Below are 133937 nucleotides of genomic sequence, written 5' to 3'. Positions count from 1 at the left end.
TGTACACAGTCGTATCGCGATGGGCTGAACGGCACCAGACGGTGCCGGTCGGCCCTGTTCCTTGACATAGCCATGGTACAGCATCGGCAGACGAAATGTGGTTGTGTATGGGTCAAGTTGCTGACTAGTTCGTGGCAGAAGGGACACCTCGAAGAAAATACAAAAAAGGGTCTTTTTCTTCCTCCTTCGCTTCTTGATCTTTTTTTTCGTGTGATGTGGTGTAAGCTCATAGCCGACATGGGTACCCGTGTGTGTGTGTGTGTGTCTGTGTTTGTTTTGTTGTCCTCTCCCTGGTGTGCGTAATTCACGATTTCACGATAGCTTCATTACCGTCCACTCCCCTCTTTCTGTCACCTAAGTGTTCTGCTCTTCTTCCCTCGGGTAGCTTTCCGTGCGCGTGTGCTGTTGACTATAGGTGTTTGACTCTGCGTGTTTCTTTCCTCCTCCTTCTATTCCACTTTTATTTTCAAGTGTGTTAGGTGTGTTCGTGTGTGTGTGCTCGTGTGTGTGTGTGTGTGCGTGCGCTGTTTCTTCTCGAGCCTTCCTTTCTTTTTGTTTCCCTCGTCTCACTGGCTTTCTTTTTGTTGCTGTTGCTTGTGCTATGGTTGTCTTCTCTCCGCCATCCCCTCATCTCGCCCCCCCCCCTCCTCTTCCTCTTCCATGTGTCTGCGCTTGTGTTTTTATCCGCGCGCGCGTGTATATGCGTCTGTGTATGTGTGTGTGTGTCTCTCTCTCCCTGTGTGTGGCTTTTTTTTCGTTCTTCCTTATTCTTCTCTTTATAATTTACTTCATGGGCTCGTGTTCACGTTATCGACAATCTACACGTTTAAACGCACCTTCTCCTCCTCTCTAGAGTCTCACATTGTACGAGAGAATGGGGGAGGGCAGGAGGATGCTCACTCACTTCTAAAGTTTATCCCCCCCCCAGCACCACCCCATCCTCTCGACCTCTCTCTTTCCGCTGCGTCTCCGTCTCTCGCTGTCTTGTATATCGCCGTCCCTGTTGCATTCAGTGTCTCCTCCAAGTCTCCCCTCTCTTCCTAGCTTCACCTTCGTGTGACAGCTCGTTGCACATTCCTATTCGTTTTTCATTGCCCCTTCTTGTTTTCTCTTTGGTAGCGTTGCGAGGGAGAGGGAGAAGCGAGGTAGAGCTTTGTCTCTCTCTCTCTCTCTCTCCCTCCATGACGCAAACGACGGCAGACGCCCCTGAGTGTTGCTGGTGTGGGGTTGCGCTGTGCAGATGCATGAGGGGCAGAAGAGAAGGAGGTTGTTCACCTATATGAAGGAAGTGATCGGTCGCCTTCCCTTTTCGTTGCTGCGAGTGTGCATGGTTTCTTTCCTCCGTACTCTCACGTTGATGATGATCGTGTTTGTGGCGCTGCTCGACACTGTTGTGGAGAGTGGCGGTGTGCGACTGCTGGTGGCATGTGGGGAGGGAGGGAGGGAGGGAGGGAGGGGCAACAGAGAGGAAAGTCGATTTTGATGTGTTCGCGCTTTTTTTTCGGCTGGTGTCGTTTCTCTTCCGCTGTGCTGCCTCAGATCTGTCGTGTGCACTTTCTTCTCTTTCTTGGGGGAGGAGGGGAGGAGGGGAGGAGGGTTTGTGTGAATGCGTTACTGAGTAGATGTGTGCGCGCGTGTGTGTGTGTGGGGGGGGGGCTTGTGTGCCGTCCTTCCGTTGGTTTGTCTCCTTTTCCCTTTGTTGTTGTTGCAGCTTCTTCGTCCTTTTTCTTTTCTCCTTGCTCGTTTTTCGTTTTCGTTTATCGTTTTGTTTTTGCGCTTCTTCTGCCACTCTTGCCTCCTCCCCCCTCCCCTCCTCTTCTCCTCCCCTCTGTGTTTTTCCCTTCTTTTGGGTTTTCCTTTTTTGACCCTTTCTTTCGTCCTTTGTTTTCTTTTTTTTTTCGTTACTCCTCGCCAAACTGCATACGGCAACCTCTCAAGGATTTTGCTCTTCGCTGCCCTTTTTTCTTTTCGTTCCACACCTGTCTCTGTGTGCGTGTGTGGTAGGTTCCATCTCACTCCCTTGTGCCCCATATGCTTGTGTCCTTGATTTGGCTGCCTCTCATTCCCCTCTTCACCGCCGTCTTTTCGTTTTTTTTTGTTCTGTCTCGCCCTTTGCTTACTTCCACAATCTGTCGCCCCTCCCTCTACCCTTCCTTCCCTCCCTCTCTCTCTTCCTCTCCGTCCCTTGCCCTCTCGCCCCTCTTTCCCAGCCTCCCTTTTCCTCCACCTGTTTGTCCGCACGTCTTGTGTTTGCTATGTGTGTGTGTGTGTGTGTGTGTGTGTGTTTCTCTCTACGCGCTATTTGCCCCGTGCGCTGCATTGCTTCTGGATGCCGGTCGTCGTGTCTCCATCGTGCTGTGCCCATGAAGAGACGCCTTCTCTTTTCACCTCTGCGTGGTGGCGTGTTTGGCCTTTGCTTCTGCCAAAGTTCTCCATAGGCGGCAGAGGAGGGGATAGAGGAACGTCGGAGGGAAACGGTCACCAGTGCGCGTACACGTAGGCACCCTCATTTGCTTTTGTTGGTGTGCTCTCTCTCTCTCTCTGCCGCGGTCGATTTCACCTTAGTACTTTCCTTTTTCGTTCCTCTCCCTCTGCACGCGCCCTCTCTCGTCGTCTCGTCTGCCTCTTGTGTTGTTGCCGATGTTCTCATTCGCCTTCCCTCCCTTAACATCCGCTGTAGACGCAATGCTTCCCCAATTCTTTGTCTTGCTGAGTGCGCGCGTTTTTTTTCTGTATTTTATCATTATTATTATTATTATTATTTGGTGTGCGTGTGTGTGTGTGTATCACAAAGGTGTTTCTGTGGGCTTGCCGGTTTCAGACGAACAAGAAAGCCCGTCTTTCGCCACCCCTGTTCTTCTTTCGGCCCCCTCCCCCTCTCACCAAGCACGCCATCACCGCTTTTTTTTCATCTTTTTCGTTAGTTTCGAGCCATGACGCCCACACGGCTGAGGTATGGTGTAGATGAGAAACGGATACGCACAGCCAGCCTCCCACGACGCTCCACGTCTACCTTTGCTTTTTCTCTACGGTCAGCACGCTAGCCATGAACCTCTCTGTGGGCTTCACGTCCCAGATCACGAAGATGCTCACACAGATTGCTCTTTTTTTTGGTTTGTTTGTTTGTTTGCTTGTTACTCGCCTCCTGTTTGCGCTGGTATTGCTGTTCGGGATAGACATATCGTCTATCAACTTGCTTTGTTCATCTGGCGCCCTCACCGACTCGTTCTCCAGCCCTCCCTGCATTCCCTGCGATTTCGCCCCTACGACATCATTGGCCATGCTGCCCATTTTTCCTGCTCTTTCTCTCTCTCTCTCTCTCTCGCCTTATTGCGATCTGCTCCTACGCAGGTGGGCAGGGGTGATAGTGTTCACTGACGCTTGTGTGCGTGTGCCCGCGCTACGTAGCGCTAGCTCTCTTTTTTTGTTTTGCTGTGCTCATGTTACGTTCTTCTTGCCTGAACTTCCGTTTCTCACCGTCTTCTTCACCATCATCATCATGCGCGCGTGCCTGCCTGTGTTTGTGCGCACGCTCCTCTCTGTCTGTTTCTGTGCCCATGCCACGAGAGGTCGGCGCACACACACACACACACACGCACACGTCTTCACTCACTATGTTGTCCTTCCTTCGTTACCTTTTACTTCGATTTTCACATCATGCTACGTCTGTCTCTTCACTTCATGTGTTCCTCCCAAAGTTGCGTTGTTTCTCTCTTTCTCACACACACACTTTCCGTCTTCTCCGCCGGGTCTGCTTCGGTTGTACGAGTTGTGTGGCCTCTCGTGATGGTGCCTTCTCTCTCCTTGTCGGTAGCGCCTACGCGCTCCCACTTGCCCTCGCCGCTTGACTTCCTTCTTCGTTTCGTCTTCGACTGATATACCATCTTCCTTTTTGTGTGTGTTTGTGTGTGTGCGCGCGCGTGCCTCGAGCCCCGTTGATTGCTGTCCGCTTTCTCCATGTCTTCTCTTCTCCCTTTCCTCTTTTTCGAGTGCTCTTGTTTTTTGTTTTCGTGTGTGTATGTGTGTGTGTGTGTGCTCACTGGGGATAAAAAGTTTATTTTTGTGTGTTTCTGTCGTTTGTTCTTCTCATATACGTACGTGTCTGTGGATTTCCACGCATGTGCAGGAGCAGCGGGCGATGACCCAACGGTTCATCTTCAGTGCGGCGCATAGAGGCGGACAATACAAAGCAGTGGCTGCTGCGCGCCTATCCAGACTTTGTTTGCACATGGAAAAAAAAAGATTGCCTGTGAGCGTGTGCACCCAGCTTGGATAGCCCTCATCTCTGTTTGTTCCTCTTCCTTTTGTTTCCTGTGTGTGCGCGCTCACAGAGGTGGGCGTCTTTCCGCGCGTTGTGTTTGCGCGGGCGTGCGTGGGTGCCGTTTCTTGCGCATACCTGCACCAGTGGAGTGAACAGCTGTTTTCGTTTAATCATTTTTTTTTCGGTTTCCTTCCTCTTGCCTTGTCACCTCCGTTCTCTCTCGTATTCTCCGCCTCTCCTCTCTCTCCCCACCCCCTAAGCGGCTCCTTCCTTTCGTTTACTTTTCTCATTTTGGTGCCCTCATCACCGCTCGTGGAAGCCGCTCTTTTCTTTCTTTTCTTTTCACACATCTCTGCACCCCCACCCTCTCATGATGCGCGGGGGAGAAAGGGGGGCCACCTCAGCGTGGCATCTCAGGACACAAGGGAGGGAGGGGGCCACTCTCGCTCTCTCTCTCTCTCTCTCTGTGTGTGCACGGATAGCGAAGCAGCCCCCCCCCCCATTCCCCACCCCTCTTCGCTATCCCTCTGCCAATGCGAAGCCACTTCTGGTGGTGGCACGCTCAAACGCGCCCTCATGATGTGTTGGGGGGCGTCAGAGCGATGCATCGCTGCTGATGCCGGCGGCCAGGTCCTGGAGTGGGGGCGGTGCCGGTGCGACCTGCGGCCGGGATAATTGGGCGCCGCTGTGAGGCGGCCTGCTCAGCGGCGGTGGGGAGTGTGTAGAGTGCAGGCGGCGAGTGCCCGGTGGAGAGAAGCTTGGCTGATGTTGCACGGCAGAGAACAAAGACGTTGGAAAAGCAAAATGTTTCGTCTTTCCGGCCTCGACCCCCCTCCTCCTCTTCGGTTTTTTCTGTCTTTTAACGGGTGTTGTGAGGGTGCTCGACCGACAATCAGGATCCACCAGACCTGAGTGAATCGACCCCGCATGTTTCTGCTCGTCCCTACTGGACAGCGGGACTACCCCGCCCTCTCTCTCTGCGTTCATCTCTTCCCCTTTTACTAATTTACGAAAGGGTTGGGGAGAAGGCGAGGTGCGCTATCTCTCCCCCCCCCCTCCCTTCCCCACAACCAGCTTTCTGCATTCCCCCACCCCACCACCCACAGAGCTACTTACAGGCCGTTAAGCCGTCAAACAGAATGCGCCGTGCACGTGCATATCGCAGGTCCGTCGTCTGTCGATCGCGCCGGGTCTTTTTCTCTCTCCCTCTCTTCCTCGCTCTCTCTCTCTCTCTCTTCCCCTACACACACACAGGACTAGTGTTCTCTCGTGTTCTTCGTCATTCTCTGTTTGCCTTATTTCGGTGTTATTTTTCTTTTGCCTTTAACATCTGGACGGGACCGCTTCGCTTACTTCCTCTTCTCCCTCCCTCCCTCCCACCTCTCTCTCTATACTCTTGAACAACACCGCTTGGTTACCTCTCTTCCATCTCTTTCTGTGCGGTCGTGTTCCCTCGCCATGCTTCTCTTTATTTTCCCATCTTTCTCTTCTTGCAATACACCGGAGAGATGCAGAGCCGAAAAAAGACAATCAGCAGTGCGTACTCTCTTTCAGCTTTGTGCTGCGTGGTATTGCGCTCTCGCTCTATGTTTTATGTTTCCTTTCGAGCACTGAACTTCTCCACCCACGTCACCCACCCCTCCTTTCTTGGATGCATAGATACACACACACACACACACACACACACACACACACACGCACACACACACACACACACAGGCAGTCCCCATACATGCAAGAAAAAAAAAGAAATATGCAGGTCTTCACTAGACCGATGGCCAAGTACGGCTAGTCATTTCTTCTCTCTTTTTCGGCGTTTTTCGTTGCCTGCACTCACGTTCTTTCGCGTGTGCGCGTGCGCCAAAGAGGCGGTCGCACAAGACGGTGGGAGAGAGAGACGGCGGTAGCACTGCAGAGGACTCTGCACGTATTCTTGTCTGCGTACGTTTCCTGCGTGAGTGGCATCAGAGTGAACTTGGTGCTGAGCGCCGTGCGCACGCACTATCTGCCCCTCCCCCTTTCCCTTTCCCCGCACCCACCTACTGCTCGCCACTCTCCTCCCCCTCCTCCTCGTCGCAGTCATTTTCTTGAAGTACCTGTCGTTGGCTCTTGGGCCTTTTTGAGTCGCTCGCTCACGCCTCTCCTCTTCACATGCACACCCACAAACAATCTTTTTTTTGTTGTTGTTGTTTAGTCTTACTGTGCTTCGGCGTCTCTTATTTATTTTTGCTCTCCTTTTCCGTGCATGACGCATCTGCTGTTGTCTTTGGCCCGCTGCCTCCCTCCTCCCCCACCCCCCTCTTTCTCGCCTTCTTTTCTTTGGTGTCGTCGTTGCGGCGGCAGCGAAGGGGGGAGACGATGGGTTAAGCACCGTGCACAGGAACAGTTGTGTCGGCGTGTGTGCGTGTGTGTGTCTTAGCGTGCCTGACTTCATGTAGGTTTGGAGGGTGACCAAACGAAGCGAGGGCGACGCCTGGCAAGCCTAAGCTCATCCGTTTCCATCGTTGTACGACAGGCCCGCATACACACACATGTGTGAGCAGCATGAACAGAGAGACAAGAAAAAAGTTGCCCGGAGGAGCAGTACGACAGTAACACAACCAGAGCAGAAGTTTGCTTCTTTTTCTTATTTTCTCACATCACCCTCCTCAATTTGATCTCCTCATCGTTCATATTTTATGCTCAATGTGTTCACCCTCCCCCTTTTCCGCGTCCATCTTTCTATTCTGTTGGTGTTTTCTCTTTACGTTCTCTTGTGTCTCCGGTGTTATCTATAGTGCTCCTCCTCTTTTTCAATGTCTTGTACGCCGATCCTCCTCCTCCTCCTCCCCCTTTCTAGTACCACTAGCCCACTGTTTGCCTCTCTCGTACACCTCTTTCTACGAGTCTCTTCCTCTCTGCACTCTATGCTTGTTATTTCTGTTGCTTTTGTGTATGCATATGTGGATGTATGTATTGTGTTTATGCAAGACGGGCCTCCCTCCCCTCCCTCATCACCCCATCCCAAATATTTTGCATCTTTCTCCCTCTCCGACACTCACTCGCTCTCTTCGTTTCTCTTTTTTTTTGTATTTTCTTGTGTTCTGTGGTGATTGTGTTCGTGCTCTCATTTTCCCTCCTCTTTCCACCCTTCGTCCCTGTCTGCATGTGCCTGTGCCTGTGCGATTTCTCTTTTCCGCTCCGTTCCTCCTCTCTATTTCTGGGGCTGTTTATTCCCACCTCCCTCCTCTCTCTCTCTCTCTAACACCCCGGTGTCTCTCTCCCTCTCGTCTTCGTTGTTTTACACGTTTTTGCTATTTGCCTTTTCTCCTCCTTCATCCTTCCTCTACTCCCTCCCCTCCCCACTCCCTACTCTCCAAACCTCCCTGCCCCCTACTTTTTCCCTCGTTCTTGTTTTTATGTGTTTACCCCCACAAGCACTACATCTCTGCCGCTCTCCTCTCCCCTCTTCTCTCCGGTAAGGTTGTGTGTGCGTGCGTGTGCACTCCTGCGTTCTTTACCCCTCCTTCTCCTCCTCCTCCTCCCCCCTCCTCCCCTCACCCCCGGGTCATTTTCCACCGACTTTGGTCTTCCTCCTCGCATTTGTGTTGGCGTCTTGTACCTTCCGCTGAGTTGTTGCCCGTTGTCTCTTTCTCCTACGCTCTAACAGTCACTCATTGGGTTGTTTTCTTCGCTTCCTGTCTTTCTCTTCCCTTTTTTCATCTGCGTGTGTGTTAGGGTGCTTGTGTGCGTGTGCGTGTGTGTGTGTGTGTGTGTCCCTTCCGCGTGGGCGCGTGCGGATCGTTCGTGGCCATCTCGGATTTGGGTGAATGGCCCGTTCGACGTCCACGTGGGCACGGCGTGCGTACGTGCGTGCGTTTTTGTGTTTGTTCGTCTGCGTGTTTTCGTTGAAGTCGTAATTACTTCACAGGCGACGTATGCTTGGTAATGATGAGGCACGGTAAGAGCAGCAGTTAAAACCAAACAGAAAAACAGCAACAACAGCGACAAGGGAAAGCCGACCGAGTCAATGGCAAGATGGCTGTGCACGTCGAGCAGGTTCGGAGTCTGTGCTGCGCTATTCACTCGAGTCGTGGAGAGATCAGAAACTCTTCAGGAAGTACCTCAGCGCGGATGGGCATGGCGGGGAGCAGGTGCCCGAAGGCGGACGTCATGCTCTGCGCTAATGCGTAGGAACGGTATGCGTATCCCCTTCGATTCCCTCTTCTTCACTTGAGCGTACCGCGTGCACCTCTCTTTGACCCGTCGCACACATGTCTCCGTGTGCATGCTTCCGGCTGTCACTGCTTCGTTCCCTTGCTCCCTCCCTCTTTTCCCCTTCCCCACCTGAGACACAGACACGGCACCAAAAGAATTGCTCTTCATCCAACACCGGATCACATCCTTCCATCGTGCGCAATTTTTTTGTCGGTCGGTTTGGAGCCACCTGTTCTGTCCATCTCTCCTCGTTTCCGCGCCGCGTTGCGTGTGCACGGCACCATGCAAGCATCCGTCGCGAACGAGATCGTCAAGGCCGTCCACAAGGCCCGCAACTGCGCCCTCTACTGCGACTACAAAACCGCCCTTCAGTACTACAGCAGCATTCGAAATGAGATCAACTTGCACACCCGCAGCATCGACGACGTTCTCTGTAGCCAGTGGATGAGCCTGCTAAGGGAACTGGAGAGCGAGGCGCAGATCATCCGCGATACGCAGGCGGAGTTGCACTTGTTCATTGACCCTAACGCTGCCAAGCGGCGCGAGCCGCCTGACTGCGATGAGAATCGCAGCAGTAGCAGCGCCGAGAAAGCTGTCGTGCCGAGGACGGGGACCAAAAAGAAGCCGCGAATCGGGACCTCGCTCGCGAACAGCGGCGGGTCCAACATCAGCGTACAGAATGCGAAGCTCTACGGCGACAAGGACCGCTTCGGCCCGGCAGAGGGCCCGCAGATCCTACCAGCTACGCGTCAGCCAGCGCGCGGCGCGGCCTCCTCCTACGCAGCGGTGTCGCCACCCTTCTCGAGCGGCAGCTCTGCGTCAGCTGTGCCGCCTCGCGTGAGCCGCACCTCCTCGATTAGCGGGGTCGGCGTTGGTCGACCTGTGGCTGCGGCGGCCGGTGTTGGTTTCCGTCAAGGTGCTGGCGCGTCGAGTGGTACGGGGGCCGCTGCAAGGGGGAGAGTGAAGGGTAAGAGTGCAGCGACCCGCTTTGTCGGCCGGGCTGGAGAGGAGGAACTTGTTCAGCTCATCGAAGCCGACATGCACGTCGGCAAGCTGCCGGTCACGTGGGACGATATCGCGGGCCTCGAGGAGGCGAAGCGACTGCTGGAGGAAGCGGTGGTGTACCCGGTGCTCATGCCCGATTACTACCAAGGCATCCGCCGGCCCTGGAAAGGCGTGCTCATGTACGGTCCGCCGGGCACCGGCAAGACGATGCTTGCCAAGGCGGTCGCCTCAGAGTGCAACACCACATTCTTCAATATATCCCCCGCGACGCTGACAAGCAAGTGGCGCGGCGATAGCGAGAAGCTTATCCGGGTGCTTTTCGAGATGGCGCGCCACTACGCCCCGAGCACGATCTTCATCGACGAGATCGACTCCCTGTGCGGGCAGCGAGGTGGCGGCAACGAGCACGAGGCCTCGCGACGGGCGAAGGGCACGCTGCTAGCGCAGATGGACGGTGTCGGGGTGGACACCGACAAGATCGTCATGGTGCTCGGCGCGACGAATCACCCGTGGGATATCGATGAGGCTATGCGCCGCCGCCTTGAAAAACGCATCTACATACCCCTGCCGGACGCGGCAGACCGCGTGGAGTTGTTCAAGATCAACACAAAGTCTATCAAGCTGGGCAGCGATGTCGACTTTGTGAAGCTGTCCCAATTGCTAGAGGGCCGCCACTACAGCGGTGCCGACATCACGAACCTGGTGCGAGATGCGGCTATGATGACTATGCGGCGCTTCATGAAGGAGGCGGACAAGACAACGTTGAAAGAGAACGCGGCGGAGATTGGTCGGCAGGTGGCGGAGCAGCCCATCAACATGAGTGACTTTCTGGCTGCCATGACGAAGGTCCCGAGCAGTATCAACGCGGACAACATCAAGAAGTTCGAAGCGTGGAAGAAGGAATTTGAACTGAACATTTAGAAGCGAGGGCGGCAAACGTAGGTGCACCCCGTCTTCTACGGTCGTTTTGGTTGTGGCTCAGTGTCGCCTCACTCATCTGCCCATGCCCCCCCCTTCCCTCCCCTCCCCACGCAGATACCGATGAAAGACAAGGTCGAAGGTGTTGAAACGTGTCCTGCCGGGACTGGGGCGGAGGCGAAAGGGGCGAGGAGGGAGGGGGAGTGCTAACGGGGACCGCAGGTGTCGTAGCGGACTAGTAGAGGCGCAGATGAATGTGTGTGTCTGTGTGTTTGTGTGTGTGTGTGTGTGTATGTATGCCTTTGCTTGGCAGTTCTCCACCCTTCACTTGCTCCTCTCCTCCCTCTAGCCGTCTGCCACCTTGCGTGATTCCTTGTCCTATGTATGGTGCTTTTTACTTCTGTTTTTCTATGTTGGGTGCGCGTGTACCGGGCTAGAAGTTGAGTCTGTGTTTTCTACATGTGTGCGCTTGTGGGTTCGAGGCGCGCACAACGAGAGAGGCAAGGAGCGCGCACTGCGGCGAAGGGTGTGGCCGCAACGTGTGCTGTCTGGCGCTTCGACTTGCGCCCTCTCGCAACTACGGCGTGCGTGTGTGTGGTGCCTGCACCTCTTTCCGTCTCGCGCCGCACGAATCTGTCGTGGCATGCGTTCTGCGCACGTGCCGTGCACGAGCTTTATGAGGAAGGGGTCCTGCTGGCTCTGAGCCCGCCCCCCTCCCCTCTCCCCAGTGCCCACCCACTACACCACGGTATGTTCGATGACCTGAGATTATCCTTTGACGCCTCCCTCTCCCTCTCTTCCCATCGTACACTGATTGTCTTTGTGGTTGTGCTTCTTTCAATGCCGCTGCTGCAGTTGACCCCAAGTGTGTGGCGGTACGTGGAAGAGCCTATCTCTGCGTGTGTTCATGTGTGTCGGGCGCGTGTGTGCGAGTGCCTTGCTGAATCTACTGCGTCGCCATCTGCCACACTCACGCACCGAATCGCGCACAGCCACGAGCAGAAAGGGGGCTTGTGGGGCGTCTGCTGCGCACTTGCTCCTCCCTCCTATTCTTCGCGTTGTTGTTTCGTTCGTCCGCCCACAGATAGAGAGCGGGGAAGTCGCGCAGAGAGGCCCTGGCGGCCATGTCTCAAGTGCCTCCGCATGACAGCTGTCGCGTTCGGCGACGCCCCCGCCTCCCATCGACGGGGCCACAGAGCATCGGCGGCAGTACGAGACCGTCATCACGGCCGCGCACCGAGGCATCAGAAAATGCGCCGCCACTGGTGTCGCCAATCGTGTCGCCGCCTGTCACGCCGGTGGTAACCGCGGTGCGGGAGCGCTGCTCCAACACGCCGCCGCCGGTAGGGTGGCAGTACCCATCCTGCAGTCGCTGCCTCGTCTGCGGACAGCTCGGGTGTGAATTGTGCAGCGTCAAAGTCGACCCAGCCGCCACGAAGCAGAAGCTGGAAAGCCTGCGTCTCAACACGCCGTACGAGCGCGCAAAGCTTGCCCGCAGCACTGATGAGCTGCGCAGCGAAGAGAGCCGTCAGCGAGCGCGGCTGGCAGCGCGGTACGAGTCGTGGCTGGAGGACCTTCGTACAGTCGAGTTGATTCGACGGCACGCTGTGCGTGTTGTACTGCACGAGGCCGCGTACCGGCAGCAGCTTTGCATGGAGGAGCAGGCGCAGCGTGCGGCGTATGCGGCTGCCGCCGATCAACACGTACTCCTGCTTGCTCTGCAATCGAGCGAGGCGGCTGCTCGTCATGCAACGCTGGCGCGAGAGCGTGAGAGGTTTGCCAGCTTATGCCGTCACTATGCCTACGCCACACAGGTGGTGCGGTTGCACCAGCGCGAAGCCACGACACGTGAGGCGTTGCGGTACAACGAGTCCTCGCAGTGGCATCGACTTCAGGCGCAGGAGGTCGAGTGCTGCAACCTCATGGGTGAGCACGCAGCCGAGCAGCACCGGCTCTGCGAGAGCTGCTGGGAGAGCCGAGAGGAGCTCTGCCGCCAGCGCGTCGCTGGCCTGGAGAGCCTGACTGCGCTGGCCGGTGCCCACCGTGAGATGCTCTACCAACACGCTCAGCAGCGGTGCATGCTGCTCGCGTCAGCCGAGCAGGGCAAGCGTGATGTTCTAGCCGAGGAGGCCGCTACTCGCATGAGACTTCGTGAAGAGATGGTGGAAGAGGCGGACTACATTGAAGAGCGCCACCGCATCTTCGCGCGCCAACGAGCCACCCTCTGCAAGGCTGAAGCGTTGCAGCGGCAGGGTATCCGCGAAGCAGCGGAGAGCGGCTACCACACCCTGTTTCTTGACATGAGGGCGGACGAAGACGTCATCTACGCCGCCGAGGTGAAGCGGGCCGATCGTCGTTACTTTCACCTCCTCCTCGCGGTTGAGACTCTTTGCAACATCCAGCGCGACGAGGACGCTGCCTTCACTGCCCTGATGATCAGGGAGCGTGACGAGGCCGCCGGCCGCCGAGTGTGGATGGCGCAGAAGGCCGAGGCGAGGGCGGCACTATGGCACCGCTGTGTGCACGAGAAGGAGTCTGTTCTCGGCGCTGAGGAGTCTCTTGCCCGCGAGGCGCTGCGCAAGGCTGCAGTGAATGCGGAGGCTGCCGTGGCAGATGGGATTGTCGCGAAGGCGCGTGCGCGGGCCGAGTTGTGCGCCTGCGCCGAGAGCGTCGCTGAGACGCTCGCGAGGGAGGAGCGTTGTGCCCGCGTTGGCTTGCTGTCACAAATGGCGGCGCATGCAGAGCTAGTGGTGCGCTGGTGTGAAACGAAGCGTCTCGATAGACTGGCCTTTGCTGATAGCGAGGCACCTCTTCGCAGCGCCATCTGCCGGCAGGAGCAGGACGACTGGCAGCAGCTCTGCATCGCATTCGCTTGCACATGCAAGGCAGTTGAGGAGCGGGCTGCGCAGGAGCACCAGGCTCGCGCCAAGGCAACGCGCAGCGCTCTTGACGCCATCGAGCAGGTTGCCTGGGAGGAGGCGCAGGGGTGGAAATACTTGTGCATCGAGGAGGCGGAGCAGCGCTGCCGCGCAATCGACGCCTTCCACTACCGCTGCCAAGTGGAGCTCCTGTACGAGGAGACGCAGCGACGTGCGTTCCTCGCTCGCGATGAGCTCTCGGACAGGGCAGCGGCGCGCGCAAAGAAGGCACTGTTTGCGCGCTACGCAGCAGAGGCGGCCGTCACCGCCCTCCAAACGCAGCTGTGCGATGTGATGGCATCGGAGGATAGCGCGCGTGCCTGCCTCTACGAATACGTCGGTGAGTGGTACGACTGGGTAGCGCGCCAGCAGCGTGAAGAGGAGCTGCGTCTTATCGACGCACTGGAGCGGCGCATTCAGGAGGAGCTGCGGTCTCGTCAGGAGTACATCCAAGAGGACGAGCGCTTGTACGACCCCGCTGAATCTCTCGTGTTTGCGCGCGGCGGCGCCGAGGACGGCGGTCAGAGAACAGGTGGCGCGGCGGCGGCAAGCCCGAAGCCGGGCCACACTCACGACCTGCGCGGCGAGCTCGTGCTGCAGACCTTGGGCAACCCAGTCTGCGCTGCCCCACTCTCAGCCGCTGCCGTGGACTTCCTTGTCGCTGTCATCGACCGCGCCGGGCGTCGCCGCGACGCCGCTCAAGAGCGCTTTGCAGCGGCGGAGCGCAGCGCCAGGGAGGCCTCCAAGAAGGTGCTGCAGCATGAGCGCCTGTATGCGGCAGAGAAGGAGAAGGAGGAGATGTACCAGCTGTCCTCCCGCCGCGAGACAGAGGAGCGTGAGCGGCGCACGCATCAAGAGACACTGGACAAAAATCGCAGTCAACAGGCGATTGCCGCGGAGAAACGCCGTCTTGCGGAAGTACAGGCGGAGCTGCTGCAGGAGCAGAAGAAGCTGGATGCGCTCAAGGGGAGCATCAACAAGCAGTACAACCGATGACCGCGTGCCTCTCAGTTGTGCTTCTTCTCTCGTTACGTCGTGCCGCGTATATGCGTGCGCTTCATGTGGGTTTTCTCGGCCGCTTCTCCCGTTGTGTGTGCGGTGATGTTGCGGTAATATTGCTTAGAATAGCGTCGTCGCCATAGACGTTGTGCTTTTCGCTTGTTGTGGTTATGCCCTTCATGGCTGTCTCTCTTTTCAGATCGCGCACGCAAGCCCGTCTCTTCCCTCTTCTCCTTCTCCCCCCTCCCGGAGCTGCCTTTCTCGATGCCGCGGCTCTTCACGTCGTCGTCGTCTTGCTAACGCCGCCTTCACGATGAGTAGTACGGTGGCACCGCAGGGCGCGAGTGGATGTGCAAGAGGGGGTGTGGGGACGGAAGGGCTACAGAGCGCTGCACGAGGCCCGACACACACGGGCGAGCACGCTGCCTTTGTCAGCGCATTGTTTTTGTTGTTGTTCTAGATACCTTAGATGTCCTCTTCGTTCTACTCTTCCTCATCTAGTCGACTTCTCTACCCCAGCGCCTCCCCGCAAATTTGCACTCTGTTTCTCTGTCTCTCGCGCGCTGATTCAACACGATGCCCGCGGTTGCTCAAGGGTCCTGCCTGACTACTGTGCCGACTGCAACGGTCATCTATCGTTGCTTTGAAGCGTGTGCGTGGGTACTTCTCTGTTTCGTTCCCTCACCCCACCCCTCTCAAGCCACACGCACACGTGCATCACGTTGTGTTGTGCTCTCTCTTGTGTTTGCCCTTCATCCTCCAACAGCCATCATCGGAAGCGAGTAGTAGACACAGAAAAGAGGTAAGGTGCATCGACGCACACACTAGAGAGTGGGCGCACGGTTCCTCGTGGTCTTTGGCGCGCCCTCTCCCTCTGTGTCTAATGTAGCCTAGTGCAACCTCGTCTCTTTGGCGTCCGTGACGAGGGAATCCTTCTCTTCCTTCCGCTCAGCACTTGGGGACCAGAGGATGGTGGTAACCGCAGCGGCTCTTGTATTCACTTTGGTTCTTCCTCACCTCCGGACGTTCTCGCACCTGCTGCTACTTGCTCTCCTTCCCTCTCCCTAGCTCGCTCTCTGCTACCACAGTGTCCAGAACTCCGACAAACACATCACATCACCTCCCCTTGCGTTGCCCCCCTCCCCCCCCCTCACTCTCTCACACACACCTGCAGGCACACAACCGCAGCCGTGCGCACATCTGTCTGGGTGCTTTCGCCGTTCCCTGCCTGCTAATCTCTTCGTTTTCTTCTAACGACTTTACACAATCTTCACCACATCCCCTCTCTCATCCCCTCTTCCTTTCTGCGTCTATCGATGCGGGTTGTAGTGACGCATCGCTCGCCCCCGCACACAACCCCGCAAACACCGTAGCAGCGCTCATGGTTCCAAACTTCCCCTCCGTTGCATTTCCTTTCGTTTCTGCCGTCCTCGTGCTCTTCACGCCAGGTCACTCATCCTCTCCATAATAAAGGGCTCTGAGCGAAAGCATCGGGTCCTTTGCGGCCCTCCCTTTCACCCTTCGGGTCTCTCTCTTTCTCTTACTCCGCTCTTCTCCGGCCCCCATCGCCAACGCCGTCGCTCCTCGTCTGTGGCCTCCTGCTTTGCTCGTCTTGTTCTTCCCTATATACGTCTCGAGGCGCAGCAAGATGCGGGTCGGCAACGCTACCCCTGCCCCTCCCCCGCGCGCGAGCGACGACGGTGTGTGTGTGTGTCTGTGTCTGTGTCTTCCGCCCTCTCTTCCCTGTTAGTCTATTCTGCCTTTCCGTTTGGTAACCTCTCTCCCTCTTCGCTTCTCGCACGTCTCTGCACCCCCACCTCCTCATGATGCGCGGGGGAGAAAGGGGGGCCACCTCAGCGTGGCATCTCAGGACACAAGGGAGGGAGGGGGCCACTCTCGCTCTCTCTCTCTCTGTGCACGGATAGCGAAGCAGCCCCCCCCTCCCGTTCCCCACCCCTCTTCGCTATCCCTCTGCCAATGCGAAGCCACTTCTGGTGGTGGCACGCTCAAACGCGCCCTCATGATGTGTTGGGGGGCGTCAGAGCGATGCATCGCTGCTGATGCCGGCGGCCAGGTCCTGGAGTGGGGGCGGTGCCGGTGCGACCTGCGGCCGTGAACACGTCTGTGCCGCCCACATCGATGGGCAAAGCGCCAGCGGGAGTCGAGCGAGTCCCGCCCAGCCCGCGCACTGCCCACTGCTGGGGGGCCGGGGTGTTGCCCCGCGAGGGATGCACCAGGGGGTGGCGGCCGGCATAACTGGGCGCCGCTGTGAGGCGGCCTGCTCAGCGGCGGGGGGAGGGGAGTGTGTAGAGTGCAGGCGGCGGGTGCCGGGTGGAGTGAAGCTCGACTCACGCTGTATGCTATAATGGACACGTACAGGACGAAATCCGTTTGTGTGTTTACTGATCTCTCTGCGGCTTCTTCACCTGACTATTGTTTGTGGTCTGCGCTTCAGCACATGAACACAGGCGCGTAGCTGCCCATACGTAGTCTCTCTCTCTCTCCTTTGGTGCTCACAGTTGGTGCTTCCATTTTGCTGACACAGACACGCACACACGCACAAGTCCAGCGTCACCGTGCCTCCCTTCTCGTTTGCTTTGGTTTCTTCGGGCTTCTGGTTCGGGCAGCGCTCGTCGCTGCGCTTCTTATTTACTGGCGTCGTCGCTGCTTTCGGACCTGCGACGTGCCTCCGTCCTTTGTTTTTTTTTGCACTCTGAAGACGAACAGTGACGAAAAGTTGTGCAAGCGGGATGGCGTCGAAGCTGGACATTATCGTGTTGGGTGCCACAGGCTTTACTGGGCGGCTCACATGTCGCTACCTCGCGCGAACGGCGGAGCTAAAGGGGCGCTGGGGCATCGCTGGTCGCAGCCAAGCCAAGTTGGCGGCGCTCAAGGCAGAGCTGGATATCAATGTGCCCACGTTTGTGGTGGACGCCGACCAGGCAGCAACTGTGGATGCGACGTGCGCGCAGACGACGTGCGTGATCTCGTGCATGGGGCCCTTCACGCTGGTTGGCATGCCCGTGGTTGACGCGTGCGTGCGCAACGGCACCCATTACATCGATTGCACCGGCGAAACCCCGTTTGTGCGCCGCGCGATCGCCGCATACCACGAGACTGCGGCAAGAAAGGGCGTTGCGATCGTGCCATGCTGCGGCTTCGACTGCGTGCCGGCGGACCTGGGAAACTACGTTGTTCACCGCGAGGCTGGGGAGCCGGTGACAGTCGTGCGTGGTTACTTTGAAGGCAGTCCTGCTGGTGTATCGAACGGCACGATTAACTCGATAGGGTGCGTGCTAGATAGCATGACAGGGGAGGATATGAGCCCCTTAGCGTTGGTGTCGAAGTCAGACGTGCAGCCCGCATGCACGCCCACGCGCTACGGTGTGTGGTACGAAAACGGACGGTTCACCGGCCTATTCGTCACTGCCTCGTGTGATGAGAAACTGGTGCGCCGCACCAACAGCCTCATGGGCTCCTCGGCCGCGTACGTGGAGGCCATGCAGGGGTCCTTTGCTCGTGTGATGCGCCTCACGTTTTCGACCTACGTAGTGCTTATGGCGGGGATGATTGCGCCGCTGCGCCGCTGGATGCTCGGCAAGTACTTCACCGGCACCAGCATTGGCCCATCCGACGAGGCCATGGCCAAATCCAGCTTCCGCTGCGACTTTGTGGGGAAGACAGTGTCTGGCAAGCGTGTGGAAACGACGATGTCGGCCAAGGAAGACGCCTACACTGCCACGGCGCTGTTCCTTGGTGAGTGTGCCATGAGTGTGCTGAAGTTGGCGCGCAAGCAGTCGCTCAAGGGCGGTGTCCTGACGCCAGCCTACGCCTTTGGCGATGAGCTGGTGCATCGCTGCCGGGATGCAGGGATCAGCATCAACACGGTGATCATTGATTGCGCAGCAGAGCCGAAGAAAGCACGGTAGCTTCGTTCGCCACGGTCGACAGAAACCTTTGTTGCTTGATGATTGTGTGCGGTCATCCTATTCAGTACCTCTTCTCCCCTCCCCCAGCCCGAGCGCCGTCCTTTGTGCGAATGCTCGCGATGCGTCGAGTTCGTGGCGACCCGCTCCTCATTCACGATGCACTGCGCCCGTTCCCGCCCATGCCTCTTTTTTTTTCGTAATGGTACTTTTATCCGTAGTGTAGCCGTTCTCGCGTGTGCTATGGAAGTCTGTCCACATGAGGTGCCGTGGGAGGGGGGTGAGAGGGTTGCCAGCGAAGCTCGAAGGCAAAATGAGCAGCTCAACGGCAGCGGCGGATGTGTGCTCTTCGACGCGTGCAGGCAGTCCGCGCGCACCTTGCACGAATACCTGTCCTGTGACAGCAGCACGTCGAGTCTGAGCTACGGCCGCCTCCGCACGATCGGATGCCCGAACCTGCAATACGTACCAGCGAGGGGGGGGCAAGATGCAGCGGTGTGTGTTGACTGCCCCTCCACCCCACCCCGAATCTCGTTCTCTGCTCGCATTTTCGTGAAGTTTGCGCTCTCTCACTCTCTGTACTCTTGCCTGTCGTCTCTCTTCTGTATCACACGCGGCACGTTACTTCCTCTGGCGCTATCAAGGGAGGCGAAGAAGCACTTTTCATGGCCACCTGTCCTGGCGCCACGCTGCGCGCAGTGCTCTCCGCGCTGCTGCTCTGCAGCCTTGTAGCCGAGGCGACCTTCGCCGAGCCCGTCCGTAGCACCGAGTATTCTGGGCGCGTGGCGGCCGTCACCTGCTGTGAGCGCGTCGAAACTGCATGGCCCATCCTGCGGTCTTGGAGCCGCACCTGTGCCAATGAAAGGGCACGCGGTGACGCCACGGTGAAGCGGTTTGCCACAATGCTGGCCGCCCATTCGCGTTCCTCTGCGCCCGCGCTTACCTTATCGCAAGTTTGCCGCGGTAAGTACCTGAGCCCTGAGGCCATGCAGGCGTTCTTTAAGCATGCGTTCTGCGCGGCTCTGCCGGTAACACACACCGACCTCGTCTACAGCGCCTACAGCTCACTCTTGGAGGATGCCCCGCACGACGAGGATGCGCTGACGTCGGATGTTGCCGTGGCGTGTCAACGCTTGCAACAGAAGTGGACGATGCAAGCGGAGCAGTGGGAGGAACTGCTAGGCGGCAGACACGATCTCGCGGATGCCCAGTACGGCCTCTGTCCCCGTTCGTGCACGTGGGTGAACGACATGTTGGCAGGCGACGCTTACGACCTGTGAAGCAAAAGCGTCTTCGCAACGCACCTCCTTTTTTCTCGTTCATCGTCCCCACCCTCTCATGACGCGCGGGGGAGAAAGGGGGGCCACCTCAGCGTGGCATCTCAGGACACAAGGGAGGGAGGGGGCCACTCTCGCTCTCTCTCTCTCTCTGTGCACGGATAGCGAAGCAGCCCCCCCCCCCCTCCCGTTCCCCACCCCTCTTCGCTATCCCTCTGCCAATGCGAAGCCACTTCTGGTGGTGGCACGCTCAAACGCGCCCTCATGATGTGTTGGGGGGCGTCAGAGCGATGCATCGCTGCTGATGCCGGCGGCCAGGTCCTGGAGTGGGGCGGTGCCGGTGCGACCTGCGGCCGTGAACACGTCTGTGCCGCCCACATCGGCGGGCAAAGCGCCAGCGGGAGTCGAGCGAGTCCCGCCCAGCCCGCGCACTGCCCACTGCTGGGGGGCCGGGGTGTTGCCCCGCGAGGGATGCACCAGGGGGTGGCGGCCGGCATAATTGGGCGCGGCTGTGAGGTGGCCTGCTCAGCGGCGGGGGGGAGGGGAGTGTGTAGAGTGCAGGCGGCGGGTGCCGGGTGGAGTGAAGCTCGACTCACGCTGTATGCTATAATGGACACGTACAGGACGAAAAACTTCGTCGGCCGCTCATTAGCCCGAAGTGTGTGGACGTCAGGAGACGCAGCAACACGAATGGATCAATTTAGATAACAATTGTGTGCGGTGGTAGATAGACTGGTCTTTCCACGTCGCCTCACATTGTGCCACCCTTTCGGCACAGCGGCCGAGGCACTCGCGGAGCGAAGCGCGCATGCGCGCCGTGAGGTCCTCCATGTTTCTCGTCTCTTCGGACGCACGAATCCTTTCCCTCGCATCTCTCATGTTGTCCACCTCCGGCACATTCTCCCTTCTTTTGCTGCGCTTTCACGCTGGTCGACTGTCAAGCGTCACACATCGGACGCACAGCTGTTTTAGACGCTGCCCCTGTGCGGGCCTCCCTACCGTCCTTCTTCAGCCTCGGATCCTCCCCCTCCGCTGACCTTCGCTTTTGTCATGAGGGACGCAGAGGCGGTGCGGTACGACCGCCAAATTCGTCTATGGGGCAAATCGGCCCAGCAGCAGCTGATGCACACAAGCGTCGCGCTGCACGGTGTTGCCGGTGCCGCTGCGGAGGCAGCAAAGAATTTGGTCCTGGCAGGGGTGCGCGCGGTGGCCGTCGCGGATGACGGCCTTGTCACTGATGCCGACGCGTGCACCAACTACTTGATGCAGGGTGAGGCGGGAGGCACGCGCGGCGCTCGCGCACTTGGCGCACTGCAGCGACTGAACCCACACGTTTCGGTGTACGACGCGGTCACCAAACTCGATGGCTCTTCGGGAACACGGGTGACGATGGCTGCGGTGAGCACTGAGGAGGACGCCGTACCACATGTGCAAGCTGCTTTGCCGTGCGCTGACATCGTCGCACTGCATGTCACGTGCGGGCCCACTGTTCTGGCGCTCTTCCTCTATCGGCGACTGCCGGTGCACTCGTTGGCGGAGCAGTGGCGCTGCCTCGTGGCAGAACCGAGTCTTTTGGCAGAGAAGCCGCGCGGCTACCAGAGAGCCGTTTTGGCGCTGCACGTGCGGTCAAAAGCCGTGTCGCTTGGGTTCGCCGCTGCCGCCGCGAAGGCATACGAGGTGGTGAGCTGGTTGCAACTCCAGCAGCTGACGGCCGCCGATGTGCAGGAAGTACTGCAGACCTATGCGCACGGCGCCGGCTCGGCAGACTGCGTTAGCGACACGATTGCCGGCGCGTGCATCGCCCAGCACCTGATCCGCCAAATCGGCGCCCTTAACCAGCCGCCGGGCGCGCAGTCGTATCATTGGATGCTCTGCGAGTGCGGCGCGGAGGTGGAGTGCCTTGTCGGGTTGTAGCGAAGACGAAAATAACGGTGAACGGCGGCGGCCGTGTGAGAGGGAGTGAGTGTGAGTGTGGAGCGCGGCACTGATTCTGAAGGCGAAGGAACAACGCGGCAGAGCGGGAGACTTGCCGCCCCCCGTGGCAAAGCGCTCCGCGACCGCCCCACCCAGCGGGCCGACCATGTCCCCCCCCCCTCCCTCCCCGAACCCCTTTTGCGACCAAGCCCAAATATCCCCACGCCTTTCCCCCAAGCCCCAGCCCCAGCTAGGCCGCGGCGCAGCCTTACAAGTGACAGCCATCGGTGGCGCGAAGAGGAGGGCGGGGATTCGGGTTGGCGGGGCGAGGAGGGGACACCCCGGCCCGCCGTGTGCGCGGGGCTCTTAGGGGGCGCCGGCGCGCCTTTCACGCGCGTTGTTGAAGCGAGCGGCGGTTGCGCATCTCGCTTTATTTCGCAGTGTTCGGTGCTTTGTTAGTCGCGCGTTTGGAAGCGGGACGGTAAAGCCCGAAGGACACGCACACAGCCCGGTGTGTGCAGGGTGATTGTCAGACGGAGGGACACCAAACCAGAGCACCACACACCTGCCCTAGAACATAAAACGAGAGGAACACCGTGCGCGGGTTTGTCTTGCCGACCGCTAGCCAAATGGAGTGGGCGCGATGGCCTCATTAATCTCCGTCGGCGCCGCCGGCTTCCTCCCGTACATCACCAAGAGCACCACCTGCGCGCAACACGCAAGGAAGCACAGGAAGTTGGGGACGACGATGAACTTGTCGTTGGTCATGAGGCCCGCGACGAACCAGAAGAGCGTGTTGAAAAAGGCACAGCCGACCATGACCGGAGCGAGGACCTCGGCGTTCTTTGTGGCGACGATGTGCTTGAACGCCAGAAGCGGGGCGCTCAGCATCACGATGGACGCCACGCTGCCCTCGTAGCCCGTAATTGTCTTTGCCGTCTCCGGCCGACCAGACATTGTGAGGACGATGCTCAGCAGCAGGTGTGCCGCGCTGAGCACGAAAAAGAAGGCGTACGTCAGGACGCTTTTGGAGTAGGTTGTGGACTGCAGCGTGCGCCCCGACGTCTCCTCTCGCCGCGCTACTGTGAGGAATACGAGGCTACAGTAAGTCGAGACGGCGTTGCCGAGGATGTTCGCGATAAGCAGCGGGTAAGAGATGGAGAAGATTCCGTAGGAGGTCCACGTAACGGCGTTGTACAGCTGTGCGCCATAGAAAGTGACAGTGGAGGCCCCCACGGTGCCTGATTGCTCCAGCCGACGAATCGCGATCACTGGCGATGCGTTCATTATCACGGAGAACCCACCTGCCGTGTAGGTTAGGAGGTTGTAGACGACAGTGAAGGCGGTCATGGTTGGCCGAATGGAGATGTAGCGCTTTTTTTTTTGTTTCTGTGCACCACGTGCGCGACACCGGCAACCGCGAAGGGCGAGGAGGTGGTGATGGTGATAGATGCGGGTGGCCGTATCGGGTGGTAGGGACAACGAAAGCGGTAGGTACGGAGCGTGAGGTAGTAGGAGAGAGGCTGCACACACAAGCAAACGCAGAGCGGATGGGTTGAGTGGGGAGAGACAGAGAGAGACACACGCCGCGATTCACTCCGGGGAGCGCGACGAGGGAGGGTATAGGAAAGAACAAGCGCGAAGTTGTCGAGTAGAACACGCCGACAAGCGGTTCTCGTGCAGTCGGCCTCGTCCTGTACGCGCGCGTGTGAGGAGGGACCCTAAAAGACGAAAGAGTCTGAGCAACCTGTGTGACACCGACAGGGAAACAGCGGGTGCAGTTCAGGGAAGGGGAAGGGAGAAGCCAGAGGGGGGGGGACGGCACTCAGGAAGACTCACCGTGCACACACATACACACGAAGCACTTAGCCAACAGGCTCTTCTTCTACGTGTCCATTATAGCATACAGCGTGAGTCGAGCTTCACTCCACCCGGCACCCGCCGCCTGCACTCTACACACTCCCCTCCCCCCGCCGCTGAGCAGGCCGCCTCACAGCGGCGCCCAGTTATGCCGGCCGCCACCCCCTGGTGCATCCCTCGCGGGGCAACACCCCGGCCCCCCAGCAGTGGGCAGTGCGCGGGCTGGGCGGGACTCGCTCGACTCCCGCTGGCGCTTTGCCCATCGATGTGGGCGGCACAGACGTGTTCACGGCCGCAGGTCGCACCGGCACCGCCCCCACTCCAGGACCTGGCCGCCGGCATCAGCAGCGATGCATCGCTCTGACGCCCCCCAACACATCATGAGGGCGCGTTTGAGCGTGCCACCACCAGAAGTGGCTTCGCATTGGCAGAGGGATAGCGAAGAGGGGTGGGGAACGGGAGGGGGGGGGCTGCTTCGCTATCCGTGCACAGAGAGAGAGAGAGCGAGAGTGGCCCCCTCCCTCCCTTGTGTCCTGAGATGCCACGCTGAGGTGGCCCCCCTTTCTCCCCCGCGCATCATGAGGAGGTGGGGGTGCAGTCCACCTACACACGCAGGAAGCCAATAGCAACTTCGGGGAGAATGTGTCGAGTGCCCCGCCCCCCCCCCCTTCCCCCTCCCTCACCTTCCCACATCATGTGGTGTCTCTCCTTGGAGGGGAGGGGAAGCGTCGTGTCGTGCGGTAGGGCGCTGGGCCAACCCTCGACTGGGGATACAAAGGTGTGCAGGAAAGGCGAGCGGTAGGGAAAGGCGGGGAAAGTGTGGGGAGGTAGGAAGGACTGTTGGGAGCGCATGTGCATCGGGTCGGAGGCGCAGGGCGAGAAATCGGATAGAGAAGCGAAGGGTTCCCCTTCTTCAACGACACGGGGGGGGGAGAGAGAGAGAGGAGGGAGCAAGAAGAGTGGGTGCCACCGTACGATGACGGACACAGCACCCTGGACCCCTTGAGTGCTGGTTCAACGCGGTGTGATATTGTGTTGACAAGGTGAACAACGCAGACGTTCGTGACTCCGCTGACAAACTCTGCGTTCACTTCAGACCGAAAAAGAAGTAAAAACACCAAATGCGCTTACCCACGCACGCATGCCGGCGCGCGCCGTCATCTGGACATCCACACGCGCCCATGCTCTCACCGTGCCGCCGTCGCTTAGTGGCTTGTGATCAGGTTCAGCTGCTCCTGCTCCTCACCGGAAAGCAGCACCGTCTCCTTGCTCACGGTGCGAGCCAGCTGCGACAGGCGAACACGCGCCGCCTGGTGGAAAACAAGTTGCGAGCTCAGCGTGTCCAGCACTGCGCGTGCTGTGGTTGGCTCTAGCTGCTCTTTTTCCTGCAACTCGATGGCACGTGTTGCCATGCCACGCAGCAGCTGGGTCTGCTTCCAGTTTTGATTGAGTGTGATGGAGCAAAGTTTCATGATGTCCGGCCCAGTGAGCTCGCTCGCGTGCCGCACAACGTAGTCGACGATCGTTTCAACGCCCTCGTCCGTCGTCATGTCGGCGCCCATGAACCACAACGACGTCAGTACGTCCGTCGCGACGGAGACAGAGGGCAACGACTCTACCCCCGCGGCGATGCGCCGCGAGAGCGTCGCCGCCAGCTCAGGGTGAGCCTCCTCCACAGCGCCGTATGCGTGGAGGAGGTCGCACTGCGCCTGGAGCGGGAACTCGTCTATAAGCTCGACCGCCTTCGTTCCTACCTTGCGGTAGAAGGCGGCGTTGAGTAGACTCATGCGGCTGAGTCCACGAAGCGACATGAGCACGTCCGGGGCCGCAAGACTGTCGATGTGGGCGATGAAGGCGCGACAGAGAATGTCCATGAGGTCCTTGTTCACAAACCTCACGCTCCCGAACGCAAAGAAGAGAAGGCTTATCGAGCGGAACTCGAGAGTCGCGATGATGGGGCGGCGCAAGAGTTGCGTGGAGAAGACGCTGTAAAGGTTCCGCTTCGTGCACTGTAGCTTGGCAAAGCCGTGCAGAAGAGCGGCGATGTCGCGGGCGCTGGTGAACAGCTCAAGGTTATCAACAGCGTAGTCCGAGAGAGCCTCGGTCATGACTTGATGCGAGAGGCGCTGGCCCGCATCCGCCATCTCCCCCAACCCAAACACGCACTGACTCAGCTGGTGCGCCGAGAGAGCGTCGGCCATGAGCGGCAACATGTCAACGAGAAGATTGGCGAGCACTGTGTCGAACCCGGGGCGTGCGGCGACGAGGCACAGGGCGGTGAACGTGTCGGGAGGCAGGCCCAGCACGTGTCTGCTGACGGTGTTGTAGTGCTCTGCTGCAACCTCTGCCAAAGGCGTCGATGCTGCTGTGGCGCTGCGATGCCGTAAAGTCAGCAGGCGAGCTACCACTAGTGGGGACAGCGCCGAAGCAACCGGCAGCACGCATGTCACGAACGCCTGAACGTTATCTGCATCGACAGTGGGGATCAGCTCGAGTAGCTGGACGAGGGCCGTGGCCAAGTCAACGGTCATGATGCTCGACAGGCGCTGCGCCGCCACCAAGTATGCCACCACCGCGTGCGGCAGCTCCAGCGATGTCGCGGATGAAACAAGGGTGCTGCTGTCCAGAGCGAAGAGCGCGGCTGCCACCAGCATCTCCGGTGGCAGCGCGTCCCATCCTCCCTGACGCACTCTTTGCAGAAGGCCTGTGCCCACTGCCGCCATCTCTGGCGAGCCGTACTGCACCTGAATCGTTGCAAAGTGCAGCAGGGCGGCGAGGCACGACGCATCTGCGCTGACGGTGAGCTGAAGCAGGGGAGCAAAGTGTGCTGCAACGGCATCCGCGAGAGCGTCCAGCAGCCGCTCCGGCCGAGAGTTGCCCGAGTGTAACGCCGCCAGCACTTCTAGGCAGAGGGCGATGGATGGTGGGGTCGCTGCCGCCACCAAGTGGTCGGCGACGCGGCTGCACACGGCCTGCATCAGGTCATCTGCTCCAGCGAGGTGGCAGCCGCCGATAGTCATGACAGACAGGAGCGCAGGCAGCGGCATCTGCTCCACTTGGGGTAAGAGGTGTGCGACCACCATGTCCACGACCTGTTCTTCCAAGGCACGCGTCTGGTCGCTTGGCGCCGTCCACCGGGAAACTGGCCGGCCAAGGGCCTCAACTAGCTTCACCAGCACCGTTGTGGGGGCGGACAAGATGCACTCTTGAAGGTGTGCGGAATGGCGCAGACATTCCGGTAGCACTATGGACAGTGCGCCACGACGGTCGTGGCGGCCTGCGCGGACGAGTGCCACCACACCCTCCGCCGTCAGCGACACCGACTGCTTCGGCAGCATCGTCAGAAAGCTCGTCGGCACCTCCTTTACACGCGCAAACACATACGTGGCCATGGCGACCTCGTCCGCCGAGGACGTGTCGATGACGGTGGTTATCTGGAACAGGTCCTTCTCTGAAACGACAGCGCCGGCAACGGCATCCTTGTACACGCGATAGATCACTGACACACGCTGCAGCGCCTCGGCAGGCGGTCGAGAAGGGGAGGAAGATGTTCCTTCTCGTGCACCTGTCACCGCGGCTGAGGTGTCGGCATCCCTCTGCTTCAAGGCAGTGAGCGCCTGTGGGTAGTGCTGCGCCTCTGCGTACACGCAGTTTTCGTAGTTGGCGAGAACTACGCTCGGCAAAGCCGGCGACACCACCCGGAGCGCCACCGCTCTGTCGAGAGTCGAGAGCGTCACCGGATCTTGAATGTGAAACACCCTTACAGCCTCGAGCGTTCGCTGCAGACGATCGTCCGCGATCTCTTCCTCTTCCGTGAGGAGCGCAAGGGCAACTTGCCAGGCGTCGTAACGCGCCTTCAGGAGTTGGATCGGGGTGCGAGCGGCCCCGTCTGCAGCATGCGTTGGCGCTGCAGCGTCCCCCATGGCGCGGACAGTCTCGAGAAGGTTTCGACGCTGCTGCGCCCACCGCGCGTACGGCACCGCCCACCTGTCAGCGACTTTTAGTGGCCGGCCACGCACGCAAGCCTTCAGCACGGCGAGGCCAGGAGAGTGAGAGGCGGCAGCGGACGATGCCTCTAGACGCGCGGCCAACCGCTCCACCGCAGCCGCGCCGTCCACCTCCCCAGCGTACCCACATACAACGGCGACAAACTCTTCGGCGACCGCTGTCGACATGCTCATCGACTGAGCGCCGACTTCCACTGCATGTTGCGTGGCCAACAGAAAGATAGTGGTGTCGAAGTAGCGCTGCGCCTCTGCCGCCAGCTGGACAACGGCGAGTATGTCACTCAGTCGCACCTTGTGCGTGGCTGCGGTCTTCGCTTCTGTTGCCGACCGGTTCCACTTTACAGTGTGCGTGTAGAGCGTGCGCGCAAGCGCATCTGTCACGGGCAGCGACGGGGCCGAAAACCACTGTAAGGCACTGGCGCCATTGGCAATGATTCGCACTTCTTTCGGGGCGCAGCGAGGCAGCACTCGTAAGCTGCGACGCGCGAGGGTCTCGGTGGAGAGCGGTGAGGCGGTGGTTCCTTCATCCGTCGCGACAGAGAGGTTCGGCCGCAGTTGGGCGACGGCAGCAAGGGCCAAACACAGCTCCTCTTTCATGAGTGACGTAGCCACCGCCGGCACGGTAAGACGTCGCACCAGCTGCGTAACAGCTGCAGACATGACGAGTCAGTTCTGCTGCTGGCCACCACTGGTGGCCCACACAACGAGAGGGGCACGTGATACCTCGAATAGGCACTACGACGAGAGCGCCGTCGGCGGACGAGGGGGGGAGGAGGAGGAAGGAGAGGATGGCAATGAGGAATGGAGGGTTTGTGTCCACAACGTAGGGCCATTCGCTCTGCGCGGACTCTTCTGTGCTACACTACGAGCACACGGCAGCTCGTGCAGTCAGCGGGGCTACCCAGTGAGTGCGCAGATGTCGGCGAGGGATGGAAGAGCAAAGAGAAACCGGACGGGAGAGGAGAGAAAGCTACTGAGGGCGACCGCGGGGAGGAGCGCACATGCCAACGAAAAAGAGGCGAAGATGTGGCCAGGGGTAGAAACAGGGAAGAGTGCGACGCACTGCGCATGACCCGAGTAGAGAAAATGTCGAGGACAGCAGTGGGGGAAGAAGGAAGTGTGTGTGCGTGTGTTTGGGGGGGGGCCAACAGGCTGTCGAAGACCCCCCCACACGCCTGTCATACTCGCCCTGCACCTTCGCTCCGCCCCACATGCTCTTTCCTCTGTCACCCAGAGAGGCCACACGTGCACAGCGAGCGGAAACATGGGGAGGTCCGAGAGAGAGGGGAGAGAGAGACGCACAACTCGTCCGCCTCGGTGCGTTACTGACCTCCTTTTTCGCGTGTTTCTGTTTGACTGCCTTTACGCTCTCTACGGTTACGCGATTACTCGGAGAGGATGATCGAGACGCGTTCTCACAGAGCTGGCGCCAAACAACAACCCCGATTTTGCCCACGGTGTCCCTTCTCTGCCGTGCAACATCAGCCAAGCTCCTCTCCACCGGGCACCCACCGCCTGCACTCTACACACTCCCCCCCCGCCGCTGAGCAGGCCGCCTCACAGCGGCGCCCAGTTATGCCGGCCGCCACCCCCTGGTGCATCCCTCGCGGGGCAACACCCCGGCCCCCCAGCAGTGGGCAGTGCGCGGGCTGGGCGGGACTCGCTCGACTCCCGCTGGCGCTTTGCCCGCCGATGTGGGCGGCACAGACGTGTTCACGGCCGCAGGTCGCACCGGCACCGCCCCCACTCCAGGACCTGGCCGCCGGCATCAGCAGCGATGCATCGCTCTGACGCCCCCCAACACATCATGAGGGCGGCCGATGAAAAGGAGAACAACGGCACTCGGTATTAAAGCGGCTCACTGCAGCATTGTCGAGCATATCTGTCCCCAGCCGCCCCGCTGTCTCTCTCACCGGATGCACCTACCGCGGCGTCATCGGCTACAACGAGGTTGGCGGGGCAGTTTCGGTCCCGTCTGCTCTAGCCCGTTTAAGCTCCGGCTCCGCTGCCTTGGTATCGTTATCACCCGCCCCTACAGATGTTGCCGACGCACCCTGTGACGCTTTGGGTGCATCCTCGGACGCTTCCTCGCTATCCTCAATGACGTCGTACGCCTCATCGTCTGCCACCAGCACTCCGCCCTCCTCGCCATCGCGCATCAGGCCAATCAGGCGGAACACAAGTTTTGTGCGCATGACGTCGCCCTGCCGCTTCAGCTGGATGGCCACTTTTACTCTATCCAACAAGCGCGGCACCGTCTCCAGCTGCTCCCGCGGGATGCGGCTCTCCTGACCGTATTTGGGCACAAGCACAAAGACGTGCGTCTCCGACACGCGCACCACGTAGCCTTCCTCGTCAGGGATCTTTCCATCCTCGAAGTTGCGCAGGTAGAAGCCGGTGAAGAGATTCTGCGAGTCCCGGCCCGCCCGCTGCGCCTGTTCGTGGCGGTAGTTGAGGTTTTCGGCTACGGCCTCCATCCTCTCCGCGTTCATGTGCTGCTCACTGATGCTTTCGATGCCGATGGCGGCCGCCAGCTGACGATGGACAAGGACATCCGCGTAGCGGCGGATCGGCGACGTGAAGTGGGTGTAGATGGGCATGGCAAGTCCAAAGTGGTAAAACTCGTCCTTGGGGATGCCACCGCTTGAGAAGTACTGCGCTTGTCGCAGACATCGCGTGGTAAGGATGCGAATGAGCTTGTTGAAGTACGGGTCCTGTGGGTCCTCACACTTGTCGAGGGACTTATTCAGCGTCAGAGAGGTTGTGTCGTCGAGGCGTACGCGCAGCTTGCTGTACAAAGCGTCATTCAGCGTGTCGAATGCGCCTTCAGCAGGTGGCTCGTGGCGGCGCAGCAGCGTCCACTGGGGGTAGGACTCGTACACCTTCGTCGCGACCGCCGCGTTGGCGTACAACATCCACTCCTCGATCATCGAGTTCGCCTCGAAGGTTTGGTAGACCTGCATGTCGGTTGGGTTGACATGCTCGTTGTCTACCTTGAACTTGAACTCCTGCGACGCCAGAAAGAGGGCGCCATCCTCTTCGCGCTGCGCCTTGAAGTGCTTACTGAGCCGCATCAGCTCGCGCAGCGAAACGGCGATGTCAGAGGTGTCGGCCGGGTTGTCGATCATGCGCTGCGCGTCGCCGTAGTAAAGGGCGCCGCGGGAGCGGATAATCGTCTTGCCAAACCAGTCGCGCACCACGTTCAGGTTCTCATCGAATTCCCAGAGAATCGAAAAGGCGTAGCGGTCCTCAGCCTCCACGAGCGAGCAGAGGTTCTCCGTCAGCAGCTGTGGCAGCATGTTGATGCGCCGATCCACCAAGTACACGCTCGTGCTGCGCTTCGCCGCCTCATCGTCCATGGCCGTGCCCTCGTGCAGAAAGTGCGTGACGTCGGCAATGTGCACACCCACCTCGAGGTGGTTGCCGTTCACGACGCGGCAATGCAGCGCGTCATCGATATCGCGGCACCCCAGCGGGTCGACGCTGACAATGCACAAGTCACGCAAGTCCAGCCGCCTCGCCTCCTCGTCCTTGGTCACAGACCACTGCCCCTTTGGAAGGCAGTCGTGGACGGCCTCGCTGAAGTCGTAATGGGGCACGTCGTGCTCCAAGAGAATGACCATCGCCTCCGTGTCACGATCGCCGATCTTGCCCAGCACCTCAACGTAGTGCCCAACTGGAAAACTGCTGTACAAGGGCCAATCATCAATCACCACGCTAAGACGCTTGTCCATCAAGTCTTGCACGTGGCGGGTGCTGATGCGAATGCGCGGGATTCGGTTGTTCTTGGGCTGAAACAGGATGGAGACGTTATCCGACATGTTCGCCTTGACCTGCTCGAGCTCACCCTCATCGAGACTGCCGCAGAACGGCCGGCGGTTGGAGGAGAGTAGGCCCACCACCTTGCCGGTAGGCACGAAGCCCGCCGTGATGGCATCTTCTTCGCTCGCAGACTCTGGAAGGGGCGCTGAGCCTTTTGGGCCACGCCAGCTCGACACGGGCAGCAACTGCACCGCCACGACGTCGTCGTGAATCGCGCGGTTCATATTGACGCGACCCTGTATGAGAATGCGCTGGAAGGTGTGGCCGTCGAACTTGCCGCGAATCTCGCCAAAGAAGCAGCTTGTCTCACTGACGCGCAGCTTGCCTTTGTACAGGCTCCCGTCGTGCACGCCCGCGTCCATGGCGGCCATGCCGAGATGCGGCGTGAAGAGCTGCCGCGTCAACGGCGACTCTTTCATCCCTTCCGGCTCCTCGTATTGAATCTTCTCCAGCAAGTCCGAGTCACTGGCGATGGTCAGCTTGATGTAGTCACGGAGTGATACGCAGCGCAGGTTGCTCACCCGCTGTGCCTCCTCCGACGCGTCCATAGCCTGCTTGAAGGCCCGATCGTGCGAAACGACAATCACGCTGGACGTCGATGAGTCCGCCATGCCCGGGAAGGCGGCTACCACATGCCGCGCGTACCACTGCGCCGCCACTCGAATCGCGCGATCGTTGAAGTCGTTGAGTGACTCCTCCCTCTTGCGCATGCAGTGCGTCTGCTCGTGTCGGTCGTTCGCGAAGACAAAGCACTGCTTCTTGTCGTCCCCGAGGAGGCGCTGCAGCCGAGCATACATGGCCTTGTTGCGGTTCTGCACCTCGCGCATGACTGTGGTGAGGAGGATGATGTTCTGCACGCGAGAGTCCTCTATGGCGTTCATGTTGTGCAGCACAACGTTCGTGTCGGGTATCACAATGACGGCCGTCAGCAAAATGCACGGCTCCCTCACTCCTGCGACAGCCGTCTTCACGCAAAGAGGGCAGTCCACGATGCCGCAGCCGATGTCTTTGCGTGTGAGAGCGCCACCGCCGGCGCCGCTTGACCTGTCGACATTGTTGCGCACATTGTGAATGGCCGCGCGCTTCTTGGTGAACATCCTCTCACTAACGGAGGGGACGGCAGGAGTGGGAGACTGAAGATCGAGTGGCCTTTCACGTAGAGGAAAGGCGAAAAAGGGTCACCTCCGCCTGCACGCTCCCGTGACGGGCAGAGAGAGAGAGAGAGACGGCGTCAAAGACAACGTCGTCGTGCTTACGCAGTTGCTGCCCAAGAGGCGCAGACACTCAGACACGGAAGCCTCCGCAAGCGCACAAGTCCAAACACGCAGGTGTACACTCTTCTTTAGTGGCGTGTTTTATTTTGTGGTCGCGAGCATGCATGTGTCCGCGCAGCGGGCGAAGAGAGCGAGAGAGAGAGACGGTGAGAGTGCGCAGGGGAGCGAATAGCAGGTGCAAGTTCCACCGTCGACAGCAACGAACAAACAAAAGAGGGGAGGGGGGTAAGTGATCCTCGCACGCGACGCATGTCACCGTCGCTACGCGGCGTACAGTACGAAGCAGCCGGTGCTCGAGATGTGTGTGTGGAGGGGGGTGGAGAGGGGCCGGGGCCGAGTCGTAACCCAGAAGCGCCTGTCACGTAGTCGCCCGGCAGCCGTTCGGCGTTGGCCCAGGAGCCCCCCTACCCCTCCGCGTTTGCCTTCCACCCTCTTTCGCCCACCTCCGAAGAGCATCGGATGAGCGCATCGGAAAGAAAAGGTCAGACCCTTCTCCGGTTGTCTGTGATGCAGCGTACACACACACACACACACACACACACACACACACTGCCGACTTGGTTCGTGCACCGGTGCCATGTCATTGGCCAACACAAATGCAGCAGACATGCAAAAGGGAAAACGATGCGGTGCATTTTCAGCAGCACGTGCAGCTGTGAGTAAGACGGAAGTGCCACGCAGGCGGCACCGTGACAGCGCGGAGGCGGCGGCAAATCATGCTGACCAACGGCAGGGGTGGGGTGGGAGGGAGGCAACGCGATGGTACAAAGGCCGAGTAAGCGAAGTAGGTGCTGCTCCTGCGAAAGAGCGGGCCCCGTCATCCACCGAGCCTCGTCCCCTGCGCACCACGCTTTTGCCTTCACTTCTCTGATCACCTGCCCGTGCCTGTGCTCGCGCAACACGCCTGATTCTTGGAGTCTTTCACGCATCGGTGTGCAGGACAGCTCTGACGCGTTCTGTGACGGCGTCCTCAAAGTCGAAGCACTGCCCCAGGCTCTCCTCCGCGGCGTCAACGGCGGCGTCGCCGTCGCACGTTGGTGCCACAGCTGCAGACACATCATTCCAGCCGGTCGTGAAGAGCTGCACTGTCTGTGGAGAGGCCACGGGAGAAGCGTGAGGGTAGAGAGGGCTGTTAGCGACGGCACACGTCGCCCACGACGTGATGCCGACCTCGACAGACTTGGCCAGCAGTCGCGCTGTGCAGCCGGACTCCTCCGGCAGTGCCAGTGCCAGCAACCCTGATGGCACGCCTACCGCTAAAGCCGTCTTGGACGCCGTCTCCAGCCAGCGAGGAGTCAGGCCTGTCACGGCGGCTTCCCACATCACGCTCTCGCACCCGCCCGTCTGCCGAAGCAGTTGGCTCGTGTACTCCGCAACGCGAATCGGTGGCACATGCGTGCCTTCGTACCCACAGGTGAGCGCCGACCGCATCCAAGCGCGCCACCGAACACGACCGTCTGCCCCGACTACGTCCAGCACCCCTGACAGCACTTCCGCATAAAACGTGTCCACAGTGATGCCGAAATCGAGCTGTGCTACAAGAGGTCCAGCCGGAACGGGAACGCACAAGGTGCGGTAGGCGCCGCCATAGCAGTCGCTACTCACGAGGGGTGCCACGTCCCGGGCCGTGACCAGGGTCACCAGGCGCTGCTCCTGGAGTGCCACGTCCCAGGCTGGCCATGGCCACTGCGTCAGCGCGCCACTGGGAGTCCGCTTCGCCTCTGTCCTGCAGGCCTCCACATAGTGCACGAGTGAGGCGGGGACAAGAACCTCGTTGGCGCTGGTGAGAGTAAGGGCGCCGGCCACGATGTCCACAGCAACGTCTGCTAGCGGCGGTGTCCAGCTCTCTCGATTGGCCCTCCGCATCGCTGAGCGGAGTGCACACGGCCCGCACTCGAGCATCTTGACGCGCTGCGCCGTCGCGCTCAGTGGAATCATGGAGGACGACATGGCGGAGAGGAAAGTGCGGGAGCGTGTGCAAGGAGGTAGGAAGAGAGGTGAAAGCGTAGACGTTTACCAACGCCTCCCTCAGCGGCGGATTTTGCGCGTGCGTGATGCACTTGACGTCGCCGCCGTCCTCGTTCGCGGCGATTCCTTGGCGCGCGCGAGAGAAGTTCGCGTAAAGGGGGGTGGGGTGATGGTGGAAGGGCAGGAATACACGAAGGAAAGAAAAATAAGACGGAGGAGGGGCTGCACGTGCGTGTTCCTGCATCGGAAACGTGCTTGGCTGGGGCGCTGTAGATCACCATCCGCCTCGCTGATGTCCCCAGGCACATCGCAGAGGCGTTTAACAATGATGCGACGTGCCAGCGGAAGTGGCTCAGACGAGAGGTACTTCTCCCGATCCCTTTTCGTATCCTCGTCCCCGCTCCGCTCAACAGACGCGGACACCAGAGGGGAGGAGCACATGCACACAATCCGCATGGAGACGCACTCAATTCTGCGCACTCTAGATGGCTGCACCGTGGCGTCTGTGCGTGCATGTTGCTCCTCCTTTTCCGTTTTCTCGGATGAAGTGCGTGGGGTTGTGGAGACACACCACCACCGACGCAACGAGTAGACCGGAGAGGAGGGGTGGGTGGGTGGTGATCGAATCAACGCACAACAACGAGGGGCGAGAGAGAGAGAGAGACAGCAGCCGAGCACACAAGCACACTCATGCACAGAGGGACGGGAGAGGGAGTGGAGGAGAGAGAGAGAGAGAGAGAGAGATGACTGCTGAGCACTGGCGACGCGAATGAGAGTCAGGTGTTTCGCCACTACAGTAACGGATCTCTTCCTCGACACACACGCACACACACACAGTTACACGCCTCCCTCTCCGCTATCGGTCGCGTTATGCTTACGTTTGAGCCTTCGCGTCGGCGTTTTCTTCGCTCTCACTCGTACACGCGCCATCTTTTGAAGTTCTTACTGCTCGTGCAGCTTCTCCGTGTTCGGCACCGCCGCAAAGCGCTTGAGCCTCCAGCATGCCTTCACGAAGAGAGGCCAGGCGAGCAGCACTGACATGTGTGCCAAATCCAGCATCGGGTGCGAGGGCACCTCATCGTACACGGAACTGACCAGGCACGCTAGAGCCATCACACATGGCACAGCGAGCACGCACCGCCACCGGTAGCCGCAGCCCCACAGCTGATCCAGCACCGGCGACACACACCACACCGCCAGGAGCGGGCACAGCACCCGAATGACGCTGCAGACGTGGTGGAGGGCAAATGGCAAGTCGCACTCCCACTGGTGACTATGTGGAGAGAGGCCGCAGCAGGCGAAGAGCAACCAGCTCTGCGTCAATAGCGCACCCACGGACAGCAGCGACAAGCCAACGCCGCACAACGCGATAAAATTGCGCGCTGCTACACCAATGATGTAGGTCAGAGTCAGCGTGTACGCTGCCCCGACGGCATGCGGGACAGCCAGTGGCACGCAGACGCGCATCAGGAAGGAGACGCCGTTCTCGCCGTACCGGCGCCCGTACAGCTCGAGCTGCCACGGCGTGGTGGGATAATCGAGCCGGTAAGAGCGATGGGGCCCCTTCATCATACGCGCGACGATCAAGCACAAATAGACGATGGCAAGTACATTGGGGTAAAACAACCAGTGGCTACGCCACGTTTCCGCGTGCGCAGTCCCTTGCAAAACATCATCGGGGGTGTCGTCGAGCTCCTCCCACCGGTTCATGCTTGCTCGGCGCCCCCGCAAGCCAATGGTGCGGTCGTCCTCGTGGCCATCTTCCGTCAACCCGCGCACCCACCGCGCACTTTGAGGTTTGGTCTTGAAGATGCGTTGTGTGTAGTCGTGTGTGCTCTGCACGACACTCACGCTATCATCATCATCGTGCGACCAGCGCGGTCGGGCGGCATGCATCGGCTGCGATGCGGCCGCTGTGACACGACCCTCAAGCGTCACTGACGAGCAGGGTGGTGATGGTGTGTCGGAGATCATTCTTCGACCGGTGGCCGGCGACGACTATTCAGCACAAGACCAACACACAAACAAGAAGGCAGCGCGAGCACACACAGACACCGACACGCACCAAAGCGACGCGGCCAAGAAGGCGAGCGGCGACCAATGAAGATCGAGGAGGAGGACAAGGAGGGGGCGGGGTGGGGGGACGCGTAGGAGAGCCAGCGGGATAGATAGAAGGCGGCAATCGTGGACTGTGGCGCTGCGACGTCCGTCGACAAGTGGACGGCAGGAACAGCGACGACGGCGCAGCCGAGAAAAGAGTGAGGGAATGGGGTCCGCAATGATTGATATCGGCCGCTCACCATTAAAAACGAGGGAGACACGACACGCACAAAAAGAGAAAAGGAGGGGGCGAGATCGTGTGTGTGTGTGGGGGGGGGGAGGCTAGACGGGGCAGACGATGGAGGGGGACGGACGGCGGTCTCGCCACCGTATGCAGAAGCGGCCTCACGCTTTTCTGGGCAAACGCGGGCAGGTGGCGAGGAGCGCCTCGCACCACGTGCCAAAGCAGAGAAGTGCGTGTGCTCGCGTGTACGACAAGCAGCGCAGGTCGTAATTCCTTTTACTTTTTTTTTTTTCGCAGTCGCCCTTCTTACGCGAGGAAGCGTTCGTGCGAAAGGAGAGAAGAAAGGCAGAGAAAGAAAGAGGAAGACTCAACAGCGCCGCGGCTGCCCCGGTAAGTTAAGGAACATGTGGGCGGGTGGAGAAGCGGTGCATAGTGCCCATCTCCCCATTGGGGCTGCGGAGAGGAGACGTGGAGGTGCGTACACACAGCTGCGGGCGCAACGCCTCACACCGCGCAGCAGGAGAGGGAGGCGCGGAGACGGCTGAGGACGGTGCCTCCCCCCGCCGCTGCCCCTCTCCTCCACTTCAAGCACGGAGTCCACAGTAGACATGGGTCACGGAAGGGCAAACGGGGCCGTTGGCATACGGACACGCACACCCAAGATGCGTGTGTTGGTGGCGAGCGGTTGGGTCGAGGAGAAACGGCAAGACAGGAGCTGCGGTCTTTTCCCTCTTCTTTGGTGGTGGTTTAAAAGTCGGCACGCGCACGCACCCGTTACACGTAAAAACTAATTGAAAGTAACCGAGAGCAGCAGTCACTAGCCCACGCCCCGGCACACCACCTTCAGTGTCATCGCTGAGGGGACCCCACACACCCTCTCCTTTGCGTCGTGGCATCTCCACCATGCTCCGCAGAGAAGGGGGAGGGGGGATGCGCTGCGCAGTTGGTGGTACTTATATTACCACTCTTACTCGGTGCGGCGACGCGGCGGGTAGAAGCCACCGCCCATGCCACCGCGTCCTCGGGCGCCATCACGCAACCGGCCGAAGCCGCGGCCGCGGCCCATACCACGACCACGCATCGGGTTACCGTCTTCGGCGAGGCCGTCGCGCTGACGCTTGCGGGCGATCCGCACCGCATCGGCATCGTGGCGGAAACTGCACCGTGTCCCCTTATCGCACTCCCCAAATCGGAGAAACGTGCGGCACACGGGTATCTCGTTGGGCGTGCAGTGCCAGTAGGGGCACTCCTCGGCGTTCGGGCAGCGGCATTGAAGGAAGCGCCGGCACGGCACGCGACTCAGACGCTCCAATTCCTCCGGCTTCATCTCGCTCCGCTTGCGCATCGGCGGCCGCTCGCGCGGCTCGTAGGTCTTCTTCGAGCGGAAGCTGCTCCGGATTGCCTCCTTGTCTTCCTCCGTTACGAGGCTGAAGCGGTGCAGCTGAGACGCATGCACGACAACAAACACAGGGAACTCGCTGACGAAGAAAAGTCGGCGCAGATTCTCGTTGAGGGTATCGTAAGGGTTGAGCAAGAAGTACCGCGCATTGTTGCCCAGCCGTTCCGCCTTGGACAAAATCACGTACTTCTCCCGTGTCAGGAAGGCCTGCACGAACGCTTGCTGCTGCGCTTCTCGTGAGGTCACTGGCTCGATCGGCGGCATTGGCAACACCACCTCGTAGGCGCGCAGCGGAAGCACCTCCGCCGGGGCCCTCAGTGGGCGCCCTTCTCTGCTCGCTGCGGCCTCAGACTCTACAGCGGCAACCGTAGGCGGTGGTACATCGCCCTCACCCTCGTCGCTCGCCACCCTCGTCACCTCTGCCGTGGGCAAGACATCCGCCCCTGTAGGGGGTGCCGCTGCCGAGCAGGCATCCACTGCAGTTTCCAGCGGTGCCGCCGCACGGTCGTGCTGCGTCGGGTCCGTTTCGCCGGGCACCTCTCCCTCGACACCCTTCGCGGTCTTTGTCGCCGATTCGCCCACGTACTTGGAAACCCGGTTGTACCGCCGGTTGATGTGGTAACAGAGAAGTGGTGGGTTGGTGGCCCAGCAGTACTTGAGGATGTCGCCCAGCCGGTGGCGCTCGCTGCCCCAGTCTGTGGAGATGGTCGTCACCTCAGCCCCGTCATCAGCGCTGCTAAACTCAAACTCGCAACGCCACACAATCGTGTTAGTCTTGCGATCAAGCCGACTCGTGTTCTCGTCTCGCTTGCGCATCCCCTCCGACATGATCTGGCAGATGACGCCGCGGCGCCGCGCCGCTTCGCGCAAGGCGTGCAGGGGAGGAGGCAGCGCCTTGTAGTTGTACCGCCATGACGTGCGAGGAAAGCAGCGCTCGATGTTGTCGATGGCGCGACGGCAGTTCTCTAGGAAGTGGTAGTCGCGCTGCAGTTGCCGATCCGTGAATTCGCTGAGTGGCACCTTGGCGGCTACATCGCGCATACCGGTGCACTTGAAGTCTTCTTTGTGCACCCGCACGCATATCATGCTGCATGTACGACGCGCACAGCCGGGGCACGTGTACATGGCGTGCGTCCCGCAGACGCAACAGTCGCTGGACTTGCTCTGTGTCTCCTGCGCCGCATGAGGCGTTGGGGAGGTGTGTGAGGTCTCGAGGTCACTGAGGAGCGCGGCGCTCAGCGTTACTCTAGAGGCCTCGTCCATGTCACCTGAAGCGCGAAAGTAAGGGTCGTCGCGCGGCTCATCGTTCCCATCCCCGCCGCCGCCGTCGTCCTTGTCGCCGTCGTGGTCCGAGTCGTTGCTGCCGTCGCTGGCGCTATCTTCACTGCCGCCGTGCTGGAAGCCGCCGTCACTCTCCCGCGCTTCGCTGAGATAGTAGCTGCAAGTGTCTTCGCAGTCGTGCATGTACTCGTGCGGTGTCTCGCACCCCTCGCTCCCGGCATCGAGGTGTGGGGCTGCAGAGCTCGCGGACCTTGCCCTCGATGCCGCCAGTCGATTCATCGCGACTGTGGCGCAGACGCGACGAGAGGCGAAGAGGAAAATGGCGATGCAGGAAAAAGAGACGCGGCGATAAGAGAAGTGGGGCTGTAATGGCACGGTCGCCGCCTTTCGCACACTGAACAGCACGTTTTCAGCAGGTCCACTGGATGCTTGAAGAGGCGGCAAGGGAGGCCCGCGAGGAGCGAGAACGCGCGCGAGAGCAGGAGGTGTGGTGACGAGAGGAGGATCACCGGCTTTGTACGCCACGACTGCGCCCTTGTTCAGTCCTGTGCTTCTCTGCCGGCGGTGAATGCTTCTCTTGGTTGTCTACTCACCTGCGCTGGCGAGCAGACGCGATTACGTGTGTGCGTGTGTGTGTGTGTGTGTGTGTGTGTATGTGTGTCGGGTGAAGAACACGCGAGTGTCCAGGAGTGAGAAGGAGAGTTCGGGACGAGAGTGCGCCGATACGCGCGCGCATACCAGTGCTGCGGCCGCGGTGCGAAAGGGGACGGAGAGAGAGAGAGAGAACGGAGAGCCAAAGCGCAGCTCTGGAGGCGAGAGCCGACGGTTTGGGGTGAGGGGTAGAGAAGGGGAATAGCAGACGCGTCGGATAGCTATGACCGTCTGCTGTGACGCCCCCTCCCCCCATCCATCGACTGTAAGCGACAACTCCAAGTGCGCCAGCTACCGCGAGGCAGTCGGCACGAAGCGTGACACGGCAGGCCCCACTTCCCTCTCTTTCTCTCTGCAGCGCATTGTGCTGCGTGGTCTTCCACAAAGAAACACAGGACGACTAGGTGGGGGAGGGGGGTCGCGTCAAGTGACGTCCACACGTGGAGAGGGGTTTCCTGGTAATGTACATGTCAGTAGATGCAAGGGTGATGACCACCGTGACACGGTGCCGCCGAGGGTGCATCTTGCACGGTTCCTTCACACGCCGGTCAGCACAGAGGCCGCTATCAGTCGCCAGCGGCCCTCTGCTGAAGCAACGCTGATCGGCGCAGCCGGCTCCGCTCCCGACTTCTCGCCGTCCATGTCGATTCTGTACTTTCTATGCGCGTACGATAGCGCCGCCTCCATGAGCTCCGGGGTCATGTAGGGTATCACCACGACCGGGTACATCGGTGTCCCATCGGCACTCTCCATGGGCGCCAGCGGACTGATGGGCTTTGCGACAATGACTGATGCCCCCTTGCGGTCGCCATAGCTGGGCACCTGCTTCGACGACGGACGGTCCGCCTTGCTTGGCGAGATGGCCTCCGCCGCTCTCAGGCGCTTCTGGTAGTGCTCGGCGACTAGAGTGACTGGGACGTGGCAAAGTGCCTCGAGAGGCGAGGCATCATCGGCATCCATGAACGGCATGAAAGTTATTACCGTTGGGTCGGTGGCGAGCGGGCCAACAGCATCTCGGCTGTGTGAGTCTGCTTCCATGCAAGGCACCACGGTGATCTCCGTTGCCGCGCCGTCACTTATGGTGCTCTCCTCGTCTCGACTTTGCAGCGCGATGCGGCGCACGGCACCTTCCCAGACCTGCAACAGGTCACGACAGTGGCCGCTAACGATGGCGCAGTTGCGCTCCACGAGGAACGTCTCGCCCGACGTGCACGCGACCAGCACCATGTCCTCTGGCCCCACCGCCGTGCAGGTCGGCAGCGGCACCGCCTCTGCTGGATTAGCTTTCCTCTTCATGAGCCGCTGCACAATGTGTGTGTGTGTGTGTGTGTGTATGTGTCTGCGTATGTGTCGTGCAGTGCGCAACGCTGGTGAACACACCAAAGGAGGGGGGGGGCACATAGGTTGCAAGGAGGGAGCGAGTATATTCAACGAGGAGACGTGCATGCATACGGACGATGAGGAGAACGATGCAAGCCGATGGGCCACGTCACGGACGCGTCACTCACACTGCAGACAACGCCCGTGAGCAAGCGAGTACACCGCAGGTGAAACGCGCCGTACATCCATCGGCTTAAAGTCACCGCCCTCGGTATCGCGGGCGAGGTGGGTGAGAACTTCAGAAGTAGCAAGCACCACAGACACTTCCCCCTTCTACGCCCGTAGCGCGTCCCCTCGGCTCTCTCTCTCTCTCTCAAAAACAGCACGCGCGCAGAAAGACGGCGAGGCGTCTGTTTGGGCCTCAACGCGTATCGACTTGTGTGTACGTGTCGGACAGCTGCGGCAGGTCCATCCGCAGTCGCCTCATGAACCAACCTCTCCCGTGCATACATACATCCAAGATAGATCCAAAGGCAAACAGTGTGAAGCCGCAGTATCGACGCACTCGACGGCTCGGGTCACACCGCTGCGCCGCTGTACATGCCTGCCAATATGCGTGTGCGTGTGTCTTTAATGCTTTTAGCACTCCAGCGCCGCTGCAACACGCATCACCTCTAGCGCGGCAGTGGTGGGCACCTCAAATGCTGGCCGCTCCTCCGATAGGCGGCGGTTGTAGCGGTGCTTGAAGTAGAGATACGACACAAGAACGTTTAGCTGATCGCCGTTGAGACGCGGAAATAAGACACGCACCGAGTTGTCCGTCCGAAGCGTCTCCTTGAGGGTGACTGGGTGCTGCGGCTCCGGGGCCATCGCATTCTCGATCCCCGTCTCTACCGGTACTGCACCGGCGCCCTGCGGCACGTCGTCGCCCTCATTCTCCTTGCTCCTACCTCCTTCGTCGCCAGCCGCCGGCTCAACCACTGCTGCGATAGGCTGCCCGGATGCGAGGGCTCCGTCCACGGCATTTATGCTGGACGACGAGGCACCGGTGCTCGATGGCTCGTCCTCCTTGGCAAACGCCACGAAGACGTCTTCCGTACAGAGGGAGACACGCTTGCGAAACGCGAGCCGCAACACAGGCGACTCCATCAAGCAGTCCCGGTGCACAAGCGCCTCCTCGCCGCTACTCGTGGCCAGCACGACATAGTCCTGTGGGTTCATGTACACGGTGTCGATATAGGACGGCGGCGGCGGAGCCGTCCACATCGCATCGAAGGGCTGCCCGCTCATCTTGCCGTTGTTGTAGGGATCGCGGCGCCTCCGATCTCAACGCTGTGTGCTAATCCGATGCTCCTTTTCTATCGCTGCGAGCGTGCGTCGTGGACGTGGCCAGATCCGGTGTATGTGTGTATTTTCCAAAACACCATCCGAGAACGGGCTGCGGGGCGTGGCGGCGCGAAGGAGACGAAGGGAGGAAAGAGATGCGGTGCAACACAACTTGTAAAGGTGCAACAAGACGGAAGCGGGCACTTGCGCGAGGTGGTGAGCTTGGCTCCACCGCCATTTTTTCGTTTTTTTCTGTTCGCGACATGGGGGAGAGGGAAGGAAAGCTACAAAGTAAAGTTCCCGGTACACGTCCCTGCCCCCCCGCCCTCCCCCACACACACATAAGTATGAGCACCCAAAAGGGCGCACAGTGGTGCCGCGGAGAAGCGCGTACACGAACAGTCCAGCTGGTTTGCCGGGTCTTCTTTTTGGTGCTCATTTAGTGCCGTATTTCACCACCGCCCATCATCCAACTGTGTCGCTCGCACGCTTCTACCGGATTGACGGTGTGCTCACGTATTCAGGTAGTCGTTGTATCCTTTCTCAGCGCCTTGCCCTCCGCCCCGCCCACCAACACGTCTGCGCAAGGCACGAGAGATGACAGAGGGGCGTAGGGGAACCGGACCTCAACCGGCGAATACATCTGAGATGAAGAGAGGATAGCATCAGTATCACATCACTGAATACAACAACGATTAGGAGAGCGAGAAATGGGGAGGGACATACGCTTTAGGCTACCGCATGCATCCGCGTGTGGGCGTGGGGTGTGCGTTGTTGTGGAGACGTGGACATATGAGTCGAACGTGTAGACATGTGTGGCACAGCCGTCACACCCCGCACCACCGCAGCAGCAGTAAGAACGCACTGAAACAACAAGGCGAAGACGCGAAGACCGCGCACGAGAAGCAGAGACGGCTGCGGGGACGCAGCAGAGCCCTTCGTACCCAAGCGCAACGCACCGGAGAGCGTGTGGGAAGCACTTACAGATGCGCACATCAAGACATCAGCGTGTTCTCCCGCGCTGTGCGCTCTTCCTGCAGTTGAAGAGAACTTGGAGAGGAGCAGCATGGACGCATGGAAGGCAGTCATTCGCGGTGATGCCTCCCCCCCCCACACACACACACGCCTCACTCTCCACACAGTCGCACACAAACCCGCGTTCTCTCACGAAAGAGCCAGACAGTGCACAGTAGCAGAGCGCAACAGTTCAGGCAGATACGGCGACGACACAGAAAACACATGCGCTCCACAAGCAACAAAGAGAGTGAGAGACGAGGGTGCACGGCATCCCCCACGGTCCACAATAGCTCCTCTCCGGTCAGCATAGCACCACTGCTTCCGCAGTGCGGGGACGGACGCACGCACGGTTCTCCTCGTATATTTGACGGCGGTGCACGAAGCGGAAAGGTGAACGAAAAAAAAAAGCAGCCTCTGCACAACCTTCACGCAGCCGTAAAGGGGTCCTACACACGGGACACGGGTTGGGCAGGCAGGTGCGCACGCCTGGCCCCGCCAGAATGGTACGCGATGATGAGAGCAGTCAGCAGTCGCCTGCCGCTGTTGCTGCGCTTCTTCTCATTCCGTTTGGCGCCCTTCTCTTTCTGCGTTGTCGCACGTCAGCTCCCACGCTGGCCGGTAGCTCCCGTCGTCCCGCCTCAAGCACGGGTTGCGGTTTGTATCTGCACTTCGGCCCACTGACGAGTAGCCGCTCTCGTACAAGCTGCACTGCGGGATGCACATGAGCCTGGTGTACACCCACACATCGTTCACGGACCAGTGAAAGAGGGGACATGCGCGCAAGAAGTCTGGCCAGCCCGGCGTCGTTTTCTCCACTGCCTCCTTCTGATACCGGCCGTGTGGGTCCGTCTTGCGCGTTCCCATGAAGACCACCTTGAGCGGGTGTTTCTCCGTGAGCGTCCATAGGCTGAGTCGCATGTCCTGCGTCGCACCCTGGTGCACTAGCGGCAGACCTCGCGCAACCTCCTGCATGTACCACGCGCGAAACTTGCGCAGCTCGTCAAACTCATCATTGTGTTCCACTACAAAGATGCAGCACTGCGCCAGCACCGGTGCTGTCACAGCTCTCCGAAGCAACTCGAACATCACCACGCTGTCCTTTCCACCGTTAAACGCAACTCCGATCTCGGAAGGTGCGTAGCGCTTGAAGATGTCTTGAATGAGGTTCTCGGAGGCGTTGACGCGATCTATCAGCTGTGGTGACATGACCGGTAGGGCAGGTTGCTCTGGCCCCTGGTTAGCACACTCATCATCACGGCATCCGCTCTCACCCGGCGAAGCCGGTGCTGCGGACGCGTCCTGCGGCATGAGTGACACGAAGCAAGGAGAGGAACGAGCGCGGTCGGTGCAAAATTAGTGTAGGTGAGGAAGGACGCAGGAAACGATACGAAAGCCACGCACGAGAAGCCACGCAGCAGCCAAAGCAGAGGGCTCTAGGGAACCCCGTCGGCGCCCGCTCGTTCAAGAAACCCTCCGCGGAGGCAGCAGCAGTGTCAGCACGGAGAATCGCTCGAGAAGCACACAGGATGGCAAGGCGGCGGCAACCGAGTCGGAGGCGATACAATGCACAATGGATGGGCGGATGGGGTAGACGCAGAACGGGGAAGGCGAGAAACAGAGTGGACAAACAACAACGTACAGCAAGAGAGGGAACAGAGCAGCGCCACTGCATCAATCGTTTCGTCGTGCCCGGCAGCACCCGACGTGGCTCGCGTGTCTGCAAGACGGGTGGGTGAGGCAACGAGTCGGTTCGCTCTATCCACGTGTATGTGCACGCACGCGCTCTGAGAAGCGGTGGCTAGGGCCGCGTCTCTTCACCAGCTGGACGTCCCGTATATCGTGTTGTTTGGTCTACAGGCAGGCGCAGTGCCGCGGAAGACGTATGGGTGGAGGACAACCGACGAAAGAGTGACCGATAAGTTACGATGGAGCAACGAGCTTACACCGGTGTGTGCGCACGAAAGGATGCTCTGGAAAGAGAGAGAGGGTGCCGGCCAGCGCACACACTACAGCACGCACAATGTGAAAGGTGGACTGAAGAGGGGCGGGCCGTAGAGGCAGCACGGGAAAGGAGCAGAGGAAGAGGGCAGGCGAGCGAGCGGGAAAGAGAGATCGGTGTCGGGTCGTGTACAAAACGAAAGAAGCGATGATGGCAGTTGCAGAGAGAGGGGGAGAGCTCCAGAGTGGAAGTGGCGCTACCGCGAATGCCTGTGCGCAGCCATGGCGTACGACGGCCCCTCGAGGCATGAACGGCGCAGATCCCTCGTCCCTCTTCCTTCCTACACAAACGGATGCATGCTGAACACCAAAGAGGAGCGCTTGAGGGTTTCGAGAATGAAAAAAAAAGGTGGGGGTGGGCGCAACATCAGCAAAGTCCCGCACATCACATGAATGGCCCACAGCAGTTATAATCGCGGCTTCGCTGTTTCTCGTACTGGAAAGGAGCTGCGTCAGCTGCGAAGTGTACATGAAAAGGTGGAAAGCACCTTTCTCATTACTGTAATGGTGTCGACGGCCACCGCGTACCACTCATTTTTCGATTCTTAATTCGTTCTCCTCTGCCACGTGCGCAAGTGCAGAGTGGAGGGGAGCCGCGCCTGTGGCAGTCCCACCACCGCGCCGCGTCGCACTTTACCTCCAGGCACGATGGCCTGAAGGTCAGCTCATCGCCAGCGCAAAGGGTCGCACCAGCAAGTGCGCAAAGAGAGCGGAGGGCAATGGCACTGAGCGCGAAACAGGAAACAAGACGGCGCCCTTCACGACGGCGGCACTCTCCCGCAGTGCCCGCTCCACATGCAAGGCGATGCTGCGCGCTACCAATGCATCATAAGCAGCAATGCCGTGCTCGCTGAAACACTGTAGAGCTGTCCAGTAGAGCTTGCGCCGCGCAGGCGTGCTGTGTGTCGTCGGGAGGCCTAACCAGCTGCGCAGGCACAGCGACACGAGAAACACCATGTCCACCTGAGCGCCGGACAGCAGTGCGGTGCTCGCAGAGTGCTGCTGTTCCAGTTGCGCGCACACCGCCAGCACGCGAGCCTCAGTGTTGGCATATGATGCCCACTCTTCGGCGCTGCGTCGTGCCAGACACTGCTCTACGTCGTGACGTGTGACTCGAAGCGCTGTCCGGTTCGCCAGCAGGCTTCTGGCCACCGCCGCCAGCGCCTTGGAGTGGGGTGGCGGCGACGCGGCAGGAGCCTGTGCCTTGGATGGGGGCGCACTGTGGCTCGACGACAAGCGGCGGATCATCGCCTGCAGCTGCTGCGCCTCCTCCTCTGTCGCGGCGGCGGCGATGTCGCCCGTTGGCAGAGCCTCGCCCTCGGTGAAGCTGTCCACGTCGCACACCGTATCGACCGTCAGATCCGCCTCGAAGCCGTCCAGTAAAATCGCCGGCAGCCGCTTGCGACCCTTGCCGGAAGTGACAAAGCGCACCATAAAGTATAGAGGGTCCACCCCGCGGCGCTCCTCGCACAGCCGGCGCAGCTGACGTATGCGCTGCTGTGCGACGGCTGGGTCAAACCACGCCCGGAACTCCGCAGACGGCCGCACGAGCACACAAAGGGCCATGGCGGAAAGCAATGTTAGAAGGGAGTCTTCGCCGAAGGGCGGGCGGTTTGTCGGCGCGACGGCCGAGTCTGGAGTGAGCTGCGCCGGCGCAAGCCACAGGTCCACGAGTTGCCCCCAAATCTCTTCAAGCAGCTCTCGACTTGGGTCACTTCCACCACCGCCGTTGTCGGCGGGCAAGGCTGTCGATCCAAGGAGAAGGTGGATGGACTGGTAGCAGGCGCCGGCGCGGGCGGCACGGGCGACACCGAACGCGTCTTCGCCGAAGGACAAGTCCGACCAGCCGACTTGCGGATACGCCTCCACGGGCAAGAGAAGCGGCCATCGCAGGCGCCGACTCTCTGCGTGCGGGCCCCCTCGCAGAAAGGCAAGCGAAGCAGCACGCGCGGCCTCGGCCAACCCATCGCGAGCCACCGCGCACGTAGACCAGCGGAGCAGCAGTGCCACGCTGTGCGGGGTGAGGGAGCGCAGACAGCCAGACGGGCGCGACTTTTTCTTCGTCGATGGGCTGGCCGACGTGGTCGAGAAAGCCCACATCTCCGACGTGGCGTCGAAAGCGCCCCCACCAACTTCAACAATCGCGTTCAGCAGCTCCGCCCAGCGTGCCGACGGATCGGTGACGCCCTCTTTGACGGTCCGTATGTACGGCTGGAGCGCGGTCCACCCGGCTAGCGTGGTCGACACCCAAACCAGCTCAGTCCAGCGAAACGCACTTCCGCCGCCGCACACGTCATTTACGACAGCTGCGAGGGTGATCGGCAGCTTCGGGGCTTGCGCCTGAAGCAGCCGCGCCCAGCACTCGCGTACAACGTCTGAGACGTCGAGGATGAGAGCGCGGAACAGCGAGTGCGCTGACGACCGTCGCCCCTTGCGAGTTGGCAGCAACGCGCGAGACTGCGCAAAGAGCGGGCCGTCCACGAGCTTCCATGCGCACGGGCTGCACCAGGGCGTCTTATCGCTGGCACCTATGAGCAACGTTGTCAGAAGGCGCAGGGCAAAGACGAACTGCGCGTCGTGCGCCGGCGACGCCACCGCTGGCGCCCAGCCGAGCACCACCTTCGAGGCCACCTCGAAGGTCGACTCCTTGTCTGCCGGCGACAAAGAGCCAGCACAGCGGCATAGAGCATGAGCACCCACTTCGTACAAGCCCGCGTCTGGCCCGACCTCACCGCACAGCAGCTGGAGAAGCACGCGAAACAGCCTCGGCCAAGGCTGTTGCGACGGCGGTGTAGACGGGTCCTGTGGCTCGGTGAGCTCGCTCAGCTGTGGGAGCAGGTACAGCAGCACACACGCCGCATGGGGAGAGGGCAGCTGCGCGGCGAGATCGTCTAGGAGACACAGATGCGAGTGGAGAACAGCGTCCAACGAGAGGGCGAGTGAAGGCCGCGCCAACCACTCTTTCAGCCACACAGCGCGAGGGTCTACCTCGCCGAAGAGCTTTCCGCACGGAACAACCACATCCGTGAGCACGCGCACGAAAACCTCCGTCACCTCGTAGTCTAACAGAGACACCCATCCCTGTGGTAGCTCCATGAGAAGAAGATGCAGGAAGCGCACGAGGGACTGACCGGCTGACTTGCCAATGCGACCCAGAGAACGCAGTGCGGAGATCGCGGCGTGCGTGAAATCGAGCTGGGCACGGGGAGGGAGGGCCTGGAACAGTGACAAGGCCGCCCCTGTCCAACCGCTTTCCTCGTGCAAGCATGCGCGGTCGATCACCGCCTGTTGGAGATCGGTGAAGTTCTCGTGCTGGAGAATGAGCTCCGGACGGTGCTTCAACAAGTACCGCAGGCTATCAAGCAGCTCCGCCTCCTCATCACGGTGCTGAGTGGGATTCCGCAGCGCCGCCTCCAACACACGCAGGCATTCCTCGTCGCGGTGCATGGCAGCGGAGGCCCCACCACCCCCGTGTGGCGAACTGTCGAGAATCTCAAGACTCTCCCAGGCGCCATTCTGCACGTCGTTGCCAAACTGCAGGAGGTTCGCCTCGCCCGATGCGTCCGGCTTCTGCAGTGGCGACAGTGACAGCGCTGGTATGGCGTCCCCTTGCCGCTGCGCCGCGGTGATATGGTGAGTCGATTCAACCACTTCAGTCATGTGCCTCATGAGCTCGCCCCACCGCTCCACCGCCGCAGACGGCGCCTCACCAGGTACGTGAGTGTGGCGTTTGCCTTCTGTGTGCGCAGCGTGCAGGCAGGCCGCCTCTCCCAACCACCACGCCGTGTCTCGCGCAAGCGCCTCTGGTGTTTCGTAGGTCTCAAGGTAGCCCTGGCATAGCACGTGCATCGCCTGCACAGTCGGCGTTTGCGCAAGCGACGCAGATGGGCCGCTCTGAGCCGCCAAGCGTGAGACGGCAGCCGCGGTGGACACGCCATCGAGCACGGAGGAGCAAAGAAGCGATGTCGACGGAACGGTGCCCCCACCGCCGCTTCCTGTGCAGCTACCGCTGCGGCCGCTCGCGGCGTGTCGAACGACTTGATCCAGGCTAGCCGAGTGCGTCGACCACGGCGGGCGATGCATCCGGCGAGTGAGGGAGGAGGCTTGTGCTCGTCAGGCTCCAACGACTATGGAACAGCCTGAAGACTGCATGTAAGGCAGTAAAAGTGTGTGTATAGAAGGGGGAGGGGTGCCGGCGCTTCCTTCTGCGTGTACGCCGAACTCAATATCTCGGGCGAATCGCAACCTCAACGTCAACGAAAGCAACGGACGGCACTTCTGGCGGACGTGCGGTGGAGGCGAAAGGTGCAGTGAGGCCGCCGCTCCGGGTCGGCGCGCTCGATACGTGTCAGTTGCCTACACGCGGCTTCTCTATGACAGGCACACACGCCGCGTTGTCCTCGGTATCAGTACGGCGACGGTGACCCTCACGTTTCGCCGTGGGTGAAACCGCCGTGCGCATGAAACGTTTTGTGTTTTGGAAGTGCGCGTGTGGAGGCGGCGATGGAGGTGGGCAGTGGGAGGACAGAGGAAAAGAGAAGTGAACGAAGAAGCTGCCGACGTTCCACTGCCTGTGCTGCATCACCGCCTACATGCCACGCAAACACACTTGACATCCACAGAGAAAGATGGGGTGAATCATATGAGAGCTCAAGAGAAAGGATGACCAAATACTTTTCGATGCGGCGAAGCCGCGCGGCTCATCAGCCGGCATGACCGCCGTGCCTTGAAAAGCCGATCTCTCTTCCTCACTCATCCAACGACGGACCCCGGCGAGTGCTCTGCTCTCCCACAGACCTCGACTTCTCTATTTGTCTTCATCGTTTTTTTTCCTCGGAGGCTCATATACAGAGAAACAGTGCGTCCTCGCAACGGACAGAGCTGGCGTGGGTTACTGTACTGGCAGAGCGTTTGCCCACGAGCATAAGGTGCGTGTCGGTCTTCGACTGCACCACCTAAACCTAAAAACGAAACTAATCTGCTACACATCACACATGAATACTTTAGTGAAAAGAGCGCGACAGACACGTACGTACAAGCACACCCGTACGCAGTTTGCGCACCCAGCAGTCCAGGCGCGGGTCTGAGAGCTCATGAGCGACGAGCGGATAAAGGGGCCCACAACCAGTTATGTCGCCTTCCTCGTCTACCTACAAGCAATACACACCACGTACACATGAATAAATACAAAAAGCAGAGAAGAAAAAGACGGCAAAGGGCAATGTTCCGCTCCCAAATGCGCCAAGCAGACACTAAGACATCAGAAGTCCGCACTCAAATGTACACACACAAGGCGCCACCGGTTCACCTCCTCCATGTGTCTCCCTGTGGGCTGTGTAGTAGGAGAGCAGCAGTGCTTTCCTTTTCGATTGTGGCGCTCTTCTCTCCCGTTCTCCTTCCCGTACAATGCGGATGCTGCACATTTTTTTTTTGGTTTCCCGCTCACCCTCACGCGGCGGACGACTTGTTGCTCTCTGAAGCAACGAGCGGGCCACGGAATGTGTAGTTAACCTCCGGCCTTGCCTTCGACAGCGGTGAGTACTCCGATTTCGGCAGCTCCATCGTACAGGCATACTCGCCGTACATGTCCCGCAAGGGGGTGGCGCTAAGGAAGTACGGGTTCTTGCGCAGCGGGTAGTCGGTGATGGTACCGTACGGCGTAGACCACGCCGGGAACCAGCAAGCAGAGAAGAGGCTGAACGTCTCGCCGGGGCGGATGCCGTAGACATGGTAGTCAAATCGGCGGCACCACTCCCGCTTATACGCGGTGTACTTGGCCCACAACTCCCTTTTCCGCTCCAGCCGCTCCTTCGACTCCATCACGCCGAACTTCCTGCACTCGTAGTCGTTCGGCAGGAAACCGGAGAGACGAAACATGCTACGGTACCAGAAGCACATGTCGGCGAAGATGAAGGTGCCAAAGGAAACGAAGAAGCGGGTGGACGGGTGCAGGTGGGTGTGACGCAGCGACGCCTTGGAGCGCACCCACATGCTGTAGCTGAACCCTAGAAAAGCAGCGATGCCGTGCTCGTAAATGCGCACGCCGGCAGCCGTGCTAATGATAGAAGGGGTGTTTTCGATCACCGGAAATGGCGTGCCCATGATATGGCGTGTGAGGTTAAAGTTGGTGTAGTCGGCGTTCGTGATGGTCCGGTACACGTGGTCACGACGCTCAATGGAAAGCGACGTGCGCCAGAGCTGAAACGACTTCCACGCTAGCTGCTCCTGGTCGGAGAGCTCGCGTTCGGTGCTAGGGGCGTAGCGGGTGTGCTCAGTCGCCACAAAGATCGGCTTTCCGGTCACCTCTACACCCCCGGTGCCGAGTTCTGCCGCTGTCGCCATTCTACACTACTTTCCCGATCGATTGAGGCTGCGCTACACGAACAGACACTAGCGCCTTCCTTTCTTCCTGCACTTCACGGGAGGAAGTGGCAGTCGGGGGAGGGTAGGAGAGGCGCAGACCGGCCTGTTGTTTTCAGTACTCTCAGTTGACAACGCCGCGGTTGCTACGCAGCGTTGTTTCCAGACATTAAACGATGATGGTGTAGCGGTGTCGTGTATTTCCTCGGTGATTGAGAGCGCCGTTGTGCTGCTAAGAATATTGATCCGCCTTGACCGCTACTTCCGGTTTAACGTCGTCCTTTCCTCTTGTTGCCGTTGTGCGCACGCACACACGAGAAGATCCGGGCTGAGGCGCAAGACGCACCAGTGACTCACCTGCTGCCTGCTACACGCGAGCAAAATAAAACCAGGTGCGCACGTGCGTGTTCCTAATGTGCTGTCGAAGGCACTTAGAGGAAGAAGGTGAAAAGAGGTGTACGCAGAGAGCACGAAGGCTAATGGGGAGGTGCCACAGCATGAGTGCGCTCCACACAGATAAGCCTGGCATCTGCCCCCTCCCACCGTTTTCGCGCGGGGGAAGGGAGGTGAGGGCCGCGCGAGAACATCGAGTGGTGCACAGACATGCACACACACGCTGGCGAGTGAGGTGATGAAGCGTTACCTGTCGCGCAGAGTGCGCACCGCACGCACTCGCCCAAGAAAGGACGAGAAACCGTTGCGCAGAGCTTCCAGCGCGTGCTCGGTTCTGCGCAGCAGCCTTAGGCGGCGCCGGGGCTCGGCTTCATCGCATAAGAAAACTACTTCACTTTTTGCAGAGAGAGGGGGAGTTGCGGAAAACGAACACGCTTCACACCACGAGTGGCGCCTTATCGTTCTTCTTTTCCTTGGATAGGACGTGATGTTGTCTACTGACACGCGCGTGGAGACGCACACGGAAAGCATCACGCAATAAGTGAGAAGCACAAAGATACCGAGGAAGCTGCCATGCGTAGTTTCCGCGTCATCGCACCGCATCAGGCACAACATAAAGGAAGCCCATGAAACGAGGCGCAGAGGACAGCATACGATGACGATGGCCTGCCTGGACCCCGTGTGGCACCAAGACGAAAAAAGAAGTCTTCTGGACTCAACAGTGCACACGAGCACGTTGAGGTGTGGCGCTCTCTCGCCGTCCGCCGGAACGCAACGCTACCTTATTTCCGCTTTACGTCCTTTCGTTACCGCTGCCCACATTACCGCCCACGGCACCAGTGGGGGCCCTACGGTGACCATCTCCGGTGGAGTGTGTACGGTCGACACTGCACGCGCCAACAGCGAGAGACGGAGACGAGCAAGAGGCGCACGCTCCGCTTCAGTGGAAGAAAAGCTGAGGCTAGCCAGTGAAGCTCCACCGCAGTCGTCCCTGCTTTCCCTTCGCGTTCTGCGTGTTGACGGGCATGGACACCACTCGTGCACGTGATGGTATTGCGTGCGCACACGGAGAGCGCACTGCCGAAGCACTTTTTTTGGTGTTTTCGGCGTGGTCGTTCTACCACGAGCAAGTGGACAAGCGCACACGCATACACAGCCACAGTCCGCCAAACTCCACCGCACTACGGCTACATCCCGGTCGTGTCTGGGACGAGCCGTCCTGCCGTGGAATCGGGCCGTGCACCAGACAGGCTCTTCTCGTCCTTTCCCGTCCCGTCGTTACATGCGCGCTGCGCAGTCGACGCCAAATACACTCGGGTGGACTGCATGCTTCCATCCTCTCAGGCACCGTCCAGGGTCCTGCGCGAGGGCAGAGGCGGCGACATCCGTAGTGCAGTTTTCAGTGCATGTCGACCGGGCGTCGGAGACGAGTGATCAGCCTCATCACCCGTGCAGTTGGCGTCGGCGCTTCTCTGTCACTGCCGATTCGGCAAGCCTGTTAACTGTGTCCTCGTGTTTCCATACACAATAAACACCGACACGCTGAAATGGGAGGCGCACGCAACGGGCCACAGCACCGCCAGCGCACGTGCCCAGGTCCGTCGCACCAAACCGGTCTCCACGGTTGCAAGACCCGGTGTCGGGCACCATGAGGGTGGGAGAGCGAGTCCGTAACAGCAGTCGCATATCATCTTAAGTGTCTTAGCTGACAAACAAATCTTCACTGGAGTTTATATCCCAGCTCCGCTGCTCCACGTTCGCCGCGGCAGCAGCACGCTAAGGGCGCCGCAGTCCCTTGCCCATGTGCACCTGTGCGTGCATGATCGCGGTACCGCATCGCGGCCGCACGTGACTGTCCGTCTGTCTGTCTGTGCTGCACCATCTGTGCAACAGCGGGTAGGGGAGAGCTGCGCAACGCGCGTGCGGTGCTCAGAGGGGTGCCGATGCCGGCACGCCGGCGTGAGAACTGCGGAGGCGGCCTCCTGGCGTGGCTGCGGAGGGATGCAGGCGTGCGCGGCCCAGCAGCACTGTGGGGTCGGTGGGATGGGTGGGTGGCGCAGGGGCTCGGCCTCTTCGAGTGGGTGTCCGCTGTGTGCGTAATCTGGGGTACCCGCGACGACTGGTACTGCTTTGGTGCGAAGGTGCACAGGAGCCTTCGTGCAGATGCCGACCAGCACCATCCGACCACGCACCGGCACTGTGGAGCAACGCTGACTCCAGCCGTGCCATGTAGGAAGAGCGGAGGGAGATCCTTTGACAGACTCCATTCGTGCGGGCAGACCTCCCTGCGATCGGCAGGCCGAGTCGTGGGTACTTCGACGGCCTCTGCAGCGTGTGGGCCGATGCGCCGCATGGGCTGGAAGTGCACGCGGAGAAGGCGGGGGTGGCGATGCTCCTCTAGGCACGCGCGTGCAGCGGAGAGCTGCTGCTGGTTGCGGTGCCGCGCACCGGCGAGCACGCGCCTTGTTTTGGGGAATGCTCAACCCAGCTGCATGGCGGGCTCCAGTGTCCAACGCACCACCTTCGAGAGGGCGGCGCGCAGGGCAGTTTCTCATGAGCGGCTTCCCATCGAGTCAGCTCTGGCGTGCAGAGCGCTGCGTAGACAGTGTCACCAAAAGGGCCCGCCTTCGTGGGTGTTGCTGGCCACGGTCGTGCATTTTGCCGTGGCCTTGCGGGACACCGAGGCTGCACGTCTGCGTGGCAGCGTCGGCGGTGCACCGTGCCGTGGTGTCGCTATCGCTTGCACACGTCAGGTGTTCGTCATTGGGCCCATCCTGCGGAATGGTCCCAGCCTGGTCGGGTCGTGATCTCGTGTCGCACACCGGGCGGCACTAGTTAGCGCCCACTCGTATCATGCGACAACTGAGTGCAACGTCGCTTGGCACCCGATCGAGAGAACTTTCCTTGCCGAGAGGTCACCCTTCGCCGTGTAGCCGGACGTGAGGTGTACATCCGTCGAGCACGGTCACCGCAGCAAAGCCAGACCGTCACTGCTGCACCCTTGTCTTTGTGGACGGAGGAGAGGGCACACACCTCTGCACGAGCCGTGTTGCGTGAGCACCGCGGCGCCACCGCCGTGCTTCTTTTCCCTTGCGGAATGCAGACTGGTGTCGATGATTCCAGGAGCCGGGCTAACCTGTGCCGGCTAGGCCTTGGATCATGCGCAGCACCACCACAACGCAGCAACAGCAGGAAAAACAGGAGGTGGGTGCGTATGCGTGCTGCGCCGTCGAGGCCACTCGCGTCAAGCTGGTACAAACGTGAGCGCAAGTCTCTCGGCCATCGCGCCAGTCCAGACCTCTTCATCAAAGCCAAGAGTCCGCAGCCGCGCCGGAGGCCTGGCAGCAGGCCCTTGACCTCCCCGCACAGAGCGGGTACTAAACCCTGGACATCAAGGTAAGGTGGCCGGCATCAGGCCCGAGCGAGCAAATGGAGAGCAAGAGCAGCATACAGCCGACAACGACAAGGTCCATTCACAGGCACGCGCGCACAGAAAGGAAGAGAAAGATGAGGAGAAACATCGGCCGCGCAGTCCAGCTACAACATATCCTTCGAGTTGTTGGACTGTGCAGCGCCACAAAAGGAGAACCGGAAAAGTGGGGGAGCACACAGCATGCGGTGCACACGCGTGCCACTTGCGAACCCAAAAAAAAACGAAAAAGAGTTTTGGTGACTTGTTCCCTCTTCACACGAACGTACTCCTGCTAAGTCTGTGGGCGTGTACAACGCCCCACGCTCCGACCGGCAGCCTACCCAGTAGCGGAGATCAGCACGAAAGAAGTCTGAGGAGAGGGACAAGAGGGAGGGGGCAAGGGAGTACGCCTCACCCACGATAGACAGCGAATTTATCATCAGCGACGCAGACACCAATCATCAAGACAGTCGTTGTCACTTCTTTGTCCACCGTGTCTGTTCTCTGCCGTGCAACATCAGCCAAGCTTCTCTCCACCGGGCACTCGCCGCCTGCTCTCTACACACTCCCCCCCCCGCCGCTGAGCAGGCCGCCTCACAGCGGCGCCCAATTATGCCAGCCGCCACCCCCTGGTGCATCCCTCGCGGGGCAACACCCCGGCCCCCCAGCAGTGGGCAGTGCGCGGGCTGGGCGGGACTCGCTCGACTCCCGCTGGCGCTTTGCCCATCGATGTGGGCGGCACAGACGTGTTCACGGCCGCAGGTCGCACCGGCACTGCCCCCACTCCAGGACCTGGCCGCCGGCATCAGCAGCGATGCATCGCTCTGACGCCCCCCAACACATCATGAGGGCGCGTTTGAGCGTGCCACCACCAGAAGTGGCTTCGCATTGGCAGAGGGATAGCGAAGAGGGGTGGGGAACGGGGGGGGGGGGGGGCTGCTTCGCTATCCGTGCACACAGAGAGAGAGAGAGTGCGAGAGTGGCCCCCTCCCTCCCTTGTGCCCTGAGATGCCACGCTGAGGTGGCCCCCCCTTTCTCCCTCGCACGGCATCGGGGTCTTGAAGAGTGTGCCGAATGGGCAAATCAGAGGCGCCATGGGTAAGGGAAAGTACCCGACGCCTCTGCTTGGTGACCGTAGCAGACGCGGGGCAGGGCAAAAGACAAGCGATGTCTCTCATGTCTCCCTGTGTTCCGCTCGCTCTGTTCCCAATCTTCTCCACATCAGCATCTCGCACTCTTCGCCTTTTTTTCCTATCGGGCGCGGCGACATCAGGCCAGTTCGGGTGGACCTATCTGCCCTTGAAGGAGGCGAGGGCGGAGTAAGCGGCCGCCCTCTCCACATTGCGCTTCGAGTTCCCCCAACCTTTCACTTGCCCCATGAGCTCGGTCACACGTGGCACCACCTGCTCCGCCTGCTCGGCGTTCACAAAGGCTATCCGGGTGCGGCGAGCGATGAAGTCCATCACGTGCTCGCAGTGTTCTCCCTGAGCCGCATAGACAACCTCGGCCTCGACCACTGGCGAGTCCTTCGCCAGGCGCGCCATCAGCTTGGAGTCCTTCGCGGCAACGGCCATCACCTCGCCGTAGCGATCACCGTAGTTCGAGCGCCAGTGCTTATGCACGTCCTCTGGGATGCCCAAAGGGGCGGTGGACGCGACTTTGTCAAGATTCCGCGCACCCACGAGCACCAGGTTCGTAGTACAGCAGGGCTTGAAGTCGGCCTTGCCTTTCATGAGAGTCTTCTGCAACTCGTCGACCGCCTCCTCTGCCATCTTACGGTAAGTTGTCCACTTCCCGCCGGTGATGTTCAGCATGTGCGACTTCGGATCCACAGCGATGACGTGCTCGCGCACGATGTTCTGTGTGCCGCCGCCCTTCAGCTTCTGCGCCTTCGGAATTGCGAGCGGGCGAACGCCGGTCCACGCAGACCTCACTGCCTCCGGGGGCACGCTGCCGATGAAGGGTCTGATGTTCTCTATGAGGAAGTCCACGTCCGCCTGTGGTGTCGGCGGGTTGGACTGCACCTCACACTTGTGGTCTGTGGTGCCGAGCAGGCAGCCACCGAGCCACGGAATGGCAAAGACGACGCGGTCGTCGTTCGATGGCACGACCATCGCCTCGCGCTCCCTCGGGCAGTACTTGCGGTCAATCACGATATGCGTGCCAGCCGCGGGGAACATGTCGAGCTGCTTTTCGGCACTCGTTGCAAGCTTCTCGACCTCGCCGCTGAAGGGACCACCCGCGTTGATGATAGACCTGCTGTATACCTCGATTGTCTTCCTCGCGACACTTTCCTCGATGATGGTGCGCACCAGCTCATCGCCCTTGTCGTCCTTCACCACCTCCATCTGCTTGACCCTGGCGTAGTTCACCGTGGCGGCGCCGTAGCAAGCTGCCGTCATGGCCACCGAGTAGCAGAGCCGTGCGTCATTCATCTGACCATCATAGTAGCGCACAGCGCCGAGGAGGGCGTTGTTGTCCTGATCTGTCTTCCTCAGCTTCGGATAAGCTTTCATCGCCTCGTAGGGAAAGAGGAAGCCAGAGTACTCCAGGGTGCCACCATAGAAAGCGGCCATGATGTCGTACATCTTTGCACCACACCAGTACATACCAATATCGATCGGGTGATAGCACGGCACCAGTGTCGGCAGGCTGTGGCACAAGTGTGGAGCCTGGTGGATCATAATGGTGCGCTCGCGCAGCGCCTCAGCCACAAGCTTCAGCTGCATAGGGTCCGCCTGAAAAACAGCCTTCTGCAGGTAGCGGATACCGCCATGAATGAGCTTCGTGCTGCGACTGCTCGTCTCGCAAGCGTAGTCGCCCATGTCCACCATGCCCACCGACAAGCCGCGCGTGACGGCGTCCAGGGCAGACCCAGCGCCGACGCATCCGCCGCCGATGATCAGCACGTCAAGCGGGTTTGCTACTGAGTTGTGTGCCTTCAGCGCCTGCACGCACATCTCGCGCGTCGGCACGGACTCGTACTTCAGCGGCGGGCACTTACTCGCGTCAAATTTGCGCTGCGTCCAGGCGGGGTTTGTGTAGCTGAAGCCCACCATCCCACCAAAGATGGCCACGCCGGCGCCGATAGCGTATTTTACAGCGGTAGCAGCCATTGCTTCGCTCTCCCGTGATTCGATCGAATGGGGAAGTGTTCGGGGATTTCTCTCCGGCGCACACACACGCACAGAGAGAGAGAGAGCTGCAAGTGATGAGGGGGTGCGCGGGGGCCGGTGGACAGAGGAGAAAAACGCTTCTTCCTGTGCACCTGTTTTGAGAATGGCGCGACTACAAAGAGGGGGCGGCGACGGCGAAGACGACGGGCGTCCTTCTGCTCTTTGCCTTTATCGTCCTCAGGAGGGGGAGGGGGGATACGGGTATGCACAGCGAGACGAGATGCGCGACCGCGATGGAGGTACCTTCTCTAGCAGTGCAAGTGGGGCTGTGTATGTTTGTCTGTGGCGGAGAGAGGGAGGCGTCACGTTGTACACATACAGAGAGAGAGAGAGAGGGACAAAGCAAAATCGTAGAGCGCCTTTGAAAGGTGACTCTGGGACTGCGTGTTGGAAGAGGCAGATGCTGACTGGAGAACGACCACAACCACCATGCCGCACGGCAGGGAGAGAGAGACAGAGCGACAGAGACTGGGGGAGGGGAAGATGTAAAAATTCAAGTGAGAGAGGGCGACCGCAGGGCAGCCAATACTAGCGTTTCACTGGGGGAGGTTAGTGAGTAGGTGTGAGCGATGCGAAGGATATGTGCATGCGTAAAGGTGCGCGGGGGATGGGACGAGGGTGCGCAGCGTTGTGCACAGAAAGCAGAAGACGGTGGTGCGAGGTGGCACCCACGCACGTGAGGCGCAGTCAAGGGATGCTCCGTGAGAGGGAAGACGAATAGAGCGTCGCTTACGTGTTCAGCTATAACAGGCAGCACAGCTATCAACAATACCTTCGCTGTTTTCGAGAAACGCAGAGCGCTGCTCTGTGCCTGCAGAGAAAACTGACACGAGGACTCGAGCGTTCGCTCAGCGGCTTGCGTTTGACGCTGCGAGCGCGCACGTCGATGAACAGTTTCCATCGGGGCACCATTGTCGCCGTCGCAGCGGTGCTCCACCGCAGGGAGGTTTGACCGAGAAAAGAGGCCATGTGTTTTCCCTCCCCACCTCATCCACAGTGGCCCCACTCAATCCTCTTTTTTTTTTCTTGTGGCACGAGTGTGTGCGCATGCGTCCTTTACGTGTCGTCCTGGTGATGGTGTGCAGTGGCAAAAAAAAAGGAAACCACAAAACAAAAAAAAAATGGAGGCGGGCAAGGAAAGGAAAAACAAACCTTGAGGAATCGGTCCAGAGCAGCGCCGGGCCTCCGTGTAAAAGCGCGTGCCAGCCAGCCGCACCTTTTCGCTCATCTTTTGAGTCGATCAAGTCAGCACTTCACGAGCGTGCGGGTGCGACAGAGGTATGCGGAACACCATGAGCGACCGGTGCACGTGTGCGCGGCTGCCTGCGCGGCCAGGAGCTTCCCCTCAAGAAGCTCCATGATCGACGTGTGCCGGAGAGACTCCGAGACGCAGCTCTGTGGGAGGGAAAGGGGAGCACCTCCTTTTCCAACTGTCGTGTCAGCTGCGGATCCCCTTATTCTACGACGCCCTGCCTCTGTGCAATAAAGACGCCCATCAACCGGTCACGGGCGCTTGCGCGTATGTCTGAAACACAAGACAGCAAAGACAAGATGTGACAAACACGAAAAAAAAAACGGTCAGAGCGAACAGGGGAAAACGGGGCCCTCGCAGGCGACCGCTGCAGTACCGTGCTTCGTTTGTGTTGCTGTTGGCCCGGATGCGAAAAACATGGTGATCAAGAGCACATGCAACCAGGCAATCACACGTAGGAGCATGTGACCTCCGTTCTTCTCACGTTTCGAAGGCGAAGGCTCAGCGAGGGGCAGAGGAGAGACGGAGGGGAAGCAGTACAACATGGATGCCCACGCTCCTCCACAGGGATGGGAGGGATGGAGAACATAGACAGAGGCACACGGGCAAAAAAAGAAGAACATCAATTTTGAGGCGGCGTTTTTATGTTGTCCCTCGTGCGAGCCAGGAGAAGAACGCGGGCGGAGAGCCGGCAGGGTTTTTGAAGGCGAGGTGATGGGGCTGTCAAAGGCGGGTGAGAAGAAGTGAGTGGAGAGACAGATACGCATCCGTCCTCGATTGGCAACACAGCAAACAGCAAAAAACGGAGCGATGCCACCAGAGCCACACGCGCTGCCAGAGGATCCGTCACATGCCCAAAACAGAAACAGAGAGGGTGGCACCCGGCAGTATCGCCGGTCCCTCAGTGTCACCTAATCATGGCGAGAAGGCAAAACAGAGACTGGTGATCTACAATACCGAAGAGCGAATAACACAGTCTTCACTACAGCACACGCGCACAACGAGCACCATCGCACCACCAACAAGTGGAGGGAAAAGCCGAGAATGAAAAGTGTGAGACAGGAGAAAACAGCATAAAGTGAGCAGCACAAGTAAGAGAAGCATGGGGCCAAAGCAACAGAGCAGTCTTTACCCTAACAAGTCACGCACACATGTGGGGTTATCGCGCGCGTGTATACGCCGTCACTCTACCGTGTGGATGATCAAGGCATACGAGGAACGACGGCGAGGGCCGAAGAAGAGAGAGGAACCAAGTAGGGGAAATGAGGAGAGCAAGTGAGTCACCGGCAAGGAAACGTGGCTTTGAACCGCTCGCAGGAGCACACGTGTGCCCTCTCGAATCAGCGCTGTAGCCTACAGGGAGATGGGGAAGTCGGCAAAGAACCGACAGCCTTGGTGATGAAAGCCGTAGGAAGCACCGAGGCATTCGCAGTGGCGTTTATACGGCACCATGACTTCACAGAATGTCTCTGCGGAAATCGGTTCGTTACCAAAGTTGCCGAAGAGAGCTTCAACGATGGCCACGCGCTCCTCCGGAGGCACATCCGGCGAACCTCGCTCAGTTCGCATGAAGTCCTCCTGAATGACCCGACGACGCAGCGCCTCCGTGCTGTCCACCATCGGCGCACGGTTTGCAGCGACCCTCGACTCCGAGACGGATATCATGCTGTCAGGGTCCACGTTCACCGTCTGACTTCTCTGCATCTCGTCGTAGTACATGGAGGCAAGGTCGTCACTGTTGCAGGCACCGTCGGACCAGTACGAAGAGAGCTGCTCTGGCTCTGCCTCCTTAATGGCGGCTTCGATCTCGCTAACGCGTGCGGTGGCCTCGTCGACCATCAGAAGAGGAATGAGCGCCGACACCTCCACCTCGGTGGCCCTCAGCTGGGTGCACGAAGGCTCCTGAGGGGCCGGCGGAGACGGTGCTGCTTCCTCTTGCGCCTCAAGCACACCCAGCGAGTGCTCGTCCCCCGCATCCTCCGACGCACCAAGGAAGGGCACGACCGGTGGCGCTACATCGACCACCGGCGTAGATGCAGACACGTCCGCAGGAGCACATTCTGTTTCGGAAGGTTTCCCTTGCTCTGCCATGTTCAGCTCCACCCACGACTCCGCAGAGCTCTGCGAAAGGCGCTCGTCATCCTCGTCCTCTTCACGACACGCGGTCGCGTTCATCTCGCCGTGCAGCTTCGAGGCCGTTGCATCTTCGGTGAGCAAGGTCTCGTCGCGGCCGCGGACCTGCGGTGTCGCACAACCCAGGTGCCCGTCCGCCGCCTTGCCCTGAGGGGTGGCGAGAACGCTGGCCTCCGTCACTGTGTCCGGCCCGTCAGGTGCCATTACGGACCACGAGCTCGAGTCCGAAAGGCAGTGATGCGGAGCAGACATATCCGTGCGCGTGAAGAAAGGCAAAGAGGGTTAAGTACCACTGGAGCTGTAAAGGCGGGAGGAGTGCAGCGAAAACGGGAGCAGCTGCAGGTGAGGGGAGGTGGAGACCACAAGGGAGAGAGGTATGGGTACGTTCGCAGGCGGCAGAGCCTGCGAGGAGACAAAGACAATATGAAAAGGCGTCTGCCGAGCCAGTCACGGAGCACAAAGGACGGCGAGAGCCGCAAGAGACGACGCAGGCGGGAGGCAGCGGCGTTAACCGACAGGGAAAGGAGAAAAAGAGAGGCACGGCAGCCAAAGAAGAATGATAATATAGGGAGAGAAACAAAATGTTGATGGTCAGGCAGAGGAAAAGCAGACACCACAGCGAAGACTTGCATGTTCGCTTTCCGGTTGTCGCCGTCATGGACACGTAGATGAGTAACGAGGGGAGTGTGTCGGCGGTGGATGGGGCGCACAAAGGAACCCGTGGCGCGCAACAAACAAAGGAGAAAGGCAGAAGACAAGAACGGAGATGAAGAGCGCGAGAGGGAGAGAGGTTTCGATAGAAAGGGAGTGGAAACGTAGCACGCGGATGAGGACGGGGAGAAAGGTATGCGTGTGCAGGGGAGAGAGCAAGAGCCAGCGAGCACAGAAGGGCAGCACCGCCATCATCTTCATGCGACGCTGTGACATCCCGGGGGATGGTACGACGCCCTTCACTTTGGATGCCAAACAGAGAGAAGGTGTACGTGTTTCATGCAGCCGTTCCATTACTACTCTGCTCCTCTTCTGCTCTCGGCAAGGGGACCGAGGAAAAGAAAGCGACGGCGAGGAGGCACACGTGCCCTAGTCTCCTGGTGCGACAGTTGCTGAGTGCCACGAGACATTCGTGGGGAAGGAACGCATGCAAAAGCCTGAGGGACCCTCTACCAGCACCCCACTTCACTCCCAGATGCCACGAGAAAAGCGTCCGTGAGAGCAAGAAGGGGATCCCTTCATCGCCGCATCCTTTTCGGCGCGTCTGCGCATCGTCCTTGGCGCAGTCCTCAGCTTTGCTGCAGGTGGACCGCGACTCGGCCCCCCACAGGGGGGGGGGGCGGGGTACCGTTTCCACCCACCGCTCACAAGCTCCGTATCAGATGAGATTTGTCACCTCCTCATCAGCGTGGTCGTCGGAGTCGAGCAACGACGGAGGCGGGCTGTGCACCTTTTTGAAGTTTTGCCACACTCTTCGCGGCTGCAGCAGCACATGGAGTGAGTTTTGCTTTCGCATCGACTCCCGCCGTGTGGTGGAGGACAGCGTGAGGTAAACGTAGATGCACAACATCGCCCCCACCAACATCACGACGATTCCATCCAGCAGCAGCACAAGAATAGCAGCGAGGTGAGAGCCCGTGTGCTCGTCGGGTGCGAAGCTCCGTCGGCCGCCTTGCATGGTTGGGTACGGCGTCGGCAGCGCCTTCAGGCCTGTAGGGGTTTCCTCATCATCGGGCGTGAACAGGTCGTAGAAAAGGTAGCGCGTTAGCCAGACAACACCGATCATCGTAGACGAGCAGCAAGAGAGGAGATACAACGTGAACCAGCGCAGATTGCGCACTCCGACGCAGCCACCAAGAACACTGCAGTGGTGGTCGTGCTCCAGCACGCATACATTACATTGATAGCAGTGGGCGCACCGAGGAGGACGACGCAGCTGGCACTCTCTGCAAAAGACGAGCTGCAGGTTGCCCTCTAGCGGGTCCCTTTCGCCGCTGCGCAGGCGTGGATAGATGCCAGGGTCGATCGAGGTGGTCAGGAAGTGCGACGTGAAGGTGGTTGCCAGCATCAAGAGTGTAAAAATGTACTCGTGCCAGCCAACTTGGTGCCACACCAGCGCCATGTTTGCGATGATCAAGACGACGGTGATGCACATGGGAATGGCACCAATAAGAAAGTCCGTGCTAAAGTAAAACTTGAGGCAAAACAAGTGCCGCCGCCGAAACATGCCAAGAGCCTCCCTGGACGAGTTGCGACGGCACATGTAGAGGGAAGGATCCACCGCAGGGTACTGCAGCTCCTTCGGCTTCGGCTTTGGAGTCGGCGCTGGCGGAACCTTCATGGAGACACTGCGCGCTGAGACACGGGTGGGGTTGCTGGGAGTGCCTGGTGCATCATACCGCTGATAGTACAACATCATCGGCGCCTCAGCCACAAACGCACTCATGACTGCGCAATTCGACGAGACGAAAGAGTGGATGAAGTGACACAGAGAGCGGACGCGCACGCGCGTGCACAAGTGAGCAAACAAACAGAGAGGCGATAGGGGGAGGGGGGGGGCGCACCTGTGCGTCACTTCCTTCCGCTCATCCTCAGCGGTGCGATAAAGGGGGTGAGGCGGCCGCTGCTAGTGCTTGACCTCGACAGGCTGGTCCGTGCTCTTCGAAGGAAATGGTAAGAGAAGAGACATGCAGAGGAGAAGCAGAGAGTAAAGAGGAGGGGGGAGGGGGGGCGGCGCTGTTGGCAGAATGCGGTGCACCGCAGCAAACAAAAACGAAAAAGAAACGAAACGGCATCAGCAGCGAGCAAGGGCCCAAGGAGGGAGGTGGGCGGCGCTTGCGGACCATTGGCTGAGGCAGAGGAGTGCAAACACAACAAAAAAACGGCATCACTGAGAGAACGGGCGGAGGTTACTGTCAAGGAAGCAACTCAGCCAGACGCAAGCACGGAAATAGCGGTCTTCATATGTGCGTTCGGCCCTACTGCCAGCCGCGTCACGCAACGTGCTCAGTCGACTACCACCGCCACGAGAAGCTGTAGGACGGAACAAGAGGGCGTTCTTTGAGGTGCTTGCACAGCACATGATGCGTCGCTGGGACTCTCACTATCCCTCTGCTACCAATGGTGATCCGTTGGAGAGAAAGGCGCTCACACACAAGCTAGCATGTGTACAGAGACACAGAAAAGGACATAGACGTCATCGAACGCTTGCGCAACACAGCATTGCGTGTTAATGTTGCCTTGGCTAGCATCACCGAACACTTCAGCATTCCTCTTCTGGGCAGCAAGAACGGACTAACACACAGCATCTCAGATATGTTTGCGAACACCTGGGCGACCAACATGTGCCGGGTAGCCAGCTCAGGCTTGCGCAGCTGAATTCCGTCATTGTGCGCCCCTCTCCCCATGTCGTGCTCATCAGCGGTAGCAACACGTAGCAGCCTGTATCGGCCGTCACGGAGGTCATGACGATCCCCGTGATTCCCATCATATAGCCAAGTGAAGCTGAATGCGCAGCGTGGCGCTGTTTTGCAAGCTGGCAAGCGCCCCCACTGCTCCACGCACTGTTCCTGCCCGGAGAAAGCAGTCGCCTCCAGTCTTTTTCCAGCGTTGCGCAGCGAGCTACAAGTGCCATCAAAAACATACCAACGTACAACTGTGCAGTGGCCGACAGGAGGTATTGCACGAGCTAGTGCTGATCACGCTTGCCGATGCCGTGCATGGCGCAGTGGTGATGATGCTTGAAAGCACATACATTGCAGCTATAGCAGTGCGACGCACGGGGTGAGTGGTGCAGCTGACACCACCGGGGGTAACAGGGCGCCGTTGCAGAAGGAAGAGATGACGAGGAAGGCGGATCCGCTGGCTTAGCGGTGTGCCCTTTTTCTTCTGCCTCTGGGAGCGTCTCTCGCTGCCGCCCCCCCCCCCGGATAGATGCCAAAGTCCAACTGCAGCATCGCATAAAAGCATGACTGAGTGCACAGCAGCGACGTGCTCGCAAAGATGGTGTGGCTGCGCGACCACCATTCAAACTAGAGCACCATCCCGGACGCAGCCGAACTAGTCGTCCAACTGTGCACCAAAACCCCTGCGTACCGGCTCGGTGCGACCGAGAGATGGCCACGGGGAAGCAGCTCACGGTTGCCAAAAAGTTGCGTGGTCCCTGGTCAGCACTTCAGAGGTACACACTGCTTCCCTACGCTGCACACGTGAACCAAACAACAAAAACGGCGGACAGTGAAGACAGTGCCATGCGACCCTTAGCGACACTCACCTCCGCCGCGATCGCTGTCATGGACTCCCGCACATGCAGCACGGTGGCTATGCGTCCGAAAGCAGAGAAGGAACGGTAGAGAAATGAACGAAGGAGTGACACGAGCATGGTATACGGAAGGGGAAGCTGTAGAGGAAGAGATGCCGTGCGCCCATCAGCACGACGGCCGGGTGGTTATGGCGCCGGCAGCGAAGGCGCAGTCCATCAGCGCCACTGCCTCGCGGAGCCCTGCTCTCGCATTGACAACGCGGTAAGCGTAAGTTCAAGACGCCAACGCAGTTCTTAGAAACGCACTGTCCTTTTTCCCCTCACCTCCCCCCTGCCGCAAGCACGGGGATGGTTCGTGTGCTCCACACACACCGCATCGATAGCAAGCAAATTTTTGTGGGTGAGAGGCGGCGAGAAGTTGCTTCTTTTTTCGGTTGGTCCCTGATTAGGGCTCTCTCTAAAGCATCTATACCTGCTGTGTTTCACCGTAGCTCCTCGTCCCTCATCGTCAGCACGCAAAGACAACAGCAACAACAACAACGAAACACACACACACAAGAACATACATATAGTTGTATAAGAAGAGATACGCCGATTGAGTTGAGACGCTCCACGCTGATCTGCTGTGCACCACAGCCCGCCTTTGCATGACGGACGTGGAAAAAAAAGGCTGTCCGGAGAAGTGTGTGTGTATGTCCGTGCGCAGAAGCATCTAGCGGTAAACCACAGAAAACCGGTCGGAAGCAAGAAACGAAATACCAAAAAAAAAAGAGAGCAAGCAAGCAGTATCGATGCGAACAGAAGCGAAGACACTCATGCAAGCGCATGCGTGCTCACCGACGCAACCGGAAAATGCACACACACACACACACACACACGCATTCTCACAAACGCAAAACTCGCGAAGACGTAGAAAGAGTGAAATTAACCACAGAACACACAGTCGTCTCACCGAGAGAGCCGCACGTCCCTCTCACCGTTGTCCCTCGCTGCCGCATCCACTCCACAGCAGCGATGGAGCACACACTCCAAAAAAAAAAAAACACAGGAAAAAGAGAAACAACAACATCTCTATGATGCGTCTGGGAAGGAGAGTCAGTGCCGGAACGAAAAAATACGGAGAAAGGGTGCGCCCCCGCCATCGGCACTCGTGCACGCGCGACGACGAGTCACGCCTAGATACGCACAGCATAACAAGGGCAAGAGCGAAGGCGAAAGGGGAAAACAAACAGTTGCGCAGCTTGCAGCGGAGCCACGCTCTAAATGCCGCCCTGAGCATACGCCTCACCGCGGGAAGCGTTGTACTTGGCGACAGCCTTGGTGCCCTCGCTCATGGCGTGCTTCGCCAGCTCCGGTGGCAGCAGCAGACGGGCCGACGTCTGGATTTCGCGAGCAGTCAAAGTCTTGACCTTGTTGATCTTGGCGACAAAGACGGCCTCGGTCTGGATGCGGTTGAACATGTCCTCAATAAAGGAGGAAAGCACACGCACGGCCGCCTTGCTCAGCGTGCCGCGCTTAAAGAAGCGGCGGAGAGCACGATGGATGTACAGGTCCCAGTGCTGACTGCGTTTGTGACTGTGGCGGCGCTTGTGATCGTTGCCCGACTTGGGTGCCTTACCCGCCGAGCGCTTGCCCTTGCCCTTACCCCCTAGCGGGATCGGACGTTTTCCACCCTTGGTCGGAGGCATGTTGGACGGGAAGAGACAAGACAGGAAAAGGATGTGAGATGCTGGCGCGGTTGAAGTGGAGGTCGAAATATATATATATATATGTGTGTGTGTATGTGTGTGCAACAGGGGAGGGGGGGGGGCAGAGGCAGTACCAAGGAACGAGTTCAAGAGAGCTGGTCGATTCAAGACGTTTGCGCCGAGCGATGCGACGCGTACGACCGGAAAAGCAAGGAGGAGGGCAGCGTTAAAGATGGGAGAACGACGCGGTGACAGTGGGCAAGGTGTAGAGCAGACGTGAGCAAGGACAGAAAGGAGCAGCGAGGGGAGAGAGAGTGGGTGGAGGCTTGTTAGTTACGGAAGAGGAGAACTAAGCGGGGGCGACTCGGCTGCACCCACATGCACACGCAAAAAAAAAAAAGAACAGGAGCACCCGCGTTTTGCTGCGAGTCTCTTGACTCGTATATGTGCGGCAGTACTAGAAGCGCACTAGAATGTGCAGCAACGGTACCACCCACGTCTGCGCATTGCTAGAGCGACAACGCGTGCGTCATGGTTCGTACAAGGACGGTATTGCGGATCGTAAGGGACAGGCAGCCGAGATGCTGTGGCGTCCATCGCACGGCTTCAAGGAAGGATGTAGTACTCACAGACGTAGGGAGCAAGAAAACGAAAAAAGAAAATGTCGGCACTGAGGGAATGGCTAATGAAGTAGCACCTCGTCATCAGAACGCGAGACCGGAAGAGAAGAGGCAAAGGACAGCGGAAGGCAACAAGTCATCACTACACACGGCATCCTCACGCGCAAAGTATCGACTCGTCGAATCGACTGCTTTCCCGTGAACCGGCTTGTCAAATCCAAATGTTAAATCGGTTGCGTTGCACTCCCTTCTCCAGTGTGGGTGGTGATACAGATGTGTGTCTTAGCGGGTATGCTGTCACTTCCCACCACCGTCGCTCCTTTCTCACCGACCCTCCGCGTGACCTCACACTAGGCGGTGTAGATCGCGTTTTCCTTACCTGAAGAAGAGCGTCTACCGCCCTCCGCCCCTCCCCCTCCCCGACACACACACACACACACACACACACACACACACACACACACACCTGACCAATCGCCTTCTCTCTCTCTCTCTCTCTTCTCGTGCGCCGTCCCCGCCACGCCATCTACCCTCACCTTTCACTGGGATGGGCGTGCGCATGCGCAGACAAGATGGGTTCGCATTTTCGGAGTAAACAGGTGAGCTGCAAAGGCGTGGAAGGAAAGAGCGAGAGCACCGAAAAGTCGGGGAGAAGCACGCGCATGTGACAAGCGCAAACGCAGCACAGAAGAGAGAGGCTGGGCGGTGGGTGAGAGCGCTCCGGTGGGGCTTCGAAAACAGAAGGGTAAGAGGTGGAAACAGGTATGAGGAAAGAGAAGGACGGCTGAAGAAGCCGGCCAGAGGCACGAATGAGCAAGTGCACTTTCCAGAATCTTGGTCTTTCAGTGTGGCGTCCGAGCTTGTGGGTTGTCCAGAGCACTTGACCTGCGCAATTTTCAATCTGGGGTTGAGGTGTCCACGTACGTGTACGTCTTGTCACCGCACCACACACTGTGGCATCGCGTGCTCACGTGCTTGTGTTTCTGCTCGTGCAAATGCATGACGACGTGCACATCTTGTAATCGCCTCCAGTTCTGGACTGCGTGTGTCGCGTCAGTGACGCAACAGGACGAAACAATACAAGGAAACCCTCTAACCCTCTCTCGCACAGGAAAGCACGGCCGCTCATCACTGCCAACGAGCACTCATCAAAAATTCAAAAGTCTCCCTCAACTTGCCCATCTCAATCTCTGCCTTCACACAGAGAGGCACACAATCCTCGTTCTCACGCGCACGTACCTCCCTCTCCGATTAGGATTACACGGGTGTGCACCTGTGAGACGCGCACACACACATAAACAGGTGCACGCGCATGGGGGGAGAGGGGGAATGATGTGATACTGCAACACGACGTCAATGCAAGCACGGAGAAGCCGTGGCAGGCGGGTGACGACGGTTTGCAGCAGGCAATCACGTCCCCGTCACTTGTACTCCTGCCGGCGGCTCACACAGGGAGAGAGGCAGCGAGACGCTGAAGAAAACTGGAACGCCGTTTGGCAAAAAAAAAGAAAACAGAATAGAAAAACACGTGCCAGACCGAGCGGTGCCCACCCGCTCACTGTCAGCCTTCGCAGTCGTGCAGAAGACGAGAACGGGAGACGGAGAACGGCAGAACACAAGAAGAGACATAGAAGGAGTCGGTGTGGTAGGCGAGCACACATACTCAGACACACGCCGGCAGACAGACACAAACGGCACCAAAAGAGGCAGAACCACACCTCAGCGACAGGACATCTGCCGACGACGACGACGCCCACCACCTCCACACGGCATCGAAAACAACGCCGCCACCGGTCTGCCCCTTCAACCCGCGGCAATGGTTATACAGCCAAGAAAAGAAGGGCAAGGCGGCGAGAACAGGCTGCTGCGTCGCTGCGTAGAGGCGGACAAGGAACCGGCGCATCGGCCCTACAGCAGTCCGACGCGTCGCGGCTCTCACACCACCTCCATCGCTCCCTTGTTCTGCGTGTCGCGGTAGGATTGGCCTACGCAAAGTAGGACGCCTTGTCGTACGTGGGAAAGGAGACCAGGTCAAGGACTTCGCAGACACCGTTACAACGAATGGGCCCGTTTCACGGCACAGCAGCGAGCTGGTCAGTCGCGGCGGTGGCGGCTGCTTGAGAAGAGAGCCGTCGCGCATGCAGAAGCTTGCGTTGTGGAGACTGCACCCACTTGTCGGCGACGGACAAGACCGCCTCGCGCAGGTAGATGTACTCAGCAGGGGTGTTGTAAACAAAGGCGCTGATGCGTAGGTAGTAGCGGCCCTCGATCCGTTTCACGGGCACCTCGATTCGGGCGATGTCATGGAGGCTGTCTTGGATGTAGGTTGCTGTGATGACGCTGTCCTGCAGCTTCTCAGGTAGCTCCACCAGCGACATGAAGGGAGCGTGGCGAGCGACACTGCGTGAGTGAAAGGCGATAGTGAGCATGTCTGCTGCCGATGACAAGAGGTGCGAGCAGTAGTCCCGCACCCGGTTGTGCCCCTGCTTCTCCCAGAAGTCCACAATCGCGGGAATCGATAGGTAGGTGCCGTAGTCACGTGTGCCGTCCCAGATGAACTCCGAGAGGAGGCCCTCTCCGGCGCCGTGAGAGAGCACAACGCTGTGCATCTTTTCCACGTCATCCGACCGTACCCAGAAGAAGCCCGCTGACTTGGGCGAGGAGAACCACTTGTGCAAGTTGCCTACAAAGACGGAGGGCTGCGACTCGGGCGGCAGTGCCTTGAAGTCCAGTTCGATCTGCAACGGCGCGTGAGCGCCGTCGACAATGATCTTGCCCACGCCACGTTGCCTCAGAGCGGGAATGATGTGCGTAAAAACGGGGAAGCAGAGCGCACTTGTGGACGTCACGTAGTCCAGTACAGCTGTCGTACAGTTGGCGGGTAGCTGGCGGCAGATCTCCGCCGTTAGAGCGGTGTTGTCGCCCATAACCTCCGGGTCATGCAAAAACCTGTTCAGGCAGATCTCATGCAGGGAGGCGCCGACCTCCTCACAGCGAAACCGCATCATCTTGTACACCGCCAAGTACTCCGTGTCAAAAAAAGCGACCACGTCATCCTTGACGATGATGCGCATGGCGCAGTTGAGGCCGAAAGTGGCGTTTTGCAGCAGCACCACCTGGCGTGGATCGGCGTGCAGGAAGCGGCTCAGAGCGCGGATGCTGTACACGATCAGTGGGAGCAGCTCCCGATCCACAAACCGCACCACTTCCGCCTCCATGTGCTCCTCGTAGAGCCACTTGATCAGCATAGCACCGACCAAGGTGCCACCAAACGCGCCGTGATTGATAAACACCATAGCAGGGGTAATGTTGAAGTGCTCAGAACGGAACGCGTTGCCCAGCTCGCACGGCCGCACTGCTTGGTTGGCCATCTCGCGTATCTGGCACTTAGCAGAGGCGCTCCACGGACCGACGACAGAAAAAGAGGAGAAGCGGCTTTCATCACTGCCCAGATTGCTATCGCCATCGGTCACGTCGTCCGTGTTGCTGTGGCCCGCCCCCGAGCGCGCGCTGGCTTCCGGCGGCGTCTCCGCTCGGCTCTTGCGGAGTTCGAGCGAGGAAACTGCACCGCCGCAACGCATCGCTTCGCAGCGGCTTCGCTTTCGGCCGGGACTCCCACCGAGCAACGTCGAGTTTGCCGCGTCGTCCGGAGGCGCCATCAGAGCACGGGCAATCTCCGACTTCGAGAGAATGCGCTTCGCAAATGCCGGAATATACGCAGGGGGCCTGTAGGTTGCCTCGTCCGTCGCCATGAGATCCTCAACATTTTCGGAGTGAAAGGAGCCAAACCCCTCGAAGATGGACACGTCCGCAGCGAGTGTGCGTTCCTTGCTCGCCGCGAGCAGGGCCTGCAAGTTCGCCGGCAGGCGAATGGAATCCCACCGCATGGGGGAACAGCTTCCTTTACTCTTTGGCACCGGTTCAAACGGCATTCTACCTCTCTCAATGACGGAGCGCAGTGAGATGGAGGGGCGCGCACGTGCGTCGTGAGCTGTAGTATGTAGGGCGAGCGGTGTGAGTGCTTAAATGGTGACGCGAAAGAAGACGCAGCTGATTTGGGGTGGATACCGGCGCCCGCTTTTCATACCGTTGTTCGAATCTGTCCTGCACTCGTGGCAAGGGAGGCTCTTGCGTGTTGAATGGAGAGCCCCACACGCGGTTCTGTCTAGGCGAGTGTGCGGTACATTCGCGACTATCATAAGCCCTTCGTCTACTCGGAAGGGAAGGACATAGAGGTGGGGAAGCGGAGCGTAGAGGGACGAAGCAGTGCAAGTCAAGCGCCCCTCAGCACGAAAGCAAACTCAAACAGACCCACACACCACCCGCGAGCTCAGAGAAATCGAAGAGACCAGAGACGCAGACAGCACTTTTTTTGGTGTTTTCGGCGTGGTCGTTCTACCACGAGCAAGTGGACAAGCGCACACGCATACACAGCCACAGTCCGCCAAACTCCACCGCACTACGGCTACATCCCGGTCGTGTCTGGGACGAGCCGTCCTGCCGTGGAATCGGGCCGTGCACCAGACAGGCTCTTCTCGTCCTTTCCCGTCCCGTCGTTACATGCGCGCTGCGCAGTCGACGCCAAATACACTCGGGTGGACTGCATGCTTCCATCCTCTCAGGCACCGTCCAGGGTCCTGCGCGAGGGCAGAGGCGGCGGTGTCCTCATCAGCCGCCACTGCTACCCAGCTTTGCGTTTGAGCCGCCGTGGTTCTCAAGGCGTCATTCTGCGTCTCCGTCCTTGCTGTCTGCTGGGTTGCGAACATGTACACACACACACGCATCGTAGCATTGCGCGGTTTCGAAGGCACTCTGTGTGGTGAACCTCTCTCTTGAGCTCCCCATCCGCTTGACACCCTCCCCCATCAAATTAACCGGTGGTGCAGAGCACCCGGCCTTTGCACCGAGGTGACGCGGCAGGTCGACGCGTGGAGTGCGCCGCGCAGGAACAAGAGGCTGCTGTTGCCTCTAGCGTTGTCCTCCATTGCGGTCTGCCCGGTGCCGCTTGGACGGCCGTCGTTGCTGTCTTCGCGGTGGACCTCTGTGATAGTAGAAGCGCATCGTAAGGTTTTTCATGCTCCTCTTAATCTGAGTCATTTCTTGGCCGATGGCAGGTGTGTGTGCTCCCGTAGAGGGCGGCGAACCCGCCCCCGAGCATGGGTGGGGTGCCGCTGGTGCGGAAGAGCTTTCATGCTGGACGTATAAACGTCTCTCCATGTGGGTAGTGGCCGCTGGTCATGCTGGGTGCCACCTCCTCGTGGTGTTAGGTAGCGCAACTGGCCAAGAATCCCTCGCAGAAGAGGCAGATATTCCCGTCGCCCGAGGCCTGCGCGGTACTTTGCCGCGCATTCGCCGCACAGACGTTGCGCCAAAGCGCAGTTGCTGGCTGACGGGCTGCTCAGTGGCTGGAGCGCACTCCTCGTCACCGCAGCGAGTTTCACCGCGGACCCCTCGGCATCGTCCGTGCAGATGGTGCGCGCCGCAGCCAGCCTGTCGACAGGGGCGAGCTTGTGGAACTCCGCATGCGAAATGAAACCTCTTCGGGGCTGCGCTATCTCTCTTCCTTTTCCCGTTGGCTAAAAGAGTGACGCCCTCGACCGCTTCGCCTGTTGAACTATCGCGTGCCAAGCGTGCGTGCTGGTGTCTGTCTCAGACGGCACAGAGTCGCGCATTCCCTGGTCGCTGTGGCTTCCGGCAGCCCTGTTTCGCTGTTGCCTCGAAGACTGCCTTTTCCGCACCTGCCGAAACCCGAGTGCACCTTCCCGTAGCATGCCTTCTTGCCAATCACAGCCTTCCCTCCGAATTGTTGTCGGGTGCGAATGCCCTTCATGCCGGGTTTCTCTGTCCATACATCGTCGCTTCTTGGCATCATAGCAAACTGGTGAGAAGACGTACATTCAAAAAACGATGAAGATACATTCGTTTTGTGTGTGTGTGTGTGTGTGTGCGTGTGTCTGTCTAAAGCCTGTTTGCAGGCAACGGCTCTTGTAGCGACGACAGGTCTGCAGCACTTTGCCGCACGCGTATTGTTTGCACAAGGATACAAAGGGGGGGGGGTGAAAAAAGAGAAAGTTTCGGTCCCATTAATTTGCACCCCATACGGCTCCACGCACGCAAGGCCCTACCGCGACTTCGACACAGAACCGTCTCCTTCCTTCACGTAAACGAAGTCATTCGTGCTGCGCATTGTCTGATAATACTTTTTCGAGTTCCGTTTCCGAGTTCAGCGGCATGCGGTAACCTCGCGCAGTGATGCTTTACAGAGACACAGAGGCACACAGGCACACGCACAGGCACACGCACAAACGCGGAAAGAGAGACCTAAAAACGAACAAAGTGTGTGTATGTGTGTATGTGTGTGTGCGCGCGCGCACGTGCGAGAGTACTGAAAAGGAAGTGCCTCTCTCCTTGCTTACATTTTCGCTTTTCTCATTTCTGACATTGCAGTGCAGAGTCGTGCGATTGGAGTAGGCGAGAGAGAGGAAGAAGAAAAGGGAGATGAGGTCTGATGGGGAGTGAGACGAAAAGATGTGCCCTCACAGACACCACAGAGCAAGAAGGAGGAAGCGGGAGGGAGAGACGCAGCCAAAGATAGGCTCCAAAAACGATACAAGCAAACAGAAGAAAAAACAGAGACGTGCAAACGCCTGTAGTGACGGAAAGCCCTCACGCTGCACGTGCAAAGAAGCCCACAAGTCCAAAACTCTGTGGGAAGAAAACCAGTACCAGGAGCTACGGCGCTGAATGGTTCTTTTTTTCTTGTGTGTGTGTGGGGGGGGGAGGGAGGGGAAGGGGGGTCCTTTCCGCGTGTTGCTGTATCTAGAACTATATATCTTGTGTGTCCTCGGCTCCTGTGTTGCTCCGACTCCACTCTGCTAACTCAGCTGATGAGTTTTTGATGTTTCCCCACCCACTCGCTTCGGCGTGCGGATGCCCACACGACACACAGAAAATATGCAAACGAAAGCAAAGGGAGTACGCCCCCTCCAACAACACACACAAAAAAAAAAGCAAACAGAGACGAAAAGGATGAACGCGCAAGGGTGCGTCCGTAGCGGCGGAGAAATAGAGAAAGCACGAGAGAGGAATAAGCGAAGGAAGGGAAGCGAGCGGGTACGGATGAGGGCTACGGCGAATGCTCTCTTGTGCACAACGCCACATGTGCTTCCATCCTGCACTCAGCGCTCTTCATGTTCCTTTTCTTCTTCGCTTTTATGTAATACGCAGCTGCCGTTATCCCTCATGCTCTCTACATGGTTTATGTGTGGCACACATCGCTTCAGAGGAGGCTCATTTTTGGGGGGGGGCACTTGGGTGTGCATATGCCCTCGCATCGTGGCCTGTCCGGTTTCAGGCCTGCTTTTTATTTCCTTGTTACCGGCAGCAGCGGAGAGTCTCGCGTAGTAAGGTAATGGTAGATCTGAACCACATAAACTTCGTGACCTGAGAGTGTAGTGTCAACCATGGACACAATCAACTTGGCCCGCTTATTTACTGGCATTATGGGCGTTTTTTTTGTCTACGCGGTCCGGGGCGATGAAGCGAGGCTGGCTGCCTTTCAAACACTTTCCCACCCCACCCAGTGTCTTCTTGGCTGCTCGCCGCGGCAAACTGGATGAGGACACAGAAGAAGCGCAAATTGCATTTTACCACCAGCAGCCGACACGAAAGGTCACTACCCAGATGCCCGTGTGCGTATGTGCGGGAGCTGGAGGCCGCTCCCCTGTGTGCACAGACTTTACTCCATCCCCCTTCCGCCGCCTCTCCTCTCGCCATTCCGCGCACCGGCCCTTTCGCCTAAGAACTTGGTTATTGAAAAATCAGTGGAGGTAGAAGAAGAGAGAAAACCGATAAACGAAACACGCGTGATCGCGCTGCAAAAATGTCACGGTGTGCCGACACACTTCGTGTCTTCGCATAATCACCCAGCACTCACCAGAGATCATCCTGCTGGCGTAGGTTGAGCACACAGTAGGACAGTCGCCAAAACACAGCCCACGCAAACCATCTCTGCAAATCACAGAAACGAAAGAAAGGAAAGCATGCCAGAAGAAGAGAGGGCGCACGGACGCGAAAAAGACGAATGAATAGAGCGCCCGTCCTCTGTAATGCCACGCACGCATGAGCGCGAAAGCGGGTGGGAAAGGGAGACGTACCACACGGTACAGGCCAACTACAAGAAAGGAGGAACGACGAAATGAACGCGGCGAAAGGGGGAGGGGGAGGGGGAGTGGGAGTGGGAGTGGGAGTGGAGTTCGGTGAAAAGGGGGAGAGAGACCGCCACACACACACACACACACACACACACACACACACACACACACACACACGCGCACACGCACACACGCACACGCACACAGAGAGAGATCGAGGCAGAGAGGACAAACAGAAAAAGAGGTGAAAGAGGACACCCCGCACACAAAGACATACACCCAAGCAGAAGCGACAACAACAAGAAAAAAAGAGCGAGCATGAACAGAGGTGAGAAAAAAAAGGGCTCATTCGCGGATGAGGGAGATGTGGGGAAGACGCAGCGACTTGAAGAGAAGAGGAACGAGGCGGAGGAGAAGGAGCAGCAGCAGGGACTTGAAGAAACAAAAAAAAGAGCAATAGACCCCTGATAAGAGCCGAGGAAAGAGGGAGCTTCCTACCGTCAATTGGAAGACGCGCGCAGTGCTAAATCCCTACTCGACTGAGCAAGAGCGCCTCTCTTTCGAGGACCACCTACTCTCTCCTCTTCGCCTCTTTCACCGACCATTCGATACCACCACTGCTGCAAGTGCACGCGCGCACGCACAGATACGCATGCACACACCCATGCATGTACGCGCGCATGGACACCTCCACTAGCAACTAAGGCACAAGGGAGAAAGGGAAACCATATGCAGAAAAAGGGAGAAGGCAGGGACTTTAGATACATCGCCACGAAGCCACAGCCAAACCCGCACGGCGAGTGGCAGAAACAAAAACAGAAAATGGAAAAACAACAGAAGGGAATGGGGGAAGGAGGCGTGGGGAGCCGCGTTTGCCCTCGTCGCGACACAAACACGAGCACACATCATGTAAAAGGAAAAAGTTCACAAGAAAACCGCACAGAGAGCCAACGAAAGGAAGGAAAACGCGAAAAGAACAGGGGAAGGATCACAAGCACGGCAAACGAGCGCCACCAATATTGTAGACACCGTCAAGAACGGCAGCCGTCACAGAGCCGGCGGTGCAAGGAGAAGAGCCGTGCGCTGATGGGCAGAAGTTCGGGGGAGTGGCGAGGGGCGGGCCACCCAGTCCACGCTTGAAGCAACATGAGAATCAAGCTGATGAAGAGAAACAGCCGTACCGATCGAGAGATACGGCGGAAAGAGGACACGACAGCGTCTCAGAAATGACGCAAGCATCGCCACGACGCCGCGTTCCTATGACTTAGGGTGGGCAGACAGTCACATTCCGCATAGCAAAAGGCAAAAGAAGTATTGGAATGAGCGGCGTTGCCATGCACGCAGCTCCGAGTCACACAAATGTGTGCGGCGACGCTGCGCCAGGCAGTGTTTCGGTTTCACACTTGGCGACGAATTCCCCCTCACGAGGCGCCGCCGAATCCCTGCTAATCATAGGCGGACCGTGAGAGCCACGATGCTCCTGCGTAGGTCGGGCATCCACGTCACCATAACTCCTTGACGTGCCTCTCCTCTTCCAGGGACACCGGCAGCATCTGAGAGAAGAGTGAGTGGACACTCATGCGGTCGCAGCACATTCTATCGCCTGGAAGCCAGCTATGATAACACGAAGGGAGGCGCACAAGGTGCCTGGGCGTGTATTTGTTCGATACGGCGACTGCCTGCTCGTACGCGGGCGGACTACGTGCCACAGACGCATTCGGGGAGGGGTCTACGTGGAAGGAGCCCTTGCCAGGAGCGAGGAACGGCGACGAGCACGGCATTACTTGGCTAGTGCGACGGCTCAGACCGATCGTGCTGCCGCCCACAGCTCCACTGCCGTGCTTCACTCGGTTTGCCTTTGGGAAAGAGTTGCTTGACGCGAAAGAGGTGGGTGGGAGCAGATAAATCTGCATGTCCACCACCGTGGCGCAGGAGGCGGGGTACGACGTCGGAGGCGGCACCTGGCCCTTGGCGAGATCCAGTCGCTTTTGCATCGTAGCTGACGCAATGGTGGCACGCCGGCTCGAAATGAAAATGCTCGACGCCAACGAGTGTGAGACGAAGGACATCCCCTGCACAACAAGCTGGCGCTTCTCTAGAAATCGTCTCTCATCGTTTCGGAAGGGGCCAGCGATCGACACTGGTGGCACCAGTACCGGCGAGTTGGGCGACAGGCAGTTCGGGGAGACAGCAAAGAAGCTGCGGCTCAAGTTCTCCACAGGTAGAGGTCCCATCGTAGATGCGACGCCGTCCGCCGATGCGCCGGTGTGCGCTGCCGACAGAAGCAGAGACCCGTCTGGAGCCGTCCCTTTCCGGAAGAGTTGACGCCGAGGTGGTAGAGGGCAGAGAGGAACGCGGGGCGTGACAATACGCCGTCCCTGGTAGCACGACGCCATATCGTTCCCGGGCGGCGCAGCGGCGTTGAGGTGCTCGAGAGACATGCCAGGGTTCGCCACCTTCGACATCGGAGCCATGTCACGGCAAGGAGCCAGGCCGCCGTTGGCGGACTGCTGCGACGTCGGGGGCGCCAGTGAAGCGCCACGTCGGCCCCCGCTGCCCATCACATCTGCCAGCTGACCAAACCTGACGTTCTCCTCAAACCCCATTACAAAGCCGCTGCTGCTCCATGGGTAAACGGAGGCGATGCACGTGACAGCTTTGCTCGCAATGCTGGACAAGTCTCCCTTGCGATCCCGCGTGCGCTGCAGCGTTCGGCGGTACTCCTTCTTGATCTGCAGCAGCGAGTTTTTGAGTCCCGCCAGCCGAGCGGCGTACACCTCTAACGACACGGCACCAGTGCTGAACGCACGCTTCAGGTTTTGTCTGCTGCATCGGAAGGCCTCTTGCATGAGAAGGATAAGGCGGTGCTCACACCAGCCTTCGTGCTTCAAGTACGCCGTCTCCTCCTGCTGCCACCGCTGCACCTGACGTTGGTAAGAAGACCTGTGGAACTCGTCGTTGCACATGAGCTGTGACACGTGATGCTCCTCCTCAGACGATGAGAGCCCGTCATACAGCATGCGCACCGGCCGATCCTCCCCATCAATGACGAGCATCCATGAGTTTAGAGAACCACACTCGCTGGCAGGGATGAGGGGACTGTCTGGTACTGCGCGCCGGTGGCTATGGGAGTTGGACTGCGACGAGCACTCGCTTGTGGAAGTGGACAGCCCGCAGTTGCCCTCGAGCACCGCCTCCCGCGGCGAGTCCGTTGGACTCGCCAGTGACACCTTGGCAGAGCTCATCCCCTCTGTACAGTCAAGCCTATTGCTGATCATTGTGAGGTCGACGAGAGTGTGTCGTTCGAATGTTCCGCACACCACCAAAAGAAACCGTGCGCACGCCCGCCGTGAAGCTCGCAGCTGCTCAGCGCGCTACTTGTTGCCTGACACTCTGCGCTACAGTGCATCCACGGTTCTGCAGGTCCCGACAAACGGTCGGAAATGGAGGGAGGAAAGGGAAGTTCCTTGCTGGTGATCGAGCAGAGAAACTGGTTCACGGAGCAGCAGCGCTGGCGCGTGCTCTAGTCCACTGTGTGTGTATGTGTGTATGTGTGTGGCGGGAGGGGGAGGGGGGAGACTAACAAAGCAATGATGTAAGCCGCTGCCACACCCGAGAATGTGCCAACGCTGCGACGCTCTGCGGAAAAGGGGAACGGACCAATCGGTGAACTGGAAATACAGCCACAAAAACACGCGCACTCCTCATACTAGATGCGCCGGTTAACGCAAAGTACGGTGATGCAACAGAATATGTTGTGCTGATTCTCTCCCAACCACGTGCGTTTACCTACACACGGTATCCTCCACAAGACACGCGCACAGAGGAGGAAAAACAGCGGCGATGCCAAAGCCACCGCGTCTGTGTCTTTCTCCCGGTCTCGACTGATCTTTGGAGGCTACGCGAGATGCATCAAGGCGCTCGGGAAGGCCTCTGTGTGGGCGCAGACGCTGCCGGTGATACTCTTCGAAGAAAAAATGCGATGAATGAAAAATTGAGACTCGATAGATGTGCCAAACACACCCGCACGCATAGTATCACAACGGGCAGCAGCAAGAGAAGAGTCAGAAGAAAACAAAAATAGAAGGAGTAAAGAGATGCGGGAAGCGCAACAACACGTAAGGCACGACAAACAAAAAAGACGCGAGCGCTCCAACAGACACACACACACACACACACACACACACACACAGGGCGCGAGTAGGGAGATGCGAAACAACAAAAGTATAAGTGGTGCGCAGAGATCCGTCGACACAACGAGTATGCGAGCAATACTAAAGGCACACGCGAAACGAGATATTCATAAAAGACGAAGAGAAGCAAAGAAGGCACAGACAAGTCGACAGCAGCCAACCACGCAACACAAAGGCAGCCACTTAAGGCACAACTAGAGGTAAGGGGAAGTGAAGAAGCTCACGAACGAAAACAAAAGCGAATCAAGCGAGAGAATAGTGAGTAGGTGACGTTGTCGTTACTGCGCAACGATACTATCGGGTAGTAAAAGGACTAAAAGGAACGAGACGCGGAAAGATGGTTTAGGACCATCAGAGGACGTGAATGAGAGAAGAGGCGCCAGGTGCCACGCCGGCAAAAGGAGAGTGCCGGGGGAGTGTGAGAGAGACACGAGGAGGAGACCGCAAAAAGAGGGAAGACGAAAAACATAGGATCAAGTGATGAACAAGAGAGCAGCAGGGTATACACCAGGGTGGGTAGAAGATGACCATGACGTAGCAGGTCAGTCGTTGTTTGGACAACACAAAATGTCTGTCATGTAGCGGTGTGTGTGTGTGTGTGTGTGTCTGTGTCACCACAACGGGCACAGACAGGCACGTGGTTCGTTTCTGATGTACGTTGTCTATTCCTCTCACTTGCGTCTCGCCCCGCAATCATTTAAGCAGGAGCAGAGAGTCAAGTTAGAATGCATGGAAAAGCAACCACACACATGCGAGGACGGCAACAGTGATTCGGAGAGCGGTTACGATGCAGTCGCATCATGCGTAGACACTCGTCGCGGCACAGATATGAAGAGAGAAAGCCACTCTCTGTCTTTCTAGGGGCTCAGCATAGGTGGTACTAGTAGTTGAGACACACCGACACACACGGACGCACATAGGAATGCACGCACATTCCGCGCCGAGGTAAGGGACGGAATCGGTACAAAGACACACGCACACAGGAAGAGCGAAGCAACAACGGCTCAAGCAACAACGACAAAACGACAGGCGATGCCAGGGTGGGCGTGAGAGAGAGGGGCATTCTCGTCAACCATGTGGCGGCTGCGATCGGGGTGCGTCCTCGCCAACTGTCACGACCGCAGCTTAGGAAGACGCACGCATACATCTACACGCAACGATAACTCCTCTTTCGGAGCACGTGGTATAATGCAGAAAGCACTGGGGCCTACAGGAGGTGATTCCCCTGCGCGTGGGAGACGAGGCCGCACCACGGCACAAAGAGACAGCTGGAAACGAAGGTGGAAGCACGGAGTGGGCCCATGTACGCCAGAGTGAAGAGCGGCGTATACACGCCCCATGAGACGAGAAGCGGATACGGCATCACATCATGAAGGATGTAGCGCTCCACGCTGGCGATGTCGTGTCGCTGATGCGCCCCGAAGCTGTGGGCATTCATGAAACTCGGGTCGCTCAGCCCTCCACGCGCTGCGGTCATAGCGTTGAAGTAGGACCAGAGGATGAGAGGTGTCACTGCCAGCTGCTGTAGCCCGAGAGCGCATAGGCATGGTGTGAGGTTACGTGTTAATGTGCCGAAGATGCGGGGAAGGAAGCGCTCATACTGACCAATAAAGCCGCCGATGAAAAGTCCGAAGAGCGTGTTCTGTCCAAGACGCTCCTTGTCGAGCATCGCAAACATCTGCGCTCCACTCGGGCGTGGGCTTTGCCGCTTCTCGCCGGAGGCACGCCGCGCCGCCGCCTCCTTGTGGGCGGCGTAGAACTGCGCAAAGAAATCCCCCGCCGTCCAGACGGAGCCGTAAAAGACGGCCCGCCACGCGTAGAAGAACATTTGAGGCGGTATACTCATGCAGTGCGTTGAGGGCGGATATGGTCAGTGTGGAGAAGGAGGGGAAAGCAGCAAATGATGAAGTCACAGCAGAACAGAGAGAGGACAAAAACAAGCCGCCCTTCGACACCTCGCCGCTTGCGGCCTCGTCACATCCGGACATGTAAGGCACAATGTTTTCTCATCGTCCCCCCCCTCTCTCAGGCGTGCCAGATATCAACAAGGTCAGCAAAAGAAGAGAGGGGAAGCGAAAAAAGGGAAGCGGCATCCGAAGCGACGGCAGCACCAATGCCAAGGGAGACACGCCCAGGCAGTCCTGTTTTTCTTGGTGATATCGTGTGCTAGGGCCCTCCACCATCCGACCAAGGAGGTCTCTTTTTGTTTCGACCTTACAAAAAAAAAGGGAGGAGGATGGAGGAACCAAACGCGGGAAGGGAGACCCACAGAAACACGCCGGCGTGCCACGCTGCGGCGCGACGATAGACAGCAGATTACAAGGCACGAAACCACCTCCGGTACGCATCACAGGCACGACACGATTCACTTTTTCAACTTTCTTCACGCCGTCGTAAGCCATCCTCACACTATGCCAGCAGCGAAAATGAGCGACACAACACTGATTCCCGCATCTCTACGGTGCGCAACGGCTTCAAGCACCCACATGCAGGCACACCCAGACACACGCTCACCCGTCCCTGTATGCAGACAGTGGGACGGCTTGCGATACATCCCCTCACGAGTGAATGCGTTGATGGTTCAGCTTCCGCATTATGAAAACACGCCGCGCATTGCCTCCACCTCGTGCGTGGATGCTCGTCTGGATCTACAGTGCTGTGTCATGTCGTTCCCTCTGACTCTCTTCCGCCTCCGTCCTTCTAGCTAACAAGCCAATGAGCGGACACGAAGTTGGCTAATCAGGGCACACTTCAGGAGGAAAGGGGTCGGGGAAGGACTGAAAAGAAAAGGGAAAGGGAAGCAAACGATTCCGCCTTTATCGGGCGCGCACTCCATCGTGGTGGCCGTGCAGAAGCTCAGGGAGGCGGACAACAACCCATACACGCCGTTCCAGAAGGGAGAGAGGGGAAGCCATCGACGCCGCTGATGCACACAAACACTCTACTTCGTGCGTGCACCTGTGAAAAAGGAGAGAGGGAGGGGTGGAGAGAAGTACATACAGGCACCTCAGAAGGGAAACAGAAAAGCCTACAGAGGTAAGGCACATTTCCCGCAAAAGAGACAAGCAAACACACTCAAAAAACAAAAAAAAAACGAAATCCCCCGAGGGCGGCATGCGCCACCCATTCCCTCTCCCCACCTCACTCGCGACTAACGCAACGACTGCGCAACATCTCCTCGTAGGCGCCCAATTCGCGGAGAAAGCCGTCATTTGGCCGTGCCGCCGGCCTCGCAAGGCGTACCAAGGCAAGAGCATCATCGCGTGTGATCCCCTTGAGATACATTAAATAAGCCACCGCAATCGTCACGGACCTGGAAAGACCGGCAAAACAGTGGATGAGGACGCCTTTTTTGTGCGATCTTGCCTCATCAATGAACCTGAAGGCGTCATCGAAGACGGGCACCATGCTCTGCTCCGGAAAGTCGTTCACAGGAAGGACAAGCTGCTGCATCCACGGCTCGATTACAGCCTCCAAGTCACGCCCCACAGTGAGGACATAGCAGATGTCTAGATCATGGTACACTGTCACCGTTTGCGCAGTGCGCAGGGACCCTAGGAAGAGATAATCCAGCACCTTGTCAGGATAGATCTTGTTCAGCTCCACTTGCAGCCATGGCAGAGTCTCAGCCCAGCACTGTGTCTCGATCTGCCTCACAAAACGAGGGCGATTATCAACTCTGAGCACGACACGCTTGGTAGAAAGACGGTGTATCGTCTGAAGACGGTCATACGACACGGGCTCATCGAGCATTGCCTCGTTCATGGCCAAGAACAACTCCTCCAGCGAGGGGCACCACTCCAGCAAAGACAACGGCAGGAGCTGCAGCTGATTCGACTCCATCCCAATACGCCGCACCGAGGGCAGAAACGGATCGCCCGCCGCGTTGCGCTCTGCTCCCATCACATTCTCAAATGGCAGCGACGTCAGCGAGTTGTTGTTCACTGAAAGCACCTGAAGATGTTGGAGGTAAAAGAGAGAGAGCGGAAGGGACGTGAGCAGATTGGTATTCAGGACCAACTCAACCAGCGCACTGAAGGATCCGTTTAAGAACAGCCCATCCGGCAACGAAACTAGTTTGTTCTCCGACAGAGAAATCTTACGCAAAATTTTGAGTGGAACATCAGATGGCACTGCTGAAAGCCTCAGTGCCGACAGGTTACATTCCAGTGACAGCCTGCTTTGCTCGATTTCAGCACGCAGCTCCCCCTCTGTGTCCGAAAGCGACAGGGCGCTGAGCTTGCGCTGCGCCTTGCCGAGTGTCCCAGTCGCAAAGGAGATGGACTGCCTACAGACGAGGCAGGGCGCACTGGACGAAGAAGAGAAATCGGAAGAGCATGAGTCCTCTGACTCGTCCTCTTCCGATTTCCACTCGCCAAAGTCGCAGAAGCTGGAGGCGGGGGGACAGTTGCTCATCGTTTTTTATCGTCCACTTGATGTAAATAGATCCTGCTCTTGTCCGTGTGAGATTCGAGAACGAGAGGAGAGGGGAGGAGAGGGGAGGGGAGGAGGGCATTTCGCTGAGTGCATGGGCGCCATCCCATTTTCCCGCTTTTTACGGGCAATGTCACCAACCACGTTGGTGACATTGCCTGGTAGGGGGAAAACTGCCTTCCGCATTCGTCCCCTACAGAGTTGTTCATTCTCCTTTCGATGACTTCTATGCAAGCCCAGAGCCCTCCCTTCCCTATCCGTTGTGTCTCTCACCCGGGGGCGGGCGTGATGGATGGGTAGGGACTGGCCACGGGGTAGGACTGACATGAATTCACAGACGAGGTAGTAAAAACCAGTTGACATCCTCATCAACATAAGAGGTTGTGAAGTGATTCACGAAGCCCCGCAGGCATCTATATATAGACATAGATGCGTGAAGCTTCGCGACTGACGTGTAGGTAGGTGAAGCTGGAAAGAAGAGAAGGAAGTAGACATATGGGTGACCTCGAAATCGGACACTAACGAGTCCGCACACCAGACACGATTTCCAACGAAGCCATTGTTTTCCTTGATTTCTACTTGTTCTTCGTTTCAGTGCAGTGCAGTGGATGGGGGAGGGAGGGAAAGCGGGGTTGGAGATGATCTCACCAGCTGCGGGAGAGAAGGAGAAGAGAGAGTACAAGAAGAAGCGGGACTCGTCATCACTCACCGTTCTTTGCAGCACCTATGCCATAATATCGGTACGGCGAGCGACTGCCCCGCTTGTGCACACGTCTGTACGGTGAAGTGGTACAGATTGGACACAGCTGAGGGGATGTGCTCGAGTCCCCGATGAGCACCCTTCTGGCAGAGCGGTAGGGCAAGAGCAGATGAATAGCCGCCGGGGCCTCTCACCTGTGCTGCAGCGGAAATGTGCACCGATGAGGGGATGTCAGAAAAGCCGAACAGAGTTCGACAGCAAAGAAGCAGCGGTAACGGCAGAACATAAAAAAAAAACACCGAGCACATTTCGAGCGCGGCAACATTAGCGACAACACAGAAGAGTGCTCGGGGAGAACAGGGGAGAGATGGGCGGGAGAGAGAAAGAGCGCTGGCGTACATACACATATACGCAGTGAAAAAGAAGAGGACACGAAGCAGCCTGAAAATGCGGAAGACGGCAAGAGACCGAAGGCGGGAGCGGCGTGCGGACGAGAGGCGACAACAAAAAAGACGCTGAGATGTCTACTAGAGACCCTTCCTTTGTAAACGCGCAAGTGAAGGTCGAGAAGAAGAATGGGAGGTGAAAAGCAGAACAGAGCAGTAGGGAGGGATGACGATGGAAGACGGAACTCTCCTCCCCAGATTCCCGACAAGACGCGTGCGCATTCTCTTGCTAGTAAGCGACACCGACCGCCGCAGTTTTCTAGCAGACACTGAACCGCATCGTGGAGATGCAGAGACGCACGCGCACATATGCAAGCCTCCTCGCAGGCGGAAACGGATCCGCGGAGCAGACTCGAAACTGTCGTCGAGGACGAACGGACGCGCGCTCAACGCCTTCGCAGAAGCAACGCCGAACGAGGAGGAAAGAGAGAAAGAAAGAAAAGAGCAAGGAAATGGAATGACGCTGGTGCGCCCACAAAGCGCGGGTGCGCGGCGCGGGTAAGGAGCAAAAGCAACGTGTGCACTCGTGCAGCTGTGCCAAGGCGCGAAATTGGACTCGTGAGAATCTCATCAGGGAGCGTCGCTGCGAAAGAAAAAAACGAAAGGAGACAGGAAGAGCGGGAGAGAGTGAGAGCCGAAAAGAAGAGTGGATCGAGTCAAGGGCCGCAGAGTCGACTCGAGAAAGCAGTCAAGTACTGCCCAAGCACGGGCGGATAACTAACGCTCGCGTTTTCGCGCTCGGCAACAGGGTCCAGCGCCAAATGGACGACGAGGAAAAAAGTCGGTGCCGCAGAAAGCCTTGACAGCGGGCTTAGGTATCCCGCTACCTGCGAGCGGTGCGTAACAAAACGCCGTGATAACGACTCTTTCGTTGCTCTTGTTTCGCCGGCGCCTCGACGCCCGTGGCTCACTCTTGCAGCTGTTGTGCCTGTGCCCACTTATTGTCTTACACTCGTAAACCGCCGCCGCAAAGGCGAAAGCCGCCCCAAAGAAAACAAAACTGTGAGCACGAGACGATCATGAAAGGTGCCCCTTGTGTCGCTGTGGTGCCCCGGAGACTGACGCGCACACAGATGTCTTTTTTTGTTGCTTAACAGGGCGCGTGAACTCACCGCTGCGCGGCATTTCGGCGCCGGATCGCCTCTTCCCGCTGCGCCTTATCCGCTGCAAAGTTACACCGTAGCTCCCTTCCCTCCACCCTGTATCCGTTCAGCACCGCTGCAGCGCAGCCGGCGAGTGGGATGGATGCCATGGTCACGTACATGTGCTTGACCTTGCTATGGTGTTTCACGGGTAGCATATCCACCTCCTCCACCACCTCTGTGCTCTGGCCAACCTGATTCGCATATTCAGCGGCGCCAGGATCAAGGTCTATCACGGTGCTAATGAAGTCCTTCACCTGCTTCACTGAGAACGCGGAGGGAATGCCGCCGAGGAAGAGCGTGCGCGCCTTCTTCTCCTTCCGATCACGCCAAAACGTGCCGTGCTTGAACTTGGGGTCGTGCCGCAGCTTCGGCTCTGGCGCGGCGACCGCGTCTCCATCAACAACATCACTTGCCGTGCCGCGACGCTGAGCAGCCGACTCTTCGATCATTTCCTTTGCGACCGCAGCATTCGAGTTCAGTCGCGACATCTGAAGCTCCAGCCGCCGGCTCGTCTCCCAGCGCCGGCGTTCCTTGCGCGTCAGACCCCCCGGCATCGGCTCCGGCGGAGGCGCCTCCGCCCGCCGCCGCTTCAGCGGATGCACTAAGCTCGCAGGAGCGGCAAACGCAGAGCTCGGCGATGAAGACGGGTCTGTTATCGACACCTCCGGTGCGCGCTTGCGTGAAACTTGCGGTTCCGTTTGCGTCGTGGGCAGCGGCAACCGCACCCATGACGGGGAGGGATGACGGGTGGGCTCGTTGTCTCCTAGGATGGGCGATGCGAGGCACTGGGATGGTGGGCCGAAGGCATCCTGCGCTTTTCTGCGCTTCGCATCGCGTCGGTGCTTTTTGCGCACCACAGCCCTGCTCGGCATCCTTGTCCCTCGGCCCACGACTGACAACCGACGGTACGCATGAGGAAAACGAGTATGTGCGATATGCAAAGAGAAGAGAGAACACGCGAAAGCAGCAGTGGCGAGCACGTGGAATGACGATCATCTGGGCAGCACGGAAGACGGCATTGCGGGGAACAAGACATGAACCACCTCGATGAAACTCTGACGCACGTAGCCACACGCGGTGCTGGTCCTGCATCACGCTTGCGTGTAGAGGCTATCGCGCGTCGGTGACACGAGCTTCGTTTGTGGCATAGGTTGTGAACTCTGAGAGGTATCGCTCCACTCGCTTTCAAACAGAGCAACAAACAGAAAACGAGGAAGGCGGCGCACACGTGGAGACACGCTGGTGGGAGCGAGGGCGATGACAATCTGAAGAAACGCCAGCGCGATGAGCGACGGAGCACATACATTCTACGCGAGCCAGGAGAGTTGCCAAAGTGCAAGCTTGCGGCTCGAACGGAGGTGCTTCTTGAGTAACGCTTTGAGTTGGCAACGGCGCTAACGTGGAGGGGTGCCGCGCACCGAAGAGAAAACCAGAAACAGAGGGGACAAAAACAAACAAGTGCAGAAAAGGGTGAGTAAGCGAGGGGAAAAAGCAGCGGTGCCCAGCTAGGCAGCGGAGCAGCCAAGAACGCAAACACAAAGAGATGCAAGTACAGGCAAACGACAATAACAACGCAAGAAAAAAATAAGCAAACAAAGAACAGAGCAACTCGACGGACATAGCAGTTCAATCCATCGGCGGCCTTTACAGCTTGCCTGACACAGAGGGTCGCGATTACGCGTGACGGAAGCCGATTGCAGAGAAGGATGTGTGGATTACCAGCAGTCGCAACTCTGCTGATCCCCCTCGGCGTCACGAGGGTAGCGGTAGCAGCACTGTTGTCGATGAGCACTAGAGTGTCAACAACACGGCAGAATGCAGTGAAACCCACCTGCAAAACGCACGCTTCACGCCGTCCTCGGCAGCGCATCCTAGAAGAGAGCACAACACTCGTCACCGTAGACGCACCTCACTTCACGCAGTACGCTCGCGTAGCCGCTTCAGTGGGCACAGCGTCGGTGCGCGTGGTGCCTGTGAGTGGCTCTGTCACCTGGTGTTGCAACCCCTCCCTATCGTATTCCACGCCTTCCAAGTCTGGCACAACACCCTCAAAGTCATTCTGTAGCCGACTGAGGTCCTCCATGATCTGCGGCCGCTTGGCGCTCGTGGCACTAAGCACTCCTCCCGTGCGCCGGTCCTCCACAAGCAAGGCCACACTCGCCAGAAAGGCAATCAAAGCCGAAACCAAAAAGAGCGCCTCGGTCCACATGTAAGCCTCCAACGGTGGCAGATCCTGCGTCAGCTCTGCCGTATTGTTGTTGCTTTCCCGAAAGTAATCCAGAATTGCCCCCACAAGCATCGGAAACAATGCCAAGCCGATGTTCTGGATCGAGGTCATCGCGCCGTACGCCACCCCCACAACTGCGCTTGGCACGGCCCACGGCACCGAGGGCCACAGCCCCGACACCAGAAAGGTGTAGAAGCACCCCATAAGCAGCATGAGAACAGCGCCAGGGATCATTGTCGCCATGAAGAGCACGTGGATGGCAGCAAAGCACGAGCAAGCGAGGATAAGCCACCATGTGTTGCGGCCCACCGAGTCCACTGCCAAGCCGATGACCGGGCTCGCCACCGCAGAGGTGATCTGATACAAGGAAAGGCAGCGGGCTGCTGCGTCGCCGGTGTAGCCGTACTTGACCTGGAAGAAGTTCTTGCCCACACCCACGAAAGGAAATACGGCGGTGTAGCAAAACACACAAACGACGCAGAGCAGCCAGTACGCCAACGGCATCTGCAAGACGTCTGCACACATCGCCTCGTCCTCCTCCGTCGAGTCGCTCTCGTCTTCTTCGGTAACGGATAGGTAGCCGCGACGCTCGGCATGGCGGTCGGCCATCACGAGCACAACGCACGCAAGCATGGAGATGAGGCAGGCGACGATGCCAGAAACGGCAGCCGCGTCGACACTCCACTTGTTCGCGATCGCTGGTGCGAACAGAAAGTTGAATGATGAGCCGATGCGCGAGAAGCTGATGGTAATCCCGAAAGCAAGCGCCATGCCGCGATGGCCCTTGAACCATCGCGCCACAAAAGCGGACTGAGAGACGCCGAGCGACTCCCCGCCCAGGCCAAACACAATGCGGCCGACAAACATAATCCAATACGTTGTCGCATGTACGCCGATGCAAAAGAGAACGGACCCAGCCAGAATGAGTATGGAGAAGAGGATCATCGCCCTGCGTAGTCCGAGATACTTGTCGATGAGGAGGCCGCCCAGAACAGAGAGGACCGTGTTCGGCCACGCGTACACACTGTAAAGGTACTGGTTCATGCTCTCCGTGTAGATTTTCCGATGTGCTTTGAAGTGGTTCTCGAGAGTGTTGCCTCTGCCGCTGCCGATGGAGCCAGGGAAGTCGTAGATGTAGTAGCTCCCAAAAGTGAGGAGGCACGCGACCATTAGCACGTACCAGCGAAGCTCACATGCCTCTTCTTGAAGAACGGACCACGCAGACGACGCTTGCTCGGCAACGATAACATCATGGCTTTCTGAAGTCATCGTTTGCACAGAGAAGCAGAATGGACTGAGAAAGGGAGAGAAAGGCACGGTGCACCGAACGTCCTCGACTACCCTGGAGAAACCGGTGCGAAAAAAACAAACAGAGACTGCAGCAGACACCACCCTTGTGCGCGCGTTGGCCGCGCAACGAGGAATAAGTGTGCGTCTGTGTTGGTGCACGTGCGCATACAAAACTCTCGGCGCTGCGACCCCTGAGTGGTGCAGTATATTAGGCGTCGCTCAAGACTGCGGAAGAGAGAAGAGCGAGGCGCCACACGAGATCCGGAGAGACCGAGGAAGCGCTGGGATGGATACTCGAACGAAGACAAGGGCAACGGCGGGCGAAGAAAAGAAGCGGGAGAGAGTCGTTTGTCGCTGGCTTTTCATAAGTGACGGGGTAAAGGAAGCAGCGCAGGCACCTTTGCTACTCTCGTATGTACATGGGGGACGGTGCTCGAGTCGCTCGAGAAGGACGCATGACGCTCAAAGAGACCTTCGCGAGGCCAGAGAACACCAGAGCCAAGCAGAGGTCGCAGATGGTCGAAATTAGGTACGAGGCGGCGACTAAGTGCACCGTTGACCAGTGCAGGTGCGACTTCCTATATGCAGAGAGCACACAGGATATATGCCTTCACTAGATCACCCGGCAGTAGCAACATCAAGAAAACAAAGAGACACACAGCGACGTAGCAAAACCAGAGAAGGCAGCGAAAGACGGAGGCACGTACATGGCCGTGTAACATACGTAAGACGCAGGTCACAGAAGCAAAAGAAAAGGGCGACAGAGGGGGGTATCCAAGGACTCCCGTAAAGTGGGAGTCACATCAATCGGTTCCCACCCACCCCCCTTTTGATGGAACAAGACGACACATGACTATCATCGTCTTTTGAAAATGAAAGCAACATGTGGGCAAGCGAGCACCTGCACATCGTCAACAGTTTAAGACAGCTTCTGAGGCAGCACTCGTCTTCGCCTCTCCGCCACCGTTCCTGGGACCTCGTCTAGGCGCTATTTGGTTGCTGTTATATAGCATATCTTTTTCCCCTTTTAATCACTAGCCTTCATCACGCTCCGGGGATCAGATGAGCTGCCAAGTCACCACAGTCGCAGGACCCTCCCCTGAGGTGACTTGACCTCATGCGTACACGTTGATCGTGTCAATGTGTACATACGAACAGAAGAGAAGAAAATAAGTCAGGCGGCATCCGCTACGTCGCGCCGTCAGCCGTGCTGAACGGAAATACGTCCAACAATACGACCCGAGAAGAAAACACACACGAAAAAAGGAGAACAAACAGATGCGATAAAAATCGTAAGATTATTATAAGAACGAAACCAACGCGAAAAGGAACGAAGAGAAGGCCATCGTACGGCTGACCAACGGTCACCGTGAAACATGTTAGAACGTTCACCGATTGGCAGAAGTACCTCACGGTAGGTACACACTTACACAAATCTCATCTCCGCGCATCGACTGCTTCCGTTTTATGTGTGCGTGACCACGCGCAGAAGGCCAACAAAAAGACACGGCCCACCCATGCGCGCAGTCAAACAAGGCGTGGGAACGCTGCGCGTAACAGCGCCACGCGTGGGCGTCGTGTCCGCAGGGATTTGCTATTCTTTTACGTGTCCCTCGTCTGCCTCGCGGTGGGACACGCTCCGGCGTCTTGGGCGTGCGCAGAAAACGAAGAGAAAAACACCATTCTGATCGCTAGCGGAAAAGGAAGAGAATGGGCAGCAAGCTAACTTGTGCTGCGGTGTCAGTGCTCCTCTTGCCGTGGATGCAGCGCATGCCGTAATGCAGTGCAATTCAGAAGCTGTTCGCGTAAAGCGGTCAAGACCACCGCTGACAGGAGAGGGGTGGCGAAAAAGAAAAACGAACGCGTGCAGGCACCGCTCCGGCGAAGCACGACCCATCAGGGTGCGCCATCCCCACCACCAACTTCCACCACTCAACGGACATCCCTCGGCTCCCACCGCAGCAGCCCCTGCTCTATTGCTCCTCGTTTGCCGCATCCCCGTGAGGATCGAGAATGGCGCACCCGAGCGCTCCGAGGTAGCCGTCATGCTCGAGGAAGTGAGCATGGCACTCTCCGGAAGACCAGTACTTCATCGTCGTGCTTATCAGACTCCAGATCATCGCATTGTCGCGCACAAAGCCGCCCGCGAAGAAGATGTTCGGCACCCCGTGCAGACGTGCATGCAGGTACGCCAACTGCGTCACGTTACTTGAAATCATGTTCAAGAGAGACCGCACAATATCGATGGCCGATGCCGCCTTAGTTCCGTTGCGGACAGGTAGCTCGGAGATCACAGATGGCGACTTCGACCCTTTCGGCGACAGAATCTCGCCTGCTGCGTCGTCGTCTGCAAAGTGGGCGGTGCAGATGTTACGCTTCATGTCATAAAACCGCTCCGTCCCCAGCTTTCCAAAGGTGCTCGCCACCGTCTCACTAGACAGCATGGCGGGCAAGTCCTTCGCGTTATAGCCGTAGATGTCACCGACAAGCAAGTCGACGTTCTTGTTGTCACCCGGACCGTCCAGCCGCATAATCTCCATCACCTCCTCCCACGACGTGAGATTCGTCATCGTACGAATGAGGCCCCAGAACGTAGCACCACCAATGGGTGAGCCGCCAACACGCACATGCGACCCGTCGGCGCCGGTACACTTGATTAAAGATATACCAGACCCTATGTTGACGAGCAGATAAGGGAACGGCGAGAAGCCATCCCCGTTGCTCACAAGCTGATGCGGGTGGTGGACCCCGGTGCTCGGATCCACCGTGAAGACGGACTCGGGCGCGACACGGAGAACCAGGTTGAGACCCTTCACCACGGCGTCCATCTCCTTTACCACATCAAACTCGATGCCCAGAACGTTTCGTGCCACCGAAGCATACTTGAACGCGCCGCCGCCGGTGGCGCGCACCTTCGTGGTGTACTGCGGCTTGAAGTTGTTGATGGCGTGGGAGCCTGCGAGGTAATCAGTAAACCGCGGAACCTGCTGGGAAGGGATCTTCAAGAAACGAAGCGTGCCGACAAGCGAGTGGGACCGTGTACGCAACTCGCTCTCGGCTGCTTCCTCATCTGCAAAGAACTGAAAAGTGCGCAGCCCCAACTTCTCCGACAGCGATGACGCCTCGTGGATGATGGATGGAAACGTCGGAAACGCACCTCCCGTAGGCGGCATGATAAACGCGATCTTCGCAAATGTGCCGCCAATGTCGATGGTCACCGGCACTCGCAGATCGAAATCGCAAACCGACCCTAGCTTCGTGCCACTGCTCTCAACGTCACTCACATCCTCCGGCAAGTCCGCGCTGAGCGCGGCAAGCGGCGAGGTGGCGACACCGCTGTATAGTCTTTCAAACACAGAACTGAAGTACTTGTGCACGGCGTCGCGACGAATCTTGCCAAAAGGAGTGAGAAAGGTGCTGTGGTCGCTGAACGCGTGCGGATGAAGGTGCACAAACTCGGGAACCTGTGACGGGTGCAGCTTCTCCTCTCGAGCGATGCTAGCAAGGTCGGCCGTGATGATTGACGTAGCGTACGCAACCAGCTCTGTCCAGCCGAGCTGCCGTGCGGGGTCGTCGCAGCAGTGGGACTGGCGCCACTCAAATTCGATCGTGTCGCGGTTCGGGTGTACAACAGCGATGATCGGCTTCAGCGGGTCACAGTAGACAAAGATGGCGTTGATGTACCGTGAGACGGAAAAAATGCGCCCCAGCTCCGCCGCAATCGTGTACTGATAGGCGACGGGCCAGAGGATGCCCAGCGGTTCCCCCAGAAACTTAGCCGTGCCATCGCGCTTCCACTGCGCCGCGATCTCGAGGCGCCTGCGCGGCTCGCCTTTCTTTGCGATGACCAGTTGGCCGATACCGACGCCGTCCGAGAGGTCACTGATCGGCTCCAAGTCGACCTGCAACGAGGGCACTGTCATGCCATCGATCGCACACACGCCGAGGCAGTTTAGGTAGCTCACCTCACACACCAGTGGTACGTAGCACACACTGACGTGCTCCAGTAGACTGAACGCGGTGCTCTCCTGCGAGACACTCAAAATTATCTTGCGCACGCGCCCGCCTAGCTGCTCCTGGAAGGCGCGGAAAAAGATGAAGCGGAGAAGGGAGCTGTCCTGCCGCTTAATGTGGATGAGACGCGAGCGAAGCTGAAAGGCACGGTTGAAGAGCCAGTTGTACACAGCGCTGTGTCGGTGCTGCGCGCGGCTAAGCTGCAAGCGGCTCGTGCTGAAGAGAGTCGGGGCGGTGACCAAGAGAGTAGGTTGAAACTTCACGAAGGCTTCTTGCAGGTGGGCGGCGTCCACGGTAGCAATGGCGTTGCCCTGGCTCAGCATCCCAAGCACGCACACGCGATGAAAGAGCAGCGCCATGGGACTGAACCACACCATCGACTCTCCCTTGAACGACGAGGGCAGCACGCCCGTCATCAGCAACAAGCTCAGATCGTACAGAACGCTGGAGTGACGCACCGGCAGCAGCGCACTCCCGTCATCACTCGCCAAACTGTTCGTGTTGTCCAATGTGTACGTGAACACGGAGTCCGTCGTCACATGCTCCTTCGCTGGTGCGACCGGGCACAGTCGCCCCTTTTGCTCAACGAACTCAAAAGGAATGAGCCGGATGTTCACATCCTTCGCCGTCGCATGATCGTCTTCATCGACGAAGGCGCTGGTGTACATGACGACCTCGAGTTTGGTGGAGCGGCACGTGAGAAGCATCGCCACGGAGCTGCGGTCCGCGACGGCGACACGAATCCGGTGGCGGTCCAGCAGAGCACTCATCGTACTGCGCTTACCCGCCAGCGGCACCGTAGTGAAGCCGTACAAGGCGCATGCCACTTCGAGAATAACAATGTTGCGGCATGGCTCGCACGCCACGCCGATCAGATCGCCAGCGCGAAAGCCCATTTCCAAGAGGCCAGCACCGAGCTCCCGCGCACGGATGTCTACCGTGCCGTACGTCATCCACTCCGGCTCCCCGAGCTCGCTGGTGGCGCCGAGGCACTTGAACGTTCGGAAGCGGGTCACACTGCGCTCCCACATTTCCCCGAGGGTTCGCACTCCCGCAAGAGGGTTTAGCGCCTTGTTGGCGAAGCACATTTCCCCCTTCTCTTTGAGCGCCTCCATCGTCAGCAGAGGCGGCTCACTCAGCACCGGTGAGGCGCTGTAGTTCTGGGCCCAGCGTACCAGCCAAGCGAATGCAGCGCACAGCACCAGCGACATGAAACTGAAGGAGAAGAGCCACCACACAAACGCAGCGATGAGGACCGCCTCAAGCCGCGCATCCGACGACGGATTCGAGTGCTCGTGGTTGGCTGCCTCGACGAGAGAGGAAAAGTTCAGACGCACGAGCGAGCGCCCTTCGAAGCAGACGCTCGGGTTCAGCGCCAACGTCACACGGCACGCAATACCAAAGTGGTCCGATAAGTACGTGTACGGGCGGCGGCTGCTCACCACGTACTTCTCCAGGCGCGGCTTCTCCACCTGGATGCACTTCGTCGCCAGGAAGTAGTCCTGCCGCTGCGGCGTCGATTCGTAGCGCTCCAGCTTCGACAACTCTGGAAAGAAAAGAATGGGCGGGCGGGTCGGTGGGTTCTGCCCTGTCTCCTCGTAAATGACATCTCGCACAGACCCAATGTCCTGAAACTGGTTCAGCATCTCCTGGAACCTCATTGAGGGATGCCCGTTCAGCGGGTCTATGCCGTGGATGTTGAAGTCACCGGCGATGATGAACGGCACCTCGGCCCCCTTCGGCTGCAGCGCCGCCGGTCCTCCGCCGTCCGCGTGCTGCTCCCGCACTTGGGCAAGAGCCGCCTCCACAAAGCGGTGAACCTGCTGCATCTGCGACGATTCTGACGGCAGGTTGTCCTCTGGGCGCAGATGCACATTAAAGAAGACAATGCGCTGGCTGCCCTTACCGTGTGCAGCGGGCACCTCGACTTCGGCAAACAAACACCCTTTACTGACAGTTGCCTCGCCACGCTCGTGGTTGCGAAACGTATAGGAGCCGCGGTGCCACACCGGAAACCGCGAGGCGATGATGAGGCCGTTGTCGGAGCAGACGTTGTACCGCAGCATTGTCAGGTAGGATGGCTGTCGCGATATCACGTAGTGGTGAAACCCCTTTGCCTCGAGTCCGTCCAGAAGCATCTTCTGATAGCACAGTCGCTTCTGCATTACATACGGGAAGTAGCTCGTCGCGTACACCTCCTGCAGTAGCACCACGTCGTACCCGTCGACGCTAGCAAGAAAGGTTTCGATGCGCTCATGCTGATACCCGCCGCTCCCTCGAGGAAGAATGTTGAAGTTGTAGCTGAGTACCCGAGCCGAGGCACAGCCAACGTCGCTCGCTGACATTGTGACGTGTTCCCTTCTACTTAGTCAAGTGTATACTAACGCTGCCTAGTAGGCCGATACTGCCATCTATGTCATGCAACAGCGAAAAGAAAGCAACGACATTGACGTCACAGAAGCACAAGTGCGGGGCGAAGAGTAGACAAGAGCGAGCGCGAGAGAATCGGTGCGCAGGATGCCAGCCTACTGCGACCCGCGAGCGCCGAATCAAAGGAAAAGAGAGGACCAAGAAAACATGGAGCAGAAGCAAACCACGCAGGTCGTCACTCGAGGTAGTCCACTAAGAGGCTTTCCAACGGCAACCGAAAGCATGTTGGCCCAAAACGCAGCGCACCCGAGCGACACATCCAGCAATACATGTGTGACGGTGTTCGAGGTAACCGCGATATTCTATTTTGCGTTTGGAGCGTTGCTTCTCAGGCTCTAATCATCTACACAGCGCAAACAAGAATAGAAAAAGAGGCGGCGAAGCAAACACGTTGTATGGACAACCCCGGCATTGCATTGGACACGTTTTTGTTTTAGTCTTTGTGTCTGCGCGTGCATGTAAATCGAAGCGTGTGTAACACAAAAGAGAACGCAAAATCTATCTCCATGCGCGTACACCTGAGGGACGCACTGCGTTTCGATGTGATACGGGATGCACCGACACGCTGTCCCTTTGCAGCATCTGCGATGTACAGCGCCCCATCCCCCTTTGCGCCACCCAGTGGAAAATCTGGTGCCACGAGTTGTCCGTCGCAGCGCCGTGCACAACAGGGAAGCTAGCGCTGCTGCTCACCCCCCCCCCTCCACACACACACACACACACCTCTACCCCACGTACTTCTTCTGTACAGCTAAACCGTTTCCGGTTGCCACTGGTAGCGCTTGACTAGATGCAGCCGAACATCTTTGGTGGGTGGGATCTCCGAGTCGTCGGCGATCTGCCGCTCAGGCCCTCGCCAGCGTTGGAGGAAGCGTGCCACAACGCGCATGTAGGCAAACCAAGAGGTGAAGCCACCAAACAAAGCTGCGGTGGCATGCAAGCAGAAAACTGTTCCATCCAAAGCATGGCGGAGCTCTGAATCAAACGACAAGAACAGAGCCATCTCAATAATCACCATGGGGAGTGAAGACAGCAGAAACATAACGGCGATGCCGCCGAGAAGGCGACCGAGGCGGGCAGTGGAAGTCTTGCCGTACTTGTACGAGTATACAAACAGTGGCCCAGCACAGGCGCCATAGGCTACTGTCTCGATCACGCAGAAGGCAAGATACGCATCACGAAGCGCTCGCGACGTGCCCTGCAGTTTCACAAAGATGATGTAGTTGACAAAGGAGATGATCACTACGATAAAGTGGTAGAAAAGGCACATGAGTGGCACCGATATCCGAAAAATGTGCATGGTGAATCGCAATATACTCACGTGGATCACAAGCAAACGCGCAAGCTGGGCACACGGGAAAAGGGAGGAAAAGGAGCAGATAAGGTACCCCCTACAGGGAATGAGGGGATTCACCTCTCCTGCCGCCTACTCGACCTCTTCTGCTCGCCGCAATGCTCACAGGCGGGCACAACGCTACCGCCGTTCCATCACACAAAACGACCGTGTCGAATGAAAGCAGCGCGTCGCTGCACTGTCTCGAACACCGTAGTGCGCGTATAGCGTCTGCTAATTTCAAAGACGACAGCACCGTTACAGGGCGGAAGTGAGAACACAAAGACAATTCCACGAGACGAGAAGCGAGAGAGGGCAAGTAAGGAGCCATGGAGAAGCTGTTCACCACAGGCCGTCTCGGAGGTACTCCGAAAGAGTCGGTGCATTCATATCGAGAGTATCCGTGTGAATCATCGGGCAGCGTATGCTTCCATTTCTGGAACACCGCTGCAGGAAAGACCGCGACGCGGTCGATGACAATGCAAGGCGGACAGCACAGGAGCACAGACGACCTTCCATTCTTGTAATGAGAAGAGGGGCTGAACCCCAGAGTCGCGCATGATTACGTCACCTGATCGATGTATTGTCCCGCATTTTAGCAAAGAAAAACAAACAAATGCGGGAGCGCCGTGGCGCAAAGGACAGAGCTGCACTTCAGCCGACCTGCTACCCGCCTTGTTCTGAACCGAGGCGCGCCATGCTAGTTCTGGTCCTCGACAGCAGCACCCTTCCAAACGTGGCGGCACACCGTATCCGAGCAAGCAAAGTAAAGTGTCATGTCCTCCTGCGGTTGGCCGAGCGGGTTCACGAAGCAAGCAACACCCTTCTTGCTGCACTTGGGGCACGGCTTGTCAGGATCACGCTGCGCGGTTGGGTCGTTAGCGAACTCGGCAACGAGATCCATACCACCGATCGCGTCCGCTTTCATCTTCAAGTTCATAACGTGGACGAGCTTGCAGTCGTCATGCTGCTCAGTCGTTTTGCAGTAGTTGCAACGCCACGTCATGCTGTAGTTGTCATCATCACACTCCGGGTAAAGGAGGTTGTTGCAGCGTGAGCAGAAAAGCATCGGTGCGGTGGTGGCATTGCCGATGCTCACCTGGGTGATCTCCTCCGCCTCCATCGCGCCTGAGACACAGGCGAGGTCCCGCGGACACAAACGTTACGAAAGGCAAAGCAGCGAGGAAACACGAGCTGCGGTCACACTCGATATCGCCGAGGAGGTGCACAAAGACGCCCCTTCTCTTTTTCTTTCTACGCCAACGGCTACACGTCTGCCCATAGCAAATCCCTTTGCGTGTGTGACACAAACAAAATCGCAGCCGCGCGTAATACGCGACCAGCGGTGCATGTGCGGAGGGAAAAGATCGGCCGCCAGAGAAGAAGAGGGGAAAGAGAGACGATGCAACCCTCAAAAATGGCAACAGAATTGGGTGCAGCACAATGAGCGGCACAACAACGGAGGGGCACCACCATTCATTGATGTTTGGCCCCCGTAAAGAAAGGGGGGGGGATGATGGCACAAGCACAACCCACATGTTCTGCTTGGACCAAAGACGAGCATCATCCATGGCAGAGTGTTTCTGCACCAGCACGTCGCGTTAGAAATCTCCGCAGGAGCAAGTGCTGAGAACGCAGCGTAGTGTAATGGGCCATTACGTCTTGGCATAGACACAAGTTGCACTCCGACCGGTGCTCCACACATGGGGCTACTGCACCTAGTAGCTTCGCCTCCGCGTTCGTTTTTGTTCCGTTCTTTCACACACGCCCATGCGAAGGAAAGCGCAGAGCACCGACACACGCGCACGCTGGCGAGAGAAGGGCACAGGAAACCCCGCACGAACGCACTTCGGGGGAACTGACACACAAAAAAAAAAACACCACGGCGATAGGGACACCATCCTGCTCCTCAGCGAAGGACCTACTCCGCGCTCCCTGCCACCTCTACCGCGCGGCATTCTGGCAGTTGTGTATAAGATCGCACACACAGCTGGGAAAGACAAAGACGCACCACCTACCCACACCGATGAACTCGAGCCTGAGCAGCTCACCTGAAGCGCATCCAGCCAAAAAAACGCACAAGGACAAGAGAAGGGAGAAAATAGTGTGCCCTAGATGCGTTTCAATCACGGGCACACAAAAACAAAAACAAACGAGGACCCGAGCACGAGGAGGCTTCCTGGCTACGCCCCTAGTCCTTTCGGCCCTTGATGAGGCGCGTCGTGATTTTGTCCTTCGTCACAATCATGGCCACTGCACCGTAGCCGGAGAGACTATCGCGATCACACGCAGATAGCATCGCCTGCGCAGCAATCTCGAAAACCTCCTCCGGAGACATGCCCGGGCGCCAGAGAGCCTCGCACATGCCGTGCAAGCTCTCAGCAGCGGTGCCGGCGCACACATAGTCCTCTGGCTCGCACGGGGCACCGATGAGGTCGGTGGCGCACAGGTACACCTCGCCCGTCGACTTATCTATGCTTCCGATAACCGGCTCCACGAACCATGGTCCGAAACGTGCCTCGTACAGCATGGACGTGATCATCGCCGCGAACGCCTTGCCAGTGATGTCGCGCTCCTCGCGCAGCTTGTACATGTCGGTGCGAAACTGAACTTTGTTCGCAAAGGTTTGCTGGTCCGTGCGCAGACCGGTGAGGCCGTACACGATGCTGTTGTTAACAACATGCAGCTTGGGCACCTCCGTCGAGATAGTCTTCAGCTGCTCGCCGAGGCGTTTATCGGAGATGATGACGAAGCACTCCTTTCCCGCCATGGCCATCACCGAGCCACCGCTGTATGACATAATAGACATCTTGGATAACTCACTTAGAGAGAAGGGGGAGAGTAGTCACACCTAAAGGGCACGCAGAATGGGGGCACCGCAAGGAGGCGAGAGAAATGGAGGCGTGGGGTTCAGCAGCCAGATGAGGGAAGTGACAAAAAACGGAAAAAACACCCACGATACGTACCCAAGCGCAGGAGGTGGTGAGTTTGTGTTCAAAAGAAGGAACGAAAAGGGAAATTGGCAGCTCCTGGCACGTGTGTTTAGATCCCCTCGTTCCGATACGCACGGGCGAGAGCCGACCAGTCGCAAGTAAAGAATGTGCACCCACACACAAATGACCGCGCAAGCGAAGGAAACAAGTTTGCGAAGAAAAAGCAGTGAAGGAAAAGAAGATTGTGAGCTCTGCCATTGCTATCATTCGGGGTTGCGACAGACAATGCAACACAGCAACGAGAGTAATAAACGTCAAGGGAGTAGTTCTCCCTCGCCGCTGGCTCACCGCAGCAGTCACTGTCCGTTACGTGCATTTGGCCCTCTCGTCGTCACGGGACCTCCTTGCAACCCGCCAGGCGAGATGGGGCAAGGAAAAGACTCCCTTAGAGTGTCCATTCCTCAGCGTCCAGCATGTGTCCATGTCAGCGACGCACGCAGTTGCGCACATCCGAGGGGACCAAACGAATTTGGGTGCGAAAGGCACAGAAGCAGCGAGTAGATCGTCTTTGGTCAGCCAGAGGGCGTTTGCGCTAGCCCAGAAAAGACAGAGAAACGCCTCCGCTACAACGAAAAGCAAGCGCACCCTCTTCCGTAAGATGCACAAACACACATAAAGGCGCACAAGGTAGGCCAACATACGCGCGCAGAGTGTGCAAACCGCCCCGCCTCCTCACTTTCAATACATCCAGGCTCACGTGCAAGGAGTAGAACATGCGCCACAGAGGAGGACAAGCCGTCATCGCACCCTCCGTTCTTCCTCCATCTCGCGATACTCGTTGCCCGCTTTCACGAGCACGGGATGTGTGAAGCCCTCAAGCTTGCCGTCCTCAGAGTAGATGGGTACAAAATCGTAACCGTACTTCACCACATCGGAGCGCGTCCGACTAAAATAAACCACAACACTAAACATCGACATCACAAACAAACCCGGAAGATACACCCGCCACGTTGATCGATACGGCTGCTTCATGTTCTCTCCTGGCACTAGACAGAGCCCACGGCACCTGCGTGAAAAGGAGGGGTGCGTGATGATGCGCAAATAGTCCCCTCGCGTTTGCACAGGATCCCTCGATACAATATGTGCAAGGAGAACGATCGGACAAGAAAAGGAGAAGCACACAGAATGAATTAGGACTTGATAGGCCGATAAGCACGTGGGTGTAAAATGTGTGCATACTCTGCCAGCTAGCAGTAAATGGAGATAGGAGATGCGAAGAGAGGACGCCCTCAGTGCAAATGGCGCGGCAGACTCCCCCGCTGTGCGTGTGCGGCCCTCACACCACTCCATGTAGGACCTGCCACAGAGAGTACTTCACCGGCTGCCCTCAAACACAACGCGGTGTCGCTTTGGTTGTTCTTTTCTTGTTTTCCAGTGCGGAGTAAGGAGCTACATAACATATAAAATGATTCATTGTCGTTTGTTCAACATGTCCACTCACTGCCATACAGCATCGATTCAGCTCAGCTCTACCCAGGCCTGTCACACGCCCTATCGCGTCGTGCAAAGCGGTCGTGGACACACGCGTTACAGCAGTGCTCCGACTCACTCATCGAGGAGCACGGCCTCTGCCTCAAACGATACTCATCCACCACCGCCTCGCAGGTTGCCTCAAAGCCGCTCCCATTATGCCGGTCGCCACTTAGTGCACTCAATTGGGGTGACGCTCAGGGTCCCAGCACCAGTAGGAAGTGAGGGCCGGGTGTAATAAGGTCGAGACACGCTGACACTTGCCTAATCATAGGAGTGGCCCACGTGTGCCCACTATCGTGGTTCTCTTCGACACGACGCCGTTCAGGACCTGATCGTCAACATATCATTAGCGATGCATCGCTCTCACTTCCCCACGTCGCAGGCACACGACGCAGTCACGACCGGCAGTGGTTCGGCGTTGGCGAAAGTAGGGGGGGGGTTGCTTGGCTTCCTCACAGAGCGCGGGCTGGGTCCTCATACCACGCCCTGAGGTGCCCCCCTCCCCCACGTCATCACGAACAATAGAAGAGTATCAGAGAAAAGAAGCACGCACCGATCTCCTAGACTTCGAGAGAACTGAGAGTAGCGCACTGAGTGGCGGGGGTACAAATTTATTCCGATACCTTCGTAAACTTTTCTGTAAACTGCCGCCCAGCGAGACAGCGCGGCACCAACGAGAGAAGGTGCACTGGCTCAGCTATGCCTTTGAAGGACGCCAGGCCGACATCGCTCACTACCACGAAGTGGTCCAAACCACGGCTATCCACCTTTGGTGGTGGAGTGGCGATCTCAACGTGGCGGAGGAAGTGGGGGCAAGGGTCGTTATGGAACTCGGGCATGGACTTGAGATATTCAAAACTCTCACGACAGAGTAATATCTGCCCTCCACACGCTGCAGCCTCGATTCGGGCGCAGCGATTTACGCTAGCCCCGTAGTAATCGTAGCGCCTGTGAATGGTGTCATAAGTGGCCGTGGCATCCGTGCAGTGCTCCACGCCGATCCGCACGCGCAACGTGCGGTCATCCCAAGCCTGCGGATCACCGTGGCCCTCGGTACTGTCAACCATCGCAAATCCCGGAGCAATCGGCGCCATCCGCATCAGCTCTAGTTGGATGGCCAGCGACAGCTTTACCGCCACCAGTACATCCTTGGTGGCGATGATGAAGGAGTCGCCGACCGTCTTGACCTCATAAGCACCGTAGTCAGCGATAAGGCGCCGAATCATGGCGTGATGGCTCTTCACCGCAAGGCTCATTGACTTCGAGTCTTTGCTCCACAGCCTTGTACTTGCCTCGATATCGGTGAAAATTAGCCCGAAAGTAACGCTGTTGCTGGGAGCGCGCAAGTTTACGATGCTGTTGATGTCGCTCACCATACCGGCCGAAATGCCGTCGATCATGTACTCAAATAGCCACAGAAAACGCGACTCGGCCGCAATATTCCACTCCTCCTCGAAAAAGTGGCGGCAGGTGAAGAGAAACGGCTCGGTAAAGGCTTGTAGGTTCTCCACCGTCACGTTGTAGGCTGTGTGGCGCCCGCCAAGCTCGCGCATGTACTCGTCCAAAAGCTTCTTGTCATGAATATTGTTAATTATGTCGATGTATGCCTGCAAGACGCGTGCACTAGCACGCAGATCCTTTAGTGCTTCGAACTTTGACAACTCCTCGTGCATCTCGATAGCTTTACTGTACATCACGCTCACAAATTGGCCCCGCAGGTCGCACTTGTTTTGCCGCTCCATGATGAGCTTGAAATCGGCCTGTATCGTTTTGAGCATCTTCTCTTCGTACATCTTTCCATACCGCTCCCCCTCCGCGCTCTCGCTTCCGTGCACGAGCAGATCTAGAACGTACTTCCAGAACTTTCGCCACTCCTCCTCGACCGCCTCAAAGACGTCGGTACCGACAAATTCGGAGAATACCCGCATGAAGGCGTTGCGCATTTCCACGAAGACCTCTGCGTTCACGCCGTAGCCACGGTGCCGTGCGCCAGCCTTTGTAAACATGTCAACTGTCAACTGCGGCTTCTGGTAGAAGTGCACCGCTGTACCTACCATGCGCAGCAAGGACTTAGACTGCTCTTCGATGTCGACGCCGTGAAAGTGGACGCGCAGACGCGGATTTCGGGTGAGCAGCTCAGCGTACAACTGCTGACCAAAGCGCTCCACCATTCCCCCATCCTCCACGATCCTCCACGTTCCCTCCACCGTGAACTCCGAACGCTTCATCATCTGCTTGAAGTTCTCCAGCTCGCGGGTGAGAACCACCAGGCCCTCCATCTCCGCCTTCGAGATGCTCACATTCGTATCGCGCTGGCGGGCCCGCAACTGGTAAGCGGCACTCACAAGCGTGTCGTGAAAAGCCTGCTCATTCGGCGCTCCACAGTTGGCCTGTAGGCTGTCCATCTCGACTGCTTCATGTTGGAACTCCTTCGAGTCTCTTCGCGTGTTCCAACAGTCCATCTCCCGCCTGTGCGAGTTCCGCTTGGCACCGTCAGTCGAAGAGGCACTCCCATTCCGCCTCAAGCTCTCACAGCTCTCACACGCGGTCAAAACCTCGACGGGCGGCGACGTAGAGCACGGATCGGCGTCCCCCATGGAGGACTGTATCTTCCAACGCCGTTGGCGAGAAGCACCAGCTCCCATAGCTGAAACCCCAGGGCAATGAAACAAAGTAGAAGGAGCCTAAAATAGAAGAAACGGTCGCGCCTGTGCAATGAGACGAGAACTCCCGGGAGGAGACACAACAGCCTTCCCAGTGACTGCTGAGAAGGGCGACGGGGCAGCGGAAGAGGAGGGAGAAACGAAGCGAGGAAAAGAAACAAGTAGACACCCTCACAGACCCGGTAAAGGCACAAGACCACGTACAAGAAACGCACGAGAAAGGGAGAGGGGTCTTCTGCGTCCCTCAGCGTACATGTTTCAGTGTCCGTGGGTGTGTGTGGTCGGTGTCACAATCGCAAGACGCCTAGCTAGCGGGTCAGCAAGATCGTAGTTTACTTTTTTTCGGTGGGAAGTCGGAAACGAAAGAACAAATGGGTAGCAGACAGCAGCGCAGGTACGGTAAAGTTGCGACTGCAGAAAACGCACGATGGAAGAATTTCGAGATCGTGGCGAAAAGTGAAACAAAACAGAGACCTCCGAAACGCCCAACACATATTTTTAGTCGACAAGCCTGGCCCCTGTTGAGGTCACGGCACGATAGTTTAAGAAGAGCACAACCGATGAAATGTCTGTAGATTGTCTTTTTGTGTGTGCCGCTGCAGCGAGTGCTTGGCTACTTGGGTGTGAGAAAGAGTGAGGAGGAAGCGCAGGCTGTGATGTGAAACCGGCAGGAGCAGTCGTCCATACACAGAGAGAGAAGAGAGGGACAAGAAGACAGATAAGAAGTTATGCATGCTCCAAACAGCTCTTGATCAGCTGCAGATCTATGCAGTGGGGTTTGGCACATCGCGGCCTCCACACCAATTCCTAGAAACATCGTTAGTGGTTTCACAAGTGTCACGGGCCCATGGCGCTCAAGAGCCGCCCATCGTCTTCGCTTTCACATCTTTACATCTCCATCACAAAAACGCTGACGGTATGAACCACGCACCATTCGGGCTCTGGGTCCGCCAGCGGCAGTGTCTCGGCCTTTACATGAACAAAACATGGCGCTTCAAGTCAACGCTCTGGTGCTGCAGGTGAAAGCTGGTGGGTCGATAAAGCCGCGGAAGTGCTGATAAAAACAAACAATCAGGACAGAAAAAAAAAACTCATGAAGAATGGGAAGGGTCCGCAAGCGGTAACAAACCGGATGTACGAGCGTCGCCGAGAGCACTGCGGCATGCGCCAAGAAAAATGCACCGGCGCCAACTTGCAAGATGAGAATGCCCTCATACACAGTTACCGTGCATCTTGTTACCCAGACCAACCCCTCACACGCGCACCGAGCGTCAAAAACTGTCACAGTCGATGCAGACAAGTACGTCTCGCGAGGCGAAACCATGTGCCTTGAACTGCAGGCCTGCGTGGTGTCAGAGGCACATACCCAGACGCACATGCAAATCTCATCCGCATCATCGATGTGTGCAACACTCACCTTCGTGTGGTCACAAAGCACCGGGCTCCAGTCGCTCAGCAAGCCAGTCCGTTCAAGGCTAATCGCGTTCGCGCCCTTGGCAAACACCACGAAATGCGGATTCCCCATCGATACCGCAACACCGGCAAAAGGGAGAGAGCCGTACGCCACCGTTAGCTGGTCACTTTCCAGAGTGAGTATCCCCATCTCGGTCATTACAAGGTTCGCAAGGCCGTTGGAAACGTGCAAATCGAGCTGCCACACGTCATGCAACGTCTGAAGAGCTATACATGAACTGCCCGACGGCTAAGCTGCGAAGGTACTCCTTCAGACACCGCGCGGCGCTGCCGAGTAGAAGGGCCGCCGACCCGTCGGCGTTCAAGAAACGAATGCTCAAATCAGTAATGTCAGAGGAGCCGATCACCACAAGCGTGTCAGCGCAGATGCCGAAGTGCAGAGTGCTGCATTTCACGCCCATGTCACACAAATGGCTCTGCTGATATCATGCTATTCACATCACTGCAATTGATTCCATTCAGATGCATCTCCTTTGCGCGTGTGCGAGCTCAGCCATTTCATTTGCTATAAGCCTCTTCCGTTCTGACGACTTTTAGACAAGTTCAAGAGCAAATAAAAAACACAGCGAGAACCTCGCCTCCCAGGCTGTGCGGCGCCTTTGTAACTGAGCCTCACAACCATTGGGTTGATGTGCTCCACAGCACGACTCAATTGAACGGTGTGCAGAGCAACTGCGAAACCGTCAATGACTGAAGGCAGCGAGATCCGGCGACGACATGAAACGAGTAGCGCATTTGTCGAAGCGCATCAAGCCGTAGCATCTGAACAAAAAGACACCGCGTGAAAAAGAGCGCAGATACACGAGCGAGCGGGTCTGGAGTTGCACAGCTGCCATCATGAACAAGACACAAATGCACGCATCTACCGCGGACCATAGCATAAGGAAAAAAGATCCAGAAACGAAACGGTGTAGCCACCAAGACGTACGCGCCCAGTGTTTGTCTCTGGGAGCATCTTGCAATTGCCAGGCGTCGCTCCACAGAAAAGACGGCGCTCAAACTCACAAAAAAAAAACGACTCGGAAACCAGCTTGCCCACATCATGCGACAGCGCGACAAGCGACTACAACTTCTAACATGATTTCGGGGGCCAGCGGCACAGAAAATGCAATCTGCATGGAGAGCAGAAGTGACATGCACTCTTCATGTACCTGCGTTCCACAGACAGTAGATGGAGGTGGAGAGAGAGAGAGAGAGAGCTTTAAGCCTCAAACCAGAACAGCAGAAAGTCTTTGCAGCACGCATCACCGCAGCGCATCAAGAGTCGCTCCTGTGTGGCAAGACGCACCAACAAGTTAGAAGAACACGGCCGATCGCGCGAAAACTCGAGCTACCGCCCTGCACATTGTGCAAACAGCTACCCTACAGGTCGCCACGCATCAGCACAGTCCGCACCCGCCGAGATACAACGCTGCGCGGCTAGAGGGCTAGGCAGCCAGCTTACTCTCAGCATAGCGCACCGTTTTCCAAAAATCCGGCGAAGCGCTAAGTCCGCTGAAATGCCCACGCAAGCGATTCAGCAAGTCGAAATGACCAGTGCTTGGGTTGAACACCTCGCGCTCGTAGTACATTGCCTCCTGAAAGGAGGCAAAGCTCAGAAAGCGGATATGGCTGCGCAGCTTCTGCTTCCGCAGCCCGCGGCGCACGTGCGTGATCAGCGTTCGCTCGTACGAAGTGCGGCTTGTGTCCGTGTCAAACGCTTTCTCCTCGCGGTACATCCGCCACAGAGACTGCAGCAACGTCGCCCCGCGCATTTTTTGCACCACCGAGAAAAAATCCATCCACAGCTTCGAGCCCACAGACGAGTCTGCCGGAAACCCAAGCTCAAAGATCGCCAGGGCTTGCACCAGCCGCAGCGGGGCAATGTGGCAGTCACGCCGCATCGTTGCAAGTGAAGAAGAAGGGTAGTATGGGTTCAGCCTTCGCTGCGACGCAGTGGCGGGAGGGTAAATAGGGAGCTCGGAGAAGAGCAGATGAGCCGGTCCGCCACAGCGGTAGGTGTCCCACACATGCATGTACTCGCGCACCCGCTCCTGCCGCTTCTCACTCGTCGGCATGTACTCCAACAGCCTCATCAAGGCGTACATGAACCGGCGCTGCCGAACAGGCCGGCAGATGCCCAGCTCCTCCAGCAGATGCGGCACCGACCACGACGGGATTCCTTCGGGTATAAACATGCGCCTGAACTTGCGAGCCTGAATACGGCGGCGTGTCTGGGGCCGCATGTCGTCATGATTTTGCATGCCGAACCTCAACAGCTCGCTCAGACCACCACACAGCGTCCGGTAGAGCAACAAGCTCTTTGCCGGTAGCAGATGCAGAAAAACAGTGCGCACCGTTGTGGTCACAGAACCGACGAAGAGGCCCACGACGCTGGCCATTATTGCCTTTCCAATGACGGCCAGCACAAAGGCCAGGCGCGACGTTGTGTAGTGCTCCGTGATCACATCCAGCGTGGTCGAGTTGTTCTTCATCGCCGACGCGACGGCAGTGCTGTTGAAAGGTTGCCAGTAGCGCTCAAAGTTCGCAGGGATAGCCGAGGTGAAGGCGAGGCGCAATATGGTGTCGAACGCGGCGCACCACGTCGCGGGTGTGTACCGAGTGCGCGTTTCTGCCGCATACACATCTGCCAATGCACTGGCGCAGGCGACAAAGTAGACTACGATGCCTGCAACGCTTCTAGACATCGAGAAGAAGTGGCGCATCAGCGGCAGCAAAAACTCGCGGCTCAGGAGACGAAGCAGAAACACAAAGCGAATCGTGACAAAGATGGTGGCGTACTCGTCTGGGGATATGAGACAGCCACTGCGCTCTACCAAAAGCGTCGAGCACAGCGCCACAGCAACGCAGTAGTAGAGAAGCTGAAGCACTTCACACAGCAGAAAAACGCAGTCGCCGGAAAGCACGTACGTGTGTTTGCCGTCTTCCTGGCATGTCCGCCAGCTGACGCTAGACCGCGCGCAGCGGTGCACCGCAAAGGAGCACGACATGATCGCCTCGGCCAGCCCGCAGAAGGTGAAAGCCATCTCAAACCCCAAGAAGAAGATAAGGTCATCCGAGGTCGCTGCGGTAGTGGGGCTGAAGATGCAGCCGAACACAAGGCTCGCCAGCAGAATCACGTTCCCTACGTAGCGGTAGAGCCATTGATACCAGCTGAAGCCAGACATGGCAATCGGATCCTCTAGCAGAGGGATCATGTCCACCATGAGCCGGTTCGTATCTCTCAGGTTGGTGCCTACCCAGAAGAGATATGACAGACATGTCGAGATGCAGATACCAGGCAGCACCCAAAAACAGTAGATGGAGTAAAAGATGTACGCGTCTTCGCTAAAGTACGCAACAAACAGGGCAGACGTCTCCTTGACGTTCGGCCACGAAGTGCGGCTACGGGGCGTGGCTGCCAGGAACTCCGGGTAGGACACGTTGGACCGCAAAGCCTCCACCTCTGCTGGGCTACTCCAGTTGATGTTCATCCACGCAAGAGGCTTGAATCGGACCATGAACACTTGCGCCCGAAGCAGCTCTGCCATGTATGCAGCGCCACCCATCACCGCGACCGGGAAGAGAATCTTGACGGCCGAGCCAATATACATCTTCACCGCCCGTTTCATCTCGCAAAAAGGAAACACCTGCAGCTGTCCAATGCGTAGCAGTGAGAAGAATCGCACACAGTAATAGGTACGGAATCGCCGGTCGGGAACGAGCACAAGCACAACAGCACACAAAAGTGCGCACGCCGACACCAGCGTCATGATCGCCGTCGAATCACGCGGGATCACTACAATCGACACCGCAACGCTCAACAGGTGAACCACACAAGAAACGACGATGAGAACGCTGCCGCCGTCCAACGACGCGTCGGCGACCCACAGAAACGCTATGGAAGCAAAGGTGAGAGCAACATTGAGGTAGTGCACACACACGTTGCGGACGACAACGAGACTCAGAAACTGTGTAACCGGGTTTCCACTGAGGCGGTCATGCGCGATGTTCTCCTCCAAAGAAGCGAACTCGCCGCGGCAGATGATCTCCGTCAGCGCCGTACACTCCTTCTCCACGACCGGATCGTATCTCTTCATGGACGTTTTCTGCAGCGTGTACTGATTTGAGATCGTGACGCTGCTGGGCGACGAGCCCCAGACAGCGCTGACGCGACGGCGTCTCAAGTCGTTGAGCCACATTTTCATCCGTACAATGACCTCCACCGAGATGTTCGCCTTGAGACCCCAGTGGGTGTACCAAGACGCGCCCTCCAGGTAGTTTTCGACGTAGTCCAGAACGTCTTTGTGAAGGCTTTGCACCACGAGACGCAAGAAACGCCCAATGAAGTTGGACAAGCGCAAAAGGGGGTGCAGCATGATGGCGAGCAGGAACGGCGCAAAGCAGAAGTGCGTGAAAAAAACAAGCATCGCCATCACAGGTGCCTCCGAGAGCGGGTCAATATGCTCTGGCGTGAAGGCGGGCAGAATAAGCTCCCGTAGCGAGATCTTTAGGCATTCGCGTTTGCTCGAGCATATGGAGGGCCGCATCTGCAGCTCTGCTGCCGCGAGGAACTGCAGGGCGGCCACGTAGGAGATCATCCATATCGTGAAGAACGAGGCGACGAGGTAGACCATGCCCCAACGCACCATGCCCGGAACGCTGAACAGAAGTGACCACCCCTCCACAAGTCGCAGGCTTCTAAAAGCGACAAACGGGATGCCAGGAGGAACAAATCCAATAACCACGCAGAACACCCGAAGCATGAGCCGCACGTAGTGGGAGAAGATGAACTCGAGCCGGAGAAAGTAAAGCGACAAGGCCAACTCCACCGCAAAGACGGCGCTGAACGCCGCTTCCATGGCGAACAGGTTAGGCTTGACAGACGCCATAACCAGCATGCCAATGAGCACCCAGTTCATCTCCTTTCGCAGCAGCGCACCAGTCCACTGCCGCTCAATGAACCGTTCGCCCAGGCCCTTGCGCTCAATCATACCAAGCGCCGTCTCCACCACCCCAATGTCATACGTGCCACGCGAATACGGATCCTCGTTGCGGCAGTCCCACCTTGAAGCGTCCTTTGTCGTCGGCTTCGTCACGGGCGCAGACCGCTGCGGCGCCTGCGCGCTCAGTATCGCGCCTCCCTGGCTGTCTAGCGTGTCTTGGACACGGCGCACAAACCGGTGCACCATGATATTAGTGTTATGGTCGTAGTGAGAAGCTTCGATGGCCTCCTTGGCAGCGCGCACGTCGTCCTCCCACATCACACCGTCGAGCTGCTGCCCAAGGGCCTCGATGGTGGCCGCGCGATGGGCGTCAAAGAGTTCCTCCTTGCCCTCGTTGCGAAAGCGATGCTTGTTCGACTTGAGCTTTGTCTCGTCGCTAATGTCGTAGTGATGCCGAATCGCGTTGTGGGTACCGACAATCACCCCCGACCACCAGTAAAGACACATGACAGCGCGGAACACGATGAGCTGCACCAGCGGTATTTGCAGCCGCAATAGAACATCGCCGTCTGGAAGGACGTAGCGGCTCTGCTGCGCACGCAGCGGCAACAGAGAATCGATGTCCGGACTCGTGTTCCCCTGGGAGACCAGAAGCAGCACAGTGTGCTGCGGGCTCACTGTGCTGAGAAGAGACAGGAAAACGCGACCCCAATTGCCTCCACTCGTGAGCAGGAGATGATTTACAGCGGTGCTACGCACGGTAGAGCCGATCCCGGCAACAGCAAAGGGCACAAACATCAGCAGATACACCACAGAATATTCGATGGTACGGCAATACGTGCACGTGCCTGAGTGGCGAGGCACAAACTGACGCACCACGAACGGGAGCTTGAGTGTGAAAAGCGTAATCACAATCGCCCCGCCGTAGCAGCTTGCCGCGGCGCAGATCAACGCGGTGACGACAACTGCAACGTCCCATAAACGCCACCAGCACAAGGGGAGACAGCATATCAGCACAAGCTCCACGCACAGCAAGGCCATGTCCACCTTGTTATGCACCTGCGAAGCACTGGTGCGCGGAGCGTACCCCATGTAAATAAGGAGAAAAAGACTCGCCGCAAACTGTGCCAGCAACACGAACCGCTCGAACCTAGCGGCGAGCAGCTGCAGCCGGCGAAAGCGCGAGAGCCGCACCGGTGGGGGCGGCAAGCGACGCCTCTGAATGAAAACGATATCGCGGAACACGCTGCAAAAGTTCTCCCGCCACACCAGCCCCGTCAAGAGCCGCGTCACCTCTCCTAGCATCACCTTGATGCGCATCAGCAACAGGTTCTCCACCAGCGTGCCGCGTTCTTTGCTAAATTGATATCTCCTCACCGCACTGAGCAGCACGTCAGCGGCCTGCTGCCGTCGGCGGGCGACCCGGGCGTGGTGACGCCGCCACGCCCTCTGCAGAATTGTCGTCATGCGTCTTACGTGTAGATAATGGCGCCTCGCTCGACGCGTTCTCACCATGGACTGAAGGTACACAAGAAGCGCCTCAGGAAGCCGGCGAAGCGGAACCTCTTGAGCAGCAGAAGGCGCCGCCAGTATCGGTAGCTCCCCATCCGATTTGGCACCAGGGGAGACGTTCTCCTCCACCTTGACCACCTCTGCCATGTGCAGCGCGGCGATAGCAGTCGTCTCCGCTAGCTTTTCAGCAAGCAGTCGCATCTTGTTCCTCCCAAGCAACACTCTGTGGACAGAACTTCGTGCCAGAAAGCCCCTCCCGATGCGCTGCAGCTCGGCAGCACAGCACTCTCGCGCCGCGCGGTCTCCAGCGATGCGTCTCGCGCATCTTTTCTCCTTTTCCATGAGCGACATCCACCCTGACGCCTCCTTGTCGAGACGCTTATGGCGTTCTCGCTTCTCCTTTCCAAACAGCTTCCGTCGCTCATAGTCCTGCCGTTGAATTCGTGCACGCTCTGTTCCTTCACCATGGTGCAGCAACGCACGGGAAGAACGCTCGCGTTCCATCACGTCCTCACGCTCCTCCTCCTCCGTGATGACAAGAGAGACCACCTCATCGTGTAACACCAGCGCTCCTGAAACGGCGCCGCGTCGTAGCAGAAGCTCCAGCAACGCCGCACTATCAGGGTGCCATCGGTACGCTACGTCGTAGAGCGTCATCCCTCTATTGTTGGCAACATTAATCTGATCCGCGACATCGGCTCGGTTGAGCAGTGACTCTATGAGCAGCAGGAGCTGGCGGTGTCTGATCCTCTCGTTGCTCAACAAGCCGTGCAGAAAGGTATCCCCGTTGCGATCGAGAACACAGGCGGCTCCGTACTTGGCTACAAGAAGCAAAACCGAAACGATTGTTCGTGCACAACGGGCTGCAATGTGAAGCGGCGTCTCTCCTTGCACGTTCGCTGAAAAGACAAACCTCACCTCCGACTGGAGCAGTTCTATCAGGCAATTCGGAGAGGCGAGCGCCGCAGCCCTGTGTAAAAGACTATTTTGGTCCGCATCACACCAGGCGCACAGTCCAGGAGAAGACGGCGCCAAAAGGCCTCGCACCGCAGCGGCATTCCCGTGGCAGACAGCCTCCAACAGCTGCGGCGATGGATGAAACAAAGGTATACTGGAGAATGAGTTGACGCTTCCTGGAAAAGGACTACTACCTGCAGGTGTGAGCGGCAATTGGCTCATGGCGAGAGGGCAGACGTGCTCTACATGAAATGTTTGTTGCTCGTATATATGCGTGTGCGCGTCAGTCGCAGAGACACTCCTCACACTAAAATCCACGTCGGCGCATCCAGCGCTGATCGTTGCGCATAACCGTTCGTTCGTGGGAGCGGCGGTGAATAAGAGTAAGGAAAGAGGGTCCAAGTAGTATTAGCGGCTGTGGCGAGCATGCAATGCGCGCATGCGAGTGCCACCTATGCGCTCACTACTTTCGGTCAAGCAAGGAGACAAGGGATGGGGGAGCAGAGGGATAACGACTCCATACTACCAAACACTTCGTTGCGTAGTGGAAACCTGATGCACAATGCACAGAAGAAAAGCCAAGAACATCAATCTGCGGCGCATGTTGCGCACGCCATGGGTATGCTGCCGCAACGTAGAAGCCGAGTCATGCGCCCGTCAACGATATGCGTTGCATAGGCAAATACAACAAAGCAATATGAATGATATGAAGAGAGAGAGAGACAAACAGACAGGATCGCTCCAGCTAGCAGACGGGGTTTTCAATCAGCGAAGGAACAAAAAAGGCGGCACGGGTTGCTTTGATTGGTTCGTTTTCCTAGCGAGTAGTTCGCTACGTCTAGGCACCCTCACGGTCCATGGCATAGATAGATTCCTCCTGCCCCTCCACGACACCGAGGCACTCCTTGAGTGGATGAGACGCGCGGCAGTCGTCGGTGACGTCGTCAGGCAGTGGCGAGGCGAGTGAACACAAGTACTCCTCGTAGTACTCTGCGTTCGTGCAAGAGGCTATTGCCTTCACCACACTCCCGCAGAGAATGCAGAGACGCCTCATGCGTGTCTTGATCGCCGCCTCCGCGTGTGCTACCTCCACTTCGAAACGCTCCTTTATATTGACAAATTCCAAAGTAAGCCTCTGATTTACCTCGCGGGCATTTTCCAGGCTCTCTGGCCGCGTGGAAGCCTCACACCCCGGCGGCAGAGGTACCTCTCCGGACAACAGCATCGTGCTTTCGCTTACCCGCTTTGCACGCATCACCAGATCCTCGTAGAAAGCCACGAGTGAGTGTGCGATGATGCCGATTTCCCACTCGCATTTTGATATAGCCCTTAGATACGGAAGAACAAGCTCGCTCGCGAGAGAGCTCTTGCGCAACGCGAACCGCTGTACCGAAGTCATCGTTTTCTTCACAACAGAGTTCTCTTTCGCCAGAGCTTCGAGAGCGCTTGTCGGGTGCCACCCTTTGACAGGGCTCGAGGTGAGCGGGTAAGTGGCGAAGCCCTCCGCGAGCGCCTGATACGTGGATGCCTCTTGCTTCAGGGAGCCCACATACTCGCGACAGAAGAGCTGCATCTTTCTCAAGTGCTCATGATTCACGAGGGCAAGCATGTACCGTTTCTCAAACGCTGGCGGTAGCATCGACTTGAGAGTATCGATGATCTCCAGCTTGTCGTTCACACCAAGCTCCGCCTCCTTTGGCTTTGATGAGAACCACGAGAACATCGTGCCACTCTTTTTCGGCTTGAGGGCGTCACACGCAGCGATATCGCTGTTGACCCTCATCTGAACAAGGTTACCCAGTTGTTTGTAAAACGCCAAGAAGGCGCGCTCCTGCAGCTCGAAAAGAAAGTACAGCAAAGGAAGAAATCCTGATAGCCTCGACCAATGGTGCACAATGAACTCGAACAGAACAGTGCATGTCCCCTCGCACATCTCCGCGTCTGCTGGAAACAAGAGATGAGAGAACGAGTAGCGCAGCGCTGCAACGAGGGTCTGCACGTGCACGGCAGAGCGATCGACGACAAACAATCGCCGAGAGAGGGTGCTCGAGAAGCGGAACCATGAAGTTGTCTTGCACTGCTCAGCGATGATGCCCATTGTGCTCACATCTGGTCGCCCGCCCCACTGCATCTCCGTGCACGTCACGTCGAAGACGTCGTCATCGACGAGAAGATCGGTGCCCTCGCCTTGCGGAGCCTGGTATCTCTCGAGAGCCTCAAACGGCGCCAGCACCAGTGACAAACGGAACGCGTAAAATCGATTGGAGTCTACTTCAAGCGTCCTCGAACTCGGCTGCAAAATATCAACTTGAGGATCGGCCTTGTACAATTCATCAGGAGACCAGAGCTCGGTCGCGATGCTTGAGGCCGATCGCCTCAATTCATGCATTGTAGAGGAAAGCATACCTACCATGTGTGCGCGACGCAAGTTTCGGGTACAATCGCAGCAAGTAGATCAGTTTGTCTGTGTGTGTGTGTGCGTGTGTGCGTGTGCGTGACAGCACTGCCGTGCGCCGTAACAGAGTCGAAGTGAGAAGAAAGCATACAATACAAGCTGCACATAGCCGTTAGAATAGCCGAAAGCATGTAACCGTGTTCACCGCTGTGGAAGGACCGGTCAGAAGACGCATGGAGCTTCCCCAGCCTCTCCATCTCCAGGTCCGTCACCCACAGCCTCTTCGCGGGCTCGAATGAAGCGAAATGTCAGCCAGCCCTCGACTAAACAAACAGAGCAAGTATAAAAGCTGCTGCAACGTGTCAGAGAGGAGCTGGAAGAGAAGCAAGCGCTCGCCTTGCGAGCACCTCCATGCAAACCCCCTCGATTTCATCAGGCATAATTACGTTTTAGGTCAATGACCACCTGTGAAGACAGACGAGTGCCAGGGTGGAAACAAGAGCAGGCTACCTGAAAGTGCATATGTGAGTAGAATAGAGAGAGCTACATCATGTGCTTCCTTCTTGAACAGCAACTGCCTCACAAACCACCACATACACGTGCGCGCATGCGACATAGCCTGTCCTACTCCGTTCCCTGCATAAAGCAGTACGTGCTAGAGCGCGGAAAGATGGATGTGAGATCCGCCACTGTCGCCACCTGGCCGGGGGAGAAGAAGCCAGCGTTCGGGCACGAGCGGCCCACGCAGCGCTGCAAAATGGATGGCGCAAAGATCGCACCAGCGCTGCCCAAGTTAACGACGGGGACTTCCGGTTTGGCGATGGTATTCAGTCCACCGTGAGAGAAGTGAAACGCCGCCGTCGAGGATGCCACGATGTTACGACGCGCCTCTCGCGCAACATTGATGTCCTTCTCGACAAATATCGGCGCGATGCGTTTTTCCATGCTGATCAAGAGGCTTGCGGACATTTCTGTGTCCAGCTCTGCGTCATCTACGAGGAAATCAACAGTGTCGTTTTGGTCTAGAGAGATTCCCGGAGGAAGCATAAAGCTGAGCTCACCGCTATCCGGATGCCCCACGAACGAGACCGGCACATGCACGTCGCCGTGTCGCAGACCAAGGAACACCTTGCTCGGCTTCTCCGCAACCTCAGGCAGCGAGTACACCTCTTTGACAACCTCCGTGGCAGGCCGGTTGTTCAGCGCCCGTACCGTCGCAACACCACCCTCGCACGCGACATCGGTTACACTAGCGCTGCCGAGGGAAATCGACGGAACCACACTCACCGCGTGTGCCTTCAACAGCTTGCTGCGCAGCACAACCGCAGCCGCACTGCCTCTATAAACACGGTCATTGATGAAAAAGATCGAGTCCTCCAGCTTGCCGCTCGGATCTCCTCCACCGATCACACTGCCGACAGGAGGGTAGAGTCCACCGACCAAGGGGCATTTCCTGCCGAGTGAGCTGCTAAGACCGCTGAGGTGCGCTGAGAGAACCTGCTCGTACTGGAGTGCAAGACCAGTGTCGAGCATAGCGAATGCCACCGCTGGCGGCGCTCGGCCTGCCGCCGCGATCTCGTCTTTATCCGGAACAGCATCGAACGTGAACGAGTCCGTTTCCAAGTCTGGAATGCAGCCCAGAATCACCTGAATGTACCCCCCGCCTAGACGCTGATGGCACACCATCCCTCCTAACATGTGCACGCAGCCAGCCTTCACCGACGACGGGGTGAAGCCATTCGCCTTGCACATGTTGAACCAGACGACCTCCGGTGCATCCACCATACAGGCGTAGTCCACCGAAACGTTCATGTAGCAAAAGTTCGGCGGCCGCGGAAGCCCCGCCGCCGCCACGTCGAACGTCTCGGCGGCAGCGATGCGTGAACGATGGTCCCCGCTGCTGGCGGCGGTAAACACCACCTTGCGCTCGTCGACAGCGAGCTCACGCCTCTCTTGCTCCTTCTCCGCCCGCTGCAACAGCTCGCGTATCGCCTCTGGCGTGCACAGCTCCTGCGATTCAATCCATCGGCGAGCAGAAGTCAGCGCCAGCGAGGTGAGTGTACGTCGGCCCAGGCGGCGCATTGGAGCGCCAAAGAGCAAAACACGAGTTGCAACAAGCTAGCCGCCAAATCGGGTGTTTCACGGTTCGTCCCAACCAGGACCCTCACACACACGAAAAAAACTAGCGAGAGTAACCGTGGGAGTGAGCCTGAAAACGGGGAGTGGAAGACGGGGAACAACGCACTGAAACGGTGGGGGAAACTAAGACCAGAAAGGCAAACATCCATCGAAGGCAAACACCGGTAAACAGCATCAGGAGTATAGAGAAGCGGGAAGCGATTGAGGTGTAAAAGTGGCACTCATGGTACCAGATGAGGACACAGCAGAGCCGAGGCCAGTATACTGACTCGCCGCTACTGCTGTCTCGTGCAAAATATACACAAGCCTGCTGCCATGATCTGCTATAGCAGAACATCAGAGAAAAAGCCCGGAGAAGGCCATGAGAAGCCGCAGGAGTTCCTTGTACGCATGCGCACCGTCCACGGCCCTTAGTCGTTTTATACTTTGAATAAACCAGAGCTGACAATCAAGCTATACATCCAAAGCAAAGAACAAAACTGCGTGTTACCAGATATCGCACGCACAGCGTCGGTGTGACCCTCTTTACATCGCACACACTGGCCGTCAGGGATTCAACGAAAAGCTCCCTCCTCACGTGCCCACGATGAAAAAAAAAAATTGACTGCAAGGGGGAACACGAGAAGCCGGAGTTCCATGTAGACAGATCCGATAACAGCGCCCGAAGAGCAAACACTGTGTCGTTTTCCTTCACCATCTTCTTTCCACCTAGCGGGCACCTCTCACTCGTGGCTAATGACTGATGGCTTGACGACTCTGGTCGTTTACGAATTTGTTACCTTCGATGACGTTGTAGCCTCTCACGACGCTGTTGTCGCTCGCGTTGGCGGCCTGGACAACGTTGTAGTTGGCTCCCTGGGTGAGAAGAAGGGTGTTGCTCTGACGCATCACCTGATCGCTAATGGACACGTCATCTAAGTACTGCTTGAGAACCTCTTGCAATACTCGGTTCTCCTCTTCCAAAAGAAAGCGCTCCTGCGTCAACGCCGCATTGTCCAGCACCACCTTGTTGTGCTTCACCCAGAAGCGGTCCAGCGACAGCCACTGCTCATTCGCAGCAGGTGCGGCGTCGCCGCCTCGCAGGACATCATCCTGTGCGTTCCCAGAGCTCTCGGCGGCCACACGCCTCTTTGTTTCCGCTTCGACTGCCGCAGATGAAATGTTCGCCTCGTGCAAGAGCACCTGCTCCCGCTCCGTCTCCATCGGCTTGCACAGCTCCACGAGCCGCAGAAGACGCACCGCTCGCTTCGAGGTCGCCTGCAGCGCCTCCTCTGTCGCGTTTGCCTCCTTCACAAGTTCGACGAGTGCTTTAGATTGCAGCTCCCTCCACCGTTGCATCTTATCCTTCAGTTTCTTCAGGTGACTCAGTGTTGCGTCTCGCTCGGCCTGGATAGCTGCGTTGCGATCCTCCCACTCTTTTGCATTGCGAGCGATGTTGGTGCGCCACGACGAGACGCTGCTTTGCAGTTTTTCAATCTTGCGCAACTGGGCGGCAATACGCTCCGTCGTCTCCTGGTCCTCTTTACACTTCGCCGTGTACTCCTTCATGTTTGCCTGCGCAGCAGACATGAACTTCTTGTAGCGCGAGTCCAGCTCGCCACGGAGACCATCCTCGACCTTGTTAAGGTCTGCTTCCATCTCCCTCATCGCCTCGTCCATCTTCTCGGCAGCCGTTTCGTGACCCTCAGACGTTTCCTCCTGCAGCTTCTTCTCCAGCATCTCCGCCTCGGCCGCCATGTTGTCCAGGATTAGCCGCAGGTCGTCCATCTCAATCATGTGCTTCAGTTCCAGCTCGGCCCTCTCATACTCGAAGTCTTGCTGCATCTCCGCGACGTTGGCATCAAGATCTGCCTCCAGGTCCTTCGTGCGTGCCGCGTGCAGCTGAAGCAGAGAGCTGACGACGTCCATGTGAGAACGAAAGGCGTGTCTGCACTGCTCCTCCGCCACACTCAACTCCTCTAGAAGCGTCGTGGAAAAGCCCTTCTTTCTGTCCAGCGTCGCCTCAAACGTCCGCCGTAGTACTTCGATTTCGGCCACAAGCTCACGCTGTTTGCATTCACGCAGAAAGCGCATCCAGCGGGCATCGATGACGCCAGAGACGGCATTGGACATCTCCTCCTCTTCCGCCACAATCTCGCGCAGGCGACTCTGCAACAACGTCAGCTGCCGACAACGTCTTTCCGACTCTTCCGCACGCATCCGTTCGAGCTCGACACCGCTAAGAATCTTCTTCCGGCCGCCTCTCTTGGAACCCTTCTTGGGGACCGGCATTTTCAAGACTAGGGACGCTGCTGATACTCTCTAAGTAACTTTGAGGGCACCTCCTCACTTTCTCAAGTAATCCATTCCACTCTGAGCCGGCACACCTACACGCACGCAAGCCAATTACGCACCCATGTGAGAACCGTCAAACAACACACAATACACGGAAAAGGGGAAAGGGATAGGTGAGAAGAAAAGGTGAAGATGGTGACTAAAGAGAACAAAACAGCATTGAATGTCAAACGAGAGTGTGCCGAGGAGGAGATGCAGTAATGAGCAAAAGCCCACCTCATGAACACACACTCAGGTATTCGCACAGCACGCACCAACTTGTGTGATAGTGAGTGAAGCAGCGAGAGCACGCACAACCTCCATCACCTCGGCTACCCCTCTCGCCACTTCGTCACCTTCAGAAGAATTGGCAGCGCACCGCCTCACAAAAACATTCAGCCGCCGGGTGTGCCCACACCACAGAAAACAGCATATCATCGCCGCGTCACCAATAACCAGTTTGTTTGTCTCCTATTGTATCGTAAGAGAGGACAGAGATCTCCCACCATGTGTCGAAGGAAAACAGCGAGGATGACGCACGCATCAGCAGAGCGGAAGAAAAAAAACCTCGCTGCAATGTAGAAAAAAAACGACACTTCCGCAGTCACGCACACACACACCAAATCACTGAAGCGCATGTGATGTGCGTCATGACACCTGAGCGCGTCGAAACTCAGCCGAACCTCCATCACAGCAAAGAGAGTTACTTCTTCTTCTTCCGCTTTGCCAACTCCTTTTCCACCTTTGCAATCTCAGCTGTCTTGCCGTTCTTTTCCAGGCAGCGAATCACCTGTGTCACGACGCTGTCCTTCACACCAGAGCCGTACGACTTCAGCATGTCCTGAAAAATTCGCAACGTGGCATGCCAGTCGTGCCCGCTCGTCGTACTGATAATGAGAGAAAACATGGCAGCAGGCAGCTTCGGGATGACCGCGCGCGTCTCATCGTAGGCTTCGATCGCTTGCTTCCACAGATTCTGCTTTCCTAGCAGCGCAAAGCGGACGAGATACGTATTGTTGTCTCGCTGTTCGAGCGATGTGGTGTCGAAGAAATCGATGGCCTCCTGCCACAGCGATGCTTTGCTTAGGCTACTTAGCACCGTGTTGACCGTTGTCGCGTTCACTTTCACCCTACGATTCGTCATCACTGCGTACATATCTTTGACCGTCGCTGGGTGTTCCACCGCCGCTCCCAAGGCACAATTGTAAAGCAGGGTCACCGCTGACGGCTCAGCCTTGATGACTGTTGGCAGCCCAATCACAACCTCTAGTGCTTTGGACCACTGCCGCTCCTTTGCATAGAGAAGCATCTTCTCCGTCAGGCCAGAAATGTCGGCGATCACGCTTGCCGTCTGCTCATGTAACTCACTGGACTCGCTGGCAGCTGCGCCTTCGCTCATGCGCGAGAAGCCAATGTCGCTCACACGCACATCGCTCAGCGGCTCACGCCCTACCTTCAGAAGTGCTTCATTCACAAAAGCCACGGCACGCGGCATCAGCTTCGCCACGGGCACCGCCTCGTTTGTCGAGTCTGCCAACTGAATAATCTCCTTCACCATGTTCTGCTGGTAGAGAATGGGCAATAGCTTGCGCAGACCCGGGCCGCGAGCCCCCGGAGCGGCCATCTGCACTACCTCACTCGCCTGCCGCAGCACCTCCTCCGTCGGATGCAGCGCGGCCGCCCTCGTAGCAACGCGAATGTGAATTGGTAGGAGACCGATCATGGCAACTTGTCGATGGATCTCCTTGAAGACGTCTGCCGGCACATCGCTGTTGAGCGCCTTCATCGCGACAGCGCCGAGCACCGCAGGATCTTCGGTGTTCAGTCCCCTGGCAGCCATCTCAGCCAAAAGCCCCTCAGTCTGGTTCTTGTCAGAGCGCAGAATAAGCTCTGCGTAGACGGTCTCGTCGACATCCGACGACGCTGTCAGCTGCCTCAGCAACGTACGGCGATACGTGCCCCTTTCGGCGCTAGCGATGAGAAGCTTCGCGCGCGCCCCCATGCGCCCGCTCTCCGTGAGGCTACGAGAAGCGTAGGCAACAACCTCTTTGCGTGGTCCCTCCTCTAACAGCTGGCTTGCCCTCAGCAAGGTTAGGTCCACCATCTCGCTCCCGCTACGGAAGTTGGAGCGACTTTCCTTGGCGAGCTTGAGCGCCTCCTCCCACCGCTCATTCCACACGAGGACTTGCAGTGCTTTCAGAATGATCCGGCTGTCCAGGCGCTGCTTCTCCTCTTCCTTCAAAGCCCCGAACGCCGTCAAGAAGTCTGTGCCGCCAGAGACCAGTAAGTGTGCCTTTCGCATCACATGGTCAGGGAGCTTCGCCTTCTCTACAGTGTCGAGAAGATCGCGCCTTAGGTCGACCCGCTCGGCGGGGTGCGCGGAACGAATGCTGTAGGCAACAGACGCAAGACCGGCCGGCAGCAGCGCCGACGCCCGGGCGCCAGCATCGATCATTTTCCGAAACGTCGAAAGAGCAGTGGCAGCGGAATCTGCGGCGAACAACTCGCGCAAGAGCTTGTCGCCCACAGTGAGTTCCGCCTCAAAGGACACTTTGTAAGTGTGACGCATCACCCACTCCTTGCCGAGCGTTCGATGCTCCTGCTCTCGCGCCAGCGTGAGACGCCTTTGCTCCTCTTCCTCCTGCCTTTTCTGCAGCCGCTCAAGCTCCCGCTCCCGCTGCTGTTCCCACACATCCACCGAAAGCCCTGCTGCCGCCGTCGCAGCCGCGTCGTCCGGCGCAGAATCCCCAACCGCCACATCCCTCGCCGTTTCTACAACGGCGGCACCCACCGCGGCTATGGGCACACTAATCACCGGCTTCGCCTTCCGGGCAGGCGACAAAGCATCCTGAGGCACTGCAGCCACAACAGATGTCTGGACGACAGCCTCCGGTGCTGGCTGTGGCGCCAATTGCTGGCGAACCTCGAAAACGGGCTTGTCTTCGGTAATAAGCACCTCCTCGACAGGAGCTGGCGCTGGCGGCGCGGACACTGCCGCGATATGGGTAGGCGGTGGCGGTGATACTGGCGCCGACACCGTGCTCAGCTCCGTCTTGGTGGCAAGCACCGACCTCAAGCTCGGAGGCAGCACAAGCGGCGGCCGTGTCTCTCTTTCCGCGGCCGGATGTTTTTCTGCAGTCGTCCTTGCTGGGATACAAGGAATCTCAATCAAAGGCACCTTCTTCGCGATCGTCCGCTCTTTCAGTGGTCCGGAGGGAGCTTTCGGAGGGGTGGGTTGTCGCTGTGCCGCCAAAAACTCCGCCACCTTATACGAAACCCCACCCAAAGAGCCTCCTCTCTTCTTGCTATGAGACTGGATCTTCTTGAGCTGCTGCGCGTACTCCTTGGTGCTGTGCTCCAGTGGCTGAACTGCGCCAACACGCTGGGCAGAGTCAAAAAGGACCTTTGCCGCAGCCGAAAAGCCGGATGCCGGCCCTTTGGGTGGAGGCGGCATCTGTACAGATTCTTTTCGGGGTTGGCAAAGGAAAAACAAAAAAGCCCGAGAAACGAAAATAAGGTGAAAAGATGAAAGAAAAGGATGTGCGCAAACAGGCAAAGAGTTCACCACTTTGCGCGAGGAGCCACCCCTCCCGTCCCGGTAACAGATTCCCTATAAATGGTGCACAACGCCGCAACCCGGCAACACGAAGACGGACGCATATGCGCGCGCTTCTGCTCCGGAAACCGCGAGGCATAGCCCTCCTAAGAGCAGTGCGCAAAGTAAGCACGTGATCGTCGTTCACAAGCTCCGCGGAGATTACTGATTTTGGTATGCAGGTGCATATCACTAGACAGAACTCTACAACATCTACCGACAACACAACGAAAAAAAACCGACAGCAGTGACCCACATCAAACAGCGCCGATATAGTTGAATCGGTCGTCACAAGTGCAGCGCTGCCCCGTACGTGGCGCCGAATGCGTCGTGCAGGCGGCAGGAGTCCACTACCATTTGATACGGCTGAAGCAGAAGAACAAAAACTTCCTCCTTGGCGTCAAGAAGCTCATCTACACAGCGTATAGGAATGCGATCTTCGCCAATGCAGACCTCTATCAGCGAGACTTGCCGAAGCAGCTCGATTTCCTCCATGAAAGCGGCCCGGTTAATCGGCCGCAAGACATTCATACACTTCCTTTGGGCCTGCTGCGTGATCGCCAGAAGGCGCTCCAGCGGTATGCGACAGTCCACCTCCCTCTTCCTGATGAGCGCCTCTGTCTCTTTGCCGAGGACAGCCACAGTAATGAACAGAGCAGGCATTCGCATGGTCGTGATAAACTCCACAAATCTGTCGTGGAAAATCTGCCGCACAACCGTATGAATTTCGCGCAGCGTGATAATGCCATCAGTAGAGGAGACGTCGACAGCGTCATCCCGCATCCGCATCAACACACCACAAATGGCGGCAGACGCAGACTGCAAGAGTCGCCGCACATCACCGTAGTGCGACGCCGTTTGCGTGCAGAGCTGATTCACCGCCTGATCCGCAAAGAGTTTCGGTTCAATAGCGCCGACACGATGCACAAGAATCTCACGCAGCTCTTGCGTTCCATACGACGAGAATACGAGCTGATTTACCACACCGAGACGGCTCTTCGTTTTTGCATCAAGTTGAAGTTCCATGCTGTTGGAGATGGTGATCAGCTTGCAGTTGGCGTACGGGAGAGTGAGCCAATCGACTACTTTGAAAAAGCCCTTCGAATGTTTTTCCAATATTTTATCCACCTCATCGACCACAATTACGCACAGAGCAGGAGGCTTGCCGCCCCACCCGTGCCGGAAGCGCTTTTCAATACGCGAAGCGCATTGCGCTACCGGGCATGGCTCCACCGCACCGAGTCTCGCCTTCGTTAAGTGATGATGGAGTGTATAGTAGATATCAGAGCTCTTTTGAACGACAAAGCCGTTAAGAAAGACGGCTGTCGGTTTCGTACCTCGTCGCGATACCAGTTGCGCCAGCGCAAAGTTCACGGTCGCCGTCTTGCCGGTACCAGGCATTCCAAATATCTGCATCGTGTGATGCTTCTCATCTTCGAGGAATTGCTGTATTGCACGTGCGTGGTCCCCTCTGCAAACAAGGTCCTTTGTGGAAAGCGCGCTCGAAACACTCAGCGCCTGCACGCCTTCCTTGAGCGCCCGCATCACATCCTCCTGCTGCGTCGCTCGCCGGCTCCGCTTCATTTCCGACACGGCAGCAACACTTGTCTCGCCAGAGCCCAACCACAAAGATCAACAAGCACAGAGAGCGCGCGCAACCAAAAAGGGATGTAGATGTTGATCAGGAATGGCAAGCTATTGCGCCTTTGCTTCTCACTTGCCATAGCATCCCAAAAGCCACTTCCTCGTTGCGGGACCCATTTTAAACTGCGGCTTTGACATCCTTTGCGCACCGCCCCCAATTTAGCCAAAAGAGCTGACACCTACCAAAGTCGCGAAGCAAAGGGCGCATCTCAGCGCGACCTTTCACGATAAGGCATCACGTACTGAAAAGGCCCGCCTTCCCTACTCCGCTATCTTTTGTTCCTACAACGCAAAGCGCCACTCTACAGCAGTAGATGTATACACTGATGGCTGCGTTGCCTGAGCGACGCCTGTAACGCAGAAGCCAAAACAAACATAAACAAAAGCAGTACGGCACGCCAGCCCACGACACGCCAACCACGATGACGCTGAGCCACCGAAGAGGCGCGCAATCGACGTCGCAGATGGAATCCCCGGCACTCTGTTTATGCACTACCAGTACCGAAAAGTGCATGGACCAGTGACCTCCTCTTCAGCATCTTATCGGAAGTGACTAGGCCGATTTTACCATCCCGCACAAAGTACAGCTCCCTCCACATCGGCAGCACCCCAAGAAAGCGATAGCCGCTATTGCCCAACTCCGCCATTCCTCTGTCCCACTGAAACTTTCGTTGGTACGTTCCCTCATCAATCTTCTCGATGGGCACCGCGTCGAGATATCCCTTTTTGGCGAACCGCGCCTCATCTATCAGCAGATCGTGGACGCGCGGACCATGGTGCATTCCGCCCCACGGGCACCCCATAGATGCACCTGGCGCCAAAAGCTTGTATGCCTCTTCGCCCTTGCCCTCCCGACGGAGACGCAAGAACTCCTCAATCACCTCCATGGCTACGTGCGTGAACACCTACTTCAGATGAAAGAGTACGTACAGGAAAAAAAAAGAGAGCAACAAAGTGCGGTGCAAAAGACTCAAGCACCCACACCAAACGCTCGCCACACTATGCTAACGAGTACCTTGCAATACACCGAGTGCTATGCCTGCAGAAGTGGGACTGCAGAAAAAAAAAACCTCTTCTTTTGCGTGTTCTGAGAGTTGAAGCACAAAAGCAAAAAAACTGCACCTATCATCAGCTGATGTCCTGAGAAGTCGAAAAGCCCCTAGAGAGGCACAGGAAAGAAAGGGAAAAGACAAAAGTACGGTAGACAGTGACACCAGCAACAGCGTCACCCAGGAGACGAAAGCCGTCCAGCTTGCTGCAGCAGCACTTGCGTCTTATTCAAGCACGTTCGGAGTACAAAGACTCGATTGCCAACAATGTTGGCCAAGAGCGGCGCAGCTACTTCCCGCTACTTCGCTGACTAGGTTGGAGAGGCGTGGCCCTTCGACAAGAATTTGAGCGCTATCCTCATGAGCAAAGCACTACACAATTATGACAATACAAAGAGAAACACAATGGATGTGAAGAGTCTTTCATCTATGCACGTCCACGGACGGCAGTTTCACGAGAAGACGTTTCTCCTCCGAAACGCCTCTCTCGGAGAACAGTCACAGTATTCGAGAGCTACAGAGCGGTGAAATTCCTCCCTCTCCTTCTCGCGCATCTCCACCGCCTTGCGTGCGCGCTCCGCCAGAATGGCTGGATACGTTGGGTCTAGAGTCATTCGAATAGACTCCGCTACATCGTCTTCCGGCTCATCTGTTTGCTCTTGGAGCATTCTGATGAGCCGACTCTTGTAGTCCCCCCAGTCACCGCCCATCAAGCGCACGTGATCCTTCAACGCTTTCTGCCGCTCCAGTCCCATATTCTTCGTCCGCCACTTTTCCATACTCGGCGGCTTGGCGCCAGGAATGCCGTGAATGAACCCGAAGTGACCAATCGACTCAGTTCTGTGCAGAATCCACAGCTCCGAGCGCAGCTTCCTCTTCAACTCCGGATGACATTCAATTGCCGGCTCCAAAAACTTTGTGCGAATATTGCCAGAGTACCGTGCCGGGGTGTCATAATAATCCAGGATGACAAACCGGCGATTGATCTTCACCTCATACTCGATGGGGTGTGGATAGTCCGGAAACAACAAGGCGTGGATATTCGTACAACACACCGCGATCACGCCGTTCTCCGTGAGATGCGGCGTTACCTTCTCGAAGAATTCCTCCAGTTTCCCTGCATAGCCCTGTGCTGTTGGCGCAAATGCATCGTTCTCACCATCCCACAGCGCGGACACAATCTCCTCATCCGGGTAAAAAATCACAAGGTCATATTTCCCTTTTCGGGGCGCATCCTTCATCTCGTCGGTGACTTCCGGAAACATCTCCGCCACCTGAAAGCTGACATTCGACAGCTTTGGCGAGCGAGCGGCATCCTTCCGACATGCCTCGATGAACCGAGGCCGCGAGTCCACTCCACGCACCATCGGCACATGGCAAACCTTTGTGGCGAACGCCACAACACCTGAGCCGGCATTCAGGACAAGAGCCTTGTGCAGCATGAGGGGACCACGGAAATTCTGCAGCCATTTTTTGAGCAGCAAGATCGGCTCCTGCGTAAATTTGCTAGGCGGCAGCGCACCATAGGGCAAGTGCAGCCGAAGAGACGTTGGCAACGCCGGCTTCACCAAGGTCCCCTGCTCGAAGGAGGAGAAGCTGCGCACCAGCTGCACATACTCGCTGTATAGCAGGTGCGTGTGGTCTGACACCGGATAATACTCCTCCACATATGCCTGAAAGCGCCGCCACAGAACTTGTGACCACTTGTAGTTATCAAAGTACAGGTTCTGCACACCAAAACTCTGATTCAGCTCCGCGTCGTTGAAGTCATCGAGCGTCCAAAAGTCGCGGCGAATGAGAACGCGACCGAGAATCTCCTTTTCTCGCAGGTGCAAAGTCAGCACATCTTGCGCCGAGACAATGGGGTACTCCGATCTACACAACGCCCGCGCTCCCACGCTTACCTTGTGGATCACCTCGATTCGAGCCAGCGGTGCCACAAAGTGACCTCGCTTCAGTAGCGCGTACACCAAATCAATCGACTCACTTCCGTCCACCGGAACATAGCCAAGAGGATACCGGGCCGGATCCACGGTCGACTCTGGTCGAAGAGTAAGCCCTCGATGCAGGCACCCGCGCAGCGTACATAATAAAACTCTGCGCATTATTTCATTCTACACAGCCCGCTAGTCATCTGAGTGGTTGGAAGCCTCTAAAAATGATAATGGATGTCGACAGAAGCACAGGCTAAAACGCGTGTCAGAAATCCACATGCGTCGGTGAAACATCACCCCAGAAATCAGCACCAAACAAGAAGGAGTGAAGAGAAGCGGAGCAAGAGTAGTACTATAGTCAGGAAGCCTCATCGGCTTTGCCAGACCAAAAACAAAGCTCAGGGCAGACATCTCAATCTCCGATCCATTTGCGAAGAGTACACCACAATCTCTTCGTCGAAGTGAACAGCGTTACTCGCACCTGTGAACAAAATCAAAGCCCCAGGAAAAGCTTTTGACGCTTCGCCAGAAAACGACGCACCATGCATCCACATCAACGCAAAAAAGCTTGCTGCAATGCGTAGGAAGACAACTGGAAGAGGATCCTGCGAGTGAATTGAAAAAGAGCACAGCGCTCCGTCTCACATCAAGCAGAATCCCGATGACGGTGACGGGTTCGCGATTCGTTCCAGAGTTTGAAACGGATATACCGTGACACCACTTTTCGAAAAGCGAGAAACGATAACGGAGGCTTTGGTTTCCTGAGAAACAAAAAAGCAGCATGACCATGAGCCGAAGAACGAAGTGCCGGGTACTCACAGAGGAGGCCAAGTTCAGAGAAGCTGCGCAAAGCCCTGATAAAGACAAAGCGCCAAGGATCACAAACGAGGGCCAGCATGAAGGTAAAGGCCTTAACTGTTTTGAAACATGTAATGCCTTCATCTGGTACAAGTGCGGTTTGGTAGTCAAGTATGCAACCTCAGCGCCCCCTTCCCGAGGCCGCCTCAAGACATGGGGCGAATGCGCGCTATCCGAGCACCTCCGCTTTCACGCGATTATTGACTGATGGCCCGCACACCCCCGAGTGCACGCACACACGCATGCATTCCTCATTGATGCCACCAACGACGAATGGAACGACATTCCTGGGGATGGTAGAGGCGGCTGCGCTGCTTTTTGATGAACGCTGGCTTGGAGGGAGGGGCCATGGGTGTCGCCGTGTCCACACAAAATGGGGGGGGGCTGGCCGCGCCTTCGACACCATCAATGCACGCCCATCAAGCGTTCCCTGGAGATTCCGCACCCCAGCGAAGTAACAGAGTATGAGCACGTAGGGCTTGTTCTTTTGGTAAGAAAAGCGCAGCACATATCCACGGCTCGTCAAAGCTTTTCGCGCACCTCCGCCATGGCACGCCACCTCTGCTCCCTGACGCGCATCGAGTCGAGCGGAAATAAAGAGTTGAGGACAACACTGCCCTGGGCCAGCGCGGGATTTGCAGCTCGATACGTTCAGGCCTTTCCCTGTGGAAAATTTTGACGGCCGCCGCATTTCTGGAATGAGTGCCTCACACTTCGGACGGACCTAGCCATCTACGGCGGCGTCGTTCCATTTGCGGAGGGGGCTACATGACAAACCCTGGTTTAGTCCAACGCGCAGTAGTCAGCATTGCCGCATTACACCGTTCTTGCCCAGTGTGCGCTGTGTTGGGGCTCTTGGGCGCTCGGCTGTCGTGGCCTTCGCTCACTGTGGGCGCTGTCGCGATCACCGCAGTTATTCACTGCGCACTCGTCGCAGAGCAACGCCATTCGGAGAGCAAGCTGCTGTATGCATTGGCGCCCACACCTTCCTCGCATCAACGGGCTCGTGCAGGCATGGGCGATGTCCAGTAACGACGCGGCGCGGCTGGCAAAAGCAAGCGGTGCTCTCACAGGTTGAAGGCGCATGCATAAACTGCTGGCAGCGAGCTTCACAACCGACATCGCAGCGTCCGAAGAGTCTCTCGCGACCGCTGCGCGTCACGTTGCCGGCGGCATTCGCATTCGCATCCGCAGGCTGAAGGCGTGCCCCGGTGGATGGTGGCTGCCACCCATCGCCTTGGGATGCGACGGCAAGGCTCCGAAGGTCCTTATCACTCTGCTTTCATCTCTGCCGCGGATCCCGTTTCGCCAGTGCCGGGCAGCGCAAGGACGAAGAACGGGGGCACTAGATGCACAGCAGCGAGAACTTTGCGCTGCAACCGTTGATACAGCAGCGGCTGTATCTGCAGTACCAAAAGCGATCCGGCAGAAAGCCTTCCCATGGTTCTGTAGACGTGCTATCTTATATGTAACTGCGCTTCTCGCCGCATGCGAAGCCGCCTCTCGCGCCGACGCAGACACCAACAAGTAACGCCAGCATGAAATCTACAACGGTATTTGCATCACCATGAACTGCACAGCGGTGCTGTTGTCACCGTGGCGAAGCATCTCCACGGCTTTCCTAGACTTTACCATTACCGCTGGCATACTACTCCGTTGGCAAACCACACCGCTTGCAAGGGGCAGTCTGCATCCATGCTCTCCTATGTGACCGGGCACCGCGTGCAACAGCCGCGCTCTTAGGCAACTTCAGCGCTCCTGATATCGTTCTGAAAGCAAACCCCTCCAAAGCGTCAGGCTGCTGTTTGTGCGCCTCACTCTCCTTTTATTATTCGACCGAAAACGCCCTCAAACGACGGACAGACCGTGCTCCCTGTTATCTCGTGTCCTTTTCTTTGCCACTGTCGCTGCCATCCTTTTAGCGGTCCCTGCGGCACGGTAGCTGCGCCTGATTCGTCGTGCCTTTCATCGTTACTCCCTCCAACGCGTAAAACTCTCTTGCGGTAAGCGGTGACAACCACGACCGCCGCAAGCGACAACAAGCTGGCTTGCGTACAGCCCAGCGCCTCTGCCCCGACAACGCATTCCGCATTCCACCCTCAGTGCCACCCGCGTCGCTATCATAAACGCCGCAACTCTCCTGTTTCATACACATCCACCGCTGCCATCTTTTCGCTACACCTTACCTGCAACTAGTGGATTTCACCAGGGCAATATTAGCAAGTATAAGTGGGAGTAACTTCATGTTTGCGGGTGTACGGGTGCACGTGTAGACCAGTCAGGGCGCGTGCGCGTCCACGTTTACTGGCTAGGGTTAGGGTTTATATCTCCACTGATTCCTTGCACAGCGACACCCTCTCCACCTGGACGGGTGCGTGACGGTGTACTACTGTACTGGTGTACGGGTGTGCTACTGTACTGTTAGGGTTAGGGTTAGGGTTAGGGTTAGGGTTAGGGTTAGGGTTTATATCTCCACTGATTCCTTGCACAGCGACACCCTCTCCACCTGGACGGGTGCGTGACGGTGTACTACTGTACTGGTGTACGGGTGTGCTACTGTACTGGTTAGGGTTAGGGTTAGGGTTAGGGTTAGGGTTAGGGTTAGGGTTTATATCTCCACTGATTCCTTGCACAGCGACACCCTCTCCACCTGGACGGGTGCGTGACGGTGTACTACTGTACTGGTGTACGGGTGTGCTACTGTACTGGTTAGGGTTAGGGTTAGGGTTAGGGTTAGGGTT

General features: G+C 57.9%; 40 protein-coding genes across 40 annotated transcripts; 5 read left to right on the top strand and 35 right to left on the bottom strand.

Moving 5' to 3' along the window:
- Positions 1-8740: 8740 nt before the first annotated feature.
- On the top strand, positions 8741-10384 carry LMJF_28_0400 (putative katanin; the record flags this gene model as incomplete). Its single annotated transcript, XM_001684266.1, has 1 exon — positions 8741-10384. The coding sequence occupies one exon, from the start codon at positions 8741-8743 to the stop codon at positions 10382-10384; it is 1644 nt and encodes a 547-aa protein (XP_001684318.1).
- A 1121-nt stretch (positions 10385-11505) lies between these two features.
- Positions 11506-14295, top strand: LMJF_28_0390 (conserved hypothetical protein; the record flags this gene model as incomplete). The annotated part of the gene is made up of 1 exon (XM_001684265.1): positions 11506-14295. The coding sequence occupies one exon, from the start codon at positions 11506-11508 to the stop codon at positions 14293-14295; it is 2790 nt and encodes a 929-aa protein (XP_001684317.1).
- Positions 14296-17048: 2753 nt separating this feature from the next.
- Positions 17049-18227, top strand: LMJF_28_0380 (conserved hypothetical protein; the record flags this gene model as incomplete). Its single annotated transcript, XM_001684264.1, has 1 exon — positions 17049-18227. One exon carries the CDS (start codon positions 17049-17051, stop codon positions 18225-18227), a length of 1179 nt encoding a protein of 392 aa, XP_001684316.1.
- Positions 18228-19126: 899 nt separating this feature from the next.
- LMJF_28_0370 (hypothetical protein) lies at positions 19127-19504 on the top strand (the record flags this gene model as incomplete). The annotated part of the gene is made up of 1 exon (XM_001684263.1): positions 19127-19504. The coding sequence occupies one exon, from the start codon at positions 19127-19129 to the stop codon at positions 19502-19504; it is 378 nt and encodes a 125-aa protein (XP_001684315.1).
- Positions 19505-20551: 1047 nt separating this feature from the next.
- On the top strand, positions 20552-21415 carry LMJF_28_0360 (putative ubiquitin activating enzyme; the record flags this gene model as incomplete). Its single annotated transcript, XM_001684262.1, has 1 exon — positions 20552-21415. The coding sequence occupies one exon, from the start codon at positions 20552-20554 to the stop codon at positions 21413-21415; it is 864 nt and encodes a 287-aa protein (XP_001684314.1).
- A 621-nt stretch (positions 21416-22036) lies between these two features.
- LMJF_28_0350 (hypothetical protein) lies at positions 22037-22765 on the bottom strand (the record flags this gene model as incomplete). The annotated part of the gene is made up of 1 exon (XM_001684261.1): positions 22037-22765. One exon carries the CDS (start codon positions 22763-22765, stop codon positions 22037-22039), a length of 729 nt encoding a protein of 242 aa, XP_001684313.1.
- A 1715-nt stretch (positions 22766-24480) lies between these two features.
- LMJF_28_0340 (conserved hypothetical protein) lies at positions 24481-27942 on the bottom strand (the record flags this gene model as incomplete). Its single annotated transcript, XM_001684260.1, has 1 exon — positions 24481-27942. The coding sequence occupies one exon, from the start codon at positions 27940-27942 to the stop codon at positions 24481-24483; it is 3462 nt and encodes a 1153-aa protein (XP_001684312.1).
- A 1280-nt stretch (positions 27943-29222) lies between these two features.
- Positions 29223-31985, bottom strand: LMJF_28_0330 (putative rrp44p homologue; the record flags this gene model as incomplete). Its single annotated transcript, XM_001684259.1, has 1 exon — positions 29223-31985. The coding sequence occupies one exon, from the start codon at positions 31983-31985 to the stop codon at positions 29223-29225; it is 2763 nt and encodes a 920-aa protein (XP_001684311.1).
- Positions 31986-33299: 1314 nt separating this feature from the next.
- On the bottom strand, positions 33300-34328 carry LMJF_28_0320 (conserved hypothetical protein; the record flags this gene model as incomplete). Its single annotated transcript, XM_001684258.1, has 1 exon — positions 33300-34328. The coding sequence occupies one exon, from the start codon at positions 34326-34328 to the stop codon at positions 33300-33302; it is 1029 nt and encodes a 342-aa protein (XP_001684310.1).
- A 960-nt stretch (positions 34329-35288) lies between these two features.
- On the bottom strand, positions 35289-36242 carry LMJF_28_0310 (conserved hypothetical protein; the record flags this gene model as incomplete). The annotated part of the gene is made up of 1 exon (XM_001684257.1): positions 35289-36242. The coding sequence occupies one exon, from the start codon at positions 36240-36242 to the stop codon at positions 35289-35291; it is 954 nt and encodes a 317-aa protein (XP_001684309.1).
- Positions 36243-37597: 1355 nt separating this feature from the next.
- On the bottom strand, positions 37598-39493 carry LMJF_28_0300 (conserved hypothetical protein; the record flags this gene model as incomplete). Its single annotated transcript, XM_001684256.1, has 1 exon — positions 37598-39493. One exon carries the CDS (start codon positions 39491-39493, stop codon positions 37598-37600), a length of 1896 nt encoding a protein of 631 aa, XP_001684308.1.
- A 1005-nt stretch (positions 39494-40498) lies between these two features.
- On the bottom strand, positions 40499-41257 carry LMJF_28_0290 (conserved hypothetical protein; the record flags this gene model as incomplete). The annotated part of the gene is made up of 1 exon (XM_001684255.1): positions 40499-41257. The coding sequence occupies one exon, from the start codon at positions 41255-41257 to the stop codon at positions 40499-40501; it is 759 nt and encodes a 252-aa protein (XP_001684307.1).
- Positions 41258-41920: 663 nt separating this feature from the next.
- On the bottom strand, positions 41921-42571 carry LMJF_28_0280 (conserved hypothetical protein; the record flags this gene model as incomplete). Its single annotated transcript, XM_001684254.1, has 1 exon — positions 41921-42571. The coding sequence occupies one exon, from the start codon at positions 42569-42571 to the stop codon at positions 41921-41923; it is 651 nt and encodes a 216-aa protein (XP_001684306.1).
- A 1611-nt stretch (positions 42572-44182) lies between these two features.
- LMJF_28_0270 (phosphoadenosine phosphosulfate reductase-like protein) lies at positions 44183-44830 on the bottom strand (the record flags this gene model as incomplete). The annotated part of the gene is made up of 1 exon (XM_001684253.1): positions 44183-44830. The coding sequence occupies one exon, from the start codon at positions 44828-44830 to the stop codon at positions 44183-44185; it is 648 nt and encodes a 215-aa protein (XP_001684305.1).
- Positions 44831-46282: 1452 nt separating this feature from the next.
- LMJF_28_0260 (conserved hypothetical protein) lies at positions 46283-49471 on the bottom strand (the record flags this gene model as incomplete). Its single annotated transcript, XM_001684252.1, has 1 exon — positions 46283-49471. The coding sequence occupies one exon, from the start codon at positions 49469-49471 to the stop codon at positions 46283-46285; it is 3189 nt and encodes a 1062-aa protein (XP_001684304.1).
- Positions 49472-51070: 1599 nt separating this feature from the next.
- Positions 51071-51964, bottom strand: LMJF_28_0250 (conserved hypothetical protein; the record flags this gene model as incomplete). The annotated part of the gene is made up of 1 exon (XM_001684251.1): positions 51071-51964. The coding sequence occupies one exon, from the start codon at positions 51962-51964 to the stop codon at positions 51071-51073; it is 894 nt and encodes a 297-aa protein (XP_001684303.1).
- A 5112-nt stretch (positions 51965-57076) lies between these two features.
- On the bottom strand, positions 57077-58903 carry LMJF_28_0240 (glycerol-3-phosphate dehydrogenase (FAD-dependent), mitochondrial; the record flags this gene model as incomplete). The annotated part of the gene is made up of 1 exon (XM_001684250.2): positions 57077-58903. The coding sequence occupies one exon, from the start codon at positions 58901-58903 to the stop codon at positions 57077-57079; it is 1827 nt and encodes a 608-aa protein (XP_001684302.2).
- A 2665-nt stretch (positions 58904-61568) lies between these two features.
- Positions 61569-62552, bottom strand: LMJF_28_0230 (hypothetical protein; the record flags this gene model as incomplete). The annotated part of the gene is made up of 1 exon (XM_001684249.1): positions 61569-62552. One exon carries the CDS (start codon positions 62550-62552, stop codon positions 61569-61571), a length of 984 nt encoding a protein of 327 aa, XP_001684301.1.
- Positions 62553-63717: 1165 nt separating this feature from the next.
- Positions 63718-64785, bottom strand: LMJF_28_0220 (conserved hypothetical protein; the record flags this gene model as incomplete). The annotated part of the gene is made up of 1 exon (XM_001684248.1): positions 63718-64785. The coding sequence occupies one exon, from the start codon at positions 64783-64785 to the stop codon at positions 63718-63720; it is 1068 nt and encodes a 355-aa protein (XP_001684300.1).
- Positions 64786-67859: 3074 nt separating this feature from the next.
- Positions 67860-68288, bottom strand: LMJF_28_0210 (histone H2B variant; the record flags this gene model as incomplete). Its single annotated transcript, XM_001684247.1, has 1 exon — positions 67860-68288. One exon carries the CDS (start codon positions 68286-68288, stop codon positions 67860-67862), a length of 429 nt encoding a protein of 142 aa, XP_001684299.1.
- Positions 68289-70980: 2692 nt separating this feature from the next.
- Positions 70981-72795, bottom strand: LMJF_28_0200 (conserved hypothetical protein; the record flags this gene model as incomplete). The annotated part of the gene is made up of 1 exon (XM_001684246.1): positions 70981-72795. The coding sequence occupies one exon, from the start codon at positions 72793-72795 to the stop codon at positions 70981-70983; it is 1815 nt and encodes a 604-aa protein (XP_001684298.1).
- Positions 72796-78563: 5768 nt separating this feature from the next.
- On the bottom strand, positions 78564-80117 carry LMJF_28_0190 (hypothetical protein; the record flags this gene model as incomplete). Its single annotated transcript, XM_001684245.1, has 1 exon — positions 78564-80117. One exon carries the CDS (start codon positions 80115-80117, stop codon positions 78564-78566), a length of 1554 nt encoding a protein of 517 aa, XP_001684297.1.
- A 2344-nt stretch (positions 80118-82461) lies between these two features.
- LMJF_28_0180 (conserved hypothetical protein) lies at positions 82462-83100 on the bottom strand (the record flags this gene model as incomplete). The annotated part of the gene is made up of 1 exon (XM_001684244.1): positions 82462-83100. The coding sequence occupies one exon, from the start codon at positions 83098-83100 to the stop codon at positions 82462-82464; it is 639 nt and encodes a 212-aa protein (XP_001684296.1).
- Positions 83101-84395: 1295 nt separating this feature from the next.
- On the bottom strand, positions 84396-85670 carry LMJF_28_0170 (putative phopshatase; the record flags this gene model as incomplete). Its single annotated transcript, XM_001684243.1, has 1 exon — positions 84396-85670. One exon carries the CDS (start codon positions 85668-85670, stop codon positions 84396-84398), a length of 1275 nt encoding a protein of 424 aa, XP_001684295.1.
- A 2272-nt stretch (positions 85671-87942) lies between these two features.
- Positions 87943-88533, bottom strand: LMJF_28_0160 (putative RNA binding protein; the record flags this gene model as incomplete). The annotated part of the gene is made up of 1 exon (XM_001684242.1): positions 87943-88533. One exon carries the CDS (start codon positions 88531-88533, stop codon positions 87943-87945), a length of 591 nt encoding a protein of 196 aa, XP_001684294.1.
- Positions 88534-89888: 1355 nt separating this feature from the next.
- LMJF_28_0150 (conserved hypothetical protein) lies at positions 89889-91475 on the bottom strand (the record flags this gene model as incomplete). Its single annotated transcript, XM_001684241.1, has 1 exon — positions 89889-91475. The coding sequence occupies one exon, from the start codon at positions 91473-91475 to the stop codon at positions 89889-89891; it is 1587 nt and encodes a 528-aa protein (XP_001684293.1).
- A 1994-nt stretch (positions 91476-93469) lies between these two features.
- LMJF_28_0140 (putative pantothenate kinase subunit) lies at positions 93470-97855 on the bottom strand (the record flags this gene model as incomplete). The annotated part of the gene is made up of 1 exon (XM_001684240.1): positions 93470-97855. The coding sequence occupies one exon, from the start codon at positions 97853-97855 to the stop codon at positions 93470-93472; it is 4386 nt and encodes a 1461-aa protein (XP_001684292.1).
- An 836-nt stretch (positions 97856-98691) lies between these two features.
- LMJF_28_0130 (conserved hypothetical protein) lies at positions 98692-99240 on the bottom strand (the record flags this gene model as incomplete). Its single annotated transcript, XM_001684239.1, has 1 exon — positions 98692-99240. The coding sequence occupies one exon, from the start codon at positions 99238-99240 to the stop codon at positions 98692-98694; it is 549 nt and encodes a 182-aa protein (XP_001684291.1).
- A 733-nt stretch (positions 99241-99973) lies between these two features.
- On the bottom strand, positions 99974-100396 carry LMJF_28_0120 (putative DNA-direcetd RNA polymerase II,subunit 9; the record flags this gene model as incomplete). The annotated part of the gene is made up of 1 exon (XM_001684238.1): positions 99974-100396. The coding sequence occupies one exon, from the start codon at positions 100394-100396 to the stop codon at positions 99974-99976; it is 423 nt and encodes a 140-aa protein (XP_001684290.1).
- A 1068-nt stretch (positions 100397-101464) lies between these two features.
- Positions 101465-102082, bottom strand: LMJF_28_0110 (putative proteasome beta 3 subunit; the record flags this gene model as incomplete). The annotated part of the gene is made up of 1 exon (XM_001684237.1): positions 101465-102082. The coding sequence occupies one exon, from the start codon at positions 102080-102082 to the stop codon at positions 101465-101467; it is 618 nt and encodes a 205-aa protein (XP_001684289.1).
- A 922-nt stretch (positions 102083-103004) lies between these two features.
- On the bottom strand, positions 103005-103238 carry LMJF_28_0100 (conserved hypothetical protein; the record flags this gene model as incomplete). Its single annotated transcript, XM_001684236.1, has 1 exon — positions 103005-103238. The coding sequence occupies one exon, from the start codon at positions 103236-103238 to the stop codon at positions 103005-103007; it is 234 nt and encodes a 77-aa protein (XP_001684288.1).
- Positions 103239-104350: 1112 nt separating this feature from the next.
- Positions 104351-106201, bottom strand: LMJF_28_0090 (adenylate cyclase-like protein; the record flags this gene model as incomplete). The annotated part of the gene is made up of 1 exon (XM_001684235.1): positions 104351-106201. The coding sequence occupies one exon, from the start codon at positions 106199-106201 to the stop codon at positions 104351-104353; it is 1851 nt and encodes a 616-aa protein (XP_001684287.1).
- Positions 106202-109302: 3101 nt separating this feature from the next.
- Positions 109303-114969, bottom strand: LMJF_28_0080 (hypothetical protein; the record flags this gene model as incomplete). The annotated part of the gene is made up of 1 exon (XM_001684234.1): positions 109303-114969. One exon carries the CDS (start codon positions 114967-114969, stop codon positions 109303-109305), a length of 5667 nt encoding a protein of 1888 aa, XP_001684286.1.
- Positions 114970-116107: 1138 nt separating this feature from the next.
- LMJF_28_0070 (conserved hypothetical protein) lies at positions 116108-117658 on the bottom strand (the record flags this gene model as incomplete). Its single annotated transcript, XM_001684233.1, has 1 exon — positions 116108-117658. The coding sequence occupies one exon, from the start codon at positions 117656-117658 to the stop codon at positions 116108-116110; it is 1551 nt and encodes a 516-aa protein (XP_001684285.1).
- Positions 117659-118288: 630 nt separating this feature from the next.
- Positions 118289-119746, bottom strand: LMJF_28_0060 (conserved hypothetical protein; the record flags this gene model as incomplete). The annotated part of the gene is made up of 1 exon (XM_001684232.1): positions 118289-119746. One exon carries the CDS (start codon positions 119744-119746, stop codon positions 118289-118291), a length of 1458 nt encoding a protein of 485 aa, XP_001684284.1.
- Positions 119747-120535: 789 nt separating this feature from the next.
- On the bottom strand, positions 120536-122002 carry LMJF_28_0050 (conserved hypothetical protein; the record flags this gene model as incomplete). The annotated part of the gene is made up of 1 exon (XM_001684231.1): positions 120536-122002. One exon carries the CDS (start codon positions 122000-122002, stop codon positions 120536-120538), a length of 1467 nt encoding a protein of 488 aa, XP_001684283.1.
- Positions 122003-122819: 817 nt separating this feature from the next.
- LMJF_28_0040 (conserved hypothetical protein) lies at positions 122820-125570 on the bottom strand (the record flags this gene model as incomplete). Its single annotated transcript, XM_001684230.1, has 1 exon — positions 122820-125570. One exon carries the CDS (start codon positions 125568-125570, stop codon positions 122820-122822), a length of 2751 nt encoding a protein of 916 aa, XP_001684282.1.
- A 429-nt stretch (positions 125571-125999) lies between these two features.
- Positions 126000-127295, bottom strand: LMJF_28_0030 (putative origin recognition complex subunit 1 (ORC1); the record flags this gene model as incomplete). Its single annotated transcript, XM_001684229.1, has 1 exon — positions 126000-127295. One exon carries the CDS (start codon positions 127293-127295, stop codon positions 126000-126002), a length of 1296 nt encoding a protein of 431 aa, XP_001684281.1.
- A 545-nt stretch (positions 127296-127840) lies between these two features.
- LMJF_28_0020 (conserved hypothetical protein) lies at positions 127841-128242 on the bottom strand (the record flags this gene model as incomplete). Its single annotated transcript, XM_001684228.1, has 1 exon — positions 127841-128242. One exon carries the CDS (start codon positions 128240-128242, stop codon positions 127841-127843), a length of 402 nt encoding a protein of 133 aa, XP_001684280.1.
- Positions 128243-128856: 614 nt separating this feature from the next.
- Positions 128857-130509, bottom strand: LMJF_28_0010 (conserved hypothetical protein; the record flags this gene model as incomplete). The annotated part of the gene is made up of 1 exon (XM_001684227.1): positions 128857-130509. The coding sequence occupies one exon, from the start codon at positions 130507-130509 to the stop codon at positions 128857-128859; it is 1653 nt and encodes a 550-aa protein (XP_001684279.1).
- Positions 130510-133937: the final 3428 nt, after the last annotated feature.

Source organism: Leishmania major, chromosome 28 (genome assembly GCF_000002725.2).
Source record: "Leishmania major strain Friedlin complete genome, chromosome 28".
NCBI classification, from domain to species: domain Eukaryota; phylum Euglenozoa; class Kinetoplastea; order Trypanosomatida; family Trypanosomatidae; genus Leishmania; species Leishmania major.
Note: the sequence above shows the minus strand (reverse complement) of the source record. Positions and strands in the feature narration are given on the sequence as shown.